A 102,487-nucleotide genomic window follows, 5' to 3' on the forward strand; every position below is an offset into this window, starting at 1 on the left:
TGACAGGGTCAGAGTGGAGGGATTTGGGGGAAGCAGAGAGGGGTGGCAGCCAGGCCTGTGCCCCAAGTAGAGCACAGGGATGTAGGCTGGAGGGGTCAGGGACTGCAGGCTACAGTTTGCGGTGGAGGCTTCGAGGGGTCAACAGCCCCATCACGTCAAGGCAGTTGTGGCTGGGGAAACAGGGATGCCAAGAGAGTGGCCCCCCAAAATCAGATGGCACAGGAACACTGTGGAGGGAGGCAGTGAGGTGGAGAGAGCCTGGGGAGGACGCTTTGGTCCCAGAAATGCTGTTTCTAGGGCCTTATCCACAAAGAGAATGTTCTAGCATGTAGGGGCCAAAGCTTGGGAACAACCCCAGTGGCTATTGGTGGGGAGCTTGTGTGACAAACGACAATCTATCAAATATAGATAGAAATTTTGGGAAGAAAATGTTTTGGTGAGAAAAAGCAACGGAAGAATAGATTGTGCAGTGAAGTGTAATTTGCATTTTTAAAGGTTATATTTAAAGTAGGCCCGTATATACAACCGTCTACACGCAAGGGGTCTGAGACCTGTGTCCTGTGGGTGGGGGAGACTTCTTTTTCCACAGAACACATTTCCGTGTCTTTCGATTTGGGCCAGGTATTACTCACTCACAAACAGTACTTGAACATTTCCCTCACATGGAAAGGCTGCTGAGACCTCCAGTCATGTGAAGTGAGCTGAGTCTCCAGGGAGCACACGTGGTGTATCTTGTTATTTTTTAAAAATTGTATTTGGGGGGGCCGGCCCAGTGACACAGCTGTTAAGTTCACACGTTCTGCTTCGGCGGCCTGGGGTTCACCGGTTTGGATCCTGGGTGCGGACATGGCACCACTTGGCAAGCCATGCTATGGTAGGCGTCCCACATATAAAGTAGAGGAAGATGGGCATGGATGTTGGCTCAGGGCTGGTCTTCCTCAGCAAAAATGAGGATTGGCAGCAGTTAGCTCAGGGCTAATCTTGCTCAAAAAAAAAAAAAAAAGTATTTGGGCCCAGCCCGGTAACCTAGTGGTTAAGTTTGGCATACTCTGCTTCAGTGGGCTGGGCTCAGTTCCTGGGCACAGACCTACACCATTCACCTGTTAGTGGCCAAGCTGTGGTGGTGGCCCACATAAAAGAAAAAAAGAGGAAAACTGGCAACAGATGTTAGCTCAGGGCAAATCTTCCTCAGCAAAAGAAAAATTGTATTTAATTTTATTTAGTTTATACTTTATTGATCTGTGGGAGTGGGGAAGATGGGAAATTTTCCTCTGTGCTTCGTTCTGCATGTATCTGGGGTTTGTTCATCTTTTACAAAGAAAATGTACTTGCGTTGCTTGAATGTGCACATTTGTGTGAAATACGCACACGATGCACACTCGTCCAAGCACACACACCAAAGGCCTGCTTTAAACCCCGCGTTAGTCTTGGTGCCACTGCACCTTCCCTGGCTGCACCCTCTGCCTCTCATGCGGTCCTGAGGTGTCCAGGAGGGGAAGCTAGGGAGCAGGAGAAGGGGAGCTCCAGGCCGAGAGTGGCATATTTAGGTTCCAGTTAGTCCAAAATGACAAGGTTCTGGAGGCAATTTTACCTTCCAAACTGGAAGAAAACATTCCCAGATTGCCGAGGGGAAACCGAGGCCTGTAAAGCGACCTGCCAGGGGTCACAGCCTGGACAGGTATCCTAGGCTGGAGACCTCTCGTCTGTGTGTCCTCCTCTAAGTGACCTTAACCAGCCCCAACTGGTAATAAGAGGAGCTGGGGTGGGGGCCGATGGGGAGCAATGCCCACTGCTGCTCACCTCACCTCCAGTTTCCCAAGAGGAGGTGGGGGGCACAGTGAGGTCCTGCAGGTTCTGGGAGACTTCCTCAGGGAGTGGCACTAACGCTGGCAGTCTTGACACACACCTCCTGGGCTCTCATGAAGATGAAGGTGAAAGTGTGGCAAGTTTGTGGCTGATGAAAGCTCCCATCATGGTCAAATGGGTCCCTGCCACTCCTGAGTGTCCTCTGGGACACAGCAGAGAGCTCAAGTCCCACATCAGCTTCCTAAGGGGCCCTGTCTCATCTGTCCACTCTAACCTACTGACAGACCGCCCCCCCAAACCCTTCCCAGGCTCCCTGCTGTGGGGCACAACGGGGACACCACTGCCCACCTCCTGCTCCACCACCCGCACCAAGGTAGAGACCCCTCAAGTCCCGTAGGAGCCAGGCTCGCCCACCTGCTGTGCCCTTTGCCCTCACTCCTTGCCCGAAGGGACAGGAGCTGCTGGTGGAGGGCTCAGAAACAGGCCAAGCTGCACAGAGGAACAGCAGGGAGCTTAGAAGATGCCCCAGAGGCTGGCTTCTCAGACTGGGGAGGCCCAGGTGGGCCTTGAGCTAACTCTGGTAGCTGGAATCTCAACCCTGAGAGCAGGCAAGGCCTTGAGGGCGGCAGGCGAGTCGTGGGCGGCTAATGCGAGGCTCCCACATTACTGTGTTGACAAAGGCGGGTTTCTGTACCCAGCAGTAAATTCCCCTCCCCAGAGAACAGGGCCCGCCTGCCCCACTGTGCTTGGCCCTGATCACAGCCTGCTCTCTGGCACCCTCCGGGCTTTGCTGGTGACTCACCAGGCCCCCCGCTGGGGTGAACCAGTCAGAGAGGCCCTGGCAGGAGAAGACATGGTGGGGAGGCAGCAGTGTTTACAACATGGTTCCATGTAGCCACTACAACATTTACTATGCATTTCCTGACTGGTCTGATTTTAAAAACACATCAACGAAGACAATGGAAAATTGGGTTTCCTCTACATTTATTGCAACTGCTAAATGATTAACAACATTCACAACTTCTTAGATTAAAAAAAGAAAAAAAAACCCAAAAACTTCCATTTTGTAACATCACAAATGTCTTCTAGGTTTTACCAAGGACCAAAAATGCTAAAATTCTCTCTATGATTTCCAGTGATGGAAACAAGCCAGAGACAGTAAGCACCCAAAGTGATGAGTTAGCACTTTCCGGATGCCTGTTGTCCTCACGGAAGAGACCCTGGAACTAGAATGACAGAAAAGACACTGTGACTTTGACAAGACCATGCACCCGCACATCGCGTTCGCACACATGCTCCCTGCAGAGCAGCCTAGGCCAGAGAGAGCAATAGTGGGCACAGAGGGCCAGCACACTGGTCCCTGGCCGAAGACAGGCACAGGGACCCACCACCACGCTCCACTGGCTCCTGCAATGCCTTCACTGCCTCAACGTCGACTCCACAGGAACAGCATCACCTGAGTGCTCAGAGGACTTCCAGGCTCAAGAAGAAGGTGTTTCCTTTGATGTTTGCCAAAGGCTCACAATCAGTGTCAGCTCAAAGTGGGATGACTCCACGAGGAGTGGCAGGAGGCTGCAGGGGCAGGGCTCACACCCTGGGAATTCCTAAAGCATCTCACTTATAAATAAAAGTGGAGAAAGCCCAGAATGAAAATACTAGGACAAAGCGAATATGATGGGCAGAGGTATCCATGCTCCAACGAAAGCTAGGACCTGTGGTGGGATGTGTGCCTCACTCAGGCTCTGCAGGCACACTGCCAAAGGCCACCGGGGACTGAGGCCCTATTCTCAGAGTTCTGTCCTTCCACCTGACCCTTGGCCAGCACAGAAGGCTGGTAAAAGAATTAGGAAAGAAAGGAGCAGAAGACAAACCTCCATAGCTGTGGTTCCCCTAAACTACACCCCCTCCTGTGGGCTGGTTCAACTCTGCTAAGGGACCTCCAGCATATCCATGGCCAAAAAGACCCGCCAGTTGCCAAAGCAACAGAAGCAACTAGAAGCAGAGCCTTGGGGGCTACACCTGACATGAAGAAAGGCGCCACGGGGCAGGCACGTGAGATGCCGGCACAGGCCTGAGTGCAGACGAGGCAGACAAGACAGAACCAGAGGGGCTGGGACTACAGCCCGGGAGAGCTGCGGCTTTGAGAAAGCAAACATTTCTTAACAGCCAATACAAGCGGCTGACATAGTAACTCACTGCCTGTCCCCCAAGCTTGTAGTGTCAGCAGGATCCCAAGTTTTTCAGATTTTAGCACGTATTTAAAACTTCAACACTGCTGCTTTATGAGGAAGGGCTGAGATTCCCACAGCCTGAGAATTTCACATGTAGCTGACAGAAGCAGAGCACTGGGAGAAGCTGGAAGGGGCGGCGATCATATGCCTTGAAATAGCAAACAGCTGCTGAGCCCACCCCAAGAGGATCCTTTCCGTTCTGTACAAACGCCCTAAAAACAATTCTTTATGCTGCCCCACATGCAAAAAATAAAGACTCCTGAAGAGTTTACACCATCCCCCTTTGTAGGAGACTCCATGTGTGGTTTAAGAAAAATCAAACTACAGTTCGCTTCCTTTGTGGATTCCAGAGACATGTAAATTTGGGGAAAATTTCAGCAGTGTAATGCTTACTCCCCACTAACGAGAGCTATATTATACCGTTGCTAAAATTTGGTCAAGTCTCTTGGGGGTGCATTTAAGCAATGAGACTCCATAAATAACATGTTCATCCAAATCAAGGTTTTCCACCTATTCAAAGAGCTTCATTACTCAGACCAACAGGCTGTGGTACCAGAGCACAGACTTTCCTATTATTGATTTATAGCCCCCGTTGAAATTCTAGAAACAAGAAGAGGATCTGCGATTGTTCCGGCTTCAAGTTTGCTAACAGAGCACTTCTGGAGAGCAGTGTGCGCTGGGATGGAAGATGGGCAGGAGCTGTTCCTGAGCACTAAGCGGGCAGCACCACCTCCTGAGGGGCACTGGCAAAAATCTGGAGGGGACTTGTGGCCCAAAGCATTCGGAAGAGGGGGAAAGGCAAAAGCAGATCGGAAATGGTGAGTTCTTTTTTTCTTTAAGAAAAAGAAAAGCCAGTGGAACCTCCGCCCCAGAAACTGCAGAGACATTTGTTTTTCGTGTACACACCAAACCTACTTGGGCACTGGCTCCAGGGCAGATCCAGGGCAGAGGTGGCGTTTTAAGAGTAATTGCTGCTTCAAGCCTTATCTTTCTCACCCATGGTTCTGATCTATTCGGGGAGAGAACAATTTTGTTCAAAACTGAGTTGGAAATTATGGGTGGGGAGGGAAAGTGAAAAGAGTGGAGAAAGACGAGGATATTTATAGGCCCATGGCCCTACAGAAGGGAAAGGGCGTGAAGACCCTCAGAAAGGGACGTGCGTAGCATCCTCTGCAGTGCCGGCTTCCAGCTCGCCCCTACACCTGTGGGACGCAAGGCCACTCTGTGGCGGCCTGTTTCCAGGTGAGCTGGCAAGGGGCGGCCGTGTACAGTCCACGGTGAGCCCTGCGCCCAGGCCCTGCTGGTGGGCTGCAGCTGTGTTTGGCAGGTATGGGGCTCACTCCTTCGGCCAAGCCTGGAAGGTGAGAGGTAGGACACATCTGCAACCAAAGACTCCTCTGTTTCCCTCACAGACTTTTTTTTTGTGGTGGTGGTTTTGATGCTTGGAATACCGACTTTTCAGAGGTAATGTCTCTGTGTACCAGAACCTCAGCTTAGGCAGAATGCCCCACACACTAGCTCATGTACATACCTATTTGTTGGCCCGCTTGTGTCTGTACATCTGCATCATCCTCTGACGGAACACATCAAACGTGTCTTCTTTGTGCTCCTGCCCGTCGGCACCCAACCCCTCCCCTTCCGAGGCAGTTCCCCTAAGGAGCAAAATGGAGAGTTAGCCACACCTGTGCCCCAGAGCCTGGCCACCGGAAGGCTGGAAATGGCAGAAGCAGTCAGAGTGGGATGGAGGTATGTGGGACACACAAGAGACACGAAAAGGAAAGAAAAATGCAATCCACAGTGGGAACAAGGGGTACTCACCTGTGCAGGTATGCGGACCTTCTGAGAGTGCTCAGAAGCCCGATTACAGCAGAAAGCCTCCCCTAGCCAGTGCTAAGCTCAGTTTTAAATGAAATGCCTGCCGGATGTTAACAGGGCTTAACACACTGGGCCGTGTTCTAGCCTGTGATGGGTTCACGAAAAAGGGAAAGTGGCTCTTGGTGTAACTACCCAGATTCACCACTCAGCTTTTATGACAACGTAAACGTGGCCAGAAGGCCAAGGCTCAAGCAGCCATTTAAACAGTCTACGCAAGCACAGCAAGGAGCCGTTTGAACACCTGCATATGTAAATAATCTGCTTCTCGTCTCATCTGAAGACTCCTTTTGTTAAAAAAAATACTACCAACTTTAAGCAACGGTCATCATGAAGGGCACCAAGAATCAGGCTGCAGGTCGAAGGACTTTGGGACCTGAATCCCAAAGAAAGCCCTGTCTCCCCAGGCCCTGATGCCCAGCCCCAGCCCTGGCCCTGAGTCCTGCCGCATACACGCTGACGGGCTCCCTGATGCCCTTCCCACAGGAGCCCAGGCCGTGGCCCTCCTTCCAGCCCATCTTCTGTAGCATCTGGAACCCCAGGTTCTTGTCGGTCAACTTCTGCTGGGCGAAGTCAAAGTCCTTGGATTTCTGAGGAAAGAGAAGAGTGTGGGACGTGGGCTGCAGCAAAGTGCCTGGAGTGAGGGTCTGCCCTGGACTGTGCCTGGACATAGTCCAGCACTGACACCCCCTAACGCCTCCCTGACTCTCCAGACTCTCAGGAGCAAGCCATGGTCACCTCCCCAGTTCTACCCCTAGAAGGAGAAAAACCACCCAGAGAGGTACTGAGAGTTGAGTGACATGACGTGAGTTGGGCCTGAAGGCATGACGCAGCGTGTGTGTGTGTGTGTGTGTGTGTGGATGCATGTGCGCATGAGCATGTGTTCATGAGCTACTGAACACAGCCCAGGGAGCTGGGAGGCGAGGGTACCGGGGGTCTTGGCAGGCCAGGGTGGGCCAAAGTCAGTCTGCAGGGCATTTAGAGGGACTCAAGGAGGAAGGAGCTATGCTATTGCCTGGGGCAGGAAAAGGGGACAAACAGCTGTGCAGGAGAGACACGCACAGGCTGAAGGCTGGGGTAACAACAAGCAGGAGTGCTGGCCCTAGGGGGCCCCTCACCATCAGGAGGAGGCCTAGAGAACAGAGGAGGTGGAACCTGCCCGCTGAGATGACAACAGGGCTGTCTGTCATGCCCTCCCGGGCCCAGAGAAGAATAGCTAAGACAAATGGAGGGGTGGGGAAGCCAGGGCAAAGGCTGGCAGGCCTGCATCCCTTTCAGGAAAGCTGCTAAGGTGGGAACAACAGGAGTCGTCAGCTTGGTCAGACAGGTCCTTGTAAGTGTTCAGTTTGTGTCTAGGAACCAGCGTGTCCAGTTTCCTGGAGCTGGAGAAAAGCCGTGTGCTGTGCTGAGGTGTGCACCCGCTGTCTGCCTGCAGTTGCCTCAAGGAGGCACTCAAGTTTGCAGGATACCCACCTGCTATGCACCAGGGTAACACGCATCTTGTTTACTCCTCAAGGTATCTACTACCTGCAGGGGAGGTGCAACCGTCCCACTTCACAGATGTACAAACAGAGGCTCAGGAGTTACGGGCCAAGATTAGGTGGCCAGGCTGAGGCTGAACCTGGCTGCCCCCTTACCAGGCTACCCTTTCACCCAGGCCTCCAGATGGGCACCTGGGTGCTGGCATACCAGTTAGGACCACAAACTCTGGGTGCAGGAAGGTCCCTCCTCCCTGCTGTACCTGGGGTCACACTGATGTTTCACCTGGCTGTTGAGACTGAGACGGTGCACTTGGAACAGATCTGACCCACTGGGGTGCCGCCACACGGGCTTTCCTTACTGCCGGACACCGGCTGCCCACTCACCTGTCCCTGACCTCTAGGGACCTGTGATGTCTCCATGTGTCCCAGGTGACTTTGCCTGGCCTCACCTGCCCCCGCACATCTGCCCAGCCATCTGGAATTCTCCTCCATCTCTTTCAAATGATCTGCTCCCCATTCCAGCCATGGCAGCTCCATCCTCCTAACTGCCCAGGCTGACAACCCTGGAGTCACCCTGGACTCCTGGGGTTCGCCGTTCCATATCCAATCCATCCTTGAGTCCCACCAACTCCACCTTCACCCCTCCTGGCCCCCTGGCTCTGCATGGCCCTCCACCGCATGGGCTGTTCTGAACATAGCAACCATGGCGGCCACGTCTTCTACCCAAACCCCACCTCAGGTTCCCTAGGGCCTCCCCCACAGAAAGGCATCCATCTCCAGGCACCACATGACTTGGGTCCACGCTGCATTCACTTCTCACCTCCCCACCCTCATCACTGCACTCGGGCACAAAGGGCTCCCTGCTGACCTGTAACCCCCTTGGGGCCTCTCCCAGGCCCTTCCCAGATCTCCATACAAATGTCACCTGTCAGGGAGACTTTCCCTGGCCTCCCTGATTAAATGGCACCCCCTGAGCCCACCTTATTCCTGATCTCCTGTCAATCTGCTTCTCTGTACCCAGGGCACCCCTAAGACTGAGTTCGCCCATTTCTCTGTCACTGCCAGCTCTCCTCGCTGCTGCCTCAGAGTGGGCAGATGGGGCCTGGAGCAGAGGAGGTGTAGACAGGCCAATGAACACACATACACTCAGCTTACAGGAAATGAGCGCACTCTTTTAACCATGATCATATTCCACTAAATCTGAACTTTTCAATGGCCTTGGTCATCTCCCATCCAGTGCACGTATCAGACCTCACCTGTTACATGGACTCGTTATCGCCCTATAACAGTTTTAAGAAGGACCCCAGAGAAAAGGCTGTTTGTCGTGCTTTGTACATTAACACCCAGTCTGAAGTACGAGTCTAGCTTCAGCACAGCCAGTGTCCCTGAAACCAACAAATTCCAACCGACTACATCCTGGTGTGGATTCACAAATGGTCACGCTCACCTTCTTTTTGGACATGGGACGACCTCGAGGCCTGTCGTAGGCGATGCGAACTGGTTCGTGAACTGGAAGACAAAAAAAACACGAACATACACATATATGAACTGCCCCGCTGGCAGCAGCCTGGCCCCTCTCAGGACGGTGTGACCACGGAGCACAGAGGCCCAACATGTGGGCTCCATGAAGGGCTGCCCCGCTGTGGGGGTCTGCTTAACTTACACTCCCCGTGTTTATGACAAAGGACTGATGTGTGGATCCGTTACTGTGACCACAGGAACATACCTGGCTTCAACAAATGATCTATCTGAAACGCCATGACCTCCTAGTGTCTCTGTGACTACTCCACTGATGAAGAACTAAAGTCCCCTTCTAGGGGCTCAGAGGCTGGGCACCCCCAAGGTCATGGAGAGGATATGGTGGAGATGATCCAGGCCTGTCCCCTCCACGGCCAGGGCTCTCTCACTGGAATCTGAGCAACAGTGGAAACAATGAGCAGCATGTGGGGTGCTACAAGCCACAGACTGACACAGCAGCATCTCCTTAGAGCACCAACTTTAGACCAAGTGGGAACGTGAGCTACACATGGACATTCTGGAGCGGTATGCAAAACCACTAAGACTACTGTAGTTTAAAAACATAAGACCAAAGAAACTCATGTTTGCTGGCAACTGTAGGGCATGCACAGATTTAGATTTTCTGCTGTGAGGGCTGGGGGGATTTGGGGAGGTATTATTCAGGTTGGTGTGTGTAATTACAGGAGGGAAGGGTGACAGGGGCCAGCTGGTCATCTTTTGGCTGAGCTTGGACTGAGGGCTAGTAAATAATTCCAAACAGTCAAGCAACATCTCCACCCATCTCCACTACTTTCTGTGGCCCACAACTGAGCACTGTGACTCCCTCCTCGGGTGCTCAACGGAAGCCAGTGCTAAGGCATTGTGCTGACAACCAGACACTCACCTTTGGGCTCCTGTATGAGGCACAGCCTCTTGGGAGCTGGAATCATGCCAACCTTCAACGACTTGCTGCTGACCCTCTTCCGGGGGAAGCAGGCCCCTGAAGAGGCCTGTGACAGGGCAGGCGTGCCAGCTGGTCCATCCTCAGCCACCTCACTCGGAAGGCCATCAGCACTGGGGCTGCCCTCGGAACCCTCAGACTTGGCGGCCCCTCCTGCTGGCCTGGAGGCCCCTCTGGGAGCGAGGGCCCCGTCACCTCCCTCCTCATCGTCATCCTCCTCCTCATCATCGTCCTCCTCCTCCTCCTCAGGAATCAACTCTGGGCTCTCCAGTTCAGCCTCATGCTGAAGGGGCTCATCCTCAAACTCTTCTTCCCCTTCCACACGCTCTAGGGTGCTCTCACCAGCATGGAGGTTCAGTGGAGATGATGTAAAACAAATTGATGGGCACAGTTCAAATACTTTCTTTCGATAGAATTTGAAAGCTGAACTATTTTGGTCATGTAGAAACCTGGGATAAAGGTGAAATACACTGGTTAACCAAGGTCCTCTGAACAATCTTATTTGCTGAAACTGTCCAAACGGACCCAATGAAGCTGGGGGCAGGAGAAAAGTATGAATAACCTGACCTCTTTCTATTAGCTATAGTTGATGGCGCAGCTTCACAATGACAGAGAAAGTTTGCGGAGTACTAGTAATTTAACAAAGGCGCCAGAATGTCAGAGGCCTAATTGCTTTTTGGGAGAAGGAGGTGGAGGAACAAGGTATGTGGGGACCACCAGCGGACAGGCTGGAACATAAGCTCCAACACTGCAGCCAGGAGATCCGACCTGAGAATCATCTCAACTCCTTCTAGTGATGGCACTGGCTGCTCTGGCCCTCCATGTGCTCACTGTGAGTCTCGTTTCTCTGACACTCGTCATACGTCTCATATGAGATGGAAGAAGGCATGTCACCTGCAGCACCCTCTGCCTCACACCCTGTAGTGCTGCATGAGTGTGATGGCAATGAGGCCTCTCTGTGCCTCAGAGTATGACAGCCATCTCGACCTGTGGCCACAGCTGGGGGCTATGGCTGGTGTAGGAAACTAAAAACCTGCACAAAAAAACAAAACACACTCAGACCAAGGAAAGACAGCCCTTGTTCTCAGATAGGACAACTCAACCTCAAGAAGATGTCAATTCTCCAAATGTTGGAGAGGTTGTGGAGAAAAAGGAACCCTCATACACTGTTGGTGGGAATGCAAACTGGTACAGCCACTATGGAAAACAGTATGGAGATTTCTCAAAAAGTTAAAAATAGAAATACCCTATGACCCAGCCATCCCATTACTGGGTATCTATCCTAAGAACCTGAAATCAGAAATCCCAAGAGTCCCTTGCACCCCTATGTTCATCGCAGCATTATTTACAATAGCCAAGACGTGGAACCAACCTACATGCCCAGAAACTGATGATTGGATAAAGAAGATATGGTATATATACACAATGGAATACTACTCAGCCATAAAAAAAGACAAAATTGGCCCATTTACAGCAATGTGGATGGACCTCGAGGGTATTATGTTAAGCGAAATAAGCCAGTCAGAGAAAGACGAACTCTATATGACTCCACTCATAGGTGGAAGTTAGTATATTGACAAGGAGATCTGATCGGTGGTTACCAGGGAAAAGGGGGGGTGGGGGGAGGGCACAAAGGGGGAAGTGGTGTACCCACAACATGACTAACAAAAATGTACAACTGAAATCTCACAAGGTTGTAATCTATCATAACATTAATAAAAAAAAAAAAAAAAGATGTCAATTCTCTCTTAATGTGCTAATGTATAAAAGTATCCCAATAAAAGCATCTTTTTTCCTGGATCTGGACAAGATGATTTTAAAGTTCATACAGAAAAATAAATATGCAAGAATGTCTGGGAGAACTCTGAACAAGATCAACGAGAGGTTCCAGCCCTACCAGATAGTACAAGGTACATTAAGCCTCTATGGTTAAAACAGTGTGGTACTGGTCCACGGATAGACCAACAAGCCAAAAGAAAGGCCAGAAACACACTTTCTGATGAAGGTAGTTTATCAAACCACTACGAAAAAGAAGATCTTATCAATGAATGATGTCAGGACAACTGGGCAGCTTTAAAGAAAAATATTTAATTAAATTGGATCTAAGCTGCACCCTCTGCTCCCAAATAACTCCACGCTTATCGGGGATCTAAATGTAAAAAACAAGACAAAGTTCTAGAAGAAAATATAAAAATGTCTTTATAACCTGAGTGTGGGAAGATTCTTTCTATGACTCAGAATCCTGGTACAATAAAATAAGAAATTGAGAAACTTGACAACATGAAACACTTCTGCATTGTAGAATATCCTATACACAAAGTGGAAGATAAATGTCAAACTACGAAGGAAATGCATGTAATTACATTATAGATAAGAGCTCATAAAAATCAAGGAATAAAAAGTTCAAAAAACTCAACAGAAAAAGGGCAAAGAAAATTTTTGCCCTCCAAAAGACACTGCTGGAATGAGAAGAAAAGTCACAGACTAGGCAAAGGTATCTGCAAATCACACCTCTGACAAAAAACTTTTATTGAGAATATATAGTGAACACTCAAAATTCTAATAAGTAAATAAATGACCAAATCAAAAAATGAGCCAGGAGAGTGACGTCAGCATCATGGCAGAGCGAGCTCTCCCGGTGACCTCTCCTCTCCACCGTACAACAAAAAGACACTCATATTCCAACAGAGGAATCCACACAACGCAAAAGATGTGTGAGAGACCCATGCAGCCACATGTCAGAGGGTGGAGGTGCTGGAGGCCCCCCAGGATGAGGCGGAAGCATGTAAGAGAAAACTTCGCTCCCTCCACAGAAGACTGTGCTTGGCCTGCAAGAGGGAAGGAGGGGGAGGGCACGCCCGCTGGAGGGAACATCAAAGATCCCTGAGGTCTGTGGCAGCCTCCGAGGAAGCCCCCTACTGGGGCGAAAGCTATTGCAGGGGGTGACCTCATCAAGCCAACACCACAGCAGAGCAGATAGGGAGAACAGAGCGAGAAAACCCAGAAAGCACAAAAGCACGCAGGAGAAAGTGCCCCTCCCCACCACCCGCTCAGCACCAGGTCCAGTGCCTGCGATCCCAGTGGAACTCAGAGGGCTCAGAACACGCGGCTCTTGACCCCCCACCTGGGGCAATAGGTAGTAGCTGCGATCAAATAATACCAGGATGTGAAAGAAAAAAGCCCTCTAGCAGTATCAAAAATTGTATTAAATCTCCAGACCAGAGAGAAAATGACAAGTACCCAGAAATCAGCCCTGAAGACACAGAAATACGTAATCTAAATGACAGAGAATTCAAAATAGCTATCACCAAAAAACTCAACAAGTTAAAAGAGAATGGAGAGAAACAATTCAACAAGGTCAGAGCTAATTCAGAAAAGAGACTGAAACTATAAAGAAGAACCAGTCAGAAATATTGGAGATAAAAGACACAACTGATGAGATAAAACAAAAGATGGATTTCCTGACCACTCGAGCGGACGCCCTAGAGGAGTGAATCAGCATAATTGAGGATAGACATGTTGAAATGCTACAGATAGAGGAGGAGAGAGAACTAAGACTAAAAAGAAATGAAGAAAGTCTCTAAGAAACATCCGACTCAATTAGGAAACACAGCATAAGAATTATAGGTATTCCAGAGGGGGAAGAGAAGAAGGGGGCAGAAAGCTTGTTCAGAGAAATAAGAGCAGAGAACTTCCCAAAGCTGGGGAAGGAGCTGGAAATTCACGTGAAAGAAGCTGCCCGATCTCCTAAATATGTCAACGTAAAAAGACCTACTGCAAGGCATATAGTAGTGAAACTGGCAAAAGTGAATGACAAAGAAAAAATACTAAGGGCAGAAAGGCAGAAGAAAATAACCTACAAAGGAACCACTGTCAGGCTTTCAGCGGATTTCTCTGCAGGAACCTTACAGGCTAGGAGAGACTGGAATGACATATTCAAATCTTTGAAGGACAAAAACTTGCAGCCAAGAATACTCTATCCAGTGAAAATATCCTTCAGATATGATGGAAAAATAAAAACTTTCCCAGATAAACAAAAGATAAGGGAGTTCGTAGCCACAAGACCCCAACTACAAGAAATCCTCAAGAAGGCCCTCAAACCTGAAAAAAAAAAAGGGGGAGGAAAGGGGTTACAAAGCAGAGTAAGGAGATAAATAGGTAGACAAAATCAGAAAATTGTAGCTATCCATCAGAACAGGTTAGCAAATACTCAAGTATAACATTAAAGATAAAAGGGAAGGAAAACACTAAAAACAAAGATAATCTTGTCATTTTAACCACAAACTCACAACACAAGATGGAATACGATGTGAGAAAAACAACTTAGGAGGGAAAGAGGAAAGGGACTGAATCGGTTTAGTCTAAGGAAATAAGAGGCCATCAGACTATCTTATCTACGAGATTTTGAATACAAATCTCATGGTAACCACTAAGCAAAAAAAGTAGAACAGAGACACAAAACAAAGAACATAAAAAACTACATAACTCAATTGGTAGACTGAAACACACGGGACCAGAAACAAAGGAAATGCAGGAGAACCAGAAAACGAGTGATAAAAATGGCAGCATTAAGCCCTCATATATTGATAATCACTGTAAATGTAAATAGACTGAATTCCCCAATAAAAAGACACAGAGTGGCGAGATGGATTAAAGAACAAGACCCAACAATATGCTGCCTCCAGGAAACACATCTCAGCTCCAAGACAAACACAGGCTCAGAGTGAAGGGATGGAAGACAATACTCCAAGCTAATGGAAAACAAAAGAAAGCAGGTGTCACAATACTTGTATCAGACAAAGTAGACTTCAAGATAAGACAGGTAAAGAGAGACAAAGAGAGGCAGCATATGATGATCAAAGGGACACTCCATCAAGAAGACCTAACACTTACAAATACATATGCATCCCAACACAGGAGCATCAAAGTACATAAAGCAATTATTAACAAACCTAAAAGGAGATATTAATAATAACATAATAGTAGGGGACCTCAACACTCCACTCACATCAATGGATAAATCATCCACACAGAAAATCAATAAGGAAACAATGGAATTAAATGAAAAGCTACACCAGGTGGACTTAATAGACATATATAGAACACATCATCCAAAAACACATTCTTCTCAAGTTCACACGGAACATTCTCAAGGATAGACCATATGTTGGGAAACAAGGCAAGCCTCAATAAATTTAAGAAGACTGAAATAATAACAAGCATGTTTTCTGACCACAATGCTATAAAGCTAGAAGTTAATTACAAGAAAAAAGCTGAGAAAAGGACAAAGATGTGAAGACTAAACAACATGCTATTGAACAACAAATGGATCATTGAAGAAATTAAAGAAGAAATAAAAAAAATCTGGAGACAAACGAAAATGAAAACATATCATACCAATTCATATGGGATGCAGCAAAAGTGGTACTAAGAGGGAAATTCATCGCAATACAGGCTCACCTTAATAAACAAGAAAAATCCCAAATAAGCAACCTCAAATTACACCTAACTGAATTAGAAAAGGAAGAACAAAGCCCAAAGTCAGCAGGAGAGAAATAATAAAAATCAGAGCAGAAATAAATGCAACTGAAACAAAAAAGGCAGTAGAAAGGATTAATGAAACAAAGAGCTGGCTCTTTGAGAAGATAAACAAAATTGACAAACTCCTAGCCAGACTAACAAAGAAAAAAGGAGAGAAAGCTCAGATAAATAAAATTAGAAATGAAACAGGAGAAATAACAACAGATACAAGGCCAGGCCAGTAGCGTAGAGGTTAAGTTTGCACGTTCTGCTCCGGCGGCCTGGGTTTGCCCGTTAGGATCCCAGGTGCAGAAATGGCACCACTTGGCAAGCCATGCTGTGGCAGGCGTCTTGCATATAAAGTAGAGGAAGATGGGCACACATGTTAGCTCAGGGCCAGTCTTCCTCAGCAAAAAGCAGAGGATTGGTGGCAGATGTTAGCTCAGGGCTAATCTTCCTCAAAAACAAAAAAAAAACAAAACAACAGATTCAACAGAAATACAAAGGATTATAAGAGAATACTACGAAAAGTTATATGCCAACAAAATGGACAATCTAGAAGAAATGGATAAATTCTTAAACTTTTACAACCTCCCAAAGCTGAATCAAAAAGAAATAGATAACCTGAATAGACCAATCACCAGTAAAGAGATTGAAACAGTAACCAAAAGCATCCCAAAAAATAAAAGCCCATGACCAGATGGCTTCCCTGGAGAATTCTACCAAACCTTCAGAGAGGATTTAATACCTATCCTTACCAAGCTATTCCAAAACATTAGGGAAGATGGAATGCTTCCTAACACATTCTATGAGTCCAACATCACTCTGATGACAAAGCCTGACAAGGACAACACAAAAAAGGGAAACTACAGGCCAATATTGCTGATGAACATAGATGCAAATAATCCTCAACAAAACATTGGCAATCTGAATACAGCAATACATGAAAAAGATTATACATCATGATCAAGTGGGATTTATACCAGGGACAAAGGGATGGTTCAACATCCACAAATCAATCAATGTGATATACCACATTAACAAAATGAGGACCAAAAACCACATGATCATCTCAATAGATGCAGAGAAAGCATTTGACAAGATCCAACAGCCGTTTATGATAAAAAACACTCTTAACAAAATGGGGACAGAAGGAAATTACCTCAACATAATAAAGGCCATATATGACAAAGCCACAGCCAACATCATACTCAATGGGGAAAAACTGAAAGCCATCCCTCTGAGAAAAGGAACAAGACAAGGGTGCCCACTATCACGACTCTTACTCAGCATAGTACTGGAGGTTTTGCCAGAGCAATTAGGCAAGAGAAAGGAATAAAAGGAATCCATACATGGAGTGAAGAAGTGAAACTCTCGCTGTTTGCAGACGACATGATCATATATATAGAAAACCCTAAAGAATCCATCAGAAAACTATTAGAAATAATTAACAATTACAGTAAAGTTGCAGGGTACAAAATCAACTCACAAAAATCAGTTGCATTTCTATACTCTAAAAATGCACTTACAGAAAGAGAACTCAAGAATACAACTCCACTTACAACTGCAACAAAAAGAATAAAATATCTAGGGATAAATTCAACCAAAGAAGTGAAGGACTTATACAATGAAAACTATGACATTATTCAAAGAAATAGATGATGACATAAAGAAATGGAAAGAGATTCCATGCACATAGGTCAGGAGAATAAACATAATTAAAATGTCCACACTACCCAAAAAAATCTACAGATTCAATGCAATCCGAATCAGAATCCCAATGACATTCTTCATGGAAATAGAACAAAGAATTCTAAAATTCATATGCGGGAACCAAAGACCTCAAATTGCTAAAGCAATACTGGGAAAAAAGAACAAAGCTGGAGGCATCACAGTCCCTGACTTCAAAATGTACTACAAAGCCATAGTGATCAAAACGGCATGGGACTGGCACAGAAACAGGCACACAGATCAATGGAACACAACTGAAAGCCCAAAAATAAAACCACACATCTATGGACAGCTAATCTTCAACAAAGTTGCCAAGAACATACAATGGAGAAAAGATAATCTCTTCAATAAATGGTGTTGGAAAATCTGGACAACCAATTGCAAAAGAATTAAAGTAGACCATTGTCTCAAGCCATACACAAAAATAAACTCAAAATGGATCAAAGATTGAAGATAAGTCCTGAAACCATAAAACTCCTGGAAGATAATATAGGTAGGACACTCTTTGACATCGGACTAAAAAGGATCTTTTCAAATACCGGGTCTTCTCAGACAAGAGAAACAAAAGAAAAAATAAACAAGTGGGAGTTCATCAGACTAAAGAGCTTCTGCAAGGCAAAAGAAACCAGGATCAAAACAAAAAGACAACCCACCAATTGGGAGAAAATATTTGCAAATCATATATCTGATAAGGGGTTAATCTCCATAATATATAAGGAACTCACAATAGAACACCACCAAAAAAACCCAGCCCAATCAAAAACTGGGCAGAGGATATGAACAGACATTTTTCCAAAGAAGATATACAGATGGCCAATAGGCACATGACAAGATGTTCAACATCACTAATCATCAGGGAAATGCAAATCAAAACTACACTAAGATACCACCTAACATCTGTTAAAATGGCTATAATCACTAAGAGTAAAAATAACAAATGTTGGAGAGGGTGTGGAGAAAAGGGAACCCTCACACACTGCCGGTGGAAATGCAAACTGGTGCAGCCACTATGGAAAACAGTATGGAGATTTCTCAAAAAACGAAAAATAGAAATACCATATGACCCAGCTATCCCACTACTGGGTGTCAATCCAAAGAACTCAAAATCAACAATTCAAAGACACTCATGCACCCCTATGTTCATTGCAGCATTATTCACAATAGCCAAGATGTGGAAGCAACCCAAGTGCCCACTGACTGATGAATGGATAAAGAAGATGTGTTATATATATATGATGGAATACTACTCAGCCATAAAAAAGACAAAACCGTACCATTCACAACAACATGGGTGGACCTTGAGGGTATTATGTGAAATTATGTGAAATAAGCCAGACAGAGAAAGACAAACGCTGTATGATTTCACTCATATGTGGAAGATAAACACACAGACAAAGAGAACTGTTTAGTGGTTACCAGGGGAAGGGGGGGTGGTGGGCACAAAGGGTGAAGGGCAGCATTTATATGGTGATGACAAGAAATGTACAAGTGAAATTTCACAATGATGTAAACTATTATGAACTTAATAATAATAAAAAAAGAGCTGAAGATCCAAAGAGACACCTCACTCAAGAAATACGGAAAGCACACAAGCACAGTCAAAGATGCTCAGCAGCGTTAAGTCCTCAGAGAAAGACGACCACATTGTGACATTCCCTCCCAATGTCATGGGATGAGAACATGAAAAAGATTGACACTGTCATGTGCTGGCAAAGATGGGGGGAACCAAGACTCCTGGCTGCTGGTAATGCAAAATGATGCAGCCACTTGGCAAGGCAGTTTGGCAGGTTCTTCAGAAGTTAAGCGTGGACCCACGATAGAGCCAGCCTTTCCTCACCTTGGTATTTACCCAAGAGAAATGAGAGCAGGCCTTGTAAGTGAATGCTCACAGCAGCTCTATTTGTAATTGTCCCAAACTGGAAACATCTCCAATGCCATCAACAGGTCAACAAGTGACTAACTGGTCCAGTCATACAAGGGGACACACTCAGCAGTGAGGACGAATGAACTACGGATACATGCAACGACATGGCTGAACCCAAATAGTGACGCTGAGTAAGAAGCCAAGTGAGAACAAACTGCATTTACACAAAATTCTAGAAAATGCAAACTATTTACAGTGAGAGAGAGCTAAGCAGCAGCTTCCTGGGGGAGGGATAACAAAAGGCACAAGGAAACTCTGGGTCACGGATGTGGTCACCATCTTGATTGTGGGGATGGTAGCATGGGTACAGACGAGTCAAAATTTATCAAATATGTGCAGTTTACAGTAGTCAATTATACTTCAACAAATGTTTTTTTAAAAAAGGTCAAATAATAGGAATAGTTACAGAAAGATACACAGAAGATATTTAAATTTATGAAAAGGTGTTCAATTTTACTCCTAAGAAAAATGCAAACTAAAACTTCAATGAGAAACTTAGAAATTTCTCACCAATCCTACTGGCTCAAAGGTAACATGCCAAAAGGTGAGGGGTGGGGACAAACATTCCTGACAGTGCTGGGGAGTCTGCACTATCAAACAAAACTTCCTTTGCATTGACCTTGGACCCAACAATCACCCTTCTGGAAGATACTGAAGACTCTCTCCACAAATACAAAGCCCACGTGATGCCGCCAAAGGCTGGGGAGTGAGCCACACTGTACAGGTAGAACAGGCAGGGGGACTTCTGGACAAGTTGTTATAGGGAAGAGGCAAGACGTGAAGGAATCTGTTACATGCAGAAGGCTACTTGTGGTGTCAGAAATAAGGGAGAAATATATATACACACACACTAGAAAGGAATGAAAATGGTTTCCTATTGATAGTGAAGGAGGTGAGACTTCTCTGAGCTTACCTTTTTGTAATTTTTACTTTAGAACCAGGCTGTACTTATTTTTTCTATGCAATTTAAAAGAATAGGGGAAAAAAGCCCTAAAACAGAATTTTCAGAAATAAACGAACCTGATTGTATGTCAAACTGATAACAGAACCACACAGACAAAATGAATTAACTCAAGCAACTGCTGAGCACATTAGAGCTGTAATTTTTCTAAGGGAAAAGAAACACAAAGTCATCTTGGCCGTTATGAAACAGGCATGCTATTGGGTGCAGTCATTTTCATTCTCTTCTATGAGCACTGGGGGAGGGAGTGAGTCACCCCACCTCATGTTGCTGTAGGATCCAGGGCTCTTGCTATGGGGAAGGAGGGGACAGCGCTTTCTGAGGAACACTGCTCAGAAAAGGCTGTCACAAAGGGTGGGAATAACCCTAAACCCGGGCAGTGCCAAGTGCCCAGGATAACGCAGAGTTCCTTTTCAAGCCGTAGTTTTCATTGGGGGAAAAAAGAACCGATGAAATGCTCCCGGCTGCCCTGGACTGAGCTGAGCTGTCCCCCTTGCCTGGTCCTGCCAGGGCAAGGTCCCCCATGCCATGGGCAGGCTGACTCTGAGGTCTGCAGGGCCCAGCAGCCCCTGAGGTCACCAGGCCTATAAAAGGCAGGATCAGGCTGAGCGCCTGCAAGGCTCTCAGCACTCTCCAGGGCTGGTCAGGGTCTTGAGTCGTTTGGGACCATTCAAGGTCCCAAACAAGCTGGAACAGCATGCTCTGTCACCACTGCATCCCAGAAATGCTCTAGGAAATGTGACTTTTGTTTTTTTTTTTGAGGAAGATTATCCCTCAGCTAACTACTGCCAGTCATCCTCTTTTTGCTGAGGAAGCCTGGTCCTGAGCTAACATCTGTGCCCATCTTCCTCTACTTTATATGTGGGATGCCTACCACAGCATGGCGTGCCAAGCAGTGCCGTGTCCGCACCTGGGATCTGAACCAGCGAACCCTGGGCCGCCGAGAAGCAGAAGGAGTGAACTTAACCGCTGTGCCACCGGGCCGGCCTGTGACATTTTTAACTATATTTTTAATTAGACTAAGGCATGACTCTCCAGCACATTGGAAACAGGGTAAGATCCAGAGCCCTGAGAGGACTGTACAACTTGCACAGCAGGTGCACCCCATCAGCTCAGAGCAGGAGCCCAGAGGGTTATGCCTCAGTAATAAGAACACTCGGCCTCCAGGCAGCCTCTCACTGAAGGAGGAGAATCCATCCCCACAGGCAGAGTCACCTCTGCCTCTGGGCTGTGTGGCGTTGAGTTTGAGGAAAGGACAGAGTAACGGCGCCCCCTCCTGGCATGAGGGTGCCAGGCCATCACCACATGGAAGAGCTTGTTGCCCACAGCTGGCAGCAAATTCTCATGGGTCCAGAGCAGCTGCGTGACCAGGGACCATGCCCCCTCGTCCTCTGGCTCTCGGGCAAGGACATGCCCTCCTCCCCCTGCTGCCACCGATCTGCCTCTGCTCAGGTCCTGGGGAAGCCATCCCTCTGCTCAGAGCACTCTCTCCCCTTTCCCTGGCCAACTCGCACTTGGCCTTCGGATCCAGCTTAGTTATTCTCCATCCCTGCCGGGAGCTTCTCCTAATGGCCTAGATGAGGGCCGGTTCCCCCAACAGTCCAGAACAGACATCTCTCCCCCACAGCCCTGAGCTCAGCAGAAGTGAAGCCATGACTCATCCCGGGGTGATCCCCTGGACAGGATGCATCTGCCAGGCCAGCTGCGAGTTCTCAGGACACTCGTGGGCTGAACATACTCAAATCAAAAGGGTGTGAAGGGCACGTACCACAGGTCAGGGTTGTCGGTGCTATTTTCTATGCTGAACTGTTCAATCTCTGGTCCCACCTGAGCAACAAATTTGGCCAGTTTCTCCGCAGTCTCCATTGTCTTCGTGTCAACTACAAAACAAAGCAACTATCATGCATTGGTTCTGAGCTGCCACTTCCCATGTGAATACCCATGGGGCTTTGGAGACTGATTACAAAGATGGCCCCTTGTGTCCCCTCACTGTCTCCTCGCCCTTTGCTACATGACTCTGCAGCTCTGTCCAGCAGAGACCGACTCTCTTCTTTCCCCTTGAATTGGGGCTGGCCCCGGGACTCCTGCTGGCTGGCAGAATGTGGCAAAGTGTGGAGCCTGGGCCTCAGAGGCCTTGAGCACCTCCACTACCTCTCCTGGAGGCCCAATTCTGACTGTCAGGTGAACAAACCCAGGCTGGCTGCTAAGGGGTGACAGGCATGTGGCCTAGTCACCCCCATCACCTCAGCTGACAGCCCCAGACAACCAGCCATTCCTGCAGACATAGATGTGGGCTGAGCCCAGCTCAGCAGACTCAGGGCAACACTAGATCCCTCTGACTGAAGTCACAATTTCAAGTGGCTCGTTGTATAGCAACAGTTAGAGAATGCAGCAGCCATGCAGATTTTTTCCCCCTCTACATTCCCACCTGGTGGTGAGGGGGAAGCACTGGTGAGGAGGAGGCCTACTGCAGAGGGAGAAGGTTACAGCCAGGAGAAACAGAAGAAACTGCAGGTCAGTTAACCCCGAAGAGGGAAACACAGAGACTGTGGGGAAGGGGAAGCATAACAAGAGACAAGGGCAGCCCTTTGGAATGTAAAGCAGGCAAGAACAGAGAGAAACGGATCAAGGACTGAAGCCCCAGGCACAGGCACGTGGCACGCTCTGCTGGCCAGAAGTTGGACCTTGCAGGGAGGTGCAGAGTCACAGGGCAGCATTTTGCGTCAGCTCCACCCTCAGGACAGGAGGAAGGTGGTACAGACTCACAGGCCTCCCCCTTGAGGAGGGAAGAGGAGAGAAAGTGCCTCCCTGCACAGCAGTTTGGGCCAGGTCCCTGTTGCTACCACCTGCTGCCCAGCCCAGACCTCCAAGGTTGTCCCCCTTCCTGCAGAGACCCCTGGAGATTGGAGAGTTGGGACTGGGGTCCAGAGGAGGGAGACAAGAGTGAGCACCAACTTTCAGCAGACAGGCAGGGAGAGGAGGTCTGAGGGGCTTCAGAGACGTCCATTCCTCCTGGCTTGGGGGATGGGCCTGAGGCTTCTGGGCTGGGGTCCCGAGAAGAGGGTCCTGCTGGGTCTGGCGGGCAGTCCTTGGCAGTATCATTTCCATCTGGCTGGGGCAGCTTTCCCTGCAATGAGCCTGTAGCCTGCCGGCTGTGGTGTTTCAGCCTGGTGCCCGAGGAGAGGAGGGTCTGGGTCCCGGTGGTCGCTCTCCTCATCTTCCAGCCCCGGAGCCCTTGAGCTCGGAGCAGCCCCCGCCGACGGCCTGGGAGGAGCCTCTTCTTGAGGCTCCGGACTGCTCGAGCATATAGCATGGCTCGGACTGCACACTCGGCCGCCATTGGCTTCTGATCCACTCCTGGCAAAGTCTGGCTCATGCGCTGTGTTTCTGCTAGCTTCAGCTTGTAATATTTATACTCCAGACTACTGTCATCTGACAAAAACCTGTAAAACAAAACAGGCACAGCAGAACATTTGTTAAAACACCAGCATGACCAAATTGCTGCTGCAAATAGACTTCTGCAAACACTTTCCAAGTGGCGCCCTTCCTGCTGTTGGAGAGGCTCCACCGGCTCCATCGAGGACCAGGAGCCAGGCCCAGGTTACCCTCCTGTCCAGAGTGACCACTGTGCAACCAGGCGCTTTGACTGAGCACTGGTTGAGATTCTTCCTTGATTTCTGTCATCAGCAGCCATGAAGGAGCTCACAGCTCCTGGTGGCCGCAAAACACAAACCAGTCACCCTGGAGCCATAGAAGCACTCTGCTACCAGCACATAGCAAGCATTGCCCCTGGACCTTGTTTTCATGGTGGGCACTCAGTGAACTTTCAACTGCATTACTGAGGCCAGCATGCCACTACTGTGGAATCACGTGCCAAAGTCTTAACGAGAACAACACAGAAAAGAGAAGGAGTTTGAGTCACATTTACTGACCCAGAAAGACATCCATGATATGGCCAGTGGAGAGCAAGCTACAGAAGAATACCAACAGTGATAACACCATATGAAACTGCTCGGTGTACACACATCCACGTCTATTTCCTTTTTTCATAGGTGGAAAGAACATAAGGCAAACTGAATAATTTGCTCTGGGGTCTGGGATGCAGAAGGGTGTGGAGGGGGACTTTCACATCATTGATTTCATTTTCCATTTCACTAGCACCTTCTTTCAACTCTACTAGCCCTTCTCTTCCAGGGTCTGGACTTTCTCACTATTTCCTTCTATCTTCATGTACTGAAAGCCTGTCTTCACTCTTGACTTCTGGTAAACGCATCCAAGGTGGCACCTTCACCCCAAGTGTCGTTGTGGATGTGCGTGGGGTCCAGTGATCTCCCTGCTACTTCCTTCTGAAGATTTGCTAATTTCACTTTGGATTCCTCTTCACTTGGAAGTTATTTAGAAGCATGTTTTATTTTGGCTACTACTGATTTTGACTTTTACGCATTATAATGTGGCCCACATGATCTGCCTTCCTTGGGATTGCTACAATTTTCTGTGTGACCTCAGACATAACAGGTTTTTGTGAATGTTCAATTTCAGTTTGTATTAAAGAAGAATGAATGTTGTTTGGTAAGAACAGCAATATTTCAGGTGGCTTTCAGACTGTTTGACATTGAGGCCACATATTAGATGAAGTTCCTCATGATCAATGACAGAAGCCAACTGGAAGCAAGGTGGCAGCGCATAGCAGGGTGCTAGTAGCACCATGTTGACATGGCGTGTCCCTGGTGGGAAGCTCCATACAAAGCTCCTGCTGATTTGCACAGCCAAGGTCTGGCTGAGTCTGAGGAAACAGGCTGCAAGCTGGCTGCTCCACTGCCCTGGACCCTCTGCTGGGTCAACAGCAGCATCTTGCAAGACTGTACCCTAACAAGCAAGAGTTCCCGCAAAAGGGAACCATGGCCAACACGGACACTCAGGTTCTCAAGTTGAACGCAGCCCCAGCAAGGCCACCCCTCATCCAGGGCAAAAGTGGAGTCATCACCCAGGTGACCGAGATCCCTTCGATGTAAATCCTTTTCCCCTGGATGGTCTGATGCCAAGGGCAGTCTGAGGATATCAGCCACAAATCCATCTTCCCCAGTTCTAGTGGAGTATAATATCAAGAGCAGAGAATACCCCCCGACTCTAGCCTGCTGGGTTCAAATCCCAGTGCAGCCACTTATTAGCTGTGGGATTTTACTGAAACTTTCTGTGCCTCAGTTTCTTCATCTGTAAGATGTGCAGATGATAAGCAGCAGCTACTTCATTGTTTTGTTTTTAGACTTGAGTCACACACTTTTCATTATAAGGAAAATGCTTTGACTACTGCCTGGCATTTGTTAACTGCCCAAGAGATATCAGCACCTCCTCTTTATCTGTTCCTGCCCGTTTGCCGTGTTCTAAATCCTCTACAACCATATTTGGATGACATCATCTACCCATTTCAGAGAAATATAGTCAAGTCTCTTCAACCATGGTAAGGACTTAACAATGCCTCTTCTATTTCTAAATGCTGTTTATTTACATAGCTCAAAGCTCTGTGGTTCTGGCATGGAGAGTCCCAAGTGTTGTAGCTTCTGATGACTTTCCCTTGTTAGTAATCTCTTTTACCCCTCTGAATGCTTTTCTCTGTTTGATCTAAAGGAACATTTCCACACCTCTCTCTCTCGTAGCATTTGCCTGGTATGTAATGTTCCGTCTTTGTTTTCCACTCCTTGTGTTTTAAGTATCTTTGAGATGAAGCAACAGCTCGTGCTTCTAAACCCAAGTCTCTGGCTAGTAAAGGTAGCGTCAACCCACAGGACACTTATGGATTACTAATAAGGTTGAATGTACTCAAACTTGTTTCCTGTCTGCCTTTCTTTCTTCATGTTTTTTTTCTTTTATTGCTTTTCATTGGACTGAATTTCTTTTTTTGCTCCCCTGCCCATAGTGGTACAGAAATTATAATCCCATTTCCAAGCCTTTAATGGCTAATCAATACACATTAAATTCTTATTTTCTGTCAATATCCAGAATTACTCACTAGCTATATCCTCATTCTGAACGAGACAAGAGCCCCAGCACCCACTTCCCTCCTTCCCCCCAGCCACCTTGCATATTTAGATCATCTGGGATTTTAGAGTTCTTTCCCCAAGCATCAATTATTCAGATTTTGTGCTCACTTCTGGGCACTTGGACAATCCTGCTGAGGCTGGCTGAGGGATTGCTGGCCACCTGCTTTTCCCTGAGTCTGCAAACATGTCGACCTGTTGGGCTCTCCCTGGAGAGCATGGTCCAGCAAAGGTCAGGGCCATCCCACTCCTAGGGGACAATTCAGAAGCTGGGAAAAACAAAGCATGACATGTTCCTTCAGCTCTATGTCTGGCACTTTCGGGACCATTCTATAGGTTTGTTTCTTTGCAGGCTCTCACAGAGACTAGAGGAAGACCGCCAACTGGTGTTCCAAATGAGGAAGCAAAGTCGTAGTGGGTGTCTGTCTGCACTACTGACATTTTAGTGCACAGAAGGAGCAGGCTGCCTTGGTGAGAGGCTGTGGTCAGTTCTGTCCACAAGGCTCAGCTGTGAACAAACGCATGTTTGCCCCTCCTTGGGGGGAGGCGGAGGTCTCAAATCTCTGCTGGATCTCGGAAGGCGAAGATAATGGAAACTCTTCTTAGATCTGTCTCTGAAGATCTGAACCTTTCACTCACTCACTAATAAAAAGAACCTATTTGCATTGGGGCCCAACAAGAAGTGGGTCTTCTGATCAACCACTGAGAATTCCTTAAACACTGACAGGAGAGTGAGCTAAAATCCTCATTTATCTTGGTAGTGTCGACAATAATGCATAAAACTGAAAGAGCAACATAGGCTTATCATCAAGAGATACGGAGGTAAGTGTGAGAAGTAGCTTAAAGAACTAAAAAGTGACTGCCTCCAAGGAGTGGAACTAGCATGGGAACCAGCCACAGCAGAAACATTTTGTTTTTTCTGATTAGTTCAATGGATTTTTCTGGTAAACCACAGATAAGTACTACTTTAAGAATTTAAACATACATACCAAAAACCTAAGCTTACTAGTTTCTTATCACTGTTTTTTGACAGCACACTCTCTCTCTCATAGTCACTGGGTAATTCCTTCTGAAGGAGTTCATGGGCAATCAAGTCTTAAGTCCAGCTCCCTGCTCTTCATCCGGGTTTATTCTATCTCCCAACCACTGAGATTTTTATCTCAACAATCAGATTTTTCTTTTCCAAGATCCTTAATAGGTTTTTTCCCATAACAAGTAGCTCCTGTTTCATGGATACAATATACTATTATACACCTAAGACTACTAGTTACACAAACACATTTTTAGATTACAGTAGTCCCCCTTATCCTTGGGGTATACGTTCCAAGACCCCCAGTAGGTGCTTGAAACTGTGGATAGTACCTAACTGTATACTATGTTTTCTCCTAAACATACATACCTGTGATAAAATTTAACCTTTAAATTAGGCACAGTAAGACAATAACTAATAATAAATAAATAACAGTAACTAATAATAAAGTTGGCTTTGAAACCATTATTAAACAAAATAAGGATGATTTGAACACAAGCACTGTGATACTGCGAGAGTCGACCTGATAACCAGCTACGAAGTGACTAACGGGTGGGTGGCGTATACAGCATGAACAGGCTGGATAAGGATGACTCACATCCTGAAATGTGAAACTGCAATAAGGGGGGGACTACTATAAGTCTCCTTTTTCTTACAGTAACTCTGTCTTCTCAGGTGTCAGCTCTGTTGAATGTGGTGACTCTCCTTCATGATGCTGATTTTCCTCAAATATCTGATTCCTAGTTAAACGCTTATTTCTAATTTTGTACCCCCTCTGCCCATATGCACACATAACTCTGGCTGTGGTTCTATCTGCCACCCACGGCTGTCAGTGATCATGAGCCTGCTGGGCTGTGTGCAGTAGTCATGGGGCGGAGGCACACGCCTCCAGTCCTCTCAGGGCCCCTCTCCCTCCAATCCAATCACCTTGTCAATCACCTGGAAATTGCCCCTGGGCCTTCTAAGTCTAATGGCACCTTACTTAGAAGGTTTGGTCTGTGCTTTCATCTGTCAATCTGAGGCTATCTAGCTTCCTTCCTTCAGAATACACACTGGCTGAGAGCAACAGCCTGGACATGAATCTCAGCTCTGCCTCTTACTAGCTGTACATCCTTGAGGCAAGAGCCCCTTTATTCTGTAAAATAAGGATGGCAACATACCTACCTCCAAAGGCTGTTTGAGGATTTGGCCAGCTAGTGCTTAAATCAGTAAAGAACTGAGAATAGTACCACATGCACAGAAAACAAAAGTGTTTGCTAAATAAAAGTATTTCATAAACAACGCTGGTACAATTAGGTTATTGGGTTTTTAAAAAATTTTAAGTTATATGCCTACCTCATTCTATACATGAAAATAATCCAGATGAATTCAAGACTTCTGTAAAAATAAAACCATATAAGTTCCAACCCTTTCCTGGTAAATCATGCTGGTTAAGACAAAGCTCTGGTACTCTTCATGGAAACTTACACCTTTCTAACATCTTTAGTAATTATGACAACAGGAATCCTGAGTTCAGCATGGTTACAATGTTGACTACACAAATGCTAAATAGATCACTCAAAAAGAGGAACTGTATGAGGCTGGCCCAGTGGCACAGCCTCAGCAGTTAAGTTTGTATGTTCCACTTCAGTGGCCCACGGTTCACCGGTTTGGATCCTGGCTGCGGACTTAACGCACCACTTGTCAAGCCATGCTGTGGCAGGCGTCCCACATATAGAGTAGAGGAAGATGGGCACGGATGTTAGCTCAGGGCCAGGCTTCCTCAGCAAAAAGAGGAGGACTGGCAGCAAATGTTAGCTCAGGGCTAATCTTCCTCAAAAAAAAAAAAAAAAAGAGGAACTACAACTAGATGTCCTATGAGAGAACATGCAATCTCATTAATTAACAAAGTTACAAAGTAGAACATCACAGTATGAAATTCTCTTTAAATCAAACACTCAGGAGAGGGAATGGCACACTTAGAGTGGCAGTGAGAGTGTCAATCAATGGGGACAAATCACTCACAGAAAGTAACCTAATGATACAGATCAATGGTCTCCACCAGGGCAACTCTGTACCCAAGGGACACCAGGCAGTGTCTGAAGATATTTTTGGCTGTCATAGCTGGTATGGTGGATTCCACTGGTGCCCAGCGGGTAGATGCCAAGGATGTGGCTAAACATCCTGCAATGCCCAGGACAGTCCCTACCACAGAGGATGATTCAGTCGCAAATGTCAATAATGCTGCAGCTGAGAAACTAACATAGATCAAAAGCCTCTAAAGTGAGCCTCCCCTTTAACCCAGCAATTTCACTCCTAGATATTATCCTAATAAACTGCCAGAAACGCAGACGGAAATACAAGCAAAACATTGTTCACCGAAATGTTACTGATAGCAGGAAAAAACTAGATAGAATCTATGAATCCACCAATGGGCAATGGTCAAGTATGGTATGGCACCTGTGTGCAATGGAATTGCATGCTATCGCTGATAACAAGGACAATTATGCCAACTGTAAAACACAGGACACACTACAGGAAAGTGGTGGGTCTCTGAGTGACTACATCGTTGTCTTTTTACTCTTTTACAAAGGGCATATGCCACTTTTATATTAAAAAAAAAAGTATAAAACTTTTCCACTTCCTCCAATCTACTCTAGTGATCATCCTAAACACACAAGAAAATGTAATGCATTAAGCTATGCACTGAAAAAAATTAAAAATTGCATACAATCAAAAACATTTCAGAGTCCAACAAGAAAGAAATGACTACATAAACTCTGACCACGACTCTGCGGACTAGTAAACACAGTGTCTGAACTAATGTTTACAAAGAGTAGGGAACACATTTTTCCCTGTCATCTAAAAGAGGAGGCTGTATTATATCGTAGCATAATCACACTTACGTTAAAAACAAAAAACACCAAACAGCCCATGGTGAGCAGAAAGACTGGAAGCAAATACCAAAAATGTCAGTGGTTGTCGGTGGGCACCAGGTGGCTTCCCCTGACTTTGCTCCTCTTTACTTTCTCTAATAAGTACTGTATTTATGACAAAAGCTTTAATTTAAAAAAGTTGTTCTATTCATGTGAAGAGGCAATAAGGCAAAAGGAGAAGACAGTTAAGCAAACAGTAGCAATAAAACACAAAGAGCTATTGTGCCATACTTTTCAACTGACAAGCACTCTGTACACACCTCTCACCCCTCCTTAAACCAGCACGGCAGGGCGAGGAGCTCCAGGCCTGAGTGAGAGACGGCCACACGGCAGGTCTGCAGCAGGGTAAACCTACTCAGGTAAACCTGACCCACCCTCACGCTCCTTCCTCTGGCAGACACCATTGCTCAAAATAGGCATCATCTCCTCTGCTCTGGACACCATGAGAGCAACACAAACGTTGCCATGTGCTCTACCACAGGGATTCGCTCTATGGGAGGCATCTGCAGGGCCGACATTTAGACCTACCAGTAAGCAGGGTCCTCCTTGAGAAGAGCTCTCTCTTTGGGAGACAGGCTGCCTCCGACGACACGTGTGACCAACTGGTCGATGGTGTCCACCACTTTGTGATCTGCTCGCTGGGGGACTGCTGGAACACACAGAAGGGCTTTTCTGAGAAACACACCGGACCACATGGGGCTTGGGAAGACCAGGACAGAGTCAGTGGCTTAGAATGGAGCCTAAGCAGGCACCAGACACCAAAATCCTCATTCACAAGAGATCAGCATTGAAAAAAGGAAAGTGGTGTGTTATTCTAGAGACCAGTATGTAAAATATCTTCCCAAAAGCTTTAACAGCATAACCACTAGGACAGAAACAGTCACAAGCTTACAATGACTGGGCAAAACAATGTGTGTATATATATTCTATAGAAGGAAGTGGTATGTAGCTTAACTTGAATGCTCTCATTATTAAGAGGAAACTATAAAGATATAAAATGTATCTAGGTATAAAACATGTAAAGAGAATACCTAGGTTGTGATTCTCAATATGAAAGAGGGGGAAGATACATAAATACGGATACATAGAAAAAAGATTAGAAGGAAATACACCAGAAAGTTAACGGAGGTTATCTATGGGTGCTAGATTAATCAGGGATTTCATTTTCTTTGTGCTTTATCTATAAAAAATAAACATACATCTGTTTTCTGTAATCAGAAGACACATACACACACACACACATAAACTTAGAAAGAAAAATTTCCCAATTAAAAGTCAATGGTCCCAAGATAAGTGTTCACAAAAAATACTTGCTAAACATATGAAAAGGAAACATAAAGTGTGAATTTTCTTCCATATGAATTGTAACTTACAATGCCACCAGCAACACAGAAGAGCACCTGTGTCCTCAAATAATAAGGTTGCTTAGTTTTCTGATGTTTGCTAGTTTTAATAGCACGGAATGGCTTATCAGTTTACTTAATAAAAATCACCCCTGAACTGATATTATGTTAAGTGAAATAAGCCAGATAGAGAAAGATGAACTCTGTATGACTCCACTCATGGGTGGAAGTTAAACATAGAGACAAAGAGAACTGATTGGTGGTTACCAGGGGAAAGGGGGGGTCGGGGGAGGGCACAAAGGGTGAAGTGGTGCACCTACAACATGATTAACAATAACGTACAACTGAAATCTCACAAGGTTGTAAACTACCATAATCTTAAAAAAAGTTTAAAAAAAAAAAATCACCCCTGAACTGGAGAGGTCTTCCAGTTTGTTCTGTGGAGTAACTGCACTGTCTTGTCCTTCCCCGTGTCGGAGTTGCAGCTGTGAGTTTACCACTGTGAGCTCTTTACACAGGATAAATTGATCCTTCAATTGTCATGTTATTGCAAATATTTCCCCTTTGAAATTGCTTTCCTTTTTTTTTGTTATTGGCTCACATCTTATAGAACTGCTAGTTTTACATGATTTTACAGAAGAGTAAGAGTTCAAAGTCAGAAGCTTTCCAAGACAACACAATTTGTGGATCACCACAACCATCTCTAGAGAAGGTGACTATAAGCAAGGGCCGGAAAGTGGGTCCCAGCCTTTGGCCCAGAAACCCTCCTTCTGACACCATAGCCTTTAAAGGAGGATTTAAAAATAAAAAATAAAAATAAGAGTCATAATCAATACCTTCAATGAAAGATCTCATCCCAGCATTTCTAACAGTAATGGAAGTAATGAGACATGGGCACTGCTGCCGTCCACTTGCTGCCCAGACAGCCGAGGCTTGCAGATGCCAATTACAAGGGAACTCAGCTCTGCTCAGCCTCAGAAGCCTCTAGTAAAAGGCAGCATGAGTCCAACATCAAGGGAAAGGTGAGGTAATTCACGTGAGGTCAACATCATAATGTAGCAAATGCTGCAGAAACACATACAAGGGCCTTTGATAAGCCTGTAAAAGAGCAGACTAGAGCCTGTGTAGCAGCATGGCAGGGGACAGTGGTGGGCAACTTCAGGTGATGGACGACTTTTCCCTCCTTCATACAAAGTTCTTTAGTATTGTTCTTACACTGACTTTCCACTCTGCCACTTTGTGGGGCGTGGGGAAGAGGGGTTCCGCTGCAGCCCTAACGAGCCCACTTCTGGAAGACTCCCCCTCCAGGAGTAGGTGTGGCCACCCACCCATGGTGGAACCTACCTAGTGCCAAATGCAGTCAGGGGTTGGAGAGGGGGTAGAGGAGTGAAGAGATTCAGGAACAAATGAGACTTCCCCACTCAGCTGGGGCAAGAGAAGCTGAAAACTCCATCAGGAGGAAAAGGGACTTCTTCCTAATGTAAAGGGGGAAAAGTGCTTCCTTGCTGGTCACATGGCCACTACGTCTGCTCACGACCGCTGGGATGTCTGGGCTGAGAGAGCATCCATCCTGGGAGCTAAGGAGGAGGGAAAAGGGACACCAAACAGCCAGTTGTTTCTATTTCTATTTACGTCTTTCTTGGCCTTTCCTCTCCCCAGTAAATCGACTTGTTAACACCAGGTTACCAGCTGTGCCTAAGTTATCTGTCGACCTTTAGCCAGTCTAGAAAAGCAAGCAGGTGGAAAGGTGCCTCCACCACTTGGACTGACTGGCTGATCCCTGTCTGTCTCTCAGCACAGCTCAAACATGGCCTGCTGTGGCCTCCGTGACTCCCCAGGCTGGGCTGGGGCCTCTCCTATGTCCCCCTAATTCCAGCACAGGAGGGGCTGAGTTTTGTGATTTCTTTCCCTCAGGAGCCTGGAGACGACTCAGAGACAGTGCCCAGTGTTTACTCTTCCTTCTGGTAATACCTAGGGCAGGGGCAGGGGGACACCTGTTGGAACAAGCCTTCTTAACCTTGGCTGCAGGACTGTACAAACCCCCAGATAGTGCAAAATTGTGTACAAATATATGTGCATTTTTCCCGGCAAGGGCCACAGCTTTTCATCAGATTCCCAAAGGAGTCTGTGACCCAAAAATGTCTAAGGACTTCTGTGGTAGACAGATTTCTAACATGTTTACAGAATGAATGGAAGACATGTATATGGGCCAATCAGAGTTTTCTGCTAAAATTCTGATTCTATAGTTGGCTAAAGAACCTCTGTGTAAAAACCTCAAAGAGAATAAGAAATGTTACAAGAAAACATGGAAAACAACAAATCACAACAAATAGAAACTTTCGCTGCTTTCCTTACCATCACTCAAACCACAAGGAGCCTTGGCTTCAATCTCGGGTTTGGTAGGAGGAATGGTTTTCTCATCTTGAGTGGGCTCGGGTTCAGCTTTCTTGACCTGGAGTGGACATCCGCTGCTAACCAGCCAGGCCTTCAGGTGATCGATGTACTCTCTCCCAAACAGAGTGGAGTCCTCGAAGTTTGGAAATGCGGCAGGAGATGGAGCTATATCTTGGAGGCCAACAGCTTCTAAGATTTTCTCTTGCCGGAAAGAAGAGGCCAAGGAAAACGTCTGTCCTAAAAGGGCCAAAGACTTCCGGCAGAGAGAATTGGTGGTCTCCAGGGCAACAGCCAAGTCCAGGGGGTTACTGAGGGTCTTCATCTTGACACTCAGCTCATAGGCATTGCAGGCCATGAGCAGGGGTGTGACACTCTTCAGAAGCCGGTCTTGAAGCCTCATTATGTACTTGTCAAAGGGCTTTATGATTTCAAAAAAGCAATTTTTGGTCTTCACAGCACCTTTGTCTAAAAGCATGTTTAAAAACTCGTTATCGACTCTGGGTGTTTTCAAAGCAGAGTGCTTTAAAAATTTGATAGTAAAAAAGCAAAAATCTCTGTGCTCTGGTTTTAAGGAGCATTTGAACGAGGCGAGCATTTTAGCGCAGGTTTCAGTTTCGAGTTCGAAGAGAGTCTGGAAAAGCTGGGAAAATTTAACATCATCTTTTATGGTGTGGAATCCTGCCCATTTGATTATTTCTATCCCAAATCTTGAAAAAACATCTGACTTATCTATGAGGTCAAAGCTCATCTTTCTTCTGGGGAGCCGAATATCTTTCAGATTGAGCCCCAGAGGGATCTTCTGAGTGGGGAATTGGATATCTTCTGTACCTGGGTTTGTCCCTAGGGTTACATCAGGACTTGGAGTGGTTTTCTGGATTTGGTTAGTCCCCTGAGTTTTGGGAGTAATACGATTTATAGTGGGTACTTTCTTCATGCTCACGCTTCTCAGGGTGACAAGTTTCCCAACCCCCACTTTAGGCGTGAGCAGACCTTGAGTCTCTCCCTTTCCTAGGAGGGCACCCTCCTGGTCAATGATGTTTAGACCTTGGCCTCTGCCCTGGACTTGACCACTGCCCCTGAGCACAGAGTCTGCTTCCCCTGGACGGTCCACGTCAAAATCCCGACTCTCTTTCTCCAAACACTCTTTCTCAATCAGCCTGGAAGAGCCAAAGTCCCCCAGTAGCGCAGAAGGACCAAAATTATACTCCTGTGACCAAGAGGATTCTTGAGAAACTGGGTGGCCAAAGTCTTGTTCCCAAGAGCCACGGAGTGCAAATTTCCAGTCCTGAGAACGGAAATGTCCCAATTTCCGGTGGCCAAAGACCTGGTCTCGGGAGTCAGGGTGGGAAAATTCCAGATCTCGGCCACATTCCTTACGAAAGTAGTTGTCGTCACTTACAGAAGGGTTGCTTGATCTGAAGGAAGGTCCTGGAAATACATCACTTCTCAGGCCTTCCCTGGCAGTTTCTCGAGAGTGAGCTACAGATCCGCCCAGAGTGTATCTGCTGTCACTGTGAATGTCATCATACATATCTGCTCTGGCTCTTGGGACTGTCCTTAGAAGATCTGAAATAAAAGATGCAAAAAGAAACACACAGGTACTTTAAACCTGAGGCTGCAAACGGACACGCCACAGACCACCAGCCAGCTGCAGTGCTTTATCTGCCTAAGAGCATTTTACAAATTCGTATTTGTTGCCAACCTTTAAAATGTGTGTGGTTTCCCTGAAAAATGTGGACTTACTCCTTATAAAAACAGAGACCTACAAGTACTGGGCCTGCATCTGCCCTGACGTCAGTGTCCCAAGGCTGGGCAGCAGGGCCCCTCTCTCATTCAGACTCCCTGCCCTGGCTCTGCGGGTGTCTGGTTTACTAGGCCTCTTTTAGACTCAGGGAAGGGTGTTTGGTGCTCAAATAACCTAGACTTGTTTACTGCGACTAGATCACTTTGTATTTCGACCTCTATCACACAGCACATGGCTCTTCCCATCCTCCCTGCCTCCCACGAGGAACTCTCTGCCTACAGTGCCACTGAGGTAGGAGCCACTCTGAACTGTACCCACCACAGCTGACCGGGCCACAGCTGAGCACTTGACCCAAAGCTGGTTGATACGCTCCCTCGTAAAGGTCCACTGGGCCAACCAATCCTTTGAATAAAACAGAGACTGATGCAGGTAAGAGAAAGGCAGAAGTGAAATAAGCCACATCAAGAGAGGCTACAATGGAAACTGAATACTGCGTGTTTTCGTCCTCCTCCATGTAGAAATGAGGAAAATTGAAAGCTAAATTGGCATTTGCTTGTTCATGTATAAAGAATCTCTGTAAGAAGCTAGGAACATAAGGGAACTATGGGGGTATGGAAACAGTGGGCCTCAGAGAGACTTTTCATGGAGAACCTTCTTTCTAGCTTTGAATCAGAATCTATTACTGAGTCAAAAAGTGAAATGGAAAGGGAGAGAGAGATGCCAGGAGTACGGTAGTAATGGGCCGAGAGGCCACAGGAAGCCAGAACCTTGTATAAATTCTCAACAGGTACTCACTGAGCACCTACTCCAGGCACTGAAGTGACAGCAGGAAAAGGAGACAGCAAAGCCCTTGCTCTCCAGGACTCGTCAGTCGAAGGAACCAAACAGTGAACAAAAATCCATCAGGTGTAAGGAAGTGCCCATAAGAAATATTAAGCGGTGGGAATGTGAAGAGGGAAAGCCATTTTTAGATAGGCTGGTCAAGGAGGGCAGCTCTGACAACAATGTATCTGAGCAGTAGAGGCCTGGCATGAGGGGCCAGACCCTGCGGTTATGGGGGAAGCCTTCCAGGCAGAGGGAGTGTGAGAACAAAGCACTGAGGTGGGACCAGCAGGGCACAAATATGGCCAGAAGGGAACAGAGGGAACGAGGGGCAAAGTTGTAAGAAGGCAGCTCCTAAACTCTGCTGCACACTGGAGTCCCCTGACTTAATGAATCAGGTGGGGTGTGACCTGGGCATCAGGGTTCTTAAAGGGTCCCCAGATGATTCTACCATGCAGAAAAGTTAGGGAACCACTATGATACGAGATGCAAACAAAAGGCGGGTACTAGATCAACTCAGGCCCTTGATGGAATGCTGGAGTTCTCTCTAAGTGAAACAGAAAGCCACAGAAGGGTTCTGAGCAGAGGGATGACCTTACTGGCCGCTGTGTAAGGAACAGACCAAAAGGGATGAGAGTGGCTATGGATGTGCCAGCAAGGAATCCACTGGGGTAATCCAGGTATTGATGGCCTGGTCAGGGCGGCAGCATCAGAGTAGAGCGGTGGCTGGATTCTGCACAACAGGATTTTCTGATGCCTTGGTTTACAAGGCATCAAGGCACCAGAACTGTTCAGCGTAGAGCAGAAAGACAGAGAAAGCCTGACCAATGGACCATGCAGCTCTGTGACAGACAGATGGTTCTAGAACTGTCTAGCATCCTGCTGGGATTCTAGTTTCCCCCTCCCTAATCTTTCTTGATGTAACTAAGATATGTATTGGTGTTTGAGTCTCTAGATAAAGATAAATCAAGATTTAAATCTCCATATACACATACATATGTATTCACGTATACGTATAGGTATGCGTGTATATACATAGACACACACCTAAGTGTTCAGGGTTACAAAAATATATCACTAAAAGAATTGAAGGATGCACAAATCACCACAGATATGCTTACCTCTGAGGTGTAAGGAAGCAGATGAAAGGCTTTTTTATGTTTTACTCTTAAATATTTCTTAATCCTTCCAATCTTTTATAACAGGAACATTTTCCTAATTTTTGTACGTTCACAAATTTTTTGAAAACTTGTAATTTCCGAAAATTACTACTTATGTAATTTTGAAAACTCAGAACCCAGAGACAGCCTCTGAGGCTCAGTTTCTATAGGTCCAAAGCATGTAATAACAGTTATCCCTACTCCATCCAAGTGTTTAGACTCATTCAACCAACACTAAGGAAGCCTCTCCCGCAGCAAGGATGGCTCAGGAGCTAATGCAGCAGTGAGGAGAGCAACAACAGGCTGAAGGAGGACTGGAGGAGGCAGGTGCCCAGCAGATTCCCCGGGGGTTCGCCTGTGCCAGGAGGGGCAACCAAATCAACCTCAAGGCCTGCAGGGCCTTCCTGTGAGCTGGGTCTTAGTGCCTGAGGGAATTACCAGGCAGAGCTGGGATTCAAAGCACAAACAGACGGCAGAGCTGAAGCACGAAGCCCCAGGCAGGGAGTGAGGGTCAGAAGCCTCGTGTGCAGTGGTGAGGGACTTCCACGTCTTCCTGCCATCTGTGTGGGCACCATTTTTTATTCTGCTGGCATGATGTTTCAAAACCTTCCCAAGGGAATGTTTTCAGGCAGGGCCTGCACTTGGCAACTCCACAGGGCGCCCCCTGTCACAGCCTCCTGTCTTGCACACACCACTGTTACCTGGATGCTCCTGCACTTGTCTGAGGATGTAACCCTGAAATGAGGAGCCCTAAGAGTCCAAGCAGGGCCTTGGCCCAGCTATGTTGGCATTAATAGATCTGTGGGGAGGACAGGTTTGCAGGGAATGAAGCCAGAAGCTGAGAACTGTTCAGGAGGAGATTGTTACAAGAATACAGGCCAAACCTGGGCAGCTGTAGTGGGGATGGAGCCAAGAGATGGAGTCAAGAAGCCTTCTTTAGGTGGGGGAGGGTGCCTGGGGAGTAGAGGCTCCAGATATTGACAATACCTACTTCTGCATAATGATTTGACAAGTGGACCCAAAGAAAACTTTATCTCCCCTTAACAAATAAAAGAAGCTGCATACTTCTGCCCAAGGCACTGAAATCCTCCACCCTCAAAAAACAAGCATTTTAATTTACCTTGAGCTTTAAACTGAAGAGCTTCGCCTACAGCCTCACTACTGGGGTCCATGTGATATCGGTTAGCTTTTTCTTGTAATACAGCATCAAAAGTCTCCTGCGCAATTCGCCTTGCTGCCATGTTTCTCTAACCTGTAGTGAGAGGTGGAAAAAAGACACTAAGAATGACAACTAATGCTCCCAGAGCCTGCTCTTTCTACTTCACCTAATCCTCAAAGGAACAAGGCAGTGATCCATAATCCCACACGGTACTTGAGAGGGAAGTCGGGTTATTTTAAGGGGGCCTCTGCCCTCACCAAGCTCACAGATGTGTGTTGGCTTAGAAGGAACAAGACAAGCATAGTGATCTCGGACAAGTTATTTTGCTTCTCATTTCCTCGGAAGCCCTTACAAGCTCTATCAAAGCAGTCCTATCTTCTTGGGGCCGCTGAAGACTGCACGAAGCAACACACATCACTGGACGTAGTGCAGGGAAGCAGGACCATAACCCTTGCAAATTGTGGTTAGGAAAGACATCATCACTATTTTCCCATCTCACAGACAGAGCCAGGAAGCTCTGAGAACCGACCTCCCCTCTGAGAGAAGCCCCTCAATGAGTGAGTGGAGGAAGCCCTGACTAGTGACAACGAGCTAGTGACAGCTTGCTCTGTACTAGGTCCTGTTGTAAGGAAGGGACTCCCTACAGGGACTCCCCTTTACTTCTTGCAACGACCCACTGAAGAAGTGGGTCCTGTTGTGAACGACATTTTTCCGAAGAGGAAAAGGAGGACTGAGGCTACGTGACCCATCCAAGGTCAGCCAGCCCGGACTGGAACCTGGCAAACAGGACACTAGGAGTGGGGACAAAGCCCTGAAGACCGAGTAAAAATGACTGCGAAGCAACAGTGAGGAACCCAGCGGCGGCATCCTTAACCGCCAAGACATCCTTTCATCTTGAAAGCTCCAACCTCAAGATCCAAGCCTGCCCCCGCGTTATAGTCTTTCTTATACCCATCACTCCCTTTTCCCATCTTTCAGCCCTTTTCCTGGGGCGCCCCCTGTTCTCTGTAGCGAAAGGCAGGGTCTCCGGGCCAGGAGGCCCCGGATCAAATCAAGTGAGCTACCCTTGCTGTGCCTCCGTTACCCCATCTATGGAATGGGCAGCTACGGGGACCGAACCAATTAAAAAACGGCAAAGGGCCCGATGCAGCGCCCGGCCGCGGTTATCGCCACAAGAGCGGGGCCGCTCCGAGTTCGGGGGAAATGAATGAACGACTGAACGAATGCACCCGTCGGGCGTGGCCCGCCTGCTACCCGCCTCCGAGGACGAAGAATAGGGGGCGTTGGGCCCGGAAAGCCGCAGACCGCCCCCCAGGCCGACCCAACCAGGCCGTGGCCACCGCGCAGCCCGAGGGCCGAGCCCGCGGCGCCATAGCGGAGACGCGGGGCCTTCGGGGCCGAGCCTAAGCCCCCCACCCCTGGGGCCGCCCACCGACGACGCCCGGGCCCGGGCCTCACCCCGAGCCCACTGCGCGCGGAGACACTCCCGCCGCCGCCTCAGGCTCTTCACCTGCTGCCCCTGCTGCCGCTGCCGCTGCCGCCGCCGCCGCTGCCGCCGCCGCCGCCGTCGCCGCCGCCGCGCGAGGCGGGGACATGCAAATGAGCCAACGGTCTCCGCAGCGCCGCACCGCGCAGGCGCAAGCCGCCGCCGAGCCCTTGTGCGCAGGCGCAGGTGGCCGCGGCGGAGCCCTCTTGCGCAGGCGCGCTGCACGCTTCTTCAGGGAGTACGCTCCCGAAGCGACAAGTTTCCCTGCGGCGGCGGCACCAACCGTGAGCGTCCCGGAAAAGGTGGCAGAGACGCCGCCGCCGCCCACCTGTTGGACCTCTTGGCTTTACCTGCGCTCGCGGTCACCTTTGGTCACCCTAGGAGCTGTTCGCCCTGCTGTGGGAAGGCCGAGGCAAGGCGGAGCCAGCGCGTCTGCGCGGGTACGGCAGCCGGAAGGGACCAGAGGCGGTGCCGCCGGTGACAGCCCCGAGCCCCACCCTTTCCCCACGTGGCCGCGGAGACCGGGTGAGAAGTGGCGGCTGCTGAGCCTCCTCACGCGCGGGGCAGGGAGTGGGCGCCGCGGGGGCGGGCTGGTGACTGTGGCGCCGCCCTCGGGGACTTCGTTTTAGGGAGGGAAATACTCTTACAGAAGCCGCTGGGAAACAAAATCGCCCACTTCCTGGCCTCCGCTTTCTTTTCATTCATTTACTCATTCAGTCATAGCCTATGTCATGAGTGCCTGCTGTGTGTCCGGCCCCATCCTAGGCAGTGGGGGAAGGTGGTGAACAAAACAGATTGGGCTCCAGCTCTCATGGAGGTTACATTTCGTTGGTGAGGAGACTGACCATTCCCAGGCTCTCTTTCTCATGAGCTCCAGGTCTGTACTTTCATCCCATCACCCTCAAATAGATAAATGCACCGTGTGGCTCCAAGTAGAGGTAATATGTAAATGATAAAAGAGAGTGATGCGATAGGAGAGTGGGGGTTGCTCTAACCAGAGTGGTTATAAAGAATGTCCCTTGGATAGCTGGGAAGGATGAGAAAGAGGTGGGGAAGCACAGGTGAGAAGGTCTAGGTAGGGAAAGTGCTGGTTTGGAGACTGGGTTTTGTCCTTGAGACAGTTGGAAAGCCGCTGCAGGATTTTGGGCAGGTGAGTGACTTGGCCTCTGTGCTTTCAAGTCTCCCTTAGGCTGCTGTGTGGAAAATAGAGGCGCAGGGTGTGGCAGGGAGGAAGCAGGTGACGCCACCCATCCAGGAGGATGGTGCCTGAGCCAGGGAGGATGTGGCAGATGGAAGATGATGAAGAGTCATTCAGCGTCCGTGGCATGTCAGGGCACTGTTTTCCTGATGAGCAGAACCCTGGCTTAGAGAGGAAAACTGGTTGTCAGTTGGGGGCCTTGCTAACTCCCTTCCCCCAGGACATGTTGGATGCATCTCAGGACTGGTAGTGCTGTCTCTCCCCTCTCCTGGCCTGGGCTGTTCCCCATGTGGCTCCCAGATGCCCATTTCCAGGCACTGTCTTTCTCATGAGCTCCAGGTCTGTATTTTCATCCCCACCACCCTCAGCCTTGTGCTGCACCTAGGGGACCCTGGAGACTTGCCTTAGGGGTGGTCCCAGAGCCAGACACTGACCTCTCCAGCTCAGGGAGCTCAGGACTAGGCAGAGGGAGGTTCATGGGGGTGGGGGAGCCAAGGCCAGAGAGCACAGGTTCTGCCTGAGTGACCAGGGAGGGTTCCCAGGGGGAAGTGGCCTGGAATAGCTAACGGAAGCTCCACAGAGGGTCCAGGTGGAGGGAAAGTGTTAATGAGGCAGGATAGTGTGATGGCTAGACCTCTTACTGCCTATGTGACCTCTCTCAGGTTCTTCCCCTCTCTGACCTTCAGATTCTTCATCTGTAAAATAGGTGTAATGACATTCCCCTTTAAGACTGTGCCTCTGTGACAGAGTGGCCACTCACCCTTGGCCCACTCCGGTCTGGAGCATGGCTAGAGAGGTGGAAGCAATGTCTAGTGGCGGAGCCAGGAGCAGAGTTCCTCCAGCAGCCCCCAGCTGGGAAGCTCCTGCCCTTTGAGCTGGCCAGGAACACCCTTCACACACACACCAGCCTAGGTGCCCCACTGAGAAACTCTTCATCTTATAAACAGAAAATCCTTACTCTTTTCCTTCACGTTTGACCTTGGAAATCCTTAGTAACCCCTAAACTGGCTCCTGGTTCTTCTGGGGCAGAAAGGAGTGGGGACAATCTGCAAGGGAGTGGGGTGGGGTGTTTGATGCCCTGATGCTTCCCCCAATAAACTGGCTGGATTCCCTCTTAAACAACAAAGGAAAGGAGCTTTTACTCTGTGCCAAAGCCTATGTAGTAATTAACCAGCCCAATTTTCACTGCAGGCCTGAGGTAGATTCTGTATTGATCCCTGTGTCACACATGAGGGAACTGACTAATGTGAGGTTAAGTGGAGGGCCTGGGATTTGAGTCCCCCTCCTGGCCCTGGAGCCTGTTCCCCACGCCACCACCCCCTGAGTATCTGCACAAACACCAGTGGAATATTCACCTCCTGTGCCACCTCCGCAAAGAGACCTGTACACTATAGTGGCCTGTTTCCCAAATTGCACGTGGATTTTTGCCACATTCCCCTACTGCTGCCCTAGTACCCCTTTGTCCCCCGAATACCCTTTCTATGACGTGTGATTCTAGAATGGACCTGGGACCAGAGAAAAACAAATTGTTTTAAAAGATGATATTAGGACTATCAAGAAAGTCGATCAGGGACTCTATATTAGAAAATAGTATTGTATCAGTGTTCGATTCCCTGTGTTAAATTTCAGTTGTGCTGTGAATGTGTAAGAGAGTGTCCTTTTCTTGGGAGAGTCATGCTGATGTCTTTATGAGGAAAGGGATGTGATGCCTGGAACATAATCTCAAATGGCTTACATTTCACACACTTGCAGGCACACACACACTCGCCTAGAGAGATTAACTGGCAAAATGTTAACAGTTGATGAAGCTCGGAGAAGGACATACAGTGTTCTTGTACTGTTCTTGCAACTTTACTATAAGTTTAAAAAGTGATGTATTTTAAGTGGAAACTTGATGCAATTCCAAAATGGAAGTGTAGTGTTACTACAATAGACAAGGTAGACATAGTAAAACAAGTAAAATGAAAAAAGTTGTTAACCTCTGCTAGTCTCTGGACCAGAGGCCTGTTCCCCCTTTGTTAAAAAGAGAGGGTGGCACATATTCGGTGTTAACGAACCGCTTGCACCCTGGAGACCTTCTTGTTGAGATCACTGACTGTTTTTGCTGAGCGTTTTGTCCGTGATCTGCCCCATCAGTGCAGAGGAGAAGGCACTTCCCCAGCTCAGCAGGTCCTCTAACTGCTGATTCTGTCCCTTGGCCTCAAGACTGCCTGTGCTGGGTTTCATTTGTTTTTTTGTTTTTAAACAGAAAAGTACTTTTTTTTTTAATCTATAATTTACGTATTCTAGTATTCACCTATTTAAAGTGTGCAATTTAGTGATTTTAAGTATATTTATAAAGCTGTGCAATCATCACCAGTGTCTAATTCCAGAACATTTCAATAACTCCAAAAGGAAACCCCGTCCCCATGAGCAGTCACTCCCTTTCTCCCTCCCCCACCCCTGACAACCGCTAACCTCCCTTCTGTCTGTATGGATTTCCCTGTTCTAGACATTTCCTGTAAATGGGATCACACACTATGTGGCCTTTTGTGTCAGCTTCTTTCACTCAGTGTGATGTTTTTCAGGTTCATCTACGTTGTAGCACGTGTCAGAACTTCATTCCTGTTTATAGCTGAATAATATTCCATTGTGTGGGTGGACCACATTTTGTTTATCCTTCATCTGTTTTATTTTTTTAAAGATTGGCATCTGAGCTAACAACTGTTGCCAATCTCCTTTTTTTCCCCTGCTTTTTTCTCCCCAAATCTCCCCAGTACATAATTGTATATTTTAGTTGTGAGTCCTTCTAGTTGTGGCTATCCTTCATCTGTTGATGGACACCCCTGCTTTCTTTTTCTTTGTGATTTATTTGTTGAAAACCCTAGGTTTTTGTCCTGTAGTTGAAGTTCCCTTCCCAGTCGAGATTTTGCAGGTCACATCCCCGTGGTGTTGGTTGACTTGTTCTGTGTCTTCAATTTCCTGTAAAGTAGTCGTTAGCTCTAGAACCTTGCTGTCCAATATGGTAGCCACGCATCACATGTGGCTATTTACATTAAAATGAATTAAAATTAAATAAAAGTACACATTCAGTTCCTCAGTTGCACTAGCCACATTTCAACTGCTCAATCCCATATGGGGCTGGCAGCTGCCCCATTGGACAGCACAGATACAGAACATTTTTTCATCACAGAAGGTTCCATTGGATGTGTGGTCAGATTTGGGTTTGAGTTTTCAGCAAGATGACTTCACAGGTGCATTTCATTCTTATCAGGAGGCAGGTGGTGCTGGGTTTCTCTTTTGATGACGTGAAATCACGCAGTGGACGCAGGTACTGTCCACTTGTCAGGTTCCCTGTCAGTTTTGCGCTTCGTGTTTTGCAGCTGTGGCCGTGATTATCTAGACCTGGTCTGTCTTGGTCAATTAGCTGGAATTGATCTACAAAGCAGAACTTTCTGTCATTCTGTCTTTACAATCTTGTGCCCACTTGTACGAGGGAGGCAGGATAAATGCTGGGTTCTTTATTTGGCAGTTTTCAGAAGAATAAGCTGGGTTTATAGATTTTGATTTTGATATCTATTGGTTTTTGGGTTTTTTTAATGCTCACTTGTTCCATCTTTAGCTAGCGGGCACCCCTTAGGGTTTGCTCCTCAGTCTTTTGACTTGACCCCGATGGTCTTTAGAAGCTTCCTTGCATACTGCTCTCACAAGATGCTCCAGCCCCTCTGGCCTGTTTCCTGCCTGGTCCTGGAGTCAGCCATTTCTCCGGGAGCCCTGACTCTTCACAGGAGATGGTATTTACAGACCACAGTTGGTGTTTGGGGTGCTCACTGCTGCTATGGTATCATTTCCTCCAGGCATTTTCAGTTGATGTAACTAGAAAATTGGTTTTTTTGTTTGCTTAAGATGAAATACAGCATGAGTTCATATTGGTATTTTCAGTTCAAATTTAGGAGTCCTGAGTTTTTACTTCCTTGATTTTTCTTTTGTAAGAATCTTTTTTCTTTTATACTGGTTCCTAATGACAAACATTATTACTTATTTGCTGCATCTGTCTTAGTTTCGGAATAACATTGCTTACTATTTCCAATAACAGGATTACTGAAAACAGTTGAAGATTTTCTTTTGCAGTTCATTCTGTCCTTGGGGCGTACCCCACTAAGAATGTATGGTCACATCACTGTGTTTGAAGACCACATGAAGTGACCCTATCCACGCGGATGCGCTGCTGGATTCATGGGTTTCATTCTGCTCTTGAACCTTAGCGATTGCTTTTATTTTTATTTTGGTTTCCATTGGTTTATTTCTTTTCCTAACTGCGTAAAGAATTTACATGGGTTCCAAATTCAAACCTGTAAAACAAGGTATATTGAGAGAAAATAATCCAGCTTCTAACCCTGTCCTCACCACCCTTTTCCCTACCTCCTCTTATAGGTAACCATTTCTATTAATCTTAACTTAGATGTCTTTTTTATTTGCTTATTATTATTATTAATTTTTATTTTAGAAGTTTTATAGCAGTATACTATTATAACATAATATTGTTTTATTATATAACCATACATAAAATACATAACCACGTAATAAAATAACACGATTATAATATTATATATTATAGTATGTAGTATATATAAAACATACTATACTATATATAATATTATAAACATATGTAACTTTATTATGTGGTTATGTATTTTGTGTGTAATTATGTTTTAATATATAATATTAAGATATCCTTTTATCCATATTTTATTTATTTTTCTCACTATAAGGACATACATTATATTAGCATTTCTCCTTTCTTAGATAAAGTGTGGTAAACTTCCTGCCCTCTTCTGCACCTTTAGAAGCTCTGTGGTTGTTGGGATATCACCCTGGCCTGTGATCCAGGTTGTAAGAATTTTTCCGGGGTGGTTGTGGGCTCTGGCCCCTGGTAGATGCTCCCTAAATGGTGGCCAGGCCCCCATCTGCCCTCTCATCCTCAGTGAAGCTTTCTTCTCACCTTAACTTCTCAGCTCTAGAGCGTCTGCTGGGCAGCTGCGGCCCCACGCAGAAGGGCGGGAGATGGCCTCCAAGCGCATCACCCAGGAGACCTTCGATGCGGCTGTTCTTGAGAACATTGAGGAGTTTGAGATGGGATCGGAGGAGGCAGTGAAAGAGGCCGTGGAGCAGTTTGAATCCCAAGGTAGGGTGGTGTGGCTTTGGTCCCAGCGCTGGTTCGGGTCTTTGCCTGACAGTCACTTCTGGTCCACCACTCTTACCATGAGAGTGATGTCCTGCTGGGGCCCCATCTAGCCTGGCGTGGGAGCCTAGGCCCTGTACCCTCTCCATGCTCTGCCACAGGCAGGCTGGCCACCTGCTCCCACCTCGCTGGCACCCACCCTCTACTTGCCTAGACCTCACCTAGACATCTGCAGGGCTGGATCCTTTGAGGTGGGTCTCATTTTAATTATCACTTCCTTTTCCTGACCACCTCCCGAGAAACAGGGCTCCCTGCCTCACCCACAGCCCTGCTCGAGCTCGTGATGGCAGAAGGGGGTGTCACTCACCAGCCTGTGGGAACAGGTGACATGCTCAAATCAGGCTGTGGTGGAGAGTGGTTCAGAGGGGCTGTTTGCAGTGGTGTGGCAGGGTTAGGAGACCATGCTGCCATACAGGGACCCCCCCCCAACAGTGAGGGTGAGGGTCACATGATAGAGGCAGGGAGCTGGGGATGAACACCCTACCCTCCTGCTCTTCCTGCCCCTGCTCTTTTGTCCAGCTCCCATTAGCCAAACCCAGTCAGACACTGGAGGGCAAGGGAGCCCGGGTGTCTAGCTTCAGAGTCAGAGGCCGGCATCCTGGGCACAGAGTGGGGTAGACACGGACAGGGGCTAGAGGGGCACCCAGAAGTGTCCTGCACAATGGGGGCTTCCTTTAGGGGTACCACTGAGGGCAGGGATGCAGCCAGAGTGAGGAGCATTGGGATCCCCAAGGGAAAGGGCCATGAGGTCCCCTCCCCTCTGAGCCCACCAGGCAGAATGTGTCCCTCACTCCAGTGATGGCGTGCAGCCTCACTACTGCTCTGCTCCCATTGACTGGACAGGGCTGAGGAACAAAGAACCCCCCACACCACACATCCCCTTGTGGACATGGCTGCTGGGTCTGGCCCAGATGATGAGTGGGGCAGGGTGGGGAGCTAGGCAGACCCCCGAGGGCCTCTGGAGTAGTGTGGTCCCAGCTGAAGGGACAGACGGTGTGACTCCGGCAGGCCCATAAGGATGATGGCTGTTGCTTGTTTCCTGACTCCCCCACCCCCCACAGGGGTTGATCTGAGCAACATTGTAAAGATGGCGCCCAGAGTCTCTGCAGATGGACCCCAGGAGCCCACACACGACATCCTGCAGGTAGGAGGGGGCAGCCCCTGTGGGCAGGGCTGACCTTACACATGTGATCCCACGCACATCACCTCGTCATCGTCTGTTAGGGGCATCTTTTCCTTGGTTCCTAGATGGCATTGTGCTAAATTAGTAACAAACAACCCAAAACAACAGCCATTTTATTGTTTCATACAATTCTGCTGGGTTGACCTAACTCAGCTGGATGGTTCTGGGTCTTACTTGGGGCCTCGCATGCAATGGCAAATAGGGCTGGAACATTTAAGAGTCTGTGCTCGTGTATGGCTCTTTGGCGGGGACACCGAGATGGCTGGGTCTCTCCCTCTCTACGTGGCCTCTGAAGCTCAAAGCTCCGTAAAGCACAGATGTGGAAGCTGCCACAGCTGGACTGAACTTCCACTGCAGGCCTAGATCCCAAAGGAGGGACTCTCACAGGGGTGCAGCACTGCCGCTGTGGCCCTTTTGGAGCTGAGCTGACACTGGCATTTCTCCTGTGTCCCCTAGGCCCTGGACAACCTCCAGGAGTCCGTGGCCCACTCTGGCCCTCAGGAGGTGTCAGCGCACCTTGCCCGCTTTTGTGAGCAGTGCAAGCAGCAGAAGGCCTGCCGCTTCCTGGCAGCCCAGAAGGGGGCCTACCCCATCCTCCTTGCTACCTGGAAGCTGGCCGCAGTGGGTGACCAGGGCCTCCTGCTCCAGGCCCTCAATGCTCTGTCAGCCCTGACCGATGGCCAGCCTGACCTCCTGGATGCCCAGGGCCTGCAGTTGCTTGTGGCCACGCTGGCCCAGAATGCTGATGTGGCTGATCTGACCTGCTCTGGGATCCGCTGCGTGCGCCATGCCTGCCTGAAGCACGAGCAGAATCGGCAGAGCCTGGTGAAGGCTGGCGTGCTGCCCCTGCTGACTGGTGCCATTGTCCGGCACAGCCACTGTGCCGATGTGGTCAAGGAGGCCTGCTGGGCCCTCCGCATCATGACCTTTGATGACGACATCCGTGTGCCCTTTGGCCACGCCCATGACCACGCCAAGATGATTGTGCAGGAGAATGGAGGCTTGAAGGTGCTCATTGAGGCCGCCAAAGGTAGGAGCAAGTGTGGCAAGAGTAAGAGTCAGGGCTTAGGACTGCTTCAGGCGTGGCTGGCTCCAGGCTCCACTTGCCTTGGCTTAGTCCTACCTGCATGGTAGCCGTAGTGAAGCAACGTCCTTAGTCCTGGTTGCTCCAGGAGGGTTCCAGGCCAGCACCCATTGGCCAGGACCAGGTCCCATGCCCATCTCTGGAGCTATTAAGGGAGGGGGCTCAGCTCTGTCCAGATACACAGACCAAGAGAGGGGAAGGAAGAGTTTCCAAAGGGAAACGTGAGGGTGCTGTTTCCCAAAGATGAGGGAGTGTTGCCAGCACTCACTGGGGTCAGTCCCTGGTGGAGGTTTACACTTTGGTTCATACTTGGCCCCAAATTCTTGTGCACACTCATGTGCCTGACTCCAGCTGACCATGCTGAGCTGATCACAGGAGGTCACAGCGCTGACAGATGGATCCCAAAGCCCCTGCCCACTATCCACTGCACCCACCAGAAAAGGTATGACTGGGGTCCAGTGCACAGAAGGTGCCAGAAGAATGAGTTCCCCCTCCATGGCCAAGCCTGTGTGTGTGTCTCCAGCCCTGTCTGTCCGAGAGGTGGATCTGCCTCAGTCTCCCCTCTGTACCTCCAGAGACAGGGAAAACAGGTCCCAACTGTCTGTGCAGTAAGGCTCCTTGTTCTGAGAGGTAGTTTGCATCTTTCTTATTTATTTATGGGAGCCTGTATCAGTCAGGGTTCCACCAGAGAGACAGAATTGGTAGGATGTAAATATGTATGTATATCTGTTTATGTGTGTGTGTATATATTTGTTATATAAAGAGAGAAAGAGATTTGTTGCAAGGCATTGGCTCACGTGGTTGTGGGGCTGGTGAGTCTGAAATCTGTGGGGAAGGCAGGGGGCAGCACCACGGTCTACAGGCAAGCTTCTTCCTCCCCAGGGAAACCTCAGTTTCCCTCTTAAGGCCTTCAGCTGATTTGACGAGGCCCACCCAGACCATCGAGGGTCTCCTCCTTCACTTAAAGTCAGCTGGTCGTGGATGTCACCATGTCTAGAGAATATCTCTAGGACATACCCAGATTAGTATTCATGGCGTCACAGGGGGCTATGGCCTGGCCAGGGGGACACATGAACTGACCATCCCAGAGTTCTGTATAAATTATGGCTATTCGACCCCCCGACCCTGGGTGGGCCTCAGTGCAGGCCTCTCCCTCATGCCTCTGCTCTTCGTCTTGGGTGTCTCTTTTCAATTTTGCCTGAGACAACTCTATCCATGTGTCCCTCTATAGTTTCTGGGTTTCCTGTTACACTTAGAAAGGTCATTCCCACCCCACGATCATAGAAATAGTCTCGGATGTTTTATTATAGCGCTATTACGGTTCTCTTTTTTTAGTTGAGATCATCACTTGGTCTGGAATTTATCTGGGACACGGCTGGAGGGAGGGTGCGTACCCGTGTCTTCCCCGGCAGCCAGCAGGGGGCGCCGCAGGCCTGGGCAACCCTGGTGTTCTCTGGGGCTCTCCTGGCACAGGCGGCCACCCCGCCAGGCAGAGGGGCCTACTTCGCGGTGGAGCAGGCTTCCTGCCAGGACCTCTGGCTCTGAGCCAGGCCTGGTTCTCTGCCTGTCCTCACCCCAGCAGTTCCTCTTCCCCCATCTCCACAGCATTCCCTGACAACCCCAGCGTGCTGAGCGAGCTCTGCAGCACCCTGTCCCGCCTGGCCGTGCGCAACGAGTTCTGCCAGATGGTCGTCGACCTCGGGGGCCTCAGTGTCCTAGTGGCCCTGCTGGCTGACCGCAGCAACCACCAGGTGGGCGTCCAAAGCTATCTTAGGGTGAAGCCCCCTCACCTGGCTTTTGATCTGTTATTTTTCTTGATGCCTGGGGAAGGCTCCAGGCCTCCCAGAGGGCCCTGGCCAGCCAGACAAGCTTGAGTCAGGACATACCAGTTCTGTCTCCTGAGCCCGGCACCAAAGTATGGTTTTCACTTCCTGTTGACCTGCAGGCAGGAACTAAAGTTTGTGGGGAAAACAGACCCACCCACCCTCTCTTACTGTCCTTTAGCACCTTTGTATTTTCTAGCAGGAGTGGGAGGAACAGGAGTGGGTGTTAGGGGGCTGGCCTAGACCACAGCTCAGGTATGTGATGCTTGAGTGAGGCCCACCCCTCGCTGACTGGGTGTCCCCATCTGTAAAACCTGGCGAAGACCCCTACCTGTCATTCCTTCATCTAACAGTCACTTATCAACCCCCTCTCCATGTGCCCAGGCTAGGGCAGGGATGCCTGGCCTGTGGCAGCTAGGGTGCTACTACCCCCAGTCTTGCTGATGATGTCAGCCAGGCTCCTGTGCAAGTAGCAGAAAGCTGAATTTGAACTGACTTAAGCAAGCACTTTGAGGAAACACTTTGCTTGTACTCCTGGTCAGTCGGGGGGTGGGGGCTTGGTTTCTCTCTGTCTCTGTCTCTGTCTCTCTCTCAGCTCTGCCTCTCTGCCCCTCACTGGGGCGGTCAGCAGTTCCAACAGTGTATGGTTGACTGTCCTCAACCCAGGTTGGTCAGTGCCCATCTGGGGACTCGACTGGCTGGGAGGTCCGTGCTCTGATTGCTGACCTGAGCCACATGCCCCCTCTGTGTGTGGGGTTGTCAAGGTCGTCCAAATGCCTGGCCTGGGTGCTGGTGGCCTGAACCACAGGGTCCACCTCCCTGAGCCTCCCCTGTCTTCTCTATACAGCAAGTAATAACCCTGCTCTTGCGTGCAGCCTGCGTGCCCCAAGGTGGCCCCACTTGTTGTTCAGACAGTGGGTGAAACAGCCCCCAGACCCTCCCTTGAGACACCCCCCCCCCACAACCCAGCAACTAAACAGTGCCTAGTGCAGTGTGGGAGGGGGGCTGTCAGGGCGTGACCCACACATCACTCTCCGTGCAGGACCTTGTGAAGCAAGTGCTGAGCGCCCTGCGGGCCATCGCGGGCAATGATGATGTGAAGGATGCCATTGTCCGTGCTGGTGGGACGGAGTCCATCGTGGCTGCCATGACTCAGCACTTGGCCAGCCCCCAGGTACCCATCCCAGGGGGCACACAAGGTGGAGTGGAGGGGCTGGAGTCCCAGGTCAGTATCCATACCTGCACGATCACTTTCCAATTTCTTCAAGCAGGGTCAGGGCTAGGGTGAGGCTAGGGGGTCAGGGCGAGTGAGGGGGCCAGGACCTGTCTGTCCATCTGCCTTGTCTCAGCCATCCCCATGACTGACCCCGCAGGTGTGTGAGCAGAGCTGCGCGGCCCTGTGTGTCCTGGCTCTGCGCAAGCCAGAGAACAGCCGGGTCATCGTGGAGGGCGGCGGGGCCCTGGCTGCACTGGAGGCCATGAAGGCACACCCACAGGAGGCTGGCGTGCAGGTGGGCATGGGGGGATGGCGGGCAGGAGGCTTGTGGGCATGTGGGGGCCAGGACGCAGGCCCTCCTTGTCCCTGTCCCCTCATGACGCAAGCCTTGTGGGATCTCTTTCCTCCCCAGCCCATGTGGTTCTGCATTTACTTCCCATCTTCCAAGCTGTGCTCAGGGCTGTCTCCTTTCCTGTTCCTTTGCTCTTCCGGCATTTGATCTTTTCCTTTCCTAACAGTCCCTTTAGACGGATCTGGGAAGGAGGAGGAGGAGACGGGGGAGAGCAGATGATCTGCTCGTGCTTTTGGAAGATTCTCTGCCCCGCCTTGGGCTGCGCCTTTGTGTTCCGTGTGTGGGAGCCACTGCCCACGTACTGCTGGGGAGTCGGCAGAACTGCCCTGTAGACAGGGCCACACGCACCCCACCTGAAGCCCCTGCTCCTGCCTGCAGCCCCCCAGGGCTCTCCCTGCTCCCTTCCTCGCACCCTCCCAGCACAGGGGCCTCCTCCTTGGTCCTTAGACTCACCAGCCTCCATTACCACTGCTCTTGCTGGTCCCTCTGGGATACTGTGCCGTGGGCTCGCCCATCACTTTGTCTTCTCCAGACCGCTCTGGCCAGGCAGCCCCTCACCTGCAACTCACATGCGCTCCTGCTGATGGTGGATGCCATGTTGGGATGCTTCGCGGTACCCACCCGCACACAGCAGATAGGCAAGGCACAAACGTTGACTGAGTAAGGATGTTAACTGACAGATGGGCCCTGTGCACAACCCCGCTCTTCCCTCTGTCTTGCTGCCCTCCTCGCCTGGGGCCCCTGACCAGGCTCTTGCCACCGTCAGAGAATCTTGCTCTGAGACTGAGGGTCCCACACCTGAGGGATTGCCCCTACCTGCCAAGCACTTGGCCACCCTCAGGTTCAGTTTTCTTGCCTGGAAGATGGAGGAATTAGCCCTGCCTCCCAGAGCTGCTGAGAGATGAAGTGTACAGATGAGCCAGGCTGATGAGTCACAGCATAGGCACCCGCTGAATGTTGGCTGCAGTCGTCATTGTCCCATTGTGTAAAGATGAGGACCCCAAGGTCAGAGTGGACCCTCCTCAGGGTTCCACTTGCCACCTCACAGCTGCTCCTTTTCTGCTCTCCCTTCCAGAAACAGGCCTGCATGCTGATTCGTAACCTGGTGGCCCGCAGCCAGGCCTTCTCACAGCCCCTCCTGGACCTGGGGGCTGAGGCGCTCATCTCGCAGGCCCGTGCCACTCACCGAGACTGTGAGGATGTGGCCAAGGCCGCCCTGCGGGACCTGGGCTGCCATGTCGAGCTCCGAGAGCTGTGGACCGGCCAGAAGGGCAACCTGGCACCATGACCCCAGGCTCAGTCTGGGCTGTGACTCTGGGTGAGCCGTGTGACTCAGGAAGTGAGGGGAGAGCCATGCCTGCTGCTCTGCACTCCAGATTCCTTCCTCCGCAAGAGGTATTTTCTGATGGGCCCCAGGTACAGAATAGGGGGTAAGTGGGGGCATCGGTGAGGCATCTGCACAGCAGAAAGCAGTTCTGGGTCCCGGCCTCCTCTCCTCCTGCTCCCCTCACCAGCTGACAGCGTTGGCATCATTCATCCTGCCTCCCCCAGGTCCTTTCCTGCCAGAAGGGCCTTCTCAGCACTGCTTGGGGGTGAAGGACAGTCTGAAATGTGGGAGCCATCCTGGCCAGTCTCAGAGCAGGACAGGGATCCCACTTCTGTTCCTGCAAGTCCATTCTCACTCCTGCTCCTGTTTTTCTCACCTATAAAATGGCTCACAGATGCCTTGCTTTGCTGGCCAGAGGCCGGAGATTGAGGGTCGTCCATCTCTGGGGGTCCCCAGCCAGCCAGTGGTGCCCAGTAATAAAGGACCAGACTGTTGGTTGAACGACAGAGGAGTCTGTTCTGTTGCGCAGCTGGGCGTGGGGGCTGTAGCCAGTGGCCTCAGAGAACAGGAGTGGGGCAGATGTTTGGGGAGGCCATGGAAAGTGAGGAAAGTGGAGGGGTTTTGAGAACGACCTGGGATATATGATCTGCCATCGCCCTCCATCAGGCAGGCTCCTGGGGCCATGGTTGGCGTAAACCTGGAGTCTGCAGGCGCCGAGGTCGCTGTTTCTGAGAGCGCGTCACTGAGAGGGGCTGGAGAGCTCATCATCCAGCCCCCACTCAGCTCTGAGGCCTTGAGCTTGTGATGTAACCTCTCTGAGCCTTGATTTGATCTTCCATAAAATGGGGAGAGGTATTGGAGCAGAGCTGGGCACGTGGGAGGCCCCTGATCTTAGCTTCAGCATCTCGGTCACCCTGGAGGACCATCCTGTACTCCCCCTGTCCAGCCACATTGAGGTCCTGGCTCGCTGAGTGGCTTGACCTTCCCTCTCTGAGCCTCAGTTTTCCCACATGTAGAATGGACATCACTGTTGCTGCTGCCATTGCCCACCCCACCCCCTAAGTGTTCTGGGGTTCTCCAAGGTGCTTTGCCACAGCAGACCCCAGCTCTCCTTCTCTGCAGTCACACTCAGGGGTCATGTTGTGGTCACTTGGCAGCTTGTGCATCCTCCGTGGCCCAGTCAGGATCAGGGTAGCCTCCAGACCCCTGGTGGGCTCCAGATGCTGTGCCTTACCCCTCCAGCCCATACATCAGGAGCCCCTCTCTCTTGGAGCCCCCACCCTCTGCTGTCTTTCGCACCCCCAGCCCAAGGAGGGCCTGAGTTCGGTACTTGATGTCAATTCAAGCTCTTTCGCAGAAGGCTCCTTCCTGGTTTCCGTGGAGATTGGCTGGTGCACAGAGCTGTGGGGGGTATCACCTGGTTCCACCTTCCTGTGGTGTCCAGATCTCCCCCACCCCCAGCTGAGAGGGCACCTCCAGCTCAACCAAGCTGATGTGAACCTCTGACCCTCCTCAGTGGGGACTCAGCCAGGGTGTAGGAGAAGGATCCCGCACCTGCTCCAGGCTGCCCTGACTTGACGTCTGGGTCGGTCACATCCTGTGACCTTGGAGCAGTCCTCAGGCTCTGTGAGCCTGTGTTTCTTCATCTGTCACATGGGGGCTGGGTGCTGCCAGCCTGTTTCTGGGGAAGCCTCAAATGCCAGCCCTGTAATTCCTGCCGCAACTCTGCTTTCAGTCCACCCATGGCTCCCCATTGCCCTTCCCATAAAACCAAACTGCCCACCTCCCACTCTCATCTTCCCCAGGCTCCCTCTTAAAGATTTTTTTTTCTTTTTTCTCCCCAAAGCCCCCCGGTACATAGTTGTATATTTTTTAGTTGTGGGTCCTTCTAGTTGTGGCATGTGGGATGCCACCTCAGCGTGGCCTGATGAGCAGTGCCATGTACATGCCCAAGATCCGAACCGGCGAAACCCTGGGCCACTGCAGCAGAGCCCGTGAACTTAAGCACTCAGCCACGGGGCCGGCCCCTCCAGGCTCCCTCTTAATCATGGTTCCAGCCCCACCTGCCTCCCCACCTCAGGGCCTTTACACATGCTGTGCACGCTGCTTGGAGTACACTTCCCCCGGCCCTCCCAGGCCAGCTCCTTCCTAGAACCAGGTTCCAGCTCACATGTTGCCTCCTCAGGGAGACGCCCCGCCATTCCCCAGTGCCTGGTCCCATCACTCCTTGTGCCGTCTCTCTGACTCTGACCCCATCTGAGGTCTCCTTTCTTAACCTGCTTTCCTGTCTGCCCCCCACGCCCATGAGCTCCCTGTGGGCAGGCACCTGTCTCCTCACTGGGTTCCAGCTTCCTGTAAAGTGTTTTTGAATGTACACTGAACAGATTAAGTACACAGACTGGTTGGAGGGAAGGCTTCTGCCCCGCAGCCCCAGTGCCCTCCCCTGGGCCCATGGCCAGCCTTCTTGCAATGCAAGGTTCTTCAGGGAGGGGCAATTCCAGTTTATCAGTCCTTCCCACCTTAGCCTGTGAAAATGGGCAGCTTCAGTGGGTGCAGCTCAGGGCCGTTTAGACATCACCAGGCTGGGTGTGGCCCTGCGCCCAGCTGAAGACCCCACATTCCATGGAGGTTGGCCATACCTGGGTTCCAGTGCCCACTCTGCCACCTCAGGTGAGCCTCAGTCTCTTAACCTGAAAATGGGCTGGGTGTGTCGCCTTCCAGGGCCACAGCACCCAGCAGGGCTTGGCTCAGGGATGCCTGGCACACAGCGCCCCTCTAAGAAATCTTTGCTGTCCTTGTTGATAATGTCGAAACATGGGCTGAGGGCGAAACCTCTGCAAAGTCAGGGGCGGGGGCAGCATGTTCAGACTGTGGCTCTGTTGCTGTGTGCTCTTGGATGAGTTGCTTGACCTCTCTCAGCCTCTGGGAGTCTGAGTGAGACCACTTGAGACCAGTCGGGCTTGGCTGTTGCTGTCCAGGATGTGTCCTTCCAGTCAGGGAAGAGCCCAGGGTCCTGGGAAAGGGACACTGATGCTTTTTCATTGCAAACACCTCTCTGAGAGGCAGGGCCAATAAGTCCAGTTTTTCCAGGTGATAAATAGACGTGCTGGCATTCGAGAGGCTGCAGCGGGATGAGAATCCCGTTCGGCCTGCCTCCACAACCCTCCTGTTGACAGCATTACTAACCTCACCTTAGGCAAATGGCTCTCTGGCCTTGGTTAATTAAGCCCTGTCGCTGTGCCTGAGCCTGGCTCACAGCCCTTGTGTCAGATGATTCCTGAGATCCCTGAGAGGCTAAAGAAATGGGTGCAGAGAGGCAGTGTCCTGCCCAGGGCTAGCCAGGCCACCTCAGAAGGGCTGGGGTCCCAGGCACCCTGGCTGGGTACAGCCAACGTGCCCAGTGTGGGGGTTTCAGTTGCTGATGCCAAGGGGCATTGCCTGCTATTGTTGGAAGGCGCCAGGGAGGTTGGCTGGCACCAGCCTGCTGACCAGCCAACAGAAGCCAGAACCCAGCCAGCACCTCTGGCACCATCAGGAGGGGCAGCCCAGCACTGCCCAACCCTTGCCTTAGTTGGCACTGTCCCTTGGGGTACCGTGGAACGTTCCAGGAGCTTGCTGCCTCCCTCCCAGGCCCTAGCAGGTGGGTGCTATTGGTGGGGACTTCTCCAGCACAGATATCTCTCACTTCGCATGGCAGACCATGCCCATGCCCATAGTTGGTCTATGTCCACATTCCACGAAGCGCTATTTGTGGAGGGGAAACAGAGGCACCAGGAACAGTATATCCCCCAAGAACAGTCATATCCATCACCAGCACTCAGTGAGCACTCACTGTGGACCAATGCAGTTATGTTTTACTTCTATTCATTTTGTTAATGCTGCCCTCAACCCTTGAAGGTAGTTGGAGAAACTGAGGCAGGGAGTTTGAGTCACTTGCTGAAGGTCCTGTGGGCAGCAAGTAAAAAAAGAGCAGGCATTCAAACCCAGCCCTGGGCTCCTCAGCAAGGAATATCATCCTGTTAGTCTCAGTTTTCTCATCTGCAAAGGGCACCATCACCCCCATCTGGAAGTCAGGCTGTGAGATGGTGCTCGGGAAGTGCCCGGCCTGGCAAGGACCTGATACTCGGTAGGTGTTCAGCAGACTTCAGCTTCTTCCTCTTCTCCAGAGGGCAGAATGGAGACTGGGGCCTGGAAGTTGCTGGGAAGCAATCCACAGCTGGGAGATATGGGAAAGGATGTGGGAATGTCCTGGGAATATCAGGGGTCAGTTGGTGGCCTCAGGCTAGTACCTTCCCTTGTGTGAGCCTCTGTTTCCTCCTCTGTACTGGGAACTTTGAAACTTTGTGTATTAAGCACTTAGCAGGGCGCTTGCACAGCCCTGAAATGTGAGCCCTTATTAAGGCCTAGCTCAGGTTGCTCCCTCTGAGAATCCCCTGGTTCTGAACTTGATCTCCACCAACCCCAGCCAGCACTTACAGGATATAAGAGCCAGTATCTGGGAACATTTGTAACCCTTTCCACCCTGGACATTAAGGGAGTGCACTTGTTGAGTCAGAGAACGGGGTGAACCTGGGGGAGGCGCCCATGCCACAGCCGAGCACTGGATGGCAGGTGTCTCCTGAAACTACCGGCGTTTGTCTGCAAAGAATCCCATGAACTGCACGTCGTGGAAAAGCTTAGGCTCACAGGCCGGATATGACCGCTGAGCTTCAGATGCCTTCAACAGGTCAAGGTGAGGGCTGGGATATAAGTTCTCCCAGGGGAGCAGCCCCAGAAAGGAAAGATCAAAGTGTAGGAATCATCCCATGAGGAAACAGGCTCACAAGCGCCTTGCCCAAGGTTGTGCAGTGGGCTGGACAAGGATTCGAACCCAGGTCACTCGGGTCCCTAGTGGCTGTTCTTTGACACTGCCTTCCCCTCCTTCCAAAAAGCAGGCTGCTTTAAATTCATACCCAGATTCGCCACTCAAGTGCTTTGTGACTTTGGGCAAGGAGCTTGACCTCTCTGTGCTCCAGTTTCTGTAAAATGGGGCCTGTGGTCGCTTTGACCTCATGGGATTGTAGTTAGGATTCAGTCAATTCACAAAAGGCTTAGCAGGGAGGAGAACCGACAGGGATGTCATTGGATCCCATGGAGGAGAAGGCTTGAAGAAGTCCAACTCTCAAAGAAGCCAAACACTTCCAGAAAATCACAAAGCGCGTGAGTAAGACTCCACCTATTTCCACGTCTTCACAGGACCCGGAGCAGCAGAGGGGGAGCCTGAGTGACCTCCAGCGAGTCTGCCTCTGGCTTTCGCAGGGGAATAGTGGGGAGTGAAGGGATGGAGAATTATCCACGAGTCTTTCGGCCTTGGCCCGAATTGGAGGTGGTGCTCCTGCGCTAGGTGGCCAGGGTCCACACTCTTCGACACAGCCTCAGGGGACCCCGCGCGAGGGGGTCCGAGGCCACCTACAGCCGCTGCACTCAGAGCCAAACTTCACCTTGTACGCTCCCGCCCTGCCGGGGGAGGCACCGCCCACGGCCCCTGCGACTGGCCGCCGGGCCTGCCAGTCTTCGGTTCCGCAGCCAATCCCCATCGCCATCTAGGCCACGCCCTCTATTCCTCTTGTGTCAGTCGTGCCAACTTCCTCGGAGCCCCGCCCTTGTTCACCAGCGATTGGTTATTAGGGCTGCCCGTCTTCTCCTAGGGCTCCAATCTTCGCCTGCCCCCAGGCGCTCTCCTCAGCTCCTTGCACCCCGGAGGATCACCGCGGGGCACCCAGAGCCTCTCCCGGTGGCCCCGCCTCCACCCCTCAGTGATTGGCTGCACGGGCTGCCCGTCCTCTTCATGCCCACCAGTCCCTGCTGTCACCAGCGATAATTGGCTAACGCACAGCCAACCAAGGTGCGGCGTGGACGCCTCCTGCGGCGCGTCTTGGGGTGCGCGAGGCGGGGCCGTGGCTGCGGCTGGAGGCGGCGGCGGCGGCGGCGGCGGCGAAGACTCGTCCTAGCCGGTGAGGGGGTGCTGGGGACGCGGGGCGGCGCAGGCGTCGGGGGCCCCGCCCCCCTCGGGCCCAGCTAGGGCGAAGCGCGGTCCTGTCATGGGTCCTCGGGCGGGGGCGGACTAGGCGGGCGTGACGGCAGCGTCGCGGGGGCAGGAAGAGGTTAAAGCCCCCCCACCCACACACCCAGCTTCTGGAGCCCCCACATCCAGATGTGAGCCCCTGCCGTCAGCCCACGCACACCTAACACCACGTCCCTTCTCGTTGACCACCCCCCTATGTACGAGGCTGTCCGCCTCGCCGACATCCCCTACCCGCCCCGGGCCCTGCCCAGAGGCCTCGCACCGGTGGGTTTGCACCCCCCACGCGCACCTCAGCCTGTGCCTCCACTGATACTCCCCCTCACACGCCTGACACCGCGTCCCTCCTTGTGGACGTCCCCCACATCTCCTGGACCGTCCCTTTCTCCATGACACCCCTACACCCCAGGGCTGTGCTCCCCACCCCGTGCGCCTCCACAACTGGGCCTGCACACCCCACACCCACACCTAAGCCTGTGACCCCAAACTTACGGCTCCACACCTAGGCCTGTTCCTATCCCCTCGCTGACTTTGCTCATCTCTAGGTCTGCGCCCCTCTCACTGTCCCCCCTCTTCAGTAATATGGGTCACTGCCCTCAGGTGCTCCCCCCACGCACCTGCTCTGTGCCCCAGCAGCCCCTCTCACTCACACACCCCGCAGTCTCTGTCTACCCACCCATACTTTCTTAGACGTGCACCTGTGTTTGAGCCCCTCTCTAATCCTCGAACTCCCCAGGTCCTCCAGCATTCACCCAAGCCTTGGTGTCTCGGAATCACCGCACCCCCACCACCACCACCAAAGAAAAGCCCATCCAGATGTTATCATTTTATTGATGACTGTCTATAAAGTGATTTCCGGGCTTCGATTAATCTCATCAGTCAGACAAAACCAGAATTATCTCCATTTTACCAGCAACAAACCTAAAGCTACTTGAATTGGAGAGGCAGAACCCACCCCTCCCTGAGCATTGCTGACCCTTTTCTGTGGCCCTCCCTCACTTTGCTCATCTGTTGTGTTTGTCTCTGACGGGTTGGCAGAGGAGGGGACCCCCCACCCTCCCTACAGCTGTTCCTCAGGAGTCATGACTTTGACTGGGTTCAGAAAGGCTGAGCTGGAAGGGGCGGCCCCTGGACGCTGCCTGAGCACACGTCCTGAGCCTTGGGGCTGGGTGGGGGTGGGGGTGCCACAGGAGTGCTGCTTCAACACCTGGGGTGCCACCTGGCCGGCAGGGTCACCTGGGAGGGAGTTGCCGGGCCTCTGGCTCCAGCTCTTGCAGACCGAGGCTGCCCACTGGCCTGCAAGAACTCTTGGGGCCCTTGAAGCTGATAAACGGAGAGAGTAAGGAAACTCTTTCGAGTGAGGCAGGCGAATGTTGCAGCTGCTTAGAGCCAAACCACAAAACTGGAGCCTGTCATGGTGCTGCGATAATGATTTTTCTGGAACTTTTCAAGTTCCCAGGAGTGTGATTTGTAAGTGTGCAGCATAGAAGGACGCGAGTGGCTTTGTTGTTGAAAAGCAATAATGTGGTGCTGTTTCCTGTAAGGCTTGCATAGCACCTCTTACCACTCTCCTGTCTCTCCCTGCAAAGATGGTGCTGGAATGTTCCAGAGGGTCACATCACCTTCAGCTTCTCCTGTGGAAACTGAAGCCATTGGGGTTCTCTGTCCAAATTCAAAAGGAGCCATTTAAAACTTGTGTGTGTATGTGTGTGTGTATAGGTGTACATATATACGTATACACACATTTATATGTACATACATACACACATTTGTATATATATATATATGCAAATACATAAATTAACTTTGACAAGGTAATTGATGTACATGGTAAAAAAAAACAAACAGTACAAAAGAGCATACAGTAAGAACCAGGCAGCTCTCTCCCTGTCTGCACCCGTTCCCCTCTGGAGGCACCCCTTTCATAATTTCTCCTGTTTCCTTCTAGAGATAGTCTATGGCTGGTGGGGGGGGGGGGGGGGGCGGTGTATCGCCCACCCCTTTTAAACCACAGGTAAATTTGCATCGGATTTTACCAAACAGGTGTGTTGATGTCATGACGAGTCCCTTACTGATGACTGTTTCAGTTGTTGCTCTTCTGTAAACCGAGCTGTGATGAATAGGTAGAATCGTGCATGAGCAAATACATAGTGAAGATGTGGGGGCTCCAGCAGTGCACAGACACTTCGAAACCTCCCTGTCTTCATGGAGTTTACATCCCACACAGCAGCTTCCTAGGAGTGGCCAGGCCAAAAGGCATACCTTTTCAATGGTTAATGTTCCTCTGAAGAGGCTGTGCTGTCAACAGTCTTCTCTGAGCTGTGAAGTTGGAATGCTTATTTCCTCCCCCAACAGCCAGGACAGTTATTATCAGCTCTTCTGGTCTCTCCAAGCTGATAGGTAAAAAACAGCCCACGAGATCTTTTTGATTTTTTTTTTTTTTGGAGGAAGATTAGCTCTGAGCTAACATCCGCTGCCAATCCTCTCTATTTATTTACATATATATATATATTTTTTTTTGCTGAGGAAGATTGGCCCTGAACTAACATCGTGCCCATCTTCCTCTATTTTATATGTGAGACGCGTGTCACAGCATGGCTTGATAAGCAGTATGTAGGTCCATGCCCAGGATCCGAACTGACAAACCCCATGCTGCTGAAGCAGAGCGTGGGAACTTAACCACTGCACCACTGGGCTGGCCCGTCAAGAGATCTTTTTGAACATTGCTTCCATGCTTCCTATCCATCTCTTAGGTGTTCCGGCTTGTGTGGTGGTGATTAAACGTTAGATTTCTGTTTCTCTTCCACAGTCAAACTGAAGTTCAATCCAAGAAATATTGAGTGTTTCCTTTGTGAAGCTCTGAAGGAAATGTTGGGTTTGGAGGGTCCTTGCAAGAGAGAGACACAGGCATCACCCAGAGTCCCAGGAGGGGGTTCCTGAGATGTTGGCACAACAAGAACAATTGGCTAGAAGAACTGTTTAGCTGTTGGCTAATTTTTTTTTTCACTTGGATCCAGCCAAAGAACGAGCGTATCTGGTGAGATTGAGACAAATCAGACATTAAGTCTGTTTGGGAAGCTGTGTTGAGATTCTCCTGAGTTGTCCAGGATTCCCCACTGCTGGGGCCAGGTGGGAGGGTGTCATCAGCCTGAGGTCAGGTGTTTTCCACACGTCGTCCCATTTTTTGTTTTTCTCTTCTCTCTTGGCAGTTAGACATTAGAGGAATACTGAGAGGATCAGAACTGTTAGATTGTTTGGGTTTTGCAAACAAGCTCTTTTAAGAACGCATTGTATGTTTTATTTTAAATATGAAGTACTTCTTAATAAAAAGTATAGTGTACCTGTGAAAAAAAGAAGGTAGAAAGAATAATAAAACTAACAGCTGGGTCAAGAAGTAGAACGTTGCCCCCAGCGGCCCCTCCCTGGTCACTGTGCTATTTTTAAAATATACTTGTCAACATTTGTTTTCTTCTCTGAGTACCTTTTGCTGCAGCTGAGCACTTGGATTCCAGGGTCTCAACAAAGAGCAGCAGAAGCCAGGTTTTGGTTGAAGCTCTGCCAGCGGGACAGCCTGTAAGGTCCAGAGAGGAGAGCAGTGACCTCAGGACCATGGGCAGGTCACTAGCCGCTGGACAGGCTGCACTGGGAGGTTGCGTCACAGAATCCTGCTGTATTGGTCTCCTGGGGCTGCCGTAACAAATTATACCACAAACCGGGTGGCTAAAACAACAGAAATTTATCCTGTCATAGTTGTGGGGCCAGAAAGCCAAAATCAAGGTGTTGGCAGGTGCTGTAGACTAAATGTTTGTGTCCCCTTCAAGTTCATATGTTGAAACCTAACCCCCAACGTCTTTGTGTTTTCGAGGTGGTGGCTTTGGGAGGTGATTAGGTGTTGAGGGTGGAGCCCTCAGGAAACGGGTTTAATTCCCTTACAAAAGAGGCACAAGAGAGTTCCAGTGCCCCTTGCACCCTGTGAGGACACAGTGAGAAGTTGGCCATCTGTGAACCAGGAAGAGCGCTCTCACCAGGCACCAAACCTGCAGGCGCCTTGGTCTTGGACTTCCAGCCTCCAGAACTGGGAGAAATACATTTCTGTTGTTTATAAGCCACCCAGTCTGTGGTACTCTGTCACAGCAGAACAAATGGACTAAGACAGCAGGGTTGGTTCTTACTGGGGTCCCTGAGGGGGCATCCGTGTCAGGCACTCTCCCGGCTTCTGGTGGCTACCGCCACCCCTTGGGGTTCTTTGGCTTGTGTCTGCATCACCCTGATCTCTGCCTCCGTCTCCACACAGCCTTCTCCCTGTGTGTGTGTCTTCTTATAAAGACACCTGTCACTGGATTTAGGGCCCACCCTAAATCCAGGATGATTTCCTCTTGATATCCCTAACTCATTATATCTGCAAAGACTCTGTTTCCAGATAAGGTCACCTTCTGAGGTTCTGGGTGGACATGAACTGTGGGGGACACCATTTAACCCCTACAGCTGGGAAGCCAGCATTTCTGTCAGGACGTTATTTGAGGAAGTGCTTGTCCAGCTACCTCTGCTGTTTTAGGCAAGACAAGGCCAGCAGGGTTGGAGCACATTACCCAACCCCTCTGGATAGCCTGTGTACGCGGGCCCTGTGTGCTCCCACTCTCCTGGAAGATAGAGGCATCTGCTCAGAGCTGGCAAGGACCCGGACAAGTGGTTGTGTACGTCTAAGTTTTGCTCTTTGCCACCCCTTGGCTCGTGCTTACCAGGCTAGAGCTTGGTGCTAGATCATCCTAGTTTTACAGAAGAGTGACCAACACTCAAGGGGCCTTTGCCCAAAGACACACAGAAAAAGATCTGGGGGAGCCCGGATGGACCTATGTCAGCCTGAATCCAGACACCTGTCCTCCTCCAAATAAGTCACCAAGAGTGCCATGCTTTCAGCCGCCATTAGCCATAGACATCTGTAAGCCATTCCAGAATGCAGCCTCCAGCATCACCCCAGGAGTGGAACACACTTGAAGCCTTATGATACAATCATTCTGCAGTCTGTAAATATCTGTGTGCTGGTGCAGAGGAGACAGAAACACTGGGGCTCAGAAGGGTGGGGGACATAGACGTGGATCAGACATCACCAAGTGATTAGGGCACTGTAATTGATCAGTCCTGAGCGCAGACTGGGGCTGCTAATTCAGGGGGCCAAGAAAGCTCCTGGAAATCTGAAAGCCAGCAAGGAGCTCGATTGCAAAGCAATTGTGAGCAGAGGGAATGAGTAAACCTGGACATTGTGGGATCCAAGAGAAGGCTGAGGGCTGGGGAGCAGGAGAGGAGCCTGAGGGGATCGAGGGACCTGGTAATAGTGCTAGTGCAAGACGCAGGAGAAGCTGGCAGAGGAGAGGACTCATGTCAGGGCCTCTGTGGGCAGGGCATGGTCAGTAGACCCAAGCTCAGAACCCCTGACCACCTGTGTCTTCCCTGCTGTGAGATGAGGACCAGGCCAGGAGACCTGCCTCATGAGTGGTTATGAGCTTCCATGATGAAATGTGCCAGCACAGAGCTCCTGACAGATGTTAGAGCCATTGCTCCATCTCCACGCCCTATGCCTTTGCCATGGGATGAGTCAAAAAAGTGAATATGTACGTTTCAATTAAATATGATTACAGCCACGCTGACCCAAGACCTAACCAGTTTGCAGTGTTGGTCAGCACAGCTCGTCTCGCCCTCATCCTGTCTGAAGGGCAGGTTCCCAGGCCTCACTCTGCAGCAGCTCTGACTTAATAAGTCTGGGGAGGAGTCAGGAGTCCTGCACTAGTGTCCCCGGAGATTCTGGGACAGGTGCTCCTGGATACACTTGGTGGAGGGCTCAGAGCTGGAGGAATATGAGGACCCTGTCCCTCCCCTGCTGTGGTGTTCCTGCCGCCTCGAGAGGGGAGGGGACTAGGTGGGTCGCCTGGCTTCCAGCACAGTGGGGAGACGGACCTATTGCTGGTCAGGCCTCCTTAGTCTTAGCCAGTGGCTCGCCTAGCGTGGGGCTGGTAAGGGATGTGTAAGAGCCAGATCTTGAAGTCCAGGAAGGTGTAGGGCTGTGAGCAGCACCTTTTGCCTGGAGCACCTTGGTCAGAACCAGATGACAGTCAGCCCTGAATGTGAGAGTTGGAGATTGCACTGCCAGTGGTGGCATGGCAGAGTGCTTCGTGGGGAGTAGGCACTTCCTAAATGACCATCATTTGTGGGCAGTGAGGTGCTGCCATCCAAGTTTTGTCCAATACTTTGGGGAGATGAACCTGGAGGAGGAGGCGTGGGGGGCTGGATGCCAGGGACCGATGCTCAGCCCTTTTGGAGGCCCCACTGTCGGGGGCTGTGGGCCGAATGGTGAGATCTGGGAAGTGAGGACGCCTGCTCAGTAGGGCCAGGTGGTGGTAGATGGGCTCCATCCCAGCCCCATGTGATGCCTTATTAGGGAGAATGATACTTAGCAACACCTCTGACCCACCTGAGCTGCGCCAGCCTGGGAAGATAGTGACAGATTAGGAAACTGAGGCCTAGGGAGGTTTAGTGACGTGTCCAAGGTCACATGCTGGACCCTGTCTTCCCACAATGCCAGCATGGCATGGCAGGGAGCCTGTACATGCTCCAGCTTGGAGAATGAGGCAGACAGTGATTGAAGAGGTGTGTTCCTGCTGCCATGTGAAGGATGCCTGAAGGGCAAGAAGACGGATGGCAAAGGCACCTGTCTGCAGTTATATGCCTCTACTGCCTTGCTAGGCACAGACACTGAGCGTGACCCAGGCCCTTGCCTTCCAGGGACCCCCAGCCTAGCGGAGGAGGGAATGGAAAGCGGTCCCTCCCTGCGTGGCAGAGAACCACACATCTTAGCGCGGGGCAGAGCAGCTAACTTTGGGAGGTGAGGCTGGGACGATTAGGATGAGCTTTGAAGGATTCAGAGGAGTTTGCCAGGCATGGGGGAAGTGCAGCCAAAGCACAACTTAGCGCATCCAGGGAATTAGTTCACTCATCCTGCAAATAACTGAGTAGGTGCGAGCGCCATGTCGGGCTCCATTTGGCAAGAACACAAGGCTTTTGGGGTGAGGATGTTACACAGTACACTCTCTTAGCAGAGAAGCGTGAGAACCGTTGAGTGCCTCCGTTTGTTTCAGGTCACTCCAAGGGCACTCGATGGCAGTTGTTGGCAGCACTGTCTGCAAGAACCAAGGTCAGTGATTGACCATAGGATGTTCCGGATCTTTCAGGATGTGGATGCCTGCATGTCTGACCCATAGAGACTGCAGCACGGGGTTACAGTGACCCGAGTTTGTCTGAAAGGCATACACAGAAGCGAATGCAGCGGGGAGAAAGGTGCAGCAGCCGGTCGGGCCGGGGTTAACAGGGAACAGCCGTTATGTAAGACGCTTCAGCTCTCTTAGGCAGAAGTTGATGCCCGGTAACCAGAAAGGAAAACAGCCTTTATCAACAGGCAGATAGGATGTTAATTGGCTTCCGTTTACCAAGAGATTATGGGACCTGTGCCATGGCTGCTTGTAAACTCCATCGAGCGAGAAACTGCCCCTGTTTGTGCAAATATTTCCCACATCCCCCAGGGTGGAGCACCCAGCTCTCTGGTGCCCCTGCCACACACTGGCGTGAATCGTGGCCCCAGCCAGGGAGCTTCCGAGCGAGTCCGGCATGCCTGTGTGTGTGTGTGCATCCGTGTGTGTATTAGAACAGCCGCGCACCTGGCGTGGCTGCAGCATTAGGCTCAGAGACTGGGCTACTGAAGATCCTGTGGCTCCTGGGTCAGATTTCCCAGACAGTGCTGTTCAGTAAGTTATATTGCCGAATTGCCCCCACTCCTGCTTCACTTCGTTTTCGGTTTGATGAGTGGAAGGATTGCCTGAACAGAAATAGTGTGTGAAGAGGTGAACGTTTGTTATTTGGGGCTGGCCTGTGAATGCCGCCTTCCATGGCATACAGGGGTGGCCCCTCCACACCTGCCCCCAGGTTCTCACCCCACCTCCGGGGAACATGCTGGTGCCTGAATCCAGTTCATGGGTACTTGTTAAAGGTACCTCAAGAGAGTGCTGAGGCTGGGCCCACTGGAGCCGCAGGACATTGTCCGTGGTTGGAAATACAGCACAGGGCTGGAGGAGCATCAGGGAAACACTGGGTGTCCCTGGGCTCTCGTCAGGGCTGTGGGCAGTGCAAGGGACAGAAACCCATCCCAAACTGGCTGAACTGACAAGGGGGCTTGGTGGGCTTCTGGCAACTTCCAGATTCTTCCAGCACCGTTGGGCCCTGAGACACCCTGAGTCTGCAGACATCCGCCTCCCCGTCCTGGCCTTGGCTCTCCCTGGAGAGAGAAAGAGCACTTCTCTGGCCCAGTGGCTCCCTCAAAAATTTCACTCTTTGGGTCTGGCTCCCCAAACCCAGGAATGTGAGCTGTCATTACTTGACCAGGGTCACCTAGGTCATTGTGGAGTCAAGGGGAGGGTCAGCCCCCCTTCTCCAAGGTGACAGAGGGCAGAGTGGGTGGCTGACGAGGGTGCTGTCTCCAGAAGGGGGCCAGATATCCACTGCATGTGGTACCCTCCTTCCAGGAGCTTACCCGTCTCCTCTGGACTCGTAATCATGGGCAGGTCATCAGCAGGTGATCTCCAGAGGTGAGGAGGAGGACACGGATAGCAAGCAGTGCAGGCCTCCCCCGGGGCTGTCAGAGTCCCCTGGGAGTTAGGGACACAGTGCTCGGACTCAAGGCCAGTGGCTGGGAGGGGGTGGGCAGGTTTGTTTTTGTTTTTGTTTTACTATTAAAAAAAATTTTTTTTGAGGAAGATTAGCCCTGAGCCAACTACTGCCAATCCTCCTCTTTTTGCTGAGGAAGACTGGCCCTGAGCTAACATCCATGCCCGTCTTCCTCTACTTGATACGTGGGATGCCTACCACAGCATGGCTTTTTGCCATGCGGTGCCATGTCCGCACCCTGGATCCGAACCGGCGAACCCTGGGCTGCCGAGAAGCGGAACGTGCAAACTTAACTGCTGTGCCACCGGGCCGGCCCCTAAAAATGTTTTATTTTGGTGTCACATACAGTAAACTGAATTACTCCTAACTGTACAGCTCAAGGAATTTTTACACGTGTGTTCACGCCTGAAACTTGATCAAGATACAGAGCATTTCAGGCTCCCCACTGGTTCCTCTACACCCGCTTCCCGCCATACTCTCTAAAGTAACTCCATTCTGACCTTTACCACTGCTAATGCATTTTATCTGTGCTGGAATTATTTTTTAATTGTGATAAAATATAAACAACATAAAATGTACTGTCTTAAGCTTAGCGTACAGTTCAGGGGCATTAAGTACCCCCACATTGTTGGGCAGCCGTCACCACCATCCATCTTCAGAACTCTTCATCTTCCCAAACTGAAGCTCTGTCCCCATCAAACATTAACTCCCCAGCCCCTGGCACCCTCATTCTACTTTCTGTCTCTGTGAATTTGACTCTTGTAGGGACCTCAGTCCTTTTGTGACTGGCTTATTTCATTTAGCATGATGTTCTTAAGGTTCAACCATGTGTCAGAATTTGCTTCCTCTTTAAAGCTGAATAACATTCCACTGTGTGGACGGACCACACTGTTACTGTGCCTGGATTTTACTTAGACAGAATCGTTCAGTGCAGTCTTCTGTGTCGCCATCTCTCTCTCCACTGTTCTGTGAGATGCAGCCCTGTCATTGCACATGGCAGCACCTTGTCCTTCTGTGTTGTCGTGTAGTCCTCATTGTAGACACAACACACTGAGGGGTTGTGTCCACAAGGGTGCTTGTCATCGCCATGAGATATGGCATCCTGCCAGGCAGGTGTTCAGAGCTCCAAGTGACATCACCAACCCCAAGGAGAGGCCCGGCGGGAGGAGTGTGGGGAGGCTTCTGGCTGGGACAGGCAGAAGCCAAGGTGCAGAGGTGGCAGAAGCAGCAGGGGTGCAGGGTGGGGTGCTCTGTGCCTCCCTGCCAGCCCAGGGACACCCAGCCTCTCTTTGTTTCCCTGGTTGACCTGAGCTTGCTCCAGCCCAGGGAGGGGGTCCTCCTCCTTGCTGCTCTGCTGCGTGGGCTGCTCCTCCCCACTACCTCCCACCCTGTACACTCCTCGGGAAGCCTCCCTGGATCCCAGGACAAACCCCCACCCCACCCTGCCCCATGTCTCTCCTCCCACACAGCTCCACTCACCATCATCCATATGTGGGTCGTCTGCCCACACCCCCTACCTACTCAGTGGTGCTGCCGCCTCCTCAGAGTGTGTACACAGCAGGTACACAGTTCATCTGACTCAAAATAACCCAGTAGGGAGGGTAGGGTCCATGAGAAAAGGGAGACCCGAGGCGTTACCAGGTTCTTCCCACCCCACGATCCTGCTAGAGCAGAGGACGGCCTCCCAGGGCAGGTGGGTAGCCGGGGGAGGTTTTTTGTGCAAAATGCACATTTTTACCATTTTCCCCCTTTTTGAAGTGTACAATTCAGTGGCATTTAGTGCGATGACAATGTTGTGCAACCACCACTTCAAAAGGAACATTTCCATCACCTCAAAAGGAAACCCCACCCCCATTAACAGTCACTCGCCATTCCCTCCTCCCCCCACCTCTGGCAACCTGCTTTTTGTCTCTCTAGATTCACTTGTTTTGGATGTTTCATATAAATGGGATCACGTGGTATATGGTGTTTTGAGACCAGCTTCTTTTACTGAGTGTATTTTTGAGGTTCATCCACATCGTAACGTGTGTCAGAGCTTCAGTCCTTATTATGGCTGAGTAGTATTCCAGGGTGTGGATGGACTACATTTTGTGTGTCCATCATCTGTTGATGGACATTTGGGTTGTTTCCACCTCTTGGCCATTGTGAACAGTGCTGCTGCGCACAGGCATGTACAAGGATTTGCTTGAATGCTTGTCTTCAGTTCTTCTGGTGTGTGCCTAGGAGCAGAATTGCTGGGTCACATGGCAACTCCACGCTCAGCTAGTTGAGGAGCCCCCAGACTGATTTCCACAGTAGCTGCCCTGCCTCACATTCCTGGTGGGTGAGGACTCCCGGTTCTCCGGGCAAGTTTAGGCAGACTGTGGGAGGATGGGGTCAGACGTGGTCCTGTGCTCGGGCTCACTCACTCCAGGTGGAAGCCTCCAGCCCAGCTCACAGGCCTGAAAGCCTAGGTCCCCTGGAGCTGGGGACCTGCCCAAGGGTGCGCACCTGGTGAAGGGCAAAGCCGGCCATGAACCTGTGACTCTGCCTTCCCGATTACGCAAGGAGATACTTCCTTGACAGGAGACTATGCGGAGGGCAGGGTGTGGCTCTTCACTAAGGGACCTGTAAGGAGCCACACCTGGCTGCAGGTGATGAAGCAGAGCACAGGGCAAGTGGGTGAGAGGAAGCACAGCCTGGACAGGCTCTCCCCTGGGTGGTTTCCAGTGCCAGTCAGCTGGATCTGTTTTTAATTAAACTTGGGAGTGTTGTATGTTTTGCCCTCAGATCCTCCCTGGTGGTGTAATGGAACCACCAGGTGGGACCAGAAATCCTGACAACCTCTTCTCATTTGGGAAACTTGGGGTGGCGGGTGGGCAAAGACCACCCATCCCTGTGGATGAGAATGCTGCCGAGGGTGGGGGGAGGGGCCCTCGGATGGGGGCCACCCACCCTGCTGGCCTCTTCCCTGCACATTGGCCCATCCCAGAAGAGGGCCCCACCACCCCCAGGTCTCAGGCAGAACTTGGGTGGGCTCCTGAGTCCCCTTCTGCTTCCCTCCATCAGACCCCATCCTGTCACCTGAGGGACCCCTGCCCCCCTCAACCCGTCTCTCTCACTGGCTGGCTGGTTCCTGCCCTGAGGCCTTTGCAGTTCCTGTCTCACTGCCTGGAATGCAGCACCTGCCAAAGCTCCTGCCTGCTCCCTGTTATTCTGGCCTCAGCTCTGATGTGGCCCCTCGGGGAGGCCGGCCTGACTACCCAGTCTTGAGTCTGGGCCCCCATCATGCACCTATCTCTCTGTTGGCTTCCTTCATAGCATGTGTCACTCCATGAATTGTCTTGCTCGCTGCGGGAGGGCGGGCACCTTACCTGTGCACGCATGAGCCTCTGGGCGCCTACCACCGTGTGAATGACCACACTCCCCAGGGGCAGTGGTTGGACTGTGGGCAGCCCTGGCATTCTCAGTCTCAGGTTGTCCTGGAATAGGCCTCCCTGTGACTCACCTGAGCTGTCCCACTGGGCCACTGCCTCAGCGAGCTGCCCTTCCCTGTGTCAGTTTCCTGTGGCCACTGTAACAAACTGCCATACCTGTGGAGGACGAAAGCCACGCTTTCTGTTCTGGAGGTCAGAAGTCTAAAATGGGACTGCAGGGCTGCGTTCCTCCTGGAGACCCTACAACAGGGTCCATGTCCTTGCCTTTTCCACTTTCTACAGGCCACCTGCATGCTTCAGCCTGTGGCCCCTTCCTCCACCTCCAAAGCCAGCATTGCAGCATCCTCAAATCTCTGAAATTGGCCTCCACTGTCGCATCTCCTTCTCTGACCCTCCTGCCTTCCTCTTTTAAGGACTTTGTGATGACTTTGGGGTGATCCAGGACAGTTTCCCCTTCTCAAGACCCTTAACTTGATCACATCTGAAAAGTCCCTTTGGCCATGTAAGGTAACATGTTCACAGGTACCGGGGCTTAGGATAGTCATCTTTGAGGGTCATTACTTAGCCCACCACAGCCCTTTAAATATTGGACCAGGGTGGTCCTCACATCTACCCTTTCCAGGACTATCACTCCAAGTGTCAGGATGATAGGATTCCAGGACCTTTGGCTCCCACTCATGGGATCCCAACTTGGTATTGACCTTGCCCAGCAACACCATTCCTTCTGTCTGGGCTCCTCCTACTGGGAGCGACAGGGTGAATTCCCCAGTACCCACTGCACAGGTACGGGCAGCCCTGAGGATCCTGCAGAGAGCTATCACACAAGCCAGGGCAGCACAATGAGCCTGGGGTGGAGGGAAGATGTGGGAGCAGCAAGGACCAGGCTGTGGAGCTGTGGGTGCTTGGCCTCAGACAGGAGCACACGCCGCTTCCCCCGCTGCCCCACCGTGCCCCTGTGCACAACCGCACAGCCCCCTGTATCTCCACAGTCGCTTTCAGGCCCACATGCGCATGTTGATATCTGTCCCTTGCTGCCAGGATCTTTTGGACGACCGCTTCATCGTCCTCAGGTCTCCGTCTCTCCTCCCTCCCCAAACCTGCCTCTCCACCTCAGTGAGTGGAAAATGGCTCGCAGCCCGTGGCCAGCACTGGAAGATCAGAACAGTAAATAACAGAGCATCTGATTTAACCCAGAGGGTAAAGTGGACATCCACGAGACCAGACTGATCCAAATAAGTGACTGAATAAGTAAATAAATGGGGGAGAAGAGACCGTGGTTCCTGTGGAAGAATTCCAAGTCCTGTGTGTCGATTCTCCCCCTCCAGAGGTGGAGCTTAACCCACCCCCGAGGGTAGGCTGATACCAAAGAAGAGTCTGGAAAGGGGAAAAGGTCACTTGATGGAGACACCTGGCAGACCCCACCTTAAGCAAGAGGCCTGGGTTCATCTCACCTGGATTAAGTCTGTGCACTCAGGTGTAATGTGACTGGGAGGGCTCCTCACCTCTGTGGTCCCTCTGAGACCTCACAACCCCTGGCTAGTGGTGAGAAAATACTTCGGACAGGGCCAGCCTGGTGGCATAGTGGTTAAGTTTGCCTGCTCCGCTTCGGCAGCCTGGGGTTTGCGGGTTCGGATCCCAGGCACAGACCTACACGCTGCTCATCAAGCCACTCTGTGCTGGCGTCCCACATCTGTAGTGGAGGAGGATTGGCACAGATGTTAGCTCAGGGCCATCTTCCTCACCAGAAAAAAAAAGGAAAATACATCAGACAAACCCAGATTAGGGGGCGTAGGGGTGGCATCCTGCAGGACTGAGAAGACCTCGGGCTCATAGATGAGATTCTGGGACAGAAAAGGGAGATTTGGGCAATAACTGGTGAAACCAAATAAAGCCTGGACTTCTGTTGATGGTCATGTTGGAAAAGGAGTAATAACAGTCTTGCCGACCAGGTCAGCCTAGGCTCCCTTTGCCTTGATGCCACAGGCCAAGCTCCCATTACATGGTCGTCCTTCTTGGAACTGCAGCCATGACATTTGGGGGTCTCAAGAGGCCCCTGCTGCTTATTTATCTTATCAGTACCTCCACGTGTCACTGCCCACTGTTCCTAATCCACCTGCCCTGCCAGGAGCCCTCCACCTGAAGCCCCACAGCCAGAAGGGGTGTGGCCGGGGCTCTTCCAGCACACTCCCATCAGCCTTTCAGATGCGGTGTCTGCCCAGCCCGTCTGTGTGTCATCGTTTCTCCTCGCACGTGGCATGTGGTCTCCCATGTGCCTCGTTACCTTAGGTTGGGTTCAGGATATTCGATTTTTAAAATCATGCAAGGCCCAGTGTATCATCTCCCAGACATGATTTACACTGGCTTCTTCCAGGCTTGCGGGAGCCAGCAGGCCAGGGCCACCTTCTTCCAGCTGCAAGACTGGAACGTGTCAGGCCCCCAGACACTGGGCCATGGTCCCTCAGAGGCTTCCATCTACCAAGTAGCCCTTTGGTGTCAGCCAACAACAGGGATGAGTTACCCAGGATCCCACCTAGGTGGTGTACTCTGACTTGCAAACCTGCCAGTGCTCAGCGGGCCCCTTGACTGCCTCTTCCAGGCTTCTGTTCCAGAATGGAGCCTCAGGCATTGGGATCGGCCAATGGGGCTCCCAGCCCACTCGGATCTCAGCCTGGCAGTCCATACTGTCACCTTTGTCCTGCAATGCTTCGGTGGACAGGTTGTTTGTGTTCTGTGTGGCTTTGCAAGTTGCGTTCAGGGGATATCCGAGTGCAGCCAGACCCTCCCCCTGCCTTCCCGGCACTGTTGTTCCTCAGGTTAAGCAAAGTCTTGATTAAGAGGCTCATGGTTCTCTAGGAGAATTGTTCAGGTTGAGATGGTGTTGAGGCTGGCCATGGGGCTGGGGCTCCATGGAGGAGGACGTGGCCTTTGCTTTGGAGTCCTGCTCCGGGGCCCAGATTCCCTCTGTCCTTGGTCTGGCCAAGCTTCTCCGTGTCTCCTCGGTAAAATGGGGAGATAAACCAGCGGCTATGACACTGCCATTTGGTGATTAATGATGATGTTTATCACCCTCGGGCAAGGACTCACACTGCCTCAGCTTCCCCATCTGTAAAATATCACTGATGCTCTGGTTAAGGCTGGCCAGTGAGAGAGCACAGGGCAGAGGGAGGTAATAAACAATAGGTGGTGTTGTGCCATTGTGTTGAGTGTCTGTCTTCACCCATTCTCACCCACATGTGCAGTGAGAGACAGGCCCCAGCTGGAGACCCCACAGCTGCTGACCCCCAACACCCAGCTCTGAGGAGCAGCCAGGGTCAGAGTGTGCCTGCCAAGAAGAGCACTGGTCCCCCCACAAACCGGGCAGCACAAATCCCTGAGATGGGGCGTTCACGGCTGCCAGCACCCTTCCCCAGCTTGTGACCATGACCCCTGGCTCTGAAACACTGACTGGACAGGGACAAGCCAGGTCACCGGCAAGCCCCTTGATGGCAACAGACATCTGAAATATGTTTCTCTGAAACTTTTGGCACATCCCAGAAGCTCCTGGATTTCTCAAGGCATTTTTGTTTGTTTGTTTGTTTGTTTTTCAGCTTTTTATTTTGAAATAATTTTAGACTTATAGCGAAGTGACAAAAATAACTGAGAGTTCCTGTGTACCCCTCACCCAGCTGCCCCCAGTGTTAGCATCTTGCATCACCACATGGTGACCAGAACCAGAGGTTCTCAATTTGCATTGAGGCAACACTGGGAACTCATCTCCAGACCGAAGTCAGATTCCCCCGTTTTTGCCCTCATGCCCTTTTTCTGGTCCAGGCTCCCTCGCTGCATTTAGTCCTCACGTCTCCAAGGTCTCCTCTGAACTGTGATGGATCCTTAGTCTTTCCTCATCGTCCACGACCCCCACATGGTTGCTGAAAACTGCTCAGTGGTTTGTAGCAGGTCCCTCAGTGTGCTTTGCCCAAAGTTCCCTTGTGATTAGATTGGGGTTGTGCATCTTGGGCAGGAATCCCACAGAAGTGATGTTGTGTGTTTCCTGGTGTATCAGGTTGGGGGTACGAGCCATCACTGGTGCTGACCTTGATCACTTGGGTCAAGGTGAGGTCTGCCAGGTTTCTCTGCCCAGAGAAATTATTAAGTGTTTTGTGGGGAGATGCTCAGAGACCACTGGATACCCTGTTTCTTGTCATGTTTTCACTCCTTCATCTTAGCGTCCATCCACCTGTGGTTCTTGATGGCAGCAGTGGATTCTGGCATTTGCCTAACGATGACTTTGTGTCCATCATTTCTTGTACGTTTATTGGTTGAAATTCTACCATAAGAGAGAGCTGCCTCTTCTACCCATTCCTTCAGTTACCTGTGGAAATAGAGGAAGACCCCCCAAATGAGAACAATAGAGCCTGCTTATTCAGAGTGTGCTAGAGCAAGCGGGCAGTTGCCATCACTGCGTTTGGCAGAGAATCAAAGGCAGGCAGGGGAGAGGAGAAGTGAAGGCGCAGGTGTGCCCACCAGAGGCTGTTGGCATGTGGAAGCTGGGGCAGCTGACGAGAAGCAGGTGTCCTGTGTCGCTGGTCAGGAGGGCATATTTGGCTTTCTCTCGGTCCTAAGTTGGAAGCAGGAGCCGAAATTAGGGAGGCTGCAGTCACTGACCAAGTCCTAGCTGTTTGGGGTTGATTGCCTCAGGGGTTGTGGCTTGCCTCCCTGGCTGGTGGCTGCACAGGTGGTGGGTCAGAGTTCCAGCGTCGTGTATGGTTTGGCCACTGTCTCAGTGTATATTCTCTCTCTCTTACCTGAAGAGTTTTTGGTTTTTTTGTTTGTTTTGCATTTTTTATTGAGATATAATTGACATATAGCATTATATTAATTTCAGGTGTACAACATAATAATTCAGTATTTGTGTGTATTGCAAAATGGTCGCCAAATAAGTCTAGTTAAGGTCTATCATCATACACAGTTACAAATTGTTCTTTTCTTGTGCTGATGGTATTTTGAAGGAACAATCCCAGACCCCCCAGCCCCTCACAGCAATCCTGTCCCCACCATCGTTCCACGTAGGCACCTGTTCTCTCTTCACCACCTGAGACCATGCAGGTGGCTCACTTCAGAGGTGGCTCAGCTTCCACTCTGAATTGAGGAATGTGCATTTGAATTTTAAAACAGATTCTCCTCTGGAGAGAGAGCCACAGGGCAGTGTGCTCAGTAGAGTGGCTGCCAGGGCATCGTCCACGTAAATATTGACAGACATAACGTGTAGGCAGAAAGCCACCACTGGTCATGGGATGTTCACCAGCTACAGAAGGAAGCCAGAGCACTGAGAGCGAGTGCAGGTCTCCCTAGGGAGAAGAGGCGTCTAGAGTGCTGGACCGAGAGTTGGGCTCCCCAGCTGAACACAGAGACCCTTGGAGAGCCAGTGTCGCCCGCACGCAGAGTGTGGATGTGTGTCTTTGGGTCCATGAGATCCTGGTGGTCATGCAGAAGACACAGTCTCGGGAGGTCAGAGATTCCAACAAAGGAGCCAAGACTGAGGCATGGCAGCAGGATGTCCATATCGCTGGGGACCCTGGGGGGGATGCTGAGGGTCAGAGCTCTGAGCTCTCCCCCATCTTTTTCCAGAGATTGTCTCTTTTTCACTTGAGATATAATTGACATATAACGTTAATTTCAGGTGTACAACATAATGATTTAATGTTTGTATATATCAGAAAGTGATCATCACAATAAGTCTAGTTAACACCTATCACCACACACAGATATTTCTCATGGGGAGAACTTTTAAGATCTACTCTCTTAGTTGGGGCCAGCCCTGTGGCCGAGTGGTTAAGTTCACGCGCTCCGCTTTGGCAGCCCAGGGTTTTCGCTGGTTCAGATCCTGGGCATGTACATGGCACTGCGCATCAGGCCACGCTGAGGTGGCGTCCCACATGCCACAACTAGAAGGACCCACAACTAAAAAATATATAACTATGTACTGGGGGGTTTGGGGGAGAAAAAGGAAAAAATAAAATCTTAAAAAAATAAGAAGAAGAAGATATACTCTCTTAGCAACTTTCAAATATGCAATACAGTCTTATTAAGTATAGTCATCATGCTGTACATTGCATGCCCAAGACTTATTTATTTTATAACTGGAAGTTTGTACCTTTTGACCCATTTCACCCACCCCCACCTTCCACCTCTGGCAAACACCCATCTGTTCTCTGTATTTATGAGTTCACTTTCTTGGTTTTATTTTTTTTAGATTCCACATATAAGTAAGATCACATGGCATTTGTCTTTCTCTGACTTATTTCACTTAGCATAGTGCCCTCTAGGTCCATCCATGTTGTCACAAATGTCAAGATTTCATCTGTTTTATGGCTGACTAGTATTCCATTGTATTTATTACCACATCTTCTTTATCCATTCATCCATTGACAGGCACTTAGGTTGTTTCCATGTCTTCCTATTGTGAATAATACTGCGGTGAACATAGAGGTGTGTATATATTTTTTCAAGTTAGTATTTTCATTTCCTTCAGATAAATACCCAGAAGTGGGATAGCTGGGTCATATGGTAGTTCTATTCTTAATTTCTTGAGGAAACTTCATACTGTTTTCCATAGTGGCTGCCCCAATTTACATTCCCACCAACAGTGCACAAGGGTTCCCTTTTCTCCGCATCCTCACTGACGCTTGCTGTTTCTCATCTTTTTGATAATAGCCATTCTGACAGATGTGAGGTGGCATCTCCTTGTGAATTTTTTTTAAACATTGGCACCTGCACTAACATCTGTTGCCAATCTTCTTTTTTTCTTCTTCTTCTTCTCCCCAAAGCTCCCTGGTACATAGTTGTGTATTCTAGTTGTAAGTGCCTCTGGTTGTGCTATGTGGGATGCCACCTCAGCATGGCCTGATGAGCGGTGCCATGTCCGCACCCAGGATCCGAACCAGCAAAACTGGGCTGCCAAAGCAGAAGGCACAAACTTAACCACTTGGCCACAGGGCCAGCCCCGTCTTGTGATTTTGATTTGCATTTCCCTGATGATTAGTGATACTGAGCATCTTTTCATGTGCCTATTGGCCATCTGTATGTCTTCTTTGGAAAAATATCTATTCAGATTCTCTGCCCATTTTTTAATCAGATTCTTTGTTTTATTTGATATTGAGTTGTATGAGTCAAAGATTGTTTTTTTAGGAGCAAACATTTACAACTGGCCTAATCTAATGTTCCATCCTCCCAATACTATTTTATATAAGTACATCTTTGACCTTGTGAGTGTCTTACATTTTGAGAAGTCCAAGTGTGGGTTTGGAGCAAAACCAAAAGTATTTGTTCCCTGCCAAATGATGCCTATGAAGTACTGTCTTGGTTTCGCATCTTCCTGGAAGTCCTGGCCAGGTGTGCAATTGCTTATTAAGGAGCAAAAGTGTCACCCTGAGCAAGTGGCACCCTGATCTCACCCTCGTCCCCAGGGCCAGGCTGTGACTTCGTTTCTCCTCTTCGCATACCTGAGCCTCAGAGAACACAGGGCACTTCTGACCCCAGAGAGCAATCCTTCTGCTGTGATGAGGGACCCAGGGTGACTCCTGGGACCGGTTCCTCTGAGATCCTGGGGACCTCCTCCCCCCGTTCTGCTGGCTGCACCCCCGGTTCTAGGATTCACTTCACCCTTCGGTTTTCTTTCTTTCTTTTTTTTAAAGATTTTATTTTTCCTTTTTCTCTCCAAAGCCCCCCAGTACATAGTTGCATATTTTTAGTTGTGGGTCCATCTAGTTGTGGCATGTGGGATGCAGCCTCAGCATGGCCTGGATGAGCAGTGCCATGTCCGCGCCCAGGATCCAAACCCATGAAACCCTCGGCTGCCCACGCAGAGGGTGTGAACTTAACCACTCCACAGGGCCGGTCCCACGGTTTTCTAACTTAATTCATCTAAAGGATATTTTGTGTTACTGCCTCAAAAGGAAATTTGTATTTAACTCTGAGGTTAGAGCTTCAAATGCATGCATATGTGTTTGTGTGTATACCCATATATTCATATGTAATATAAAATATCCAAGACATGAAGATATAGAAGGATATGAAGAGCTCCTCTCAAACCACAGCCTGGGACACAGTGTTCCTTCGGCCTGCTGATTGAGACCCAGATTCATGCAATCAGTTTAGGTGGTTATGATCAGCTTTACTGAAATCGAACTGGGGCGGGGGTGGGGTGGGGAAGAAAGCAGAGCACATTGCGGCTAAAAGGGCTATCAGCTACTTGCTGAAATTTTTGTTCTAGTTAGGACATTCAGGCATGAGTGTGTGTGAGTGTAAGTGAACCTGTGATGCAAAATGTGTTTCCTAATGTAGGTTATAATCTAGAAGATTTCTTAAATAACTGGTCAGCTAATAAATATATGAAAATTGTTTTAACAAGAAAGAAACTTGGTATTACTAGCAACAGTGGAAGAAACAAGGTACAAAAGAAACAAAAGAATGTTATGAAACCCTCTTGGTCCAGAGGTGCAGAGCCCGGGCCTGTGCCCTGGAGAGAGGGAGAGAGCCCGTGCTGCAGGCCGGGACCAAAGGAAGCCAGAACCTCCTGCAGACCCGGGGCAGGCGGCTCTGGCACGGTGGAGGGCATGCACCAGTTGAGGCCATCCTGCCACATTCCAGGCCTCATCCTTGTCCACATGGGCTGTCAGTCACTATCAGTCACTGACAGATGAGGAGCTCCAGACTCTGAGAGGTGAAATGATGCCCAAGGAGCCCTTGTTCTTGGTCCCGACCTAGGGGGCTGGGTACAGAGAAGTCCTGGCCAGGGTGTCCCCACATTGGTGGCACAAGGGGGCCTGGTGCCCGTTCTGAGCTTGGACACTGTGCAGGGCAGTGGGAGGCCCCATTCAGTGAGGTGGGACCTCCCTGGGGTGGGGGTGCATGAATCCAGAATCATGTGGCAGTTGCAGGGGTTGGGGGCCAGCAGGGAGTATAGATGGGATCCCTGAGTTCAGTGGGAGGGGTCTGACCAGGGAAGGGCACTCCGGGGGTAGGGGGAGCAGGGTGTGTCCTGTCCTCTCTCTGTTATCAGTGGATAGGTAAGTGCGGGGAGGAGAAGTGCCGACTGCAGGGGAGTCTATACTTCACAAGTCAGGCCCCACCTGCCCTCGGCCCCTCACTTGTCCGCGAGTCCCCATTACTGTGGACAGCACACAGTAAAACACCTGGTCTGCTTCTGCTCTTTAGCTCCAGACAGCATCCCACACAGGTCCAGGTCAGTTCGCCCATTAGTAATGGGCTGGGAGGCATTCTCACATGAGGGCTTAGGTCACCTCTCCCCTCTTCTCACCCACCTACAGCTCCCCACCAGACCTTCAGACCTTCACTGCGACCAGCAGCGGGCAGTGGCCTTACTGGCCCACAAGTCTGTGCTCACGTGTTGGGGGCACAGCACACATTCCTAGGCGTTTGCCAATTCACCCACAAAGAGGTGCCACCCTCGGCCTCCCCTCATCTCATCACGCAGTTGGGTTACTGCCCCCATCCAGACAAACAGCCCCTCACCAGAGGGGAAAACCACCTTTCTCCAATTTGAGCGCAGTCAGCACCTGTCATATTTTTAAGTTATTTGTTTCCTTCTCCACGAGCTGGTTGTTTCTTTGCCTTTTTTTGTCTTGGGTTTTTTGTTTGTTTGTTTGTTTACCAATTTGAAAGAGCAAAGAGCTCTTTATTTCTTAGAGAAATCAGCCTTTGGCCCAAGGGACAAAATCTTGAGGACCGCCCCCCCCCCATTCCCCCAGGACAGGAATCTCCTCCTCCCACCCTGCAGGCCTGGGAGCTGCCAGGAGGCGGCTCTGCTGGAGCAGTGCACAGGCCCAAGGCCCGCTCTGCTGGGTGCTGGGAACTTGGCGGCCCCCGGTTTACCCCTGCAAAGGGCCCTGTCTTAGTTTCCTGGGGCTGCTGTAACAAATCACCGCAAACTTGGGGGCTTAAGACAATAGGGGATGTGCCGGGGGTGGGAGTGATAGAGCCTCAGTGAATCCCACTGACCTGTACCCCCAGCAACGGGCTTGAAAAGATTGCTAGGGCCTCGTGTCTCTTTGTGAGCAGTTTTAGATTTACAGAAAAATTGCGAAGGTGATAGAGATTCCCCCATGCCCCACACACCCAGTTTCCCCTCTCAATGACATCTTATGTTAGCGTGTACATTTGTCACAACTAATGAGCAAATTCTAGTATATTTTTATTAACTAAAGTCTCGACCTTATTTGGCTCTCCTCAGTTTCCCCCAGTGTCCTTTTTCTGTCCCAGGATCCCACATGACATTTGTCATCACATTAGCCTCCTCTGGGCTGAGACAGTTTCTCGGACTTTCTTGTTTCTGATGACCTTGACAGTTTTGAGGAGGACTGGACGGGTATGTTGTAGGATGCCCCCAGTTGGGGTCGGTCTGGTGTTTTTCTCGTGGTTAGACTGGGGGACGGGTTTGGGGAGGAGGAGCACAGAGGTGAAGTGCCCCTCTCATCATACCGTGTCCAGGGCACATGCCATCAACACAGCATCACTGTGATGTGACCTTGATCACCTGGCTGAGGTGGCATCTGTCAGGTGTCTCCACTGTAATGTGACTCTTGTGCTCCCTTCCATGCTGTACCCTTTGGAAGGAAGTCACTAGGTACAGCGCACAGCTAAGGGGTCAGGGGTCACGCGCCCCTCCTCAAGGGTGGAGCATCTGCACAAGTCATCTGGAATTCCTCTGCGTGGGAAATGTGTCCCTTCATTTACATCAGTATGGACTTGTGGCTATTTTACACTTTGGAGTTTTTATAATCCAACACTGCTTTATTGATTTTGTTGCTCAATCTGTTCCAGCTTTGGCTACGTTGATTCTGCTCCCTTGTCCCCCTGTCACACCCCCATTGGTTTTGGTTACTCCCTGGCACTTCAGGGTGCTCCAGGCTCATCCTCTATTCCTGCTCCATCTTGGAAGCTGCTGTTTCTCCCAGAGCCAGGGCCTGTTTTAGGTGGGAAAACAGTCAGTGGCAGAGGGCAAGTGGAGCAGAATCACACTTGCGCATTCTAGGACATTCCGCATAGGCATTGATACGGGGTGCCTGGGAGGACCTGCAGGTCCTGAGGGGCTTCCACGGCCCGCTCAGGGTGCATCTGCATCATTTGCATCATTTTACAGTCAAGTGTATTGATTTATTGGATCATTTAAAGCATAGGAACCCAGACTTCAAAGGACACTGGTGCATGGAGGCATCTCGGTGACACCTGTCCTTCGTCCTTTTTTCCTTCTGGTCCCCTCACTGTGGTTTGCTGAGCTCTGCGTGCACTTCCACCGGGAGGATAAATGTAGGTTTCCAGAGAGGAATCCTCAAGTATTAGAGCCCTTTACTGTAAATTTGGCCACAAAAAGCAGGCAGCCACGTGGTAGGAAAAAGATTAATTTTCTAAAAGTATTTCTGTGGACGGAAACTCAGGTCCAAGCTGACATAAGCCAAATGGGCCTTTGACTCCAGGCAGGCAGGGCCCTCCGGCCTCCATGCCCCCCCACAGCCCACCCCACAGCCCACCACATCCGTACCTCCTGCTGTGACTTCACTGGGGTGGTTTAACCTCTCTGAGCCCATCTACCTGTTTGCTGCTAGGTTTAAAAAAACAGACAACTCAGAGACCTGTTTATGACGATCAAATAAAAGAGCCGATGAGAAAGGCCTTTGTAAATGATTAAGTGATCAGCACTGAGGACTGCCGCATCTGGATGCCAGTGTGGGCGTCCTTCCCCTGCAGGGGGACAGAGGCCAGGTTAAGAAAAGCACTCTTGCACAGGCAGTTCTGGCTTCAGGTGACGAGGATGAGTCCCGGGCCCGAGGCGGGTGAGGGAGGCCCCCTTCTCACCTGGTCTCCCCACACCCCCTCTCACTCCCCAGGACCCAGTCTCGCCATCCTGAGCAGGCCTGGAATGGGTAATGGTGTGAAAGAAGGTGCGGTGCGTTTGCGTGAGGATGCCGAGGCTGTCCTGTCCTCACCCGTCTCTTCAAAGGCAAGTACCTGGCCTCCTGGATGGGCGTTATCACAGGGTCCCTCTTCAGTGCTCCTGCACCTCGTTACAAATCGCTTCCCCCACACTGAGGTTGGAGCTGCATCAGTGCGCCATGTGGCAGGGGGTGGGGGGAGGTGGGACACAGGCCGGCCACCTCCTTTTCCATTTAGAGCCCCATTTGTGATGTGGATCCAGCTGGCCCAACCACTTGCCAAGAAGCCAGAACCTCGCCCAAATTTGGAATGTCAAAAAGTGTCCTTGAGCCCCTTTTCTCACTCAGATTTGCAAACACAAAAGAATTAGCCAAAGGCGGGGCCCGCCGTGGGGGAGGGCGCTCTGAAGTCCATCTCTGATTCCACCCTTCAATTGAATGTACATTCCCTTTTAAAGAAATCAGATCAGCCCTGTCCTTGTTCACTGTAGAAGCAGATAGAAGTTCACCGGGCTGAACCTGGAACGCAGACTGACCCAGCCCCACGCAGAAACCTATCCCCGCTCCAGCGCCGCGGGCACGTCTCAAAGTCCACGGGGTCAAAGGCTGAAGCGTCATCTTCAGTCCTCCCAACCTTTCCCCGAATTCCAGGGGAAGTGTCAGGTGCCCTGCAAAGTGCCAGCTGGGTGAGAGGACTGGTTCGCTGGGCCAGCAGGTGGGGCCACTGTCACCACGTGGGGGGGGCGGGGTGCGGGGCTGCCAAACCCCAGATCAGGCACGGCCAGCCCTCACAGTCTAGTGAGCTTCCCGGCAGAGCATGAGGGAGACGCATCCTCCCTCCGCTGGCTGGCTGGCTGGATCCTGCCAAGTGGACACGCGCAGCACAAGGCCCCGGTGCCCGTGTGCACAGGGACAGACAGCGCGGGTTTTCCTCTCTCCTGGCTGGCACAACCACATCAGCTTTGGTCTGCTCGGCAAGCCTAATGTGCAGCGCTCACTCTGTAAAGTCCCGTTTCTTTGGTTGAGAAGCCAAGCATCTTCTTGTGGTGTTCACAGCCAGTGTGGATCCCGTCTGTGACTTGCCCACTTTCTCTCTCCTGGGCTGTCTCGTCATCCTTCATTTGCAGGCTCTCTCTATATAGTGGGTATGGAGACTCTGACCATTCGGTGATGCCTGTGCCCAGCTCTTTATGAACACACCAGCCGTGGTCACTTAAGAGTCACTGGAAGCATCAGCCCAAGGCAGCAGCCTCCACTGAGCACGGCAAGTGGGCTCACAGCATGTCCCCGGAGTACGACCTCGCAAGTTAGGGGTTAAGGGCATATGTGTCCCGATGTGCCTTGTGATTTAAGAACCGCAGACTGCATAGGAAGTAACCTGGGGAAGGAGATGGAAGGGACACGTCAGCTCCACCTCTAGTGCCCACAGGGCCCAGGGAGGGCCCGTGCTTGGGGTGTTGCCTCTGCTCACAGTGGCCCACGAGGGCAGCGGTCACTGCATTGATTCACAAAGAGGAAATGGAGGCAGGGGGCCCGTCGGGCCTTGGAGTGGTACCAGGAACACGACTGAGCATTTGAGCATCTGACATCCATACCCCTCAAAGCCAACAAGACCAGATGTCCAGAGCCTTGCTGTGTGACCTGGAAAAGGCAGCCGTCCCCAAAGCTGGGCCTCTGGGAAGCAAGAGGATGGAAGCCTGTGCTGAAGCTCAGGCTCAGAAACTTGGAGGGGAACACTACCATGGAATCTGTTCTTTGCGGGGGGAGTGGGCTGGGCTGGTTGGAGGGGGCATGGGGGCATTAGGGAAAGGCCAGAGCCCTACAGGGGCAGGGCCAGGTGGCGGGGCAAACAGCCCCTGGGAGTATCTGAGACTCTCGGGAGAGCATCTGGGAGCTGGACCCAGACCAGAGAGGCCATGTGGTCACTGTGGTCGGTCGGGCAGAACCCACACTCAGGCAAGGTATGTGGACAGACTTGGATGGAGCCCAGCTCTTCACCCCTGAGCCACCCACTGAGCTGAACGTGCTCCGGGGAGACCTGCCAATGCCCACTCAGACTCAGGCTGCCACTTGTACCCCCTAAAGGCTCCCACAGCCCTTCTTGATCCCAGCCTCTGCCTGTCCATCCTGGGTTTCTGCAGGAGTCACCTCTTCTGGTTACAGTTAAAATGGCCTGTCCCCCTTCCATGCTTTTCCATGTCTCTTTGGGCAAAGACCAGCCTCCTTGTGGGGCCCCCAGGTTGTGTCCAGCCCCCACCCACCTTTCATCTCTTCTCCCTTCCCTGTCCCCCTCCCTTTCCCTGGGTCAGCCACCCTGCCCTCCTTGTGGTCCCCCAGGGCCACCTGCTCCTTTTCACTGAGGCCTCTGAGTATTCTGTTCCGCCCCCCTCTAATACTGTCACACATACGCCAGTTACTTACACCTCAGCCCCTCACCCCCTATCCTGTCTCCAGAATCCTGAGCCCCCCTCCTCACATCCCCTCCTGGGTTGGTGACTGTGCATATTTGTCTGAAGATTTAATTCACGTCTGGCTCTCCCTGTGGACTGGCAGCCCCATGGGGGTGGTGGGAGCTCATACATACCCCTACCCCATGCTGTGTGTCCCCAGGCCCCTCAGGGTGCCTGGTCCACATCAGACTTCGCAGATTTCTGGGATTATTGAATGACCCGCCCCTCGCCTTCCTTACTCATTTCGGAGCCAGGAAAGATGGATGTGCTTCCACTCTAGAACATTCCAGAGTGCTCCCCACAGTTGCTCACTGAGAGTTCTGTAGCCAAGCCCGCTGGGGTAATGGACACTCTAACTTGATGAGCAGGTGGCTTCCTTAAGGCTCAGATGGACCTGCGAGGGAAGGAGGGCTGTGCAAGTGGGAGATCAGGGAGCCTGGAGAAGATGTGAGAAAGCACTGGCCCCACGCCCAAGGCTGGTGGAGGGAGCACTCAGTGTGGGTCAGCACCATCACCATCAGTAATCCTCGCCTTGGCTGGATGAAGAGCCACAGATGCTGGCCTCTGAAGTCCTGACAGAAAATTGTGGAAAGAGGATGCATTGCCACAGAGTCCATGTGCTTTCCTGACCCCCCTGCCTGGTCCCCAGACCACCAGGGCCCTCCTGACTGCTCTGAAATGCTGCAGCGCAGGAGTGTGGCTCACATGGGTGGTGGGCGGAACCAAAGTTTTCGCCTTGGATGGGTCAGGTGACTCTTCTGTTTGGGGTCAGTCCTATTATGGGACCGAGAACTTGGAACCTCCTGGGATGGCCGAGATAGCACGTCACCTCTCATGTTGCCCGGGCCGTCTTCACTGTGTCCTTTGAAGGCTCTGCAGCCGCTGGACTCAGCACAGCTTGCCTCGTGCCCCATGGCACCAGGGCCCAGCAGGGCCACACTGCTCTGGCCACTGTGCACCTCAAGGCCCTGGACCAGGGGTGGGGGGAAGGCAGTCCTCCTGGGTACTGGGCACCGTCCCCAGTAGAGCAGGCCCCTCTCCTCCCTCTCTGACCCCACGCGTTTGGGTGTTTTCTTGCAGAGCGATCACAGGCAAGTTCTCAGCTCCCTCCTGTCCGGGGCCCTGGCTGGTGCTCTCGCCAAAACGGCAGTAGCTCCCCTAGACCGAACCAAAATCATCTTCCAAGGTAAACGTGGTCTGTCCGTCTGTTCCGTGCAGTAGAGATGCTGCCAGGCAGTCACCGTCCTCCTCCACAGCCCCCCCAAACTGCACTGCAAATTGGCTTTAAAAATGCCTCTTTAAAACCCACTTAGAAACTCTGTTAGTGTCCAGGGGCTGCCATCGCAAAGCACCCCCAACCAGGCAGCACAGAACAGGAATTTATGGTCTCACGTTCCGGAGGCCAGAGGCTGAAATCAAGGGGTCACCCAGGTTAATTCCTTCTGGGGGCTCAGGGGAGGACACTACCTCGCCTCTTCCAGCTTCTAGGGGCCCCAGGCATCCTTGGCTTGTGGCTGCATCACCCCATCTCTGCCTTGCCCTCTGTGTCTGTGTCCTCTCCTTTTCTTATAAGGACACCTGTCATTGGATTTAGGACCCACCCCACTCCAGTATGACCTCATCTTAATTTAATTACATCTGCAAAGACCCTGTTTCCAAATAAGGTCACAGTCACGGGTACCAGGGTGAGGACATGGACAAATCTTTTTGGGGGACACAGTTCAAGAAGCCATCTCCCTCCCTCCTCAGGGTTAAGCAGGCAGAGGATCCCCTGAAGATGAGGCCTTTGCATCTGGCAGACGGTGACTGCCTCTGTGGCACCGGGCAGGAGGACGGTCACAGCCCAGGACCCCTGCCTTTAGCTGTTTGGGAGGAGAGGACTGCAGACTCGAGCTGGGTCCTCCCCACTTCCTCCAGCGGCTCCCCTAGCCTCTCTGTGCCTCAGTTTCCTCATCCATAGGACAGGACATGAATATCACCCTCCTCCCTGAGGAGTGAGCTGAGGTGAGAGAGGGCAGGCTGCGGCTGAGCAGGCATCTCCCTGTGCCTCCCGGAGCAGATGCCCAGGGTGGCGCCCTGCAGGGAGCTGGGTTAACTCTGGAGGCTGTAGGTGTGCACACATGTTCACACACAGTGCAAGGACGTCCGGGAACACAGCAGATGCACAGGAGTGAGGAGGGGAGGCTGCAAGACTGCCACCCCTCGTGGCCTATATTTCTAGGTCCTTGTGGCCACTATGGCAGAGCACACCATGGAGCAAGGGAGCCAGCCAGGCTGCCACAGAGGGTGGGAGAGGTGGGTTAAGGGCGCCAGTACCAGGCCTGTTACCAAACCAGGTTCGTTTTTGCCTGCTGCCCAGAAAGCCAAACACTGAGACAACAAGATCACAGCAGAGAGAGGGTTTACTCACAAGGCAGCCACGTGAGGAAGGGAGAGCATGAGCCTCAAATTCGCTTCCCCGAAAATAGGGACTCAGGGATATTTATGGGATGGGGGGCAAGGTGGTCTGAAATGTGGAGAGAGGTGATTGGAGGTGAGGAGAGGTGAGGGAATTGATGACCTGCGCAAGTGTAGTCAGACTCCACGCCTCTTCACAGGACGTGTGCTCACAAAATGGCGGCATTAGCATGATCTGAGGGGGGAGTCTTTAGCCTCTTGATGTCAAAATGTCACTTATCGGACGTCTCCATGGGCCCGGTTGATGAGTTGGTGGTCTCAACCAGCTTGGAGTGGACAAGGGGTTCTAATTCCTGAAAAACAGCTCGCACACCCCTTACCATGGTGACCCAGGCTCCAGGGGATGTTACCTGTAGGAACCTAGTGGGAGTCAGATAGCATATTGCCTAAGCGCACTTATCAGTGGGTGGGTAAACAGCTAAAAGTCATAACCAGTAATTGCAAAAAGGAAAAAAAAGTTTAGTTCCTAGCTACTTATCAATCGCTAACTCTGCCGGTTTCAGGCCTCCCAGAAGAGAGGGCAGACCCCAGACCTGGAATGCCCCCTGGGCCTTGTCCTGAGGGAACCAGAGCCCCTTGGCTGATCCCCACATGGCTGGCGGCTGGCACACCTTCCCCAAAGGGTTTGGTTAGACTGGAGTCCAGCCAGCGTAGGGCTGCTGAGTGTCGACCCTCCAGAGGCACCTCTTCCCACAGGCCCCTGCTGAAGACTCTTACTGTCTCCGGAGGTCAGATGGCAGCTCAGCTCCCCTTCCTGGAGACAAGCTGGTGTGCAGAGAGGCCCTGGGTGTGGTATGGTGTGGTGTGGAGGGGTGACGTTGCTGAGGTTGCCCCTAACTGGGCCGTTGAGAGGGGTGGTTCTCCAGGGCTGCTCTCATTCCGCAAGGCACGCTCAGACCGGACCCCTGTGGTGGAGGTCAGGCAGACTGGGGGTGCTGTCCTTTACAGCTAACAATCTTTGTTGTGTTTTTGTTTTTTTCCAGTGTCTTCAAAAAGATTTTCTGCCAAGGTGAGCCAGTAGGTTACCGTCTGCCCTGCTGGGCTGGCAGGAGGCGGTGGAGGAGGGGTGGGGGTGGGGAGACGCTTTTTCCCATTGGTTCCCAACCCCCAGGCCAGTTCCCAGGCTGCTGCGCTGCCAGGCCCCACACCCTGCGCTCTACCTGGCCTCAGCCCACCCTGGGAATTGATGGGACCCCTTGTACCCATGGGGCAGGGACTCGATGTTCTAAATCCACGTTTTCATATTGGATATATTTTTAAACACAGAGCAGGCCGTTACCTTCTTGATAAAGGAAAAGATAGAGTATTTTTAAAAGCTAGACTGCCAGACATCAACAGAACTCCCTCTGAGCGCGTTCTGGGCCTGGTTTCCCCCAGCTCACTGTGCAGTTCCCAGCGTCGGGGGACTGAGAGGGGTTCCCAGTGCGGGGCCCAGGGAATGGGGGAGGGTAAGGCGCAGTTGGATCGACTGGGTCGCCCCCAGGCGCGGGGCTGGACAAAATAAAGCAGGTGTTCACCAGCAGCGGGACCGAGGCTGGCGGTGGGCGGTGACCTTGCGCCTCCCCCACCCTCCCCCAGGAGGCCTTCCGACTCCTCTACTTCACCTACCTCAACGAGGGCTTCCTGAGCCTGTGGCGCGGGAACTCGGCCACCATGGTGCGCGTGGTGCCCTACGCCGCCATCCAGTTCAGCGCGCACGAGGAGTACAAGCGGGTCCTGGGTCGCTACTACGGCTTCCGCGGAGAGTGAGGCCCCACCCCCGGCCCCGCCCCACTCCCCCCTACTGGAGTGAGGCCCCGCCCCTTCCTCCTCCCCCCAACCCTCTTCACTCCCTCACGTCACCCTGTTCTCCGTTCAATACAAGCACACCGCGTCAGACACTGAGTCCCAGGAGGGCCCGTGATCCCGACTGTGCCCCAGAGCCGTAGGGACGGTCCATGTCATTCAGTCATTCATACAAGCAGAGGAAAGAGAAGGCAGCCATAGGCATCCCAGAATGACCTCTACCCATCACCCCCTCAGCTCAGCTGCCAGCAAGCTAGCCGTGGCAGTCCTGCATCCCCCGCCCCTTTCCGGCTGACACCTGTGGGTCTGGGGGTCTCACCTTCTCCCCGCCTTTCAGAGCTCTGCCCCCTTGGCCCCGCCTCCTCGCAGGCGCTCTGGCTGGAACGACGGCTGCTTCGCTGACCTACCCCCTGGACCTGGTCAGAGCGCGGATGGCGGTGACCCCAAAGGAAATGTGAGTCCTAACGCGGTGATGCTTCTGGCAGCAGTAGAGGCTGTGTCTCGTGGGGCTCCTAGGTCGGATGCCTCTACTGGGCCCCTGAGGTTTGAGTCTGGGCCTCTGCATCCAGCGGAGAAGAAGCTGGAGGCTCAGTGCTCTTCGGCGTGGAGCCCGGCTGGCACAACAGGCCAGGCCAGGCGTGTGGTGTGGCTGTCCCGCGAAGGCACTACGGTGGTCCCCCCTCATCCACAGGGGATACCTTGCAAGACCCCCAATGGATGCTTGAAACCACAGATACATCCAACCCTGTATATACTGTTTTACCCTACACATGCAGACCTATAAGGTTTAATTTATAAATTAGGTGCAGTAAGAGAGTGACAACAATGATAAAATAGAACAGTTATAACAGTATACTGTAATAAGAGTTACTGTAGATCTTAGCTACCTCAGCATACGATTTTTTGAGAGCTTTCACCTTTTCACTTAAGCACTTTGCGGCTTCTCTTTAGTGTATCCAAATTGCCAGCATCACTACTCTCGTGCTTTGGGGCCATTATTAAGTAAAATAAAGGTGACTTGAACACAAGCCCTGCAATATGACACAGTCGATCTCGGACGACAGTGACCAAAACAGCCACTGAGTGACTCAGGGCAGGTAGCTGATACAACGTGGACATGCAGGACAAAGGGATGATTCACACCCGGGTGGGCCGGAGCGAGGAACCGAAGCCTGGGAAAGCAAAACCGTGGATAAGGGGGCACCGCTGTAATTGGTTTTCTTAGTCTGGGGGTCGGTTTCTGCTTCCATCAAACCAAGAGTCTTCGTTTTGAGTTGGGCACAGAGGTGTTAAAAATGCGTCCAAATAAAAGCCCCCAGCTGAGCCCCACCCAGCGACCCCAGTGGTGAAGGTGGAGAAGGGTCTTAGGTGCACATTCCCCTCGAAGGCCAAAGCTTTTGCTCCACAGATATGTCAGCATCCAGCCCCGGCCCTGCTGGCTGACTGGGAGGAGCTCAGAATTACTGAGTGGAGGCCAGGGGTCCTGCCCCGTGCCGGGAGGCCTGCAGCCCACCCTCTCGTCGCAGGTACAGCAATATCTTTCATGTCTTCATTCGCATCTCCCGAGAAGAGGGGCTGACAACCCTCTACCACGGGTTCACGCCCACCGTGCTGGGGGTCATTCCCTATGCCGGGCTCAGCTTCTTCACCTACGAGACGCTCAAGAGCCTGCACAGAGGTAAGGAGCCGGAGCCAGGGCCACATCACCGGGGTCACACAGACCTGGAGGTGGGGCTTGAGGACCCCCTTGGGTGGGGCCGGCCGGGAGCCCAGGCCTGAATCAGGAGGAGGAACCTGGACCCCTGACCTTTAATGCCTTACTGTAGGAGCAACCCTGTGCAGTCCAGTGTGTCACCCAGAGCACCCAGACCCACGTGCACAAAGCATAAGGATAAAACCGAGCTGGAGGGAGGAGTACCCTCTGGCGCTTTGGTAATTTTGAGAAACTCCAAAAGTACAGAAACATACGGAGAACGACATAACCCCTCCCATGCCTGCCACTGGGTACAAACAGGTGTTAATAGGTGTTAATGTCCTGCCACCTTTGCTCCAAGGTGTTTTTTGGTAAAGAAAGAAAACGTTGTAGGTAAAGCTGAGGTTCCACGTGCCTCCACCCCAGGCCTCATTGGAAGCGCGGCTGCGCCTCACTGTGGTTGGCAACCCTTCTAGTGCTTTTCTCTGTCGGGACTGGAACCGCAGGGCCTCCTGGGGATGAAAAGTAACTGAGCAGAGGCGGCCCGCACCTGCACCTCCGGCAGCGAGGCTGGTTGAGTCCCAGCCGCCCGTCCTGGGCTCTGGCCCATTGTTTGAGTGGAGGGGTGGGCCGCCCCCTACTGGGGGGACTTCGACTGTTTCCAGGTTTTCTGTGATCAGCTGATACTCAGGCGTCAGGAGACAGTCAGGCATGGCTCTGGTGTGGGTGTGAGAGCCCATTTGGGGTGTTACTCTCCCTGCCGGCTCTGTCCCCTGTCTCCCTTCTCCCGGGACTGGCAGTTTCCTTTATTGTTTCCAAGTTCCAGTTTTTAACTCTTATATTTAAATTACAGCACTTTTTTTTTTTGAGGAAGACTGGCCCTGAGCTAACATCCATGCCCATCTTCCTCTGCTTTATATGTGGGATGCCTGCCACAGCATGGCTTGCTGAGCAGCGCATATGTCCCTGCCCAGGATCCCAACCGGCGAACCCCGCCCCTGAAGCGGAACGTGAGAGCTTAACCGCTGCCCCACGGGCCGCCCGGATACAACACATTTTCAAAGAACCTCTGTGGATGGGTTGCTGCCCCTTCCTCTGTCCCACCCACATGTCCTTGGTCCCTCTTGGCCGCAGAGGCAGTACCAGTGGTGTTCACTGTTCTGTGGAGGCCGAGGTCCAGGGTCGCCCACCACCCCCACGGGCTGGCTGGCCGTCAGGGTCCCCGACACGGGTGACGTTTTCTTTCTTTACTAGAGAGAAAACAGGAGCGAGTAGATGGGAGCTCCGTCTGGGTCTTAGGACTTGCTTATATGATTCTCTGTGCTTTTCTGACATTTTTAAAACTTTTATTCCTCAAATTTGATTAAAAAGGAGGGACTGGGAAGTGAGGAGGCAGAATAGCCATGACCCAGGTGAGAAGGCCCAGGCGAGCCGGTCAGGTCCTGAGAGCAGGGGTGGCAGTGCGGCGTGTGTCGTGGCGCGTGGGGGTGCGGGCGCCTGCGTCGCCCTCACAGCCCGCCCGCCCCTCACCCCGCAGAGTACAGCGGCCGCCGGCAGCCCTACCCCTTTGAGCGCATGATCTTCGGGGCCTGCGCCGGCCTCATCGGGCAGTCGGCCTCGTACCCGCTGGACGTGGTGCGGCGGCGCATGCAGACGGCCGGAGTCACGGGCCACCCGCGCACCTCCATCGCGCGCACCATGTGCACCATCGTGCGGGAGGAGGGCGCGGTGCGCGGCCTCTACAAGGGCCTCAGCATGAACTGGCTCAAGGGCCCCATCGCCGTGGGCATCAGCTTCACTACCTTCGACCTCATGCAGATCCTGCTGCGGCGCCTGCAGAGCTAGGGGCCCGGCGGGTCAGCCCTCTCGGGACAGGGAGCCGAGCTCAGTGCGCGGTGGCCGGCTGACCCCTTTTGTTTCTGAGCCGGTGGAGCAAGGGTGTGTTTGGTTCTACCCCTGGGAACCGCGTCGGAGCACCTTGTGGAACAAGCTGGCGGCTCAGGGGGGCTTGGCCTCAGCGCCCACAGGTCCGAGGAGAAAGCCAGACGCCCTGGCAGTGCAGTGTTGGGACAGGTGGGCCAGCGCCTCCTGCGCTCTCCTCTTCCCTCCCCCCTAGGGCTTGCCCTGCCTCCTGGAGGTGGTTTCCTAACTGCCTGCGCTGCCTCCTGGCGCTCTGTGTCCTTAGACATGCTCCTGGTTCTAGGGACCCAGTCCTCACTGGGCTCACAGCCAGACTTCTCCTGCCCCTTGTTCTGAGAGGACACCCAGGGGAAGGAGGTGCGCAGAGTGCAGACGGCCTGGCCTGTGCCCTGCGCCCTGTCTGGGACGGGACCAGCCTCCTGCCCCACCCCACCCCACCCCGCCTGTCCTGCCTCCGCCATTGCTTCCTAGGTGACATGACTCTTCTGTCCCCAGAGCCCCCTGTTTGGGAACAGCCTTCTCCCCAGAGCGTTGTCCCGATCCTGGCCCTCAGATCAGGTCTTCTTCTGTTGCCTGCCCACCCAGTTTGTAATGTTCCCAGGAGGGCCACGTCTCCTTCCAGGCAGCAGGGTTGGAGGAATCGCCACGGGTTTGGGTCTGAGCCCCACCTGGAGCATCTGCCGAAAACTGGGTACCCAGGTCGCCTCCTGGGGCCAACAAGTTCCCGCCCCACAGCCCTGACCTCTGCCTGTAGGCACTGTGGCTCCTAGGGAACCCATAGCATCTGGCACATCCCCAGCTCCCCACCTGAGCAGACGTTTGGCAGAATCACAGGGCAGTTTCAGGCTCAGTGTTGTCTGATTTCCATGAACAGAGCACATAGAGGTGGCTGGCAGCCTTGATTTTCCCAAAGGGGGAGCCCTGAGACAGTGTACGGCCTGGGGACTGGAAGCTTAGGAGGAGCTGGGGTACTCCGGGGCACACCCAAGGAGCTGGCTCATGGAGAAGTCCCCTGGCCTGCCAGGTGTCACAGGGACTCAGAAATGCCCGGTTTCTAATGACATTTGGAGTTCCTTGATTTTTTTTGGTTTTGTTTTTCAATTTGGCTGACCCTGGGTCTATTCACAGCAAACTGACTCACCCTATCTGGTTCCAGGATGAGGGGAACCAGGGGTCGGTTTTCACAGTTGGCTCAGCAGCCCGGATGTGTAAAAGGATTTGAGAGGGTGTGTTTACCCCACGCCAATTTCAATCATGACTTTCTTTTTTCCCTCCGTTGTGCGTCGCCTCAGACCTGTGGATGTGAAGACCCCTCTTTCTGCCCTTTCTTGTACGTGTCCACTGGCCAGCCTCGTCTCATCCCCAGACTCATCCCTGGGGAGCCAGGCAGCCTGTGATGGCTGTCCTGTTGGGTGAGCATCCCACGCCCTCGCCAAGCCTTGCCCAGTGCCCAGGCTTAGCTGGAGAGGAGGAGAGGCGGGGTGACCCCACAGGGAGACAGGATGGGGACCCGAGGGGCCCCAGGTGAGAGAGAGCAGCAGGGACTGGGGTCCACCCCGGGCAGCTGAGACCACATGGATGGTTGGGCAGCATCCTCCTTTGAGCCTCAGGCTGAGCAGGGCGGGGAGGGTCCCCCAGGTCCTGCTAGCCGCAGTGTGCCTCCCCTAGCTGGCTCAGCCGAGTGGGCCTCAGCAGTGCCACCCCCACCCCCAGCCTGCACTCAGCCGGGCTGGTGCCCTCTGCTGTCACACCCCTCCCCAGTGGTAGCCTGTCCTGGTCTGGAGATACATTTGATGCCATGAAGACACTTTGTTTATATATAATGTTTATATATTTTAAAGATTTGTGCCAAGAGAGTATATTTAATAAAAATCAAAGTGACTTTTTCTCCTGCCTCTGACCCCCACCCTCCATGAACCAAAAACAGGGTTGAAGTTACTTTGACAGATTTTTGAATAAAGTCTTGAATAAACTTTTTAAAAAATGTAACTGTTGTTTGAATTGTTAATACATAATGTGATTTTCTAGAAAACACAAATTGCACAGAAGGGTTTTCACGGTGAAGAGTTTCACTCCCTCCGCTGGGCCCCCTCCGGGTACCAGTTTCTCGCGTGTCCTTCCAGAGAGATCCTGTGGATGCATACCTGTCCCACGGCGTTGGTCGGGATGGGCGGTGTCCTGCCTGGGTGAGCCCTGCCCAGAACCCCCATGGTTTCTCCCTCCCGCGCCCTGTGTCTGTCGCCTGCTCTGGGCTCCGCTCCGCCGCTGGCTGAAGCTGTGGGCACCAGTGTCGCTGTCTGCAGGGAGGGCCAGGACAACGAGGTCTCCTGGTGGCCTTTGAGACTCACCTCACCTGCAACCGGTTGCCCACAAAGACTTGCAGAGCTCCCACCCCCCCTTCCCTCCCCTCTCCACGCCGCAGCTAGATGCGGGAAGCGGAGCTTCTGTGAGCCTCCGGTACTAGGGGAGCGCGTGTGCCTGCAAGTGCGCATGCGTGCGCGGGCACGAGCCGTGCTAGGATGACGTACAGCGCCGACCCGGAGCTACTCTGTCTGCTGCTTTGGTCCGACTGTATTTCTTGCACATCCGTCCCTGTTGTGAACAGGTCTGTCTCACTGTTTAGTGGCAGTTTCCTGTTCCCTAGGGGACAGCCATGATGAGACCCACCCATCCCTTACTGATGGGCAGCTAGGTTTTTAGTGAGGCGTTGAGGACAATGTGGCAGTGACTCCTGGTGGCTGCTGAGCGTGCCCCCACGTCCATCCCAATTTCTGGTCAGTCCCACCTCTTGAATCAGTTCCTGAGCCTGGGGGATGAGGGTCAGCCCTACCACACTCCCCCGAGCACTATGGCATCCCCTACTATAGAGAGGTGGGCACTTGACCCCATCTGGACCTGTGACAGTAAAGATGATGTGTGCTGGCCTCTCCAGGGAGAGCTTCCGGAAGCAGCCGTCCTCTCTCCCACTGGCCCCAGGGGAAGAAACCCCAGTCCTAGTGGTTGTTGGTGCTATCTTGTGTCTGTGAGGTAGGAACGAACCCCATGGGGAAGCTGACACTGCAGGAAGTAGAGCGGAGGTGAGGAGAGGAGTTGGATTCTTGGTGACATTGTCTAGGCTGCTGGATCCAGATTTTCCTGAAGCTTAACTGCCTCTCAGTTTCCAGCAACATGAGTCACTTTATCCTCTTTACTAAGAGTTGAGTTTCCTGGCACTTTCTGAAACAAAACTCCTTATATGTGCCTCTTTGGGTTCATGTGCTAGTGTGTCTGTGGTATAAGTTTGTAGGAACAAAATTGCTTGGTGAAAATCAAGAGATATATTAATGTAGCTAACGCTACCCAAAGAGCTGATGGGGCCTGCCCAGACCCAGCACTCATGGTTATCACCAACGGCTTTTCGCTGTTGGGAAATGCTCCCCAGGGTGGGCTTCCCCAAAAGAGCAACACCCAGCAACCGAGGAGCAGCCCTCAGCCAGCCATTGAGGACAGTTGGAGGGTAAATGGTTAGGCTCCTCGCCGTCTGGGTGGGGCCACGCAGGTGCGGGCAGTGCGCTGTCTCCCCGAGGTCCCCAGCAGGACCAAGCCCAGCTTGCCCATGGGAGTCACCTGCTCACTGGCACCACCTACAGCGTTCCTTCTCTCCCTGTCTCATGTCCTCACTTCCATCAGGGCTCCCCGTAGCATCACCTCTCACGTAAACGTCGTTTTAACTGAATCCTTGTGATAGGATCATCTTTTGAGGGAGTCTATCCAAAGACGGGTGGAAATGCCAGACAGTCCTGCAAAGAGATGATGTCTGTTTACAGCACTTACCCTCAGGGCATGAGTTCCTGTGGCCACCGTAACAAATTCCCGCAGACTGCTGGCTTAAAACAACAGGAATTTGTTCACAGCTTTGGAGGCCGGAAGTCCAAGATCAAGGGGTGGGCAGGGTTGGTTCCTTCTGGGGCCACGAGAGAAGGATCCGTTCAGGCCTCTCTCCTTGGCGTGTAGCTGGCCGTCTTCTCCCTGTGTCTTCACGTCATCTTCCTTCTATGTGGGTCCGTGTCCAAGTTTCCTTTTGTAAGGACACCAGTCCTACTGGATCAGGGCCACCCTAACGACCTCACTGTAACTGAATCACCTCCTTAAAGGCCCCATCTCCTAATACAGTCACATTCCGAGGGCCTGGGGTTAGAACTTCAGCCTGTGAATTTGTGGGGCACACAATCCAGCCTATAAACACCAACGGCCAGTCACCAGCCTTTTTGACCTTCACTAATCTGACAGGTGAAAAACGGCATCTCATGATTTCACACTACCTGCTTTTCTGCTTATTTCTCCCCCAACTCCTCCTGGAGATCTTTCCTCATAAGAACTCAACATTTTGTGTCTTACCTGCTATGTAAGTTTCCACAATTTATTCATTTATTCCTGGGCCAGCTTTCTGCTGTCAGAAATAGTTTGGTGACTGCTGCCCTTGCTCCTGCTCCCATGAGCCAGCACCTCCCTGGCAGGTGTCCCTAAAGGATCTGCCAGCTGTGGGGTCACTCCTTCCAGGTGCTGCCAAAGGGCTTCCCAGCTCGGTCGTGCCAACCTGGGCGCCCACGGGTGGCCTGCGGCATTCCAGCTTGCGCCTGGTGGCCTCCGACTTCTGCCATTTGGGGGTGTAACATGGCAGCTCCTTGCTGTCTTAGTTCACATCTTGCTGTGGTCTCTTGCAGGATGAGGCAGCTTTCCATGATTCTTGGCCGCTTATTCTTCCCCCTCCTCTTGGCACGCTGTATATTGCAGGCCCAAACACCAGGCCTGGTAGGAGAGGCATGAACAGGAATTTTGTAACTGTGTCATGTTGCGCCCTGACGAGGCAGGAATGGAGGTGACACTAACACACTGGGGAGTAGCGAGTTACACATCTTATTCACACAGGGCCCCTCAGAGCCCCTGTGCAGGATGGGCCTTGTGCACCTCTGGAGAGGGGGGAGTTGGGGTTCCCAGACTTGTGTCTACCTTGGGGGGCTTCCTTCAGGATGGGCAATGTGGATAGGCGATGCTGTTCTGGCTCTTGCCACAAAAAATTTAAAAGACGTGCCATGGAACTGAGGGGAGTCAGGTGGGGATCCTGGAAGGTGTCTGAGGGAGGGAAAGATCCTGCCTAGGGTGTTGGGAAAAGCCCCTGGAGAGGCCTGGGGATTCCCTGCAGGGTGGGTGTCAGGCAGCAGCCCCTGAGTCTGGCACTGGGGAGCCATGGAAGGTGCTTGAGCAGAGGAGGAAGGATGGAGATGGGAGCTCAGGTGGGAAGCCGGGCCAGGGTCTGAGCAAGGAGAAGGACGCAATGTCTGCGGGCTGAGAAGATTCTGCAGGACTCTAGGTGAGGATGGGACCAACAGCCCCCCAAAGCCTGGCCCCAGGCACCCACCTTCAACCTAGGAGAGGCCAGACCCAGATTTAAATTTCCTAATTTGTGTCTTCCTAGGAAATTGTCACCTCCATATGATTTCTAATAATTCCTAGAATTCCCTTAAGATCTTTGTTGTCTCTGCCTCGTTTGTGACTCTTCTGCCTTCTCAGATTGTTTGTTATCCATGACGTCATGGGGGACCCAGCTGCTGGCTCTTTTATTTTCCTGGACTGAACGTTGGTGTCCCCCCATAATCTGCATGTTGAAACCTAATGCCAACGTGGTAGTGTTAGGAGGTGGGGCCTTTGGGAGGTGAGGAAGGTTAGACGCGGTCATGAGAGTAGGGCCCTCAGGATGGGACTGGTGCTTTCACAAGAGTCACGCATGAGAGAGCTGGCATCCCCTCTCTACCCTCCACCGTATGAGGGTGCGACCCAAAGTGGCATCTACAACCCCGAAGTGGGCTCTGACCAAAACCCAACCTTGCCAGTGCCCTGATCTAGAACTTCCAGCCTCCAGAACTGTGAGAAATCAATGTCTGCTGCTTGTCAGCCACCCAGACTACAGTACTTTGTTATAGCAGCCTGAACAGATGAAGCCACTGGCAAGCTGGCCCTTCTCACTACGTCGTGACCCAGTTTGCTGCTGACAGTGCCTTTCACCTCCCCCTGCTTTGTTCCAGCACAGTCCGTGTGGCAGAGGTCTGGATTTTCCTCTCAGGATCTGGTGCCCTGTGAGGCCCTCATACTCCCTAGTCAGGGGGCTCCACAGAAGGACGGGGCTCGGGTTGGCATGGACTCTCTCACAAAGCCTCTGTCAGGCTGCCGGGCAGAGCCACGTGGGAGGGGATGAGCCACAGGCTGGACAAGCCACAGCCACCAGCCAGCAGGGGACGAGGACATTCAGGTGAGGGCAGTTTTGAAGGTGTTACTGACATGTTTCCCAACGGGCTGGGTGTGAGGAGAAAGAAAAAGGGGTGGGGGTTGGGGGTCAAGGTGACCCCTTGTTCTGATGTAACAGGAAAGATGGAGCTGATGTGACTGAGGGGGTGGGAAGGGAAGTTCAGGGGCTCTGGTTGCGCTGGCTCAAGCTGCCCGAGATGCCAAGGGCTATAGAACTGAAACGGATTTGTTGGTGAGCAAGTGGGGCCCAATGAGTAAGGATGGAGAGAAGGGGAGGGAAAGGGGAGCCTCCATGGGGAGGGCACGAGGGGAAGCAGCAGGGTCGGCCAGGGAGCTGGGCGGTGGGTGATCAGGTGGTGACAGTCTCCAGACACTACCTAATGTCCCCTTGGGGCAGAATCATCCCCTCCCATCAGAAGCACTGGAGTGGTCATTACCACGGACGTGTCAATTAACAAAAGTTAAACACAAAGTATTTCTCTTGGACCCCCCCATCTTCCCTATTTTTGTAATTCTTACTTTTTTTAAATTGTGAAATGTGTCACAAAAAGTCTGTAAAAGTTTATGTAGTTTCAGGCACTGCTGCCAGGGCCATCACCAGCTCTTCCTGCCTTGGCCGTCTGTGTGTGCTGCACTGCCTCGCTTCTGTTGGTTTTCCCACCTTCCTCTGTGTCCCCAAACCCATGGTGTGGAGCTCTGAGAGCGACCGGAGGGCAGCACAGCCCCGGCGGAGCAAGCCAAGGGCTGGGGCTGAGGTGCTGCTACAGGAGAGGCTAGGCCCAGGGGCCTCGGCAGCTGGGGTGCAGCTGAGGGGAAGTCTTTGGTGACTCTCTTCAACTTAAAAAGCAAATTTGTCTATTTTACCCTCAAAATGAGTTTATTTGGGAATAGCCAAAAGAATTGCATTTGGGGATATACATGCTATGGGGAACTACAGGCAAATCCAGAAAGAAAGGAGGGGAGCTGCATTCATAGGGAAAGAAGGGGACAGGAGAGGCTGTTCTAAAGGAAAGTCCATTGGGGGAAAAGTAGCGGTTCAGGGCAGCAACGGCTTCTCATTGGCTGGGCTGTGGTGTTTCTCACTGGCTGGGCTGTGGGGTTTCTCACTGGCTGGGCTGTGGGGTTTCTCACTGGCTGGGCTGTGGCGTTTCTCACTGGCTGGGCTGTGGGGTTTCTCACTGGCTGGGCTGTGGGGTTTCTCACTGGCTGGGCTGTGGCGTTTCTCACTGGCTGGGCTGTGGGGTTTCTCACTGGCTGGGCCGTGGTGTTTCTCATTGGCTGGGCCGTGGGGTTTCTCATTGGCTGGGCTGTGGGGTTTCTCACTGGCTGGGCTGTGGCGTTTCTCATTGGCTGGGCTGTGGGGTTTCTCATTGGCTGGGCTGTGGCGTTTCTAATTGGCTGGGCTGTGGCGTTTCTCATTGGCTGGGCTGTGGGGTTTCTCACTGGCTGGGCTATGGCGTTTCTCATTGGCTGAGCTGTTGCTGGGTGGGGAGAGAAGTCTTCCTTTAGCAGTAGTTTTACTTTGCGTCCAAGATGCAAATATCTAGCTCTCCCTGTTTGGTGTAATTGATGATGTGTGAAAGGGCTTGAGAGCACCTCCTACAGGCCTTCCAGACTCCAATTTAGTTAAGATTTCTTCTGTTAATTTCCACGCTCCTGGGACACCAGGGGAATGGTGCAGGGACCTGCAGAGCTGGGAGATGATGTACCTGTGTTTTTACTGGAGTTTTGAGAAGGATCAAAATCTGATGATGAGGTTTAGTTCATGTTAAACCAGGTCTTAACCTTTTTTGTTTGTTTTTGTTTTTGTTTAGTATTATCTCTTCCTTTAACTTTTTTTTTAAGATTTTATTTTTTACCTTTTTCTCCCCAAAGCCCCCCAGTACATAGTTGTATATTCTTAGTTGTGAGTCCCTCTAGTTGCAGGATGTGGGACGCCACCTCAGCGTGGCTTGATGAGTGGCTCCATGTCCGCGCCCAGGATTCGAACCAATGAAACACTGGGCCACCTGCAGCGGAGCGTGCGAACTTAACCACTCAGCCATGGGGCCGGCCCCCCTTTAACGTTTGATAGAGGTTTTTTTTTAATAACTTTCATCATTTTTTTATTGAGTTCATAATAGTTTACACCATTGTGAAATTTCAGTTGTACATTTCTTGTCTGTCACCACATAAGTGCTCCCCTTCACCCCTTTGCCCACCCCCCACCCCCTTCCCTTGGTAACCACTGAACTGTTGTCTTTGTCCATGTGTTTGTTTATATTCCACATATGAGTGAAATCATCTGGTGTTTGTTTTTCTCAGTCTG

The 102,487-nt window shown here is 51.3% G+C and overlaps 3 protein-coding genes across 18 annotated transcripts; 2 read left to right on the plus strand and 1 right to left on the minus strand.

The window, feature by feature from the left end:
• Positions 1 to 2,773: 2,773 nt before the first annotated feature.
• On the minus strand, positions 2,774 to 40,533 carry SUGP2 (SURP and G-patch domain containing 2). 12 transcript variants are annotated; one of them, XR_011530259.1, is made up of 12 exons: positions 40,423 to 40,529; positions 38,548 to 38,679; positions 33,663 to 35,267; positions 30,493 to 30,613; positions 22,940 to 23,427; positions 21,753 to 21,864; positions 9,792 to 10,297; positions 8,838 to 8,899; positions 6,363 to 6,499; positions 5,569 to 5,689; positions 4,953 to 5,046; positions 2,774 to 3,032 (listed from the first exon to the last, which is right to left on the minus strand). XR_011530259.1 is itself a non-coding variant. In XM_070586693.1 (11 exons), exons 2-10 carry the CDS (start codon positions 38,666 to 38,668, stop codon positions 5,569 to 5,571), a joined length of 3,273 nt encoding a protein of 1,090 aa, XP_070442794.1. In that variant the 5' UTR covers positions 38,669 to 38,679; positions 40,423 to 40,533; the 3' UTR covers positions 2,774 to 3,032. The 12 variants fall into 12 exon arrangements, 7 of the variants coding, with proteins under 7 accessions (XP_070442794.1, XP_070442799.1, XP_070442798.1 ...); XR_011530258.1 differs by lacking the exon at positions 40,423 to 40,529 and adding an exon at positions 40,097 to 40,236; XR_011530256.1 differs by lacking the exon at positions 40,423 to 40,529 and adding an exon at positions 40,045 to 40,213.
• On the plus strand, positions 40,242 to 53,982 carry ARMC6 (armadillo repeat containing 6). Of its 2 annotated transcripts, none has more exons than XM_008539249.2 (8): positions 40,242 to 40,597; positions 46,265 to 46,434; positions 47,553 to 47,635; positions 48,131 to 48,704; positions 50,364 to 50,509; positions 51,624 to 51,755; positions 51,955 to 52,092; positions 53,225 to 53,982. In XM_008539249.2, the coding sequence occupies exons 2-8, from the start codon at positions 46,314 to 46,316 to the stop codon at positions 53,435 to 53,437; spliced, it is 1,407 nt and encodes a 468-aa protein (XP_008537471.1). In that variant the 5' UTR covers positions 40,242 to 40,597; positions 46,265 to 46,313; the 3' UTR covers positions 53,438 to 53,982. The 2 variants fall into 2 exon arrangements, with proteins under 2 accessions (XP_008537471.1, XP_008537472.1); XM_008539250.2 differs by having other exon boundaries at positions 40,257 to 40,512.
• A 5,391-nt stretch (positions 53,983 to 59,373) lies between these two features.
• On the plus strand, positions 59,374 to 95,886 carry SLC25A42 (solute carrier family 25 member 42). Of its 4 annotated transcripts, none has more exons than XM_070586701.1 (8): positions 59,374 to 59,469; positions 83,548 to 83,660; positions 87,123 to 87,228; positions 89,483 to 89,508; positions 90,078 to 90,244; positions 90,622 to 90,738; positions 91,811 to 91,962; positions 93,515 to 95,886. In XM_070586701.1, the coding sequence occupies exons 2-8, from the start codon at positions 83,580 to 83,582 to the stop codon at positions 93,820 to 93,822; spliced, it is 957 nt and encodes a 318-aa protein (XP_070442802.1). In that variant the 5' UTR covers positions 59,374 to 59,469; positions 83,548 to 83,579; the 3' UTR covers positions 93,823 to 95,886. The 4 variants fall into 4 exon arrangements, with proteins under 4 accessions (XP_070442802.1, XP_070442804.1, XP_070442800.1 ...); XM_070586703.1 differs by having other exon boundaries at positions 59,447 to 59,469; positions 91,693 to 91,962; XM_070586699.1 differs by lacking the exon at positions 93,515 to 95,886 and adding an exon at positions 92,111 to 92,463 and having other exon boundaries at positions 59,447 to 59,469; positions 91,693 to 91,962.
• The last annotated feature ends 6,601 nt before the right edge of the window (positions 95,887 to 102,487 follow it).

The sequence above is a fragment of the Equus przewalskii genome, chromosome 20, assembly GCF_037783145.1.
Source record: "Equus przewalskii isolate Varuska chromosome 20, EquPr2, whole genome shotgun sequence".
Taxonomy (NCBI): domain Eukaryota; kingdom Metazoa; phylum Chordata; class Mammalia; order Perissodactyla; family Equidae; genus Equus; species Equus przewalskii.

Coding starts and splice junctions, on each gene's coding strand:
- SUGP2 (XM_070586693.1), bottom strand. CDS start 38,668: ATGGCAGCAAGGCGAATTGCGCAGGAGACTTTTGATGCTGTATTACAA. Junction 23,428..30,492: donor AAGGAGGACCCTGCTTACTG/GTAGGTCTAAAT, acceptor TTTGTTTTACAG/GTTTTTGTCAGATGACAGTA. Junction 5,690..6,362: donor ATCAGGGAGCCCGTCAGCGT/GTATGCGGCAGG, acceptor TTTGCTCCTTAG/GGGAACTGCCTCGGAAGGGG.
- ARMC6 (XM_008539249.2), top strand. CDS start 46,314: ATGGCCTCCAAGCGCATCACCCAGGAGACCTTCGATGCGGCTGTTCTT. Junction 46,435..47,552: donor GGAGCAGTTTGAATCCCAAG/GTAGGGTGGTGT, acceptor CACCCCCCACAG/GGGTTGATCTGAGCAACATT. Junction 47,636..48,130: donor CCACACACGACATCCTGCAG/GTAGGAGGGGGC, acceptor TGTGTCCCCTAG/GCCCTGGACAACCTCCAGGA.
- SLC25A42 (XM_070586699.1), top strand. CDS start 83,580: ATGGGTAATGGTGTGAAAGAAGGTGCGGTGCGTTTGCGTGAGGATGCC. Junction 90,245..90,621: donor TACTACGGCTTCCGCGGAGA/GTGAGGCCCCAC, acceptor CCCGCCTTTCAG/AGCTCTGCCCCCTTGGCCCC. Junction 90,739..91,692: donor GCGGTGACCCCAAAGGAAAT/GTGAGTCCTAAC, acceptor TTTGCTCCACAG/ATATGTCAGCATCCAGCCCC.